Genomic DNA, 144,179 nt, shown 5'->3' with positions numbered 1-144,179 from the left:
CCGAATGTGTGTGCGTGTTGCCCTGTGAAGGACTGACACCCCCTCCAGGGTTTTTTTTTCGCCTTGCGCCCAATGATTCCAGGTAGGCTCTGGACCCACCGCGACCCTGAACTGGATAAGGGTTACAGATAATGAATGAATGTTTAATTGCTAGTCATTTCTGTGCATGTGCACACACACACACAAATATTCATGTGGATGTCACCTGTTGGGATATTCCTAGTTTGTTGATTGCACTGTGTGACTGTGTTAATGCACTTCTCTTTGAATCGTAATCATTCGGCAGTTCTCCTTAAAACTAATCGCTCGATGGAACAGTCTTTAATTGTGAAGACCATCAGGAAATCATGAGCTGGAAGTGACCACAGCTGCCAGCTTCCCACACTTCGCTGGTCTGTACGGTTAATGCAAAGTGCAAAATTCAGATTCAGTCGAAAATTACGTGCAGTTTCAAATCACGATTTATGAACCTGAAATGTTTTGGTTTATATATAACTCTATATTGTTATAGCTACTGGAAAGATGTCACAAAAGAGCATATGCTTTTACTGTAGAAAAGAAGGTAAATCTCCTTATTAACGTTAGTCAGAGTGCAGTGTACTACATGACACATCACATGTTCTACAGGAATGAAATGACTGTGTTAATTATGCACAAGAATACAACAAACACAACCCATTTCAAAGGTAAAACTGAGCACGTTGTCCCTCTGACCTGGAGGAAATGGAAGTTTACTGCAATATTCTGCCTGAGCGTGGCACAAGTGTCTGATCTTCTGTTTGCTGATCTGATAATGGACTGGCTCAGTCAGACGAGCAGTGAATCAACCTCAGACAAACACATGTCCATCTCCACACTCACTGCTGTCTGTTCAGAATGTGCGTCATTTGTACCGTACAGTCATTACTTTCCTGAGTACAGTAGTCTCACAGCTGACTGCCTGGAAAACAACCATCCTACAGACCGTCCAGAAAACAGAAGCCAGTCCGATCTAGAAAGGTTCTAGAACAGCGTTTCTCAATCTTTTCATGTTCTTATCTCTTGGAATGGGGAAGCCCCTTTATTCCCGGAAATAAAAGTCAGAGTAACACTTTAGAAACATGTATCTAACTTGTAAAATTGGACAAAACTTGCCTAAGCAGTTTATGGCACGTGGTTCACATAATGCAATAACATTTGTTTTACAGCTTCTTCTTGCTCCTGAATAATGCTGCTTTCAAATCACGTCAGAACGATTTTTTCAGTGAGGACCAACGTTGGAGCTTTCTCATGGCGACCATTTTCCCCCATCCTAATACGACTCGAATGGGAAACATCTGAAGTAGTAAGTATGCTTTTCTAAGGAGAACATTGACAATGCAGGCATTCCCAGCTTGTGAATTTGATTGGATGTTTTTTTACTTCCCAGGAAACCGATGCTGTTCTTACACACAAGCCAGTATTGTCTCATCCATTACCACGTGTGTAATAAAGTAAAGTAGTAAACTGCATTTACTTAATGTTCATAGTCTATTTAAGATGTTTAAAACAGCATAATTGATATTTCATTTGGTGTAATGGACTGATTGCCTGTTGTTATTTCATATCCAGCGTGCAAGCCTCCAAGCCTCTTGTCTCTAGCCATAATTTCAGTTCGGTTTTTGCTGTTGTTTTATTACTTACTCTTATATTACGTAAGTTACATTCATTCATCTTCTGTAACCGTCTCCTCTTGATCAGGATCGCAGTGCGTCTGAAGCCAAATTGGAATCTTTGGATGCCAGGAAGGAACAAACCCTGTACAGGACTGAACTCACTCACACTGGAGCACTCAGAGGAAAACTCTTCACAAACTGTGGCCTCAGGCAGGGATTAAACCAAACACCCTGGATCTGTGCAGTGCAGGTACTTTCAAAATACAAATATTAGCAGAGTATGCTGTTTATTTTTAAAGTCTGGTCCAACCATTTCGACAGCACACATGAACGCATGCCGTCTTAATCCCTGTTTGGACAGGATTCGTTTTATAATAATAATAATAAGTTAAATTTATATAGCGCCTTTTCACAAACCCTATCTGTGTTTTTCTGTGGGCGTGGGGTAAAGTAAGTGTCTCATGACCATTTCAGTCATTTTCCCGGAATGCACACTTCAATTTTGGGAAAGATTCCTGAGCTTATAACTTTTAAACAACCTGTAAAAAAAATAGCCCCAGGTTATTAATGCTGTCTGAATTGACATGTGGGGGAATATTCCGTCATATCCCAGGTATATGAGTTTTTTAGTGGGTTTTCCCGAGAATGGAGGAGCTGAAGGAGGTATATAGTAATATTCGGTTCAAGCACAAGGTTAGAATGACGTGCCACGCTCAAATTCACAAAACTACAGAGAGATGTTTTGGGTAGCTGTAGGTTGGTTTTGTACACAGTAGCAGCCTACAAACTTGTTATAATGTCAGTTATAATAACTGTGTGAAGGATTAGTAAAGTTAAATAGCTTGCATTACCACGTAGTGACAGTCCGTCTTCGTCCATCCAGAACGAGGGTCAGCACATTTACGTGGACCTCATGTTTGACATGTGACACCTTCACAGACAGCAGGTGGTCTTTAATGGTGTGCCTCATCAATGTAACATGGAAGACAGCCTCACAATTACCCGTCTTCTCTCTCACATGTTGCTGCCAAACATTAGGCAATCTACTCCTCAGCACTCAACCTATAACAAATCTGTCTCTGAAACAGGAAATGAATGACCAATTTAGAGTTGCTGTTTTTAAACTTCCATGCCTTTTTAATGAACACACAGAATGCAAGCGGGTATTAAAAACGTGCCTCCTGTGGAGATCTTTCGCCTGGAGATGTTGACAGGAGACCTAAAAAAAAAATGACTTACCAATATTAGAGCAAGCTCTGAGAATGGAGCTGTTGCTATGGCTTCTTCTTATGGGCACGTGTAAACTCTGCTACCTGGGGAAGAAAAAATAAAAAATCTCAAAGGAATCTCAACATCCTTCATGTGATCTGAATTTCATAAGATGCAGTGATGAATGAGTGATGAGAAAAATTGGCAGATCATACATTTTTTCTGAAAATAGAAACCGTCCATTACATATTTCCATGACAAATATTAGAAAAAAACAAATCAGCCACCAACAAACCAAATGTTGTATTAAATCTTAGTCATGTTCGCCTCCTCTGGGTATTTATAGGTGCAGCGCCATAGCCTGCTTAATCAGACCTGGTCTTGTAGCCAGCTTCTGCATCTTTTCAAGCAGCTGTTTAGGCAACTTAGGTCCAGTGAAGGGGATGAGTGGGTAGAAAGAGCCTTACGTTCCCATGTTCACTGCCAAGATTCAACAAGAAGGGTATAAAGGCCTGCTGTACTGGGCTGTGGATAATAATTGTGTTAAAGAACACTCATATCAAGGGCGGCACAGTGGCGCATCAGGTAGTTATGTCCTCCCAGTGTCTGTGTGGGTTTCCTCCTTGTTGTGTGATACATGTAGCCAACTCATGGAGCTACCAGACTCTAATTGGACACCCTCGCCAGTGTAGATTGTAGGACTGTGTGTTGTGTTCAAGGGCAAGACTGGGATGTGACCCCAAAGAGTGGGGAAAATCATCCCAATGTTACCGTAATGCACCTACTTAGCTGCTAGACTTGGCGTATCTTGAACCTTGACTAATGCAGCTTTAATGGCACCTACTTGCCTTTTGAATATAAACCTTTACTGTTCCATGGTGGTCAACTCTATTAATAGCAGCTGCTCAGAGAGCTCGGGGAAGCCTTCTCACTGTTGCATTAGCTTCTGTTAGTTGGAAGGGTCTGATTGCACACAATAAGAGCACAAACAAAGCAATTACAGTTTTAAAACCTGCTGCGTGTGGTTAATGACTCCTGACCGCAGCATAAACAGATCTAGCAAATCTCTCTTGAGCTTTACAGCAAATCAGAAGCAGGGTCAGGGCTTCTCTTCTAAATCAGTGTGTCTTTAGAGAGCTCTTATCCTGTATTATTTAGAACTTGTGTGAAAAATTAGTTGTTTTGTGGCTCCCACGTTGAGCAACGTTGGCCCTATCACCAGGAGATTAGGGGTTTGATCCTCATTGTTGCTTCCAGAACTGTCCTAGAGAGCACAACTCCTCTCCTTACAGTCCAGTCTAGTGCTCTTTCTGTGAGCTGATGTGACAGATCTGAGCAGTTTGCATGCTCCTCTGATGTGTTGAGCTCTTCAGTGGCATTGAATTAATGGTTTATTGTTAATTCCAAAAAGAAGCTGTTTGTTTAACTATGGCTATATTCCAGAATAGTTTATAATGGGGAAGAACATTCCAGAACAATTTTTATTGTCATGGTTGATCGATGAAGACCATGAATCTATGTCAAAGAGTGTAAATTCCTATGTATTTTGTTGTACACAGTTATACTGGAAGTCAATGACAACTCAAGCTCATGATCAGTCTATAGATCAGATCATTACATCATAAAAACCCGGGACCTCTTGCAGACATTTGCCGTTTAACACAGACCTTAAGATCGTGTGCAGCTGCTCTGGAGCTTCCCATTCAGTCTACTGCTTTTCTACGGAGGTTGTACAAACTCTGATACTGGAACATATACTGTGAGGAACTGACTTCCTCTAAGTAGTGTCAGTTCCCTCTCACTCTGTCTGGAAGTACAGTATATTTCTGCTGGTGATATTGCTGTGAATTTGTTCCCTGCAGTTTACTGAGTGTTTGCTCCTGTCTGTTTGCTCACTGCTGAAGCTGTCTGCAGGGTTTTGTGCCGTGCCACCTTTAAACAATCAGCAGCATGACTCTATCACCAGGGAAGTTCCATAACCCAGCGCTCTGCAAATCTACCTCCAGTCTTTTTCATACCAGCCTCGCTGTGTTTACATTCCCCAAATGTAAATCAATATCTTATTCCCTGCCACAGTGTACCATTACATAAGGACAGAAGGCTTTATTAGTTCTCCTGGAAAACAGCATGGACAAAGAGTTATCGCACACAGCCACTGTTTGTTCTGTGATGTTTAATGTAGCAGTGTTAATACCCACTATCTCGTTTGAGACATCATACTAAATTATGTTTATTGTGCCTGATTGCTAACATTAATGAAAAAGGTGGCGTCTCAGCCGTTCTTTTATCAACTAAAAGCCTACAGCAGTGGTCAATAGGCAGGCACTGGTTAAGTCCAGGTAAAAGTGTAGTTCATTATGGACCAACAACAAAACAGCAGAGAGAGAAATGACTCTCTTGTGGTCCAGCTACATTTTGCAGGATCTCCTTTTGTTCCTTTAGGTCCAGTCAGAGAGTTTGTAAAACAGTATCCATGACAACAGTGTTTTTACCAAACAAACAATGCAGTGTATTATGGATGTCACCTGTCCACTGTGTATTGTGGGATTGTTTCCACTAAAAATTGTGAACTATGACTTCGAACACCAATGCAAGATGGAGGACTCCCAAAATGGTGCGTTTATATATCACTTTTCATTGGTAGCTCTGCCACCCTCCACATGCTAGAATAGGATTCAGTTCTGAGTTCAGGCAGGAACACTTCACTAAAATAATCAAAAAGACTGTCAAAAATGTGTACATATTTACAGAGCCCCTAAGGTGACATGGTGGGTTTATTTAGCAAGTCATGGCCACTATATAGTATATTGAGGCCACAAAATAATATATTGAGGCCATAAAATAATATATTGAGGCCACAAATTAATATATTGAGGCCACACTGCTTTTCCATGTCGTCCATGAACCTCAAGGCAATGTGTTAACCACATTAACGTTAATCAACTGCAAACTGGTGTTAGACTTAATCTCAGAGGTTAGTTGTGTGGTTGTTCAGCTGCTATGCCAATCAAAGGTATGTCCATTGCAAATGCAGGTCCCTTGGTCCAAGCTTCAAAATACTATTTCGTGGCCTCAAAATACCATCTCATGACTTCAAAATACTATTTCGTGGCCTCAATATATTATTTAGTGGCCTCAAAATACTATTTCATGGCCTCAAAATACTATCTTTTGGCCTCAGTATATTATTCCGTGGCCTCAAAATACAATAAAGTGTCCACGACTTGCTAAATAAACCCACCATGTCACCTTAGGGGCTCCGTACATATTTGACTAAAAAGAGCACTCCAAATTATAAGTTATTTTAAATTCTAAGCGAGCTCCTGTCCATTGGTGGCGCTGTTTCCCTAAATACACTCAAACTCTGCACCCAAAGGAGTGCTACAAAAAAAAAAAAAAAAAACAGTTTTCTGTTGGCAGCTTTTTGTGTTTGTATAATGCTAACGCTCTCTTACATGTTGGAACTTACATATAGGTTTATAAAGATAAGTGTTAGTGTTATGGCTAGGTTTATGGCTAGGTAGGTTTTAGCAATAGTGTCACACAAGCACAAAACACTGCTGTTTCTAACATTTCAGAGTGTAGAGTTAGGTTTAGGGTAAGGTTTAGTGTTACACCCTAGTTCCAGGCGTCCTTGGGCATGACTCCTAGCACTGCATTAACCTCTAACGTGATTAACATTGTAAGAACCTGCTCTAATGTGTAAGTCATAATTAACGTCTATCTCAGTCACTGGTAGCTTTTCTCATCTCAAGACTTTGACGAGGCAAAGAAGTGCCTTCTCTTTATTTTTCTTTTCCTCTTCACTTTGTATTGTCAGGGAGACAGACTGACATGTTTGACTGGATTCTGCTCCTATCTCCTCCTTTTTTCTTCTCCCACTCCCCACCCATGACATTTCCTTTGAAGCGGTGGCTCCAGGAGCGCGAGACTGTGAAGCATTGTGAGGGATTTGTCACAGTTGTAATTTCTCTCTCACGTCTCCAGGCCCAGGCTTAATAACAGCACTGAGGAGCGCGCCAGGAGCACATCCCTCATAAACAAGGACAGAAAATCACACAGAGGCTGCGTTCATTCGCTGCCTTTTTAACGTTTGGTCCTTCAGTGCCGAGGTTTCGATCTCAGGAGGGTTTCGTATGTTCATCGTCTCCATCAGCAGCAGCACCACCACCAACATATTCACCCTTATGATCATCCTTTTCTTCACCTCTTTGACTGTAAATTCTCCCAGTCTCCCTCTCTGTAACTCCTTTTCTCTTTCCTAATATTGAGTCTCCTCTTCACGTCTCTCTTTCCGTCTTATACTTTTTAGGTGCACTGTTCTTTCTCTCTCTGTCTGATTGTCTATCTATCTATCGTTACACTTATATAGCGCCTTTCTAAATACCCAAGGATGCTTTACAATCCACACTGCTCTGAACATTCAGAACACTCAATCCACACACTGGTGAGAAGCGGAAGCCAAACGCGCACATTGTACTCTCGACCAGGAACGACCGTCCACCTGGAGGACTGCATCGGGCACTAGGATTTCACCCAGGACAGAGTGCCAATCCATATCTGGGCTCACACACGTTCACTCACACATACAGACATTCATACACATACTCACTCATTCACTCACACACACATTCATTCACATACACACTCATTCACACACACATTCATTCATACACATACTCACTCATTCACTCACACAGACATTCATTCACATACACACTCATTCACTCAGACATTCATTCACACACTCATTCACTCACACACACAGACATTCACACTCATTCATTCACATACACACTCATTCACACAGACATTCATTCACTCACACACCAGGACAGTTATTAGACAGAAGCCAATTCACCTACCCTCCATGTTTTTGGACTGTGGGAGGATACCGGAGCCCCCGGAGGAAACCCACGCAGACACAGGGAGAACATGCAAACTCCACCCAGATGGGACTTGAACCCAAGATCCCAGCGCTGGGAGGCGAACGCGCTCACCACTAAGCCACCGTGCCGCCCGATTATGTCTCACTCACAAATGATGGATTGTAAAGTTATTGGGAATACGAAAGCATGGTGACTGCAGCTGATACTTTCAAGGTAGAGTCTATGCAGGAGAAAGACAATGAAGAGAGAAAGGAGAATGTATACTGAAGTAAGGTTTCTCTCTTATATCTAGGTGAACAAACACAGAATGAATGAAAGTTTTATTAATAATATTTAAGGTCAAATCTCAACACAAACCAAAAAAGAAAAGGAAATGTAGGCAGTGGCAGGTAGGAAATTTAAAATGATTTATTTTTGGGGTTTTGACATGATTTAAAAATAGGGGAGAATAGTGTTCTCTCTCTCTCTCTCTCTCTCTCTCTCTCTCTCTCTGTCTGTATGTCTCTCTCTCTCTCTCTCTCTCTCTCTCTCTCTCTCTGTCTGTATGTCTCTCTCTCTCTCTCTCTGTCTGTATGTCTCTCTCTCTCTCTCTCTCTCTCTCTCTGTCTGTATGTCTCTCTCTCTCTCTCTCTCTCTCTCTCTCTGTATGTCTCTCTCTCTCTCTCTCTCTCTCTCTCTCTCTCTCTCTCTCTAAACAGAACAGATTGTCTTAACGTCTTTTAATGACTAGGTTAAAAGGCGCAACACAACATTAGGTACAGTGTAATTGCCATTAACGCCATTATAATGATGTGTCTTATAAAGGGTATAAACAGTAAAAATATAAAAGTGGGTGTGACTCAGAGAACAGCAGCCACAGGTTCACACCCCCCCCCCCCCCCCCACCCACACACACACACACATTGTCCACTTTACAGATCAACTCGCAGGAACACGGCGTGAATGAAGTGGCTAATCAGCAGAGTGGGGCAGCACTTTGCTAAAAGCTGTGTTTCCGGCACCTCCAGCAACTGTGTGTTATTATGGCATTCAGTGTGAGTCACGGTGCCGCTCGATCGAGCTGACCGCCGATGACTGACCGTATTTATAGCAGTCCATCAGCCCCAAACTGCCCTAGCCTCATTACATGAAGTGAGTAGGGCAGGGGATGATGTGCTGCCACCTTCTCAGCTCCATTATGTTTAAAATGTGAAGAAGCCAAAAACAGCAACAGCTGGGACTCAACTCGGTGACTTCCACCGAGGTTTGATTGGAGAACACACTGTACAGTTGAGAGACCACCCTTCACAAATTTAATTTACATGACTTTTTAACAAAGCAGGAGTGTTCAGAACTCCAGATAAAAAAATGAATTGAGAAAATAGGGCACATGCGAGGCCTGTCCGACCACTAAAACAATCACTCGGATCACGAGGGGAGACCATTTGAAGTCTTTTCACTTGACGGAAGAAACAAGGCAAAATCAGAACATCTTGTTTTATACCATGTTTTCTATGGAGAGAGATTAGTCTCAAAATACTTTACAAATGCGTAAATGTTAATCCACAAAATAAACACAAGTCACAAATATGTTTCACTGTTTACAAATGAGGGCGGCACGGTGGCGCAGCAGGTCAGTGTCACAGTCACACAGCTGTGAGTGTGGGTTCGATTCCCGCTCCGGGTGACTGTCTGTGAGGAGTGTGGTGTGTTCTCTCTGTGTCTGCGTGGGTTTCCTCCGGGTGACTGTCTGTGAGGAGTGTGGTGTGTTCTCCCTGTGTCTGCGTGGGTTTCCTCCGGGTGACTGTCTGTGAGGAGTGTGGTGTGTTCTCCCTGTGTCTGCGTGGGTTTCCTCCGGGTGACTGTCTGTGAGGAGTGTGGTGTGTTCTCCCTGTGTATGCGTGGGTTTCCTCCGGGTGACTGTCTGTGAGGACTGTGGTGTGTTCTCCCTCCGGTTTCCTCCCACAGTCCAAAAACACACGTTGGTAGGTGGATTGGCGACTCAAAAGTGTCCGTATGTGTGAGTGAATGTCTGTGTTGCCCTGTGAAGGACTGGCGCCCCCTCCAGGGTGTATTCCCACCTTGCACCCAATGATTCCAGGTAGGCTCTGGACCCACCGTGACTCTGAACTGGATAAGGGTTACAGATAATGAATGAATGAATGAATGAATAACATTTGCTACTGTTTCCAGGACATGAGCTTTTCTAACTTCTGCTCCAATGATCCAGCAGTGAAGCTTCATCCGTTAACAGACAGTGCGACCTCTAGTGGGCCAGCAGTTTGCCAACTAAATAGAATCTCTCCGTGAGAGAAAAATGACCCGTCTTGGTTCATGGTGTGCACACAACAACCTGCAGCGCAACATGCCCGACATCGTTGAAATGAAGGAGTACTTCCATAACCAGCCACCTGCCTGCTTTCCGCTGGAAGGAAATGGCACAGCTGTGAATATAGCTGAATTACTCAGTTCCTGGGGCTCACCATCTGCAACACACAAACTTGAGATAATAGCATTGCTACCACTATAAGAAAAGACTATGCTAAGCTTCTCGTTTCTGTGTTCATCCATTCTGAGGCCAAGTTGTTCACTCTGCTGGGAAGGTCTCTGACTGACATCTTCCTGCTCTCTGGCCTCTTACAAAAAAAAGGAGGGTAGCTTAGGATCAGCACATAGATAGAGCTTGAAATATTCATCTGAATCCAACTGGGAACCAATTTTTGACATTAGGTTTGACACTGAATAGGTTTTTTTAAAGATATTGTATGCTGTAGACAGGATACTAATAGGTTAGTGCAGCACAAAGAGGTCCTCTGGGTTTTATACTATGCTAATGTTTTTCCTTTATGCTAATGTGTGGTACAAGCTTCAACTTCAAGACAGTATTGGCAAATAAGCTCATTTGAATCTGTGTTTGCTTAGCATTAGCATACTACAAGAAACCCATACAGTCACCAGTGGAATATAACATTGCCACTAAGTTGGGTTCAGGCAGAATTTTTGAGATACTTCCTGTGTGCTTTGGTTCATAACTTGGATTAATTCCGTTCAACATACAAATCAGAAATATAAAATCATTCAATTGTTACATAAGTGCAATCATTAGCATTGCACCGCCCCCTCATCTGAGTTTCTATGCATTAAAACCTGGTCCAGGAAAGTGATCAAATATAGTAAGTCAAATGTATTTGATGATCAAAGTGCTGCACAAACTGCATACAGCATAATAGACACAATACGACATGGTTAAAGTTATCCGTTAATCTGTTGCAACAGGCATCGTGAGAATGATAAGACGCTCTGTGCTTCACTTCTCACTGCTGCTCACTTGGGGCGGCGGTGAGCGGTGTGTGGCTCATTCTCATTTAAAGGAACAGGCGCTGAAACTGGTTGTTGTTAAACAGCGAGAGAAGGGCACCTGGATATTTACAGAATTAAAATATACAGACACCTTTTTCCTGTGTTTTTTTCTCTTTAAAAAAATGTAATCAATCCGGTAACTTAACAGGGACGTCCAAATGTCCAAATGTCCAAATGTCCAAAAGTCTGTGTGTATGTTGTTGAATTGATGTGTGTGTGTGTGTGTACATGTAATGGAGCTATTGGGAAGCCATATGAATTTTGGAGGAATCAAATAAAAAATGTATCGTATCATCCATCCATCCACAGGGAGAACACACCACACTCCTCACAGACAGTCACCCGGAGGAAACCCACGCAGACACAGGGAGAACACACCACACTCCTCAAAGACAGTCACTCGGAGGAAACCCACGCAGACACAGAGAGAACACACCACACTCCTCACAGACAGTCACCCGGAGGAAACCCACGCAGACACAGAGAGAACACACCACACTCCTCACAGACAGTCACCCGGAGGAAACCCACGCAGACACAGAGAGAACACACCACACTCCTCACAGACAGTCACCCGGAGGAAACCCACGCAGACACAGAGAGAACACACCACACTCCTCACAGACAGTCACCCGGAGGAAACCCACACAGACACAGGGAGAACACACCACACTCCTCACAGACAGTCACCCGGAGGAAACCCACGCAGACACAGGGAGAACACACCACACTCCTCACAGACAGTCACCCGGAGGAAACCCACGCAGACACAGAGAGAACACACCACACTCCTCACAGACAGTCACCCGGAGGAAACCCACGCAGACACAGAGAGAACACACCACACTCCTCACAGACAGTCACCCGGAGGAAACCCACGCAGACACAGAGAGAACACACCACACTCCTCACAGACAGTCACCCGGAGGAAACCCACGCAGACACAGAGAGAACACACCACACTCCTCACAGACAGTCACCCGGAGGAAACCCACGCAGACACAGAGAGAACACACCACACTCCTCACAGACAGTCACCCAGAGGAAACCCACGCAGACACAGAGAGAACACACCACACTCCTCACAGACAGTCACCCGGAGGAAACCCACGCAGACACAGAGAGAACACACCACACTCCTCACAGACAGTCACCCGGAGGAAACCCACGCAGACACAGAGAGAACACACCACACTCCTCACAGACAGTCACCCGGAGGAAACCCACGCAGACACAGGGAGAACACACCACACTCCTCACAGACAGTCACCCGGAGCAGGACTCGAACCCACAACCTCCAGGTCCCTGGAGCTGCGTGACTACGACACTAACCTGCTACCTACCACATTTTGGCTTGGTTCTCTATGTTCTCTATTCTTATCTCCCTTATTTCCCCTACACTTTATCTGCACTCTTGATGTTCTTAGATAAATGCAGATCCAGCGCTGTGATCCGAGACGCTCAGATGACATTGAAACCTCTGCTCATTTTTACTCATATTTTGTGATTTTGGCATTTCACAAAACACTAACTGATTATTTCTTATTATTATCTTATTTCACACTTTGTGTACTGGTAGCATCCAAATACACAAGTAAATGTGGAAATGCGCTGGAAAAAAATGAGCTCATCATAATATGTCCCCCTTAAACCTGTGCTGCTCTCAATTTAGCCTTCACACCTTGGCCCCCAGAAAGATTTCCTCACACACTGTAATTGCTGCATACATGTCTTGGCTAGTGTCTTTTTCCCCCCAAACCAGTCTTGTTTCTCAATGTGCCCTTTTGCCCTATTATATCTCTGCTCCTCTTGCTGTTTTCTGAGCCACACTGTAGCCTCCCAATTTGTTCAACTGTTTGAATGTTTATTCAGTTCGGTGCTGCTACTTCTACAATTCCATTATATGACTTATTCATTACCCTAAGGACGGGTTCATGTGCCAGCGTTTTTCTCTGCTGGTTACCCTCAACCTGAAAAACTACGCAACTCTTTGGTCTGCATTTCCAATTACATGCAGATACTGCCACTACTGTTCTATATTTGTATTCGCTGATTACGACTGCTCTCATTCTGTGCCAAGAACGGTTCAATTCCATTGCGCTACAGTTCCATTGTAGAAAAGCCAGTCATTTATTGTAATAACAGTTTGCACTCCTGCACACCTTCCATTCCCTATGCTTCATGTATGTGCAATCTAACGAGGACTGTAATTTCCCAGTATGAAAAAATGATGTGTGCATGAAAGAATATTCCAGGGCCTGGTTCTCTAAAGAGCCTTTATTGTAAATGAGATGTGGGAGTAGGAGCCTTTTTAAAATTTAAAAACATCAGTAGTATAGCTAGAATTACATTTAAAAGAAAGGGCCTGGTTGTAGCAAGACTTACATCCCATAGCTATAATAAACTTTATAGTGACAAAACCTACCAGCCTACATCATTAGAAAATGACCCATCCATTGCAATAAGGAATAAGCATTTTTAGCATTAAACAGAAGGTACAGTAGGCGCATGAAAGTCACCACATGGCAATGGCGTATAGATGCTAACTCTTTGCTAGCGATGTAAAGTAGCTGTTAGAATCTCAGCTATGTTTTTCTGCAATTAAATGAATACGTTGTGCAGAATACTGCATTGTTTGTGTGTTTTGGTCTCCACTGAAACACACAACATTAGCAACATTACGTGACTGACACTGGTATATAGCATTGTGAACGTTACCATGGGGATAGTGTCTGCCTAATTTGGCTTATGGAGAAAAGGCTTGCAAATGCGAGAATTCCCAAGGAGCCTGGCTTTAAAGTGGGGGACCTAGGCCCTTTAAGCCCCCTTCTTACTGTGCCTCCACATAATGTACAGATTCCCTAGCAATTGCAAGTTTCTTCCTAGAACCGGATGTCCAAACCTAGAACCACTGAGAAACGTGTACTGAAGAGTGCTTGTCATTCTTGGCAATTCTAAAGTGATTACCCAAAACCTGGAAATATCCAATCAGATTTTTTTCCCAGTTAGCACTTACTTTTAATCCCGTTACCATGAAATCCTGCTTTGCACAAATATAGAACACCCCCAGATTAATTTTCCAGAATTAAAGCTAACCCTGTGTCCAGCACTTCCACTGCTGATGTTATTAGCTTTAGCAAACTGATTAGCAGTGTAGTGCCCGTCCTGAGAGGAGGCTGTGGAGTGCGTACCCATGATCACATTAGCTCTCAGTGTAGCTCAGCGTGATTCATTAGGCTAAAAGCCACAGGTAGAGCAATGGGCAGTTCCACCATTGGCCTCATTATAATCCACTAATGCTCCCCATGAACCCGGTCACCTTTCACACACACAACATGGTGCCTTGTTTGTTAGGACTGCATATGGAACACACGTGTGACCCTGTTTATGAAGGGGGAAGGCCTATAGAGGACCTTCATGTTGCTAATTGTGAGAATAGTTATTTAATAGCTCACCATCTAGAAATCTGCTAAACACTGAATGTAGGTCACTGTAGTGAATTAGCATGCTCTTAGCGATTAGCATTGATACCTTATGGCAACAGAAAGAGACTAACAACAAAACATTTTTAATAACACAGAAACATACACAGATCAACCACAACATTATAAGCACTCACTGCCCATTCTCTCGGCTCCATTGACCATACAGGAGCACTTAGTAGTTCTGCAATTACAGACTGTAGTCGACGTTGTTTGCCCAGCTTCACACTGTTCTTCAATGGTAAGGACCCCCACTGGACCCTCTAGGTATGATTTGGGTGGTGGGCTATTCTCAGTGCTGCAGTGACACTGACGTTGTGCTGGTGCGAGTGGATCAGACACAGCAGTGCTGCTGGAGTTTTTAAACAGTGTCCACTCAGTTAGACACTCCTTATAGATGTAAAGTCAGAGAGAGTAGCTCACCTGTTGTTGCACAGTTTGTGTTGGTTGTTCTCTTGTCCTTCATCAGTGGACTCCTTACACTGTTAGAGCTGAGAACAATCCCTGACTCAAAGACCTGCTCTGTGGTGGCCCTTTAGTGACCAATTATGTACCGCTATGTTTTTTTTTCGGAGAGTGTATGGAAACAAAATGCTTTAAAGGGTTTAAACGAGGAGGAGGACTCAGTGTCCTGCAGACAAGTTTTTCAGCACTGCAAACAAAGGCTTTTGGTCAGTAATGAGGTCCAATATGTCGACGATGTTGGGATTTCCTAATTCTTTATTCCCTGTGTATCTAAACTCATAGATTTACACGGCAAGTCATAGACTGTGGTGCTCTGTAAACCATTCATTTTAACTGACTAGCTGCCTGTGGTGAGACGGTATTGGAGTCTATTTCTAAAAGTCAAGAGCTCTAGACATTTTCTGAAAGCCCCTGCAGCTCATTGAACTGTGCTGTTGTGCTCCTGGAGTCTTTACTCTGCAAGTGGTTTCTTATTCCAGTGGACATGGGCTCTCCTGAGCATGCGAGGAACAGCAAAGCTGCTTCTAGTTGCTTCTTAAGCGGCTTGTTTGACAGTGCGACAAGAGGCAGCCTGTTTTACCTGAGTGAGTCAGTTTAGGAAGGAAATGTTAAGCTACATCTCACGAGAGAAACATAGCAAACGATAGCTGCTGAAGTGGCTGGTTTATCTTTACTTCTACTTTGGTTTACTATGAAAATTGCTTAACAAATATGCTTCATTTTTGCTACAGACCGATGTATGCTTCTGTGTCAAGCCCTATGCCATTGTGAGAGTTTGTGCCATTTATACTTGTGCGTTACTGTCTGCCTTTACACTACCAAAACACTAGAGTTGAACCACAAATATATTCCTCTACACAACGTAGCTGTTTTGACTTGAACACACACAGCGTCCTGGGTTTTGCTCCTTGCCTCGGTTCCCTGCGTATGAAGAGTTTGGGCTGTTCTCTCAGTGTTTGTGTAGGTTTCCTCCGGGGGCTCCACTTTTATTCCACAGTCCATAAACAAATCTTGGCAGGTCAGTTGGTTAAACGAGACTGTCCACAGATGTGAATGTGTTGCACTCTGCTTGGGGTGTGTTTCTGCCCTGCACCCAATGATTCCTGCCACAACACTGGTATTGAAAACGAACGAACGAACAGCTATTAAAACTTTGAACTACGACTGCAACACCAGCTGCACATCAGGGTTTCTGTTTTGTGTGGGCTACGGGTGTGCGGGTTCACAATGTAGCTGTGTAAGCTTAGATATAACAAAATAGGGTAATGATTAAATGATGCCTGGAGTACGAGGTCCATACAGAAACACACTGGAACAGTTTGTTCACCTCAAGGTACAATAACACCAGATTACAGTGTTCTTTTCTGTCAAAGAGAAAACAGCCTAGACCCAGAACTCCTTATATGGGCTTGCCATGGACTACAGAACAATGACATAGCTTCCCGGTCTGTTTTGACATGTAAATGAGTAATTGTATGAATACAAAAACTATTTGAAGTCAGTAAATGCCATTAGGGGTCATTTTGTGATTTCTTTTTTTTTGTTCAGCTCATCATTTTCAGTCAGGGCCATTCTGAAAGGGAGAACTTCAGTGGATTAGCTGGCTAGCATTAGCTGCTACTGTGTTGGTGATACTGGGAAGAGTTTTAAATACAGATGTAATCTTTGGTCATTTGCTAAAGGCTTGTTGTGCTAATTATTTTGCTAGCATGCTTTTCACACAGTAGATTTATCTAAGTTTTCAAAGGCTTAAATGATTGCTCCACTGGACTGCATTGAAACCTAGTGAGGAGTGTGATGACTCTCAGTATTAAAGCCATCATTAATGTTCTTATTAAAAATGATGGTCCACAACTTTTTTAATAAGGTCAGGATTAAAGGCCGGTTTGGTAATTAGAATATAAATGAAATATCATTGATATCCTTTAAAGGGGGCAGCCATTTGCACATTAATTTGAAGATCCACAGCTCCTACCAACACACAAACTGTGGGGGGGTGGGTGGGGGTGGGTGACACAGTACGTTTTTGAGGGTTGAATACCGTGGAGAGAGATTAGTCTCAAAATACTTTACAAATGTGTAAATGTTAATCCACAAATTAAACACAAGTCACAAATATGTTTCACTGTTTACAAATGAGGGCGGCACAGTGGTGCAGCAGGTTAGTGTCGCAGTCACACAGCTCCAGGGGCCTGGAGGTTGTGGGTTTGATTCCCGCTCCGGGTGACTGTCTGTGAGGAGTGTGGTGTGTTCTCCCTGTGTCTGCGTGGGTTTCCTCCGGGTGACTGTCTGTGAGGAGTGTGGTGTGTTCTCCCTGTGTCTGCGTGGGTTTCCTCCGGTGACTGTCTGTGAGGAGTGTGGTGTGTTCTCCCTGTGTCTGCGTGGGTTTCCTCCGGGTGACTGTCTGTGAGGAGTGTGGTGTGTTCTCCCTGTGTCTGCGTGGGTTTCCTCCGGGTGACTGTCTGTGAGGAGTGTGGTGTGTTCTCCCTGTGTCTGTGTGGGTTTCTTCCCGTTGACTGTCTGTGAGGAGTGTGGTGTGTTCTCACTGTGTCCGCGTGGGTTTCCTCAGGGTGCTCAGGTTTCCTCCCACAGTCCAAAAACACACGTTGGTAGGTGAATTGGTGACTCAAAAGTGTCCGTAGGTGTGAGTGTGTGAGTGAATGTGTGAGTGTGTGTGTTGCCCTGTGAAGGACTGGTGCCCCCTCCAGGGTGTGTTCCTCTCTTGCGCCCAATGATTCCAGGTAGGCTCTGGACCCTATAAACTTTAATGCTTATACTTAGAGGAGGGATTGTTTTTATTCTTATTGTTTACACTCAAGAAAACCTTCATTAGAAATAATCACCCTAAAGGTTTGGTTAGGTTGGGTAGGCATTTATGAACATGTACAGCTTCCTAGAGCTGGTCTTTGATTCAGTCTTCCACAGCCAGTGAAATGGTACACTCCAGACTCAGCCCAGAGGCTGGCCGCTAATAATATTCATGAACTTGAAAACAAATCCCAAACTCTTTCATTTTCCTCAATGGGGATTGAGAGGGATAATGAAGGATAATCGACCAAAGTGTCACCAGCTGATCAGCTGTCAGAAAGTCTGGAACCATCTCTCTGCCACCAATAAAGGAGCGTTGCGCTCTTAGCCCTGTGCTCCCTTTGAGAATTGTGATTGTGTAGTGATCATGATTGCACCCACACTGAGGCAAGGCTGGAGCTGCCTAAACCTACTAAACTGCACGAGTGGGTAGTGGACTCCTGACAGTGGTGGAGCGGCCTTGTTCTGATTGGGCTGTACAGCTTTACTTTAAAATTGCTCACAGGTTGGGTTTAACAACTGTAATAATAACAACAATCCATTCTTCTCTAAGAGCTCAGTACAATTTAAAGCCTTAATGTAGTGGTTCCCAAATTTTACTGCAGTGTCTCACTTTAAAAGATAAAAAAAACTAACACCACTCCAACACACGTCTTTTTCTTCAAACATTGTAATAGGGAATGTACTTTTGACATGCGTCAGGTAAAATACTGCAAGGATCAAAAACCACAGCAGTGTTCTGTCCTGTCTAAACAGCCCTGTTCAGAACGACCTGCTTCAGCGCCTGTTGCTTTAAATGTGAATGAGCCACAGCTCAGTTCAGTGCGAGAGCCCAGGAGTTTGGAGCAAGGAGGAGAAGCTCTGTTTTTTTAGTCATTTCAGTGTGATTCATTGTGTTTGTTTTACTTCATTTTGCCTCTTATTTTGTCCTCAAATGAATGTGCACATGCACTGAAAATGTAAGAACTGTAAATATGGCTGCCACCAGGTAAGGGTGTCACTCAATGGAGAATAAACTGGTTCATACAAAGGGCTACAAAGCCTTGTGATTCTTCATGTCCTGTGGTCTGCATTTCTAAGGAAAACTGTAAAAATATGAAATAACCATTTTAATTAATAACATTTGGATTGGCGACTCAGAAGTGTCCGTAGGTGTCAGTGTGTGTGTGAGTGTGTGTTGCACTCTGAAGGACTGGCGCCCCCTCCAGGGTGTATTCCCGCCTTGTGCCCAATGATTCCAGGTAGGCTCTGGACCCCCCGCGAACCTGAACTGGATAAGGGTTACAGATAATGAATGTTCACAAATGAATACGTCCCAATCTGTGTCTCACGGTCTGCAATTTGTACAAATACAGTTACATTCATAAATAAATGTTTTTGGTTTTCATAGATATATCTTTTATGCGAAAATAAATACATTTGTTTAAATTTACATTGCAAATATTTGTAAAGTCAAAGTTTCGAAACAGTTTGTTAGCGGTGGCTCGTTCGCCTGTTGGCCACATTTGTGGATCAGGCTGCATTTGTATTTGGAGCGGGTGAAATGCAAAAGTAAAGCCTCAAAATCCATAAACCCGCGAGAGGAAATTAACAAATGTACGTCAGGGAAAACACGCGAGTGACTTGATCCACAAACGCAGATTCAACAATTTACAAATAAATGTATTCATTTGTGAACGTTCATTCATTATCTGTAACCCTTATCCAGTTCAGGGTCGCGGTGGGTCCAGAGCCTACCTGGAATCATTGGGCACAAGGCGGGAATACACCCTGGAGGGGGCGCCAGTCCTTCACAGGGCAACACAGACACACACACTCACACATTCACTCACACACTCACACCTACGGACACTTTTGAGTCGCCAATCCACTACCAACGTATGTTTTTGGACTGTGGGAAACCCACGCAGACACAGAGAGAACACACCACACTCCTCACAGACAGTCACCTGGAGGAAACCCACGTAGACACAGGGAGAACACACCACACTCCTCACAGACAGTCACCTGGAGGAAACCCACGTAGACACAGGGAGAACACACCACACTCCTCACAGACGGTCACCCGGAGGGAACCCACATAGACACAGAGAGAACACACCACACTCCTCACAGACAGTCACCTGAAGGAAACCCACGTAGACACAGGGAGAACACACCACACTCCTCACAGACGGTCACCCGGAGGGAACCCACGCAGACGCAGGGAGAACACACCACACTCCTCACAGACAGTCAACGGGAGGAAACCCACACAGACACAGGGAGAACACACCACACTCCTCACAGACAGTCACCCGGAGGAAACCCACGCAGACACAGGGAGAACACACCACACTCCTCACAGACAGTCACCCGGAGGGAACCCACGCAGACGCAGGGAGAACACACCACACTCCTCACAGACAGTCACCCGGAGGAAACCCACGCAGACACAGGGAGAACACACCACACTCCTCACAGACAGTCACCCGGAGGGAACCCACGCAGACGCAGGGAGAACACACCACACTCCTCACAGACAGTCACCCGGAGGAAACCCACGCAGACACAGGGAGAACACACCACACTCCTCACAGACAGTCACCCGGAGGGAACCCACGCAGACGCAGGGAGAACACACCACACTCCTCACAGACAGTCACCCGGAGGAAACCCACGCAGACACAGGGAGAACACTCCACACTCCTCACAGACAGTCACGCAGAGCGGGAATCAAACCCACAACCTCCAGGCCCCTGGAGCTGTGTGACTGCGACACCTACCTGCTGCACCACCGTGCCGCCCCATTTTGTTATGCATATATTATTTATATGGGCGTCAGGGTTAGATTTGCTCAGTCCGTCAGTCAGTGACTCAGTAAAAGACAGAAACTCTTGTTTTTCACACTTCCACCTCTTTTATGAAAAAGGCTTTTTAAAGAACCATCCACTGATTGGATCTTGAGGTAAGCAAAGGTAGTTCTTGTGGCTTTTTAAAGCACATGTTTTTTTCTTTAAAAAGACTAAATAGATCAATCACTCAGTGTATCAGTCAGTCAGTGACTCAGTAAAAGACAGAGGCTCTTGTTCTTCACACTTGCACGTCTTTTATAGAACTTTAAGAACTTTTTTTTGTTCTTAATGAAAGCATTCTAACGGACCTTCTGGCGCACATTTTCCACATCAGTGGTCTCAGTTGGATTTTGCTGATGAAAGATTCAAAAGACCTGCTTGTTTGGAGGCAGTGATGAAGATTGTGAATACACTACGGATACTTTGATACTGATATGAGAGGAGACCCGGGGCATGACGCTAAAGGCCACGGACCTAATGACTGTGTGTGAGTGCTCTGCAGATGTATGATATATTTTTTTAAGGCATCCATTTGGGCTCCAAACTGATGGCTTGTGCCATTGCAGGCAACAGTGCAGCAATAATTCCCTCCCCAGCTGTGGACAGTCCATTGAGTCAATGGGCACAGCTCTTGGCTGGCTAATTTAATCCAGGCCAGGGAGACTACTGTCAATTACGCTCAGTTACAGCCATCTCTGCCGCTTCACTGACCACCTGAGCAGAGAAAAGGAGCATGAAACATGTGCACATCGGCCGGTGAGGGAGAGAGAGAAAGCCTGGGGAAGACAAAGGCGGGCAAGAAGCGAGCCGGAGAGTCTGAAATTAATTAAACGTTGTTGTTGTGAAAGAAAAATCAGTCTTCCCGTTTTAATAAGGAACACATTGTGGTCTTGGGTTGACCCTTTACCTCGTGGTCTTTTTTAATCTCAGTATGGTGTCGTGTTATGGTTTTTATGCTTAAGACAGGTACTGTTTTCATTTGGACATCTCCTACATAGTAAAATGATGCACAGGAGCAGCTGCAAATGTGCTTTAGTTTCGCATGTGCATTGTTTTGCCATTAGCGTAATGAGTAATGACTAATATGAACATACAAAGATGCATGTAACAAACAGTTATCCACTCGGGACTTTCATTTGTGACAAAAGTGACACAAAAATTCACTCTCGCTGTCTGTGTGGGAGCACGCTTTGATGTTTTTGTCATCTTAGCTGCGATTAAAAAGTCAAAAGCGACAGTGCCCTGTAACTAGCGCAAAGGAATCAAAGGCAGAGAGCCCAGCGTCCACACAGAGCTTTCAGTCCCTGAGCTCCATCAACTCTGCCATTAGCATGTCCCCTCTGACCATCCCTGGACACCTCAGAGAGATGCAGTGATTAAAGTCATGGCTCTATTACGGGGCGAGACACTTGCTCTTTTTCGTCAGGCTTCGCTTTCTTTTCTCGTGCTTGGTGGAGATAATTGGAGACAATGTATTTTTTTAGATGCCGACCATCTCGTGGTACTGACTCACTCACTCACATACTCACCCAATCACGTACTCATTCACATATATAATCCCTCACTCACTCCTAGTTAGGAACTTGGTTGAGGGAAGGACACTGTACATAGATGATGGGGGTTGGAATATGAAGGAGTACGGACAATGCATAAGTCTGTTCGATTACTGATTTTTTAATGTAGATTTGACCCCAGTTGCCTTACAGACTCATTCAGAGTTTCCACCCTATTGTAGGACCATATGAATATAATCCAATGGCTATATTAGTCAGTTTACACTGTACACGGTTCACATTGTTTACACTGCATATATATACACTTTATCAGTATCTATATATCTTCAAAGGGTGCTATTTTTTAGGAACTGCTCCACAAGAGGGTGCTACTCAGTGCTTTGCATCAAAGATATATTTTGTTCTTGTTTGCAGTATTTAGTCATAATATCAGTGGCTGTTAAGTGTAGGAAAGTGGAGTGAGGGAAAACAGTGGTTTCACTGGGCTTCATTTTTGCTTCTGAACTGTGCTGATGTGGATATAAATTAGTTATTGATCCCATTCATCGAGAAACCATGCCAAGAGATTCAGACCCTATCAGTGTAAACCTGGAATGAGCCACTGTAGTGTATATTTCAGGATGAATCATTGTAGAATACATTCATTCATTCATTATAACCGCTTATCCAGTTCAGGGTCGCGGTGGGTCCGGAGCCTACCCGGAATCACTGGGCCAGTCCTTCACAGGGCAACACACACTCACTCACACCTACGGACACTTTTTGAGTCGCTAATCCACCTACCAACGTGTGTTTTTGGACCGTGGGAGGAAACCGGAGCACCCGGAGGAAACCCACGCTGACACAGAGAGAACACACCACACTCCTCACAGACAGTCACCCGGAGGAAACCAACGCAGACACCGAGATAACACACCACACTCCTCACAGACAGTCACCCGGAGGAAACCAACGCAGACACCGAGAGAACACACCACACTCCTCACAGACAGTCACCCGGAGGAAACCAACGCAGACACAGAGAGAACACACCACACTCCTCACAGACAGACACCCGGAGGAAACCCACCCAGACACAGGGAGAACACACCACACTCCTCACAGACAGACACCCGGAGGAAACCCACACAGACACAGGGAGAACACACCACACTCCTCACAGACAGGAGTTCATATGTCCTAAGTTAAAATGCGTTTGAAATGGACTTATCAAACTCCCCAACACCCTATGGCAGAAATCAAATGTTAAAGGAGAGACAGTGAATTCCACTTTATAATAACATTATCAGCATGAGCTGCTTGATTAAAAACAAAGCTCATCTTTTTCAAATTTTGCGTTCCAGCTTAAACAGTGCAGCAGTTACTGGAGCCTCAAAACATTCAAATATTACAGCAGCACGGGCACAGATTCTGTTTAACGTTTCTGTTCCTTAAACCTTAATTTGATACTAATAGGCTTCCATACCCGGAAGAGCAGATGCTCCTACTGCAGTAAGGCTGTGTAAATGATCTATTAACTCCCTTTATTTCATATCCGTGACATTTGCGCTGCAGCGATGTTGTATGCTACAGAAAGTTACTACTCCGCTCTAATAGAGCTTTCTTTCGTTATAGAACAGTAATGTAATTTGGTTTAGATTGCATCAGACGCTGTAATTGCAGCAGTTGCTTTTGTGGTTCGTTGAGAAGTTTCACAAGGTGTGTGTGTGTGTGTGTGTGTGTGTGTGTGAAAAAAAAGAGTAGACAGTTTTGGCACAGATGAAGCACTTGCTTGAGAGAAAGAGAGCGAGAGAGAGAGGGAGAGACAGACAGAGAGAGCGAGTGAGAGAAAGAGAGGGAGAGAGAGAGGGAGATAGAGTGAGAGAGAAAAAGAGAGTGAGAGAGAGAGAGCAAGAGAGAGAGAGAGAGAGATTATGTGAAAAGTAGTCTTATTATCAGAGTAATTACAAAAGTTACACCCCCACACACTCCACACACTACTGGCTGAGAGAGAGAGAGAGAGAGAGAGAGAGAGAGAGAGAGAGAGAGAGAGAGAGAGATTTCACTCCATGGCATCAGGTGGGACTTGCTCTTGCTGTCATTTCTAACAAGATAAAACAAGACTCATTATAGAAATAGGAGCTAGTTTTTAGCTCAGATGTATCTTCGTTCATTTCAGTTTAGTGACAGTAATAGTGTCCACCTCTTAACCTGATAATACACCCATCAGCCTTGTTTCTATTCACACTGTCCATGTTATCAGCTCCACTGACCATGCACTTAGCAGTTCTACAGTCAAAGAGTGTTGTCCATCTGTTGCTCTGCATACCGTGTTTACCCCCCCCCTGTCCAGCAATGTTCAGCTCCCCCCAACCACTACCTACCACCACAGAGCAGGTATTATTTTAGTGGGGTTCTCTTCAAACTGCTGCTAACACAATGCCACTGGACGGCTCGACACCATTTATCCAGATCTGCTATGCCACGTTACAGATGTTTGCACTGGGTAGCATTGTATCTGTGATGAGCAGACCCACACAGAGAGTGAAGCCAGTTGTGCTCTCCAGGACTTCCGGCCTCGAATGGCCAAGTCATCAATAACCAAACTCCCGAAGACACGGACAATGCGTAGACCGCTGTGCCCTTCTGGAGCCCTGATATTTTACACGCTGTGTACCATTCTTTAGCACAGCATTGTATCCCTTAGTGTCTGTCTGAGGGTATTTATATATTTCTGTTCTTTCCATCAGTGGTATCTCACTACATCACCCAGCATGCTTGGCATAAACAGGTCATATAACCAATGGGACTCCAAAGGAAGCATGCTGACTAGTAGCACACACTGCTGTAATACCATGCGAAAGTTTTCACTGTGTTGATCTGTTGTGACAGCAACACAGAATTAACGAGAATGAGTTTAAGTCCAAAAGCTATTACACATCAACCAAGAGACGTGGTAAATCACGAAGCTGCTGGAGGACTCTTGGGAATTCTTGCTCATGTTGGAAAATCCTAATAAAGCTGCTTTAATTAGAGGCCAGCATGGGGAGGGAGCAGTGTAGGGAGGTGTGGCCCATGGGACATCAGCCTCATAGTTCGTCATTATGGGGAATGGTTGTTGCTAGAAGTGGGATCAAACCACGTGTCCAAGTACATGGCTCTTGAAGCAACAGATCCACCGACTAAACAGAACCTCTACTAAACATAAATGAGAAGTAGCCAGCTGAGTTTAGCATTTAAGATGGCTGCTGCTACAGGTTCTAGCTAGGCATATATATATATATATATATATATATATATATATATATATATATATATATATATATATATATATATATATATATGTTTGTGTGTGTTATATGTGTTATAATGTGTTATACTGTAATCTATTTGGGATTACTTGACTATTCTGTGGTATGTTGCAAGTATTTGATGAGGTAAGCCTGATGTTTCCACTGTATTAACAGGAGACCGCTTATTAGCTGTTAGCCTGTTAGCATCCCTGCTATATTAATGGAAGCTACACAAACAGAGAGGTTTTCGTTATTTATTCAGACCTCAATATTAGAATTTAAACACACATACTTTTTGTGATTATTTTTTCAGATTAAAAAATATTCTATTCTCTTTTAAGTTGGATTTTTGCAAATAAACAACATTAACTCCCTCGCCCAGTTACTGTTTCCTCTGCTGTTGGCAAGGCAACAACCAAGATGATGGATCAGCATTGTGCCAGAAAATACAGCTTCTACAAGAATGTCAAAAGGATTGTTTGTCTTCTGTTTCTTCATCCATGTAGCGCTATGATCTCCAAAAGCTGCTAGAATTGCAGCATGCACCCACTTTGCTTTTGTACCAACTACTGCTGTTCTGAAAAGGCTTGAATACTACATGTTGTAGTGAGGGTGTAATGGTATTCAGCCATGAGAAAATTAATGAGGCAGTTTTTTACCAATTAGGTTATAACTAGTTCTTGAAAACCTAAAAACTTATCCCAAACCTACCGAGTCGTACTCCATCGATCAAGTGAATTACGCTTGAATGCTAAAGCTAAATGACAGCCATGTCACTGAAAGCAGAGACAGAATGTAGAATGACATTGCAGAATTTAAGATGTCCTCCAATGACAGCAGCTCGTTTTCATTTGCTGGTTTCAGTCTGGCACTGGATGCGCCTTCAAACTGAGCATATGGCGGCTGTGAAACTCTTTCTGAATGATTGGATCAGTTGTTGTTTGCAGATTTCTTCTAACACTAGTGCTTGGCTTGTTGTGATCATCCTGGCTGACTTCATAGTTCATCACAAAGCACACACACTAGGGGTCTGGCATACTGGGGGTCTGCCCAGTCGCTCTCTTTCGCCAACATGTCTTGAGCTCAGCTGGCCAGGCTTTCTTTTGGACAGTAGAAAAGTCTGTTAGCCGTGGTTCAGACCGCTAGCTCTTATTTAGCATGGATATTTGTTAGCATGTTGGATTTTTTTTTCCTTAGGCACAGTTCTCTTGAGAGAGCGACAAAACAGAAGCTGATTCCATAAGTGTCCTCCTTCACCCTCACTGATCACTGGGTATATTTATTGTTTTGCTATGTTCATTAAAGACAGCTGGGCTTTGAAAGGCGTTCCTCGCTAGCTTGCCGCACGCTTGTTGTCATTGGGCCGGCAAAAATAGATCTCTTGGAGACACTATGGCAATGATGATGAGTTTCACCCACACATATCTCACATCTCCCTCTTTCTCTCTTTCCTTCATTTCTCTCTTTCATTATTGCAGTTACTCACTTCTGATCTGCAAGGTCATGTCCAATATTAGCAATGAACGTCTGGTAAGCAGGGGTTACAGATGTGTTTAGATGATGAAAGAAGACCTGCTCATCCAACGTTGCTTATGAAATCTAGGGTATTGGTAGATAGCTTGTCTACCTTTGTGACGGTAACACCTTCTCTTCTACACAGGCTTAACACTAGATTATGGGAACATTTCTGCCAGGATTTGATTGCATTCAGCCACAAGAACCTCAATGAGATCAGATGCTAATGTTTTTAATAATTAGTTCTGTTATTTTACATTTTAAAACACATTAGCATCCTAAATTATGGAAAGAATATGAACACTTTATTTCTTCAAATACATTTTGTATCTATTTAACAATAAGTTTAATTAAGTTGAAGGTGCGCTGCAAACCGAGTCGATGACGAGTTTCAACTCTAGTAATCACTGGCCATGCTGTAGATGCAAGTGACTACCAGACAATTAAAGAAACAATTCTTTCCTGAGTCAACTCCTCTCTATTCTTCCCGGTCACTCTCGTTGCCCTGACAACAGTAAACAAACAGAGCATTTTCCTGCTTGTATTTCCTTGCAATGGTCTGGGTTTTTAAATCAGAAATGAATTATTTATCAGTTTCACATTTTCATTTAGGGCGGCACGGTGGCGCAGCAGGTTAGTGTCGCAGTCACACAGCTCCAGGGACCTGGAGGTTGTGGGTTCGATTCCCGCTCCGGGTGACTGTCTGTGAGGAGTGTGGTGTGTTCTCCCTGTGTCTGCGTGGGTTTCCTCAGGCTGACTGTCTCCTCCCACAGTCCAAAAACACACGTTGCAGGTGGATTGGTGACACAAAAAGTGTCCGTAGGTGTGAATGTGTGAGTATGTGTCACCCTCTGAAGGACTGGCGCCCCCTCCAGGGTGTGTTCCCGTCTTGCACCCAATGATTCCAGGTAGGCTCTGGACCCACCGCGACCCTGAACTGGATAAGGGATAGAGACAATGAATGAATGAATGAATGAATATTTTCAATTAATTTTTATTCATTGATTAAAATGCAAAGCATTTGTCATATTTCTCCTCTACAAATTATTATTATTATATTTATTAGTTCTTGTCTAGTTTTGTGGTTAAAAAAAGGTCATCAACTTATATTTTTCATCATAATTTTCTTCAAAGATATGAATACTGACCGGTACCAGACCTCACAAATGTATATATGGCTGAATGTAATCAAATCCTCACAGATATTGTTTTAACATCTAGAGTAGTATAATTTACAACTAGAAAAATGAGAAGCTGTACCTGCTTCAAATGTGGACAAACTACCTGTTAATACCTTGATTTAGATATATATTTATATATATATATATATATATATAAGCAAACATATCCCAATTAACTTTCTTTTATCAAATTTACCATAGTTTTACTTGGGCATAAGTGACTGAGTGAGTTACGTCGAGTACTTCACATCTAAAGAAAGTGTCACTGATGTGAAACAGAATAAGAGAAGTACCTAAATGTGAGTAAATGAGAAACAGCTCCCCTTGTGGTGCAGTCCTTTGTTGACTGAATGTGTCAGTGAGTATGTGAGCGTGTGATTGAATGTGTGTAAGAGTGTGTGTTTGTGACTGAGTGTGTATGTGAATGATCAAACCAGGTCCATGAGGGGCTTTTGTTTCTAAAAAGGAAAGTAAGCTCTGTGCTCTTACGGGATTTCAGGTACTGATCTTTTGCCTAAACCAAAATTATTTCAGAAATTATATTTGTAATGACAGATCAAGTGGAGCAATGATTCAAATGGATTCAAATCACTCTATTGAACACAGTCAGCCTCAGTCACGACTGTCAACCACAACCTGTTATTATACATTTTTGTTCGCTGTCCCTCTCTCTCTCTCTCTCTCTCTCCCTCTCTGTCTCTCTCTCTTTCTCTCTCTCCCTCTCTCTCTCTCTCCCTCTCCCTCTCTCTTTCTCTCTCTCTGTCTCTCTTTCTCTCTCTGTCTCTCTCTCGCTCTCTCTCTCTCTCTCTCTGTCTCTCTGTCTCTCTCTTTCTCTCTCTCTCTCTCCCTCTCTGTCTCCCTCTCTCTCTCTCTGTGTATGTCTCTCTCTCTCTCTCTCTCTCTCTCTCTCTCTCTCTCTCTCTCTATTCTATACACTGTTGTCTCTTGCCTTTATCTCTCACGCACTCTCTCCCTCGTTTTTCTCTGTTTCCATAGACCCATAGACTGTTGTGGGTCTCTCTCTCTCTGGCCCTTGGCCATTCTACAAAGCACAGAGTCGTGGAGAATTTAATGAGACACATGCATAAAGAGGTGCATTGAAGAGGTGAAGAAACATTTTGTCCTCTCTGTATTCTTTAACACTGAAGATTTTCATCCTACTTTGGAAAACAGCGAGACGCTGGCACTTTTGTGTCAGCGTGTTTTCAATCCTCTCAAGCGCTAGGGAGGGAATTACACAGTGGTGCTCCATGTGCCAGTGGCTTGGGTGACAAGCCCACAGTTGCTACTAGCACTCTGGTTCCACTGGGACTTCTGGGCTTTAATTTTCATTTTAACAGTGAGACACAAGACATCATACAGTGAAAATAGCAACAGCAATTGTCACTGGAAGCAGGGAGTGACTGCAAAACAATCGCACAGAAGAAGGACACATACTGGGAGCAGTTCCATTTTCCCTCTATTCGGGAAGTTGGGAACTTCATGAGTATTTTTCTGTTATTATTTTTGTATTTTACATTACGTAGCACTTCAACGGCGGGAGTGGACACACTGAAATGTAAAATGATGCCGTAGTTGATGCAAGAATCTCTAAACTGAGAGGTGGTGCCGGGGGGCCAAGCCACACACCATGCAGTTGAAGCCGTATTAGCTGCTAAGGGGCTGCTTTAGCGGGAAACCTTTTATACGCTGAGATTAAAACTGGGATTGAAGCTAGGATTTAAGGAGGGATTAAAGCTGGGACTGGGAGCAGCAGGACTCCCACTGAGCTTCGTGATATGTGATCCGCGTTCAACACCAAATGCCATGTGCTCCATTAGTTAGCTCCTTAAACGCAGCGCTAACTGACAAGACACCGGCATCCTGTTTTTCTTTAGCCCCATGTGGCCCTGAAGAGCTGGTGGGGTGTGGGGCCTTTTAATCACTCAAACAGGTGCAGAAGCGAATCTGCCGCCCAACCCTGAGAAAGAACGACAGATAAAGCACAGAGAAGCGACAGGGGAGAGAGAGAGAGAGAAAGAAACACAAAGAGAAAGAGGGAGAAAGAGTTCTAAAGTCAGGTAGTCACACCTGCTGAGACAATTACTCTAAATCGTTCCCTTTCCCATCAAATAAGTTAACGTTTTCTTTCAGTTAATTGTAGCTTCCCGTCACTGCGAAGTGGAAAGTGCCCTCACGGACGGCTTTTCCAAACGAGCCTCTGTTTTTCAATGTAACTTCATTATAACAAAACAATTACAGGGATCAGGTGCGTCATTTTAAACTATATGCTGCAGTTCATGAGTGCTAGCAAAATTAGTGTTTGATGCCTTGCTTCACTAAATGTTACTGGAATAGATTACTATTTAAATTATATTCACTCTTTTGTCCTTTACATTTAATATGGATGATTAGCCGAGAAATATTTTTGTTTGTTAGAGTCTAATGTGCCTAATGTGAATTCAGAGACTATACAACTACACCAAAATATTTTACTTGATCTACAAATGTTGTTAGTTCACATTTGTTAACACTTTTCAGATGAGATACAGTTTCAGAGAGGACATAAATGTACATCTGATAATATTTAACATCTTAACACAAGATTTAGTTAAGAAAATAGCATGATAGCTGTTAGCATGCTAGAAGAAGCTAGCGTAATTACCCCAAGTTCCGGCCACTTTAATTACAATATTGGAAATCTTAGCTAACTGTAAATAAATAGATGTACTTTACTCACTCAAATCAACATTTTTCAGGAGTCAGATTTGTGTAGATTAATGTCCAAGACTTGCTTGACTTTGAAAAAAAAAAATGTTTTTAGATAAAAACGCTTTTGTTTAAGTAGGTGCCAATACTGCTAAGATTATTAGCATACGCTAACTTTGGCCACCTCCCCTGCTTGTGACAGTCAAACGAGACAGTAGCTACCACATTCAGTGGTTTTGAGAGGTTCACAATGAGATCATGTTTGTCCTGTGTTGGTATCCGTACTCTACATGTAAGGACACAATGGCGGTAGATTTTCCCCTCAGAGAAAAGGAAGCTAACCGCTAAGCTAACTTTTACACTGAGGGAAATATCTGTCGCGAAATGGAAATGTGTTGTGTTCCACATGCAGTTTTTCACACAAAGAATTACAACACTGTTAGAGATACTTAAATGTTGTTTAGATGTGTGATTTCTTGCAAGACTGATGTTTAAATGTCCTACTAGGGCTTGAATTAGGGCCGGAGTTAGGGGAAAGACTGATAGTTGTTAGCTGTATAGACACTTTAGCCGAGCTGTAGCTCTGGTAGTGAATAAAGGAGAACTCCATTTAGAATGAGGGAGAACATTTGTAGGAATGAAACTGACCAGAATAATAATAATAATAAAGCTTTTAATAAATTAAAAATATATCTGTCATATACACTAACACTTTGTGGACCATTCTTCTGAAATCACGTGTATCAATAGGGAGTCCCTCTCTCACTGCTGGGAGGACATCTTGATTTGTCAAACTCACTGAATATAGCTTTTGTCTTAGAGTATTGTCGCTACACTCTTACCTTGTTGATGCTTTGTGTCCTTTTGGTCTGGTGAGATATTTGAGCACACAGCATGTGCCTGCCCCCTGCGGTGGGACAAGAGGGTGGTCCATGTTCTCTCTGATTCATCCCCTCTCTAATTGGCCACAGTTTGCACATGGTATTTCTCAGGGCTAATAATGAGAGGACACATAGCAGCACGGCTAATATCTGATTTGTGCATCCAGGCCATGTGTGTGTGTGGGGGGGGGGTGTGGGGGGGGGTGTGGGTGTGGGTGTGGGTGCGTGAGAGAGAGAGAAAGAGAGAACAATATGTGAGACAAGTCCTGCTGGGAACGAGGGAATAGAGCAGAAAAATGAATATGATTCTGAAACTTGAAATGAATTTGGGGGAAAATTGTAAACATTTACTTGAGACACTGAAGAGTGAAAGTACAGCACTTATTTTCCATGAGGCTCCACCTTTCAGCCTAAAATACATTTAAATGTAAGCTTCAGTTTCATAACAAATCATTTCATTTTCATATTAGAACTCGTTGGTTTCTGCTGTGTTTACAACATTGAACGGACTGAGACGAATGTGTTAAAACTTAATGGAGGAAATACACATCACGCTAAAGTACGTTAATTCATTCATTATCTGTAACCCTTATCCAGTTCAGGGTCGCTGTGTGTCCAGAGCCTACCTGGAATCACTGGGCGCAAGGCGGGAATACACCCTGGAGGGGGCGCCAGTCCTTCACAGGGCAACACACACTCACACATTCACTCACACCTACAGACACTTTTGAGTCGCCAATCCACCTACCAACATGTGTTTTTGGACTGTGGGAGGAAACCGGAGCACCCGGAGGAAACCCACGCAGACACAGAGAGAACACACCACACTCCTCACAGACAGTCACCCGGAGGAAACCCACGCAGACACAGGGAGAACACACCACACTCCTCACAGACAGTCACCCGGAGGAAACCCACACAGACACAGGGAGAACACACCACACTCCTCACAGACAGTCACCCGGAGGAAACCCACGCAGACACAGAGAGAACACACCACACTCCTCACAGACAGTCACCCGGAGGAAACCCACGCAGACACAGGGAGAACACACCACACTCCTCACAGACAGTCACCCGGAGCAGGACTTGAACTCCAGGTACCTGGAGCTGTGTGACTGCGACACTAACTTGCTGCACCACTGTGCCGCCCTAAAGTACATTAATGTTAAAGGAAATATCCTACCAAACAAAACATCTACACATTTCGGTCACTGAGATATAAACAAAGTCATTAAGAAATTCATTCAGATGTGAAATGGTTCATGGCAGAGAAAGGAAGTTATTCTTTACACTTGTGGTTATAGGAACCAAGCGTCACACCTACAACACAAATATAGCCATTTAACGGAACACTGCGTAAGATTTTTATTGTACATTATGCACAATAGGGCGGCTCCAGGGGCCTGGAGGTTGTGGGTTTGATTCCCGCTCCGGGTGACTGTCTGTGAGGAGTGTGTTGTGTTCTCCCTGTGTCTGTGTGGGTTTCTTCCGAGTGACTGTCTGTGAGGAGTGTGGTGTGTTCTCCCTGTGTCTGTGTGGGTTTCTTCCGAGTGACTGTCTGTGAGAGTTGGTGTGTTCTCCCTGTGTCTGCGTGGGTTTCCTCCGGGTGACTGTCTGTGAGGAGTGTGGTGTGTTCTCCCTGTGTCTGCGTGGGTTTCCTCCGGGTGACTGTCTGTGAGGAGCGTGGTGTGTTCTCCCTGTGTCCACGTGGGTTTCCTCTGGGTGACTGTCTGTGAGGAGCGTGGTGTGTTCTCCCTGTGTCTGCGTGGGTTTCCTCCGGGTGCTCCGGTTTCCTCCTACAGCCCAAAAACACACGTTGGTAGGTGGATTGGTGACTCAAAAAGTGTCCGTAGGTGTGAGTGTGTGAGTGAATGTGTGTGTCTGTGTTGCCTTGTGAAGGACTGGCGCCCCCTCCAGGGTGTATTCCCGCCTTGCGCCCAGTGATTCCAGGTAGGCTCTGGACCCACCGCGACCCTGAACTGGATAAGGGTTACAGATAATGAATGAATGAATGAATGAATGATGCACAATCCAGCTGCTGCACAAAGCAAGAGAAAGTGCCTGGAGAATAATGTCGTAACCTAAAGATGATGGTTGTATCATTAGCCTGAAGGAATCTACCAAAAATGCACTGTAAAAGAACAAGCAGTGCATTTTTCTTTGATAAATATTAATGTTAAGTGCATAACACCATCACGTTACTTGTTTGACTAAAGTGTGCAGTGGAAATTGTCCATTTTGGTTTATCATGAGGATCTGAAGATTTTGTTCTGGTTGTTTTTTGTTATTAATATGTCTTTATTGCTCATGATGATTCTAATGATTTTCCTGGAATAAGGAGTGTGTTTGTGTGTGTGTGTATATATATGTGTATGTGTATGTGTATGTGTATGTATGTGTGTGTGTGTGTGTGAGTGTAAATTGTAATGATGTTTGTTTGGAAAATTGCCTGCATTCATTTTGCACTCATTCTCCTCTTTGTTCTCACTTACAGCACTTACTGACTCTAACTGGTATTTTATGAAAAGTTTAATGGGCTTGCGAATGCACATTTTGTTGAAATCACAACTAAAGCATATCCAAGTAAAAAAAAAAAGCCAATTTTGTTCATGTTTGTATCATTGGTGTTAGAGCAAAGATTTCATTAATTACTTGATAAACATGAAGCTCTAAATGAAAGTGGTCTACACAGAAAACATGCTCCTAATGAATACGGCAGACTGAGGTTCCTAAAAGCTTTCATTCATTTCATTAATTTCAGAAAATTCGACAGTGTCCGTTGGGGCTAGTTAGATTGGGTGGGGTTTAGATTTCTGTTTCCTGTTCAAAATGCAAAGTTCATATGTCATATATGTAGACTCATTTATTCATTCATTCATCCAGTTCAGGGTCACAGTGGGTCCAGAGCCTACCTGGAATCATTGGGCGCGAGGTGGGAATGCACCCTGGAGGGGGCGCCAGTCCTTCACAGGGCAACACATACACACACATTCACTCACACCTACGGACACTTTTTGAGTCACCAATCCACCTACCAACGTGTGTTTTTGGACTGTGGGAGGAAACTGGAGCACCTGGAGGAACCCCACACAGACACAGGGAGAACACACCACACTCCTCACAGACAGTCACCCGGAGGAAACCCACGCAGACACAGGGAGAACACACCACACTCATCACAGACAGTCACCCGGAGGAAACCCGCGCAGACACAGGGAGAACACACCACACTCCTCACAGACAGTCACCCGGAGGAAACCCGCGCAGACACAGGGAGAACACACCACACTCCTCACAGACAGTCACCCGGAGGAAACCCGCGCAGACACAGGGAGAACACACCACACTCCTCACAGACAGTCACACGGAGGAAACCCACGCAGACACAGGGAGAACACACCACACTCCTCACAGACAGTCACCCGGAGGAAACCCACGCAGACACAGAGAGAACACACCACACTCCTCACAGACAGTCACCCGGAGGAAACCCGCGCAGACACAGGGAGAACACACCACACTCCTCACAGACAGTCACACGGAGGAAACCCACGCAGACACAGGGTGAACACACCACACTCCTCACAGACAGTCACCCGGAGGAAACCCACGCAGACACAGGGAGAACACACTACACTCCTCACAGACAGTCACCCGGAGCGGGAATCGAACCCACAACCTCCAGGTCCCTGGAGCTGTGTGACTGCGACACTAACCTGCTGCACCATAGTGCCACCCTTATATGCAGACCCTTATATGGATGGAAAGTCTATAGATAGATTCCCTTTATGTCCTGAAGAGAGAAAGCTTTCCTCAGTGGTATCTGTTGATGTGTTGTGTGACCTCTCCAGTAGTCCACACTTTTACTGTACCTTGGCTGAGAATATACACGAACCAATCCAATAATTATGCTACGCTTATTAAAATAACTGGGAGCTAATCCTGCCAGGAGGACCGCAAGACTTAGGGAAACTATCACTGCATTTAAAAGGTTCCTTTTTGTACTTGTAAAAAGCTCATATCATGAATTTGTAACAATTAGCTGTTTCTGGTTGGGACATTGTTGGTCGTTCTGTAATGAATCAGTGGAATAATAGCTGGGAAGGACCAGTGCAAGATAGTTTGTTGTGTTTGTGCAGCAAAACAGAATGTTCTAAACCCAATTTCCCAAAAGCGTTGTAGTATACAAGTGATTTCAGCTAGCAGAGAGTGTTATATGTGATGCCTGTTCACTCTTTTTTATATATATATTGTTCACAGGAACATGGAATGCCTTGAAAGGTGTAACACATGATGTACTCCATTCTCTTCCAGTTTCCTTGGCAGGAATGGTGGGTTTAAAATCCTCTAGAGACCTACTACGTTTTTGCTCAGATTTGGTTCAGTCATGTTGGGATAGCAGGTAGTGTTGCAGTCACACAGCTCCAGGGACCTAGAGGTTGTGGGTTCGATTCCCGCTCCGGGTGACTGTCTGTGAGGAGTGTGGTGTGTTCTCTCTGTGTCTGCGTGGGTTTCCTCCGGGTGACTGTCTGTGAGGAGTGTGGTGTGTTTTCTCTGTGTCTGCGTGGGTTTCCTCCGGGTGCTCCGGTTTCCTCCCACAGTCCAAAAACACACGTTGGTAGGTGGATTGGCGACTCAAAAGTGTCCGTAGGTGTGAGTGTGTGAGTGAATGTGTGTGTGTGTGTTTCTGTGTTGCCCTGTGAAGGACTGGCGCCCCCTCCAGGGTGTATTCCCGCCTTGCGCCCAATGATTCCAGGTAGGCTCTGGACCCACCGTGACCCTGAACTGGAAAAGGGTTACAGACAATGAATGAATGAATGAATGTTGGGATACATTTTCCCACAATTTACTTCCTAATTTTAGTGTAGGCCAAAGTCTAGGTCTAAGCTAGATCTCTAATTATCACACAAGTGTCATCTTGCTGGGTGAAGACTACCATGTTTCCTATTTGATCTGTCTTGGACACTCATTGGCTAGCTCAAAACACTTGGAGGAGAATAGGACCAGCTCTGTGTAATACACCTGCAATGACTAGCGCCATGCTAAGGGACGCTGTCTTAATATCCTGGAGTGTGTATGACAGCCACCTCTTACAACTGCTGTGTTGTCTGAGGCAGATGCCTTTTCTCTACCATGAGCAGAGAGACAAAGTCTAGCGTTCCAGACCAAGACACATGTAGAGCTAGCAAATGATGAGAAAAAATCCTGAGAATTTTATTAAGTCTAATGTGACAGATTTGGGCAGTTTGCATGTGCTAAGCGGCTCAGTGGCATTGCATTAGCAAGTAGTGGGCTGGCCTCACGTATCTTGGTGGAAGCAAGGTGTGGTCTGTGTGTGATTCGGGGAGATTTATGGGTAAACTGGAGAGGACTTCAAATTTGCAAAATATGCCGAAGAAATCCCTCTCACGGAGAACCATCTTAAAATCTAAAGAAACTTCCAAATAAAGTAACGGCTCTATTCCTGGTGCATACACAGGGCCAAAGACAGTTTAGGAGCCTTTAAGAATTTGGAACCAGGGCTGTCTGGGCGTCCCCCTAGAAGTGGGCTGGCAAGCTTTAGCCTGGGCTTATTGGCAGCGGAGGACGAGTGTTGGAGCTGGATACATCGCGCCCACGAGCAGCGATCAAATCCCGCAATGCTCTGCCGACAGCAAACAACATCTCAGTCTGGCTCGTGTTTTCTCCAAATCGAGGAGTCCTGTCAACAACAGAAGTGGCATATGTTACAGCAGACTGGTATCCAGGATACACCAGGCCGCTGATTGCTGATTGATTGACAGCGTGGGGAAAAGACGAAGGAGGCGTGTCGCAGGTTTTAGATGATTATATCCTTTTTTTCTTTTTCTTCCCTTAGATCAGATTCACTCTTGAGATTGGCGCTTGTATTACCATCTTAATAAACAGCACCTCGCTGCAATCAATCCCACCAAATGCCCCGCCAGGCAGGAGAAGCTTTATGGTGTAAAACACTGGCCCTGTCCTTGCTCTTCGTGAGGAAAGACTAGGATCAATACTCTCTCTCCCTCGCTAAATTCTCGCGGGTCAATGGCGTGTTAAATATCAGAGAGGAAGCCCTCACTCTGCTAATAGCAGGTATCGCCACTCCAGCACTGAAGTCGATTAGGGAAACAAAAGAGCCTCCGAAATACTGCTTGGTTCGCCATTGATTGCACCTGAGTGCACAATGGCCTCTGCTCCTTCTCCAGCTGCACTCGCCAGGAACAGAAACGAGCTAGCTGCCAACTCTGTTTCTCTCTCAGTTTGGACGTGTTTGAGAAATGCAGAATATCACATCTCAACAGCAGACATCTCCCCTTTTGTGAGATGAGATGCACCATGTAGCACGGAAAGCAAACGGTGAAATAAATTACCTGCCTGTTGTCACGCTGTTTCTCGAGAGTTCGTAGCACGCGGCCTTTCGGAAAAAGGGAAATAGCTGTCGGAGGAGGTCATTAGGCATGTAAATATTCCGAGCTCTCCTCTCCGTTACCATGAAAAGTGTCTTTAATTTCCCAGTTTATGAGAACACTTTCGGTGAGACGGTTTGGCACGCAGAGGCGCTTGCTCGAGCCGGAGGGGAGCAGGGCCGATAATGGTCATATCCTAGGCATGAGGTGTTATAACTGCTCTAATAGCCTACTGTGTGTAAAGACTCTCGCTCGTAGCAACCGTTCTCTCACGCAGGAGTCGAACTGTGGGAGGGAAAGGAGGGGAGGGGTTGGAGAGAGACGGGAGATAAAGAAAGAGGGATAGGGAATGAGAGGAAGGAAATGGGGTGAGAAACAGAGAGACGGATTTGGGTGAAACAGAGGAAGTTTATTGCTGTCATAAATTCACTTCAGTCTGAACTTACTTTTAAATGTGTTCAACTCTTTAAACCATTCCGCACTGCTCCTCTGCTTGGGGTCTGTTGATGGCTCTGCTGAGAGCTATGAGGCCATATGTAAATCTGAAATAGACTAATGTAGAATGAGTCAGTCTGTTTTATGACTTTTGATTCACTGTGACTCAGCTTGTTCCCGATAAACAAAGAACATAAACTGCAATTTAACAACATTTCCAAGAGGACATATGTTCCGTGAGTTAACACAAGGTTTGGTCAAAATACCACAAGGATTAAACAACACAGCGCGGTTCTCCCCCGTCTGAAGGATGTTCCAGATTTCAATGTCTGTTCCTTTAAATGAAGATGGGTCACACACAGTTCACCATGGCACAGAGGGAGCAGCAGTGTTGAGCAAGGTGCACAGAAGCTGTTGTTTTAGCCGTTTTAGCTCGGTTATCGTCCTCCTCTCTTTTGGTGATATTCCCTTGTGTACACGTCACATTTAGTTCCTTCTCGCTTGGGATTGGTGCCAGGACTAAAAACAATACCTGGTTCTAGGTAGCAGGGACCATGCAGTGGAAAAGCACCATTTTTTGTCTTGCGTTTGTGTATCACATTACGTGCTCTCACATAAACGCAGAGTGGTTGGAGATAGACGATGATTCATGTTTCTTTCTTAATGATTCAGCTCATTTTATTCCATGTTTTCTGACTTCAGCCCACAAACACTGACTAGGTGTTCTTGCATCATAGTTTGTGGGTTGGTAGGCTTCGTGTTCCTCAATTAATTCATTAATATGACCTCTTTAAAAGTGTAGGTATTTTTGATTAATTGAAAATAGCGTTTTTTTTTAGTGTTTTAAGTGAAATTATGTTAAGCTTTATTGCTAACTTCTGTTCTTTTTAGTGCTGAAACAGTCTGGAAACTCTCACTTAGTCATTTTAATGATGCCGGAGCCATAACTGCAGGATCAATGATAGACCAACTGCAGTGCCTTGTTGGTCATCATTATTAAAATTCCCTCCTGGCCAATTAATCACTCTCCTAATTGGATCAGAGAGCAAGTTATTACAGAAATAGTGAAATACCAGAGTTGTCTTACAGCTCCACATAGTTATTTTCACACCTGTATTCTGAGAAACCTCACTTTCGTAAGTATGTTCATGGCTCAGACAGCTGTAGAGTCTGTGTTTATGTCCACAATGTGTATCTTCACTCATATAAACATTTTACAGTTATAGCCAGCAGCGACTGAGAGATACGCCTTCAAAATAATAACCAAATATTAAATCCAAGGAGAACATTTTCCAGTCATGATCTGCCTCTGTTTTGTGTGCTTTTTTTTTCCACACGAGTGCTGTTTCTGTTTTGTTTTGGTCCTTGTATTCGCCCCTGTTTTATTAGTTTCCACCCGTATCAATTATTCATTCATTCATTCATTATCTGTAACCCTTATCCAGTTCAGGGTCGCGGTGGGTCCAGAGCCTACCTGGAATCATTGGGCGCAAGGCGGGGATTCACCCTGGAGGGGGCGCCAGTCATTAACAGGGCAACACAGACACACACTCACATTCACTCACACACTCACACCCACGGACACTTTTGAGTTACCAATCCACCTACCAACGTGTGAGGAGGAAACCCACCCGGAGGACACCCACGCAGACACAGGGAGAACACACCACACTCCTCACAGACAGTCACCCGGAGGAAACCCACGCAGACACAGAGAGAACACACCACACTCCTCACAGACAGTCACCAGGAGGAAACCCACGCGGACACAGGGAGAACACACCACACTCCTCACAGACAGTCACCTGGAGGAAACCCACGCAGACACAGAGAGAACACACCACACTCCTCACAGACAGTCACCCGGAGGAAACCCACACAGACACAGGGAGAACACACCACACTCCTCAAAGATAGTCACCCGGAGGAAACCCACACAGACACAGGGAGAACACACCACACTCCTCACAGACAGTCACCTGGAGGAAACCCACGAAGACACAGAGAAAACACACCACACTCCTCAAAGACAGTCACCCGGAGGAAACCCACGCAGACACAGAGAAAACACACCACACTCCTCAAAGACAGTCACCCGGAGGAAACCCACGCGGACACAGGGAGAACACCCGTATTAATCAGCACTGTGAATTTTCAGTTTCTTACTGACAGAAACCTACAGGTACTTTGTTTAAAACCTGTGCATATTTGTCTTTGTTTGGTCAGTTATTGTCAGTTTTACTGCATGCGTAGTGTTTCTGTTTTCACTTTGCATTCATGCTTGGTTTCAGCGTTCCCCTTTTCATTGCTCTGTGTTTGTTTTTAAGGCTTTAATTCCTATCTTTGGAATGTTTTATGATTTCAAGTTAGTGTTTTATTTTGTCTAGTCAAGACAGTTCCAAATATAATACTTTTCAATTTCGACAAAGTGTTTAAACCTGGGAACATTTTTGATTATCACCTGACACAATAGATTCTATTGTTAAAAGTTATATTAAATTTCCCATAGGGAAAAATGATGTATACCTGGAGTTCAATTTATGGGCGTGTTGTCAACAACAAAATGGCTGCACACCTATTATTTCCATTCTATAAATTGTAATAACGTCTGATGACATGGCACAGTTGTATCCCAGGTTGCTATAAGGTAAAAAAAACCTGCTGCTTTAAACTATCACAAAAGTCCAACTCCAGACTTTTCCCCAATAAACTGATATTAAAATACCACCAAACTGCATTTTACACTCTGTTGTCCCAGGTCCTGATCTCAGCATTCAGACTTAACACTGCGCTGCTCTGGCCTTCTCGCTCACCCTGTGGCGTACTGTAAGATCCCTGCGCTCCCGCTGTGCCGTCAGATGGCGGGAAGAACAGGCTTTTATAGTTGCCATTGGCAACAGAAGTGCGGCTGCTGCCCAGATAAGACAAAAGGCAATAAAAAGCAATATGCGCTTGTGTTTAAGCATGAAACCTAAGGCAGATTCTGCTTGTTTACAGGCAACGAGGAGGTTAAACAGAGAGCTGCTGTAAACAAGGATTCATAAACACAACCACCATCCTCTTAATGCAATTTAGGTTTCCTTACCTCTCCAAACCTCTGTGAAAAATGTAAGGCTACGCTTATATTCAAAGCTTATAGATTCTCTCTCTCTCTCTCTCTCTCTCTCTCTCTCTCTCTCTCTGTTCTTTTAGAAGAAGACTTAGATTGACTGTTTGAAATTTTCCTACCTCCCTTAGTTACTGTTGCTATGTACATCAAACTTTCAGCTCAGACACCTTGCTGCATCTGTGACAATGATCTAAAGCAGCATGGAGAACTAAATGTTATGAATGCTAATATTCTGGAAAATCTTCATTCTGACAAACGTGAGTGAGTGAGTGAGTGAGTGACTGTGTGAGTGAGTGAGTGAGAGACAGTGTTAGTGAGTGAGTGAGTGAGAGACAGTGTTAGTGAGTGAGTGAGAGAGTGACAGTGAGTGAGTGAGTGACAGTGTTAGTGAGTGACTGTGTTAGTGAATGAGTGAGTAAGTGAGAGACAGTGTAAATGAGTGAGTGAGTGAGTGAGTGAGTGGGTGAGAGACAGTGTTAGTGAGTGAGTGAGTGAGTGACAGTGTGAGTGAGTGAGTGAGAGACAGTGTTAGTGAATGAGTGAGTGTGTGAGTGACAGTGTTAGTGAGTGACTGAGAGACTGTGTTAGTGAATGAGTGAGTAAGTGAGAGACTGTGTTAGTGAATGAGTGAGTAAGTGAGAGACAGTGTGGGTGAGTGAGTGAGTGGGTGAGAGACAGTGTTAGTGAGTGAGTGAGTCAGAGACTGTGTTAGTGAGTGAGTGAGTGACAGTGTGGGTGAGAGACAGTGTTAGTGAGTGAGTGAGACAGAGACTGTGTTAGTGAGTGAGAGACAGTGTGAGTGAGTGAGTGAGAGACAGTGTTAGTGACTGAGTGAGTGAGTGAGAGACAGTGTTAGTGAGTGAGTGAGTGAGTGAGTGAGAGACTGTGTTAGTGAATGAGTGAGTGAGTGAGAGACAGTGTGGGTGAGTGAGTGAGTGGGTGAGAGACAGTGTTAGTGAGTGAGTGAGTGAGTGGGTGAGTGATAGTGTGAGTGAGTGGGTGAGTGATAGTGTGAGTGAGTGGGTGAGAGACAGTGTTAGTGAGTGGGTGAGAGACAGTGTTAGTGAGTGAGTGAGTCAGAGACTGTGTTAGTGAGTGAGTGAGTGAGAGACAGTGTGAGTGAGTGAGTGAGAGACAGTGTGAGTGAGTGAGTGAGAGACAGTGTTAGTGAGTGAGTGAGTGAGTGGGTGAGTGATAGTGTGAGTGAGTGGGTGAGTGATAGTGTGAGTGAGTGGGTGAGTGATAGTGTGAGTGAGTGGGTGAGAGACAGTGTTAGTGAGTGGGTGAGAGACAGTGTTAGTGAGTGAGTGAGTCAGAGACTGTGTTAGTGAGTGAGTGAGTGAGAGACTGTGTTAGTGAGTGAGTGAGAGACTGTTAGTGAATGAGTGAGTGAGTGAGTGAGAGACTGTTAGTGAGTGAGTGAGTGACAGTGTTAGTGAGTGAGTGAGAGACTGTGTTAGTGAGTGAGTGAGTGAATGGGTGAGAGACAGTGTGAGTGAATGGGTGAGAGACAGTGTTAGTGAGTGAGTGAGTCAGAGACTGTGTTAGTGAGTGAGAGACAGTGTGAGTGACTGAGTGAGTGAGTGAGTGAGTGAGTGAGTGAGTGACAGTGTTAGTGAGTGAGTGAGAGACTGTGTTAGTGAGTGAGTGAGTGAGAGACAGTGTGAGTGAATGGGTGAGAGACAGTGTTAGTGAGTGAGTGAGTCAGAGACTGTTAGTGAGTGAGAGACAGTGTGAGTGACTGAGTGAGTGAGTGGGTGAGAGACAGTGTTAGTGAGTGAGTGAGTGAGAGACTGTGTTAGTGAGTGAGTGAGTGACAGTGTTAGTGAGTGAGAGACTGTTAGTGAGTGAGAGAGAGACTGAGTGGGTGAGTGAGTGAGAGACAGTGTTAGTGAGTGAGTGAGTGAGTGAGTGACAGTGTTAGTGAGTGAGTGAGTGAGTGAGAGACTGTTAGTGAGTGAGTGAGTGAGAGACTGTTAGTGAGTGAGTGAGAGACTGTTAGTGAGTGAGAGAGAGACTGAGTGAGTGAGTGAGTGAGTGAGTGAGAGACAGTGTTAGTGAGTGAGTGAGTGACAGTGTTAGTGAGTGAGTGAGTGAGTGAGTGAGTGAGTGACAGTGTTAGTGAGTGAGTGAGTGAGTGAGAGACAGTGTTAGTGAGTGAGTGAGTGAGAGACAGTGTTAGTGAGTGAGTGAGTGAGAGACAGTGTTAGTGAGTGAGTGAGTGACAGTGTTAGTGAGTGAGAGACTGTTAGTGAGTGAGAGAGAGACTGTTAGTGAGTGAGAGAGAGACTGTTAGTGAGTGAGTGAGAGACAGTGTTAGTGAGTGAGTGAGTGAGTGAGAGACAGTGTTAGTGAGTGAGTGAGTGAGTGACAGTGTTAGTGAGTGAGTGAGTGAGTGAGTGAGTGAGAGACAGTGTTAGTGAGTGAGTGAGTGAGTGAGTGAGTGAGAGACAGTGTTAGTGAGTGAGTGAGTGAGTGAGTGAGTGAGAGACAGTGTTAGTGAGTGAGTGAGTGAGAGACAGTGTTAGTGAGTGAGTGAGTGAGTGAGAGACAGTGTTAGTGAGTGAGTGAGTGAGTGAGTGAGTGAGAGACAGTGTTAGTGAGTGAGTGAGTGAGTGAGTGAGTGAGAGACAGTGTTAGTGAGTGAGTGAGTGAGAGACAGTGTTAGTGAGTGAGTGAGTGAGTGAGAGACAGTGTTAGTGAGTGAGTGAGTGACAGTGTTAGTGAGTGAGTGAGTGAGTGAGTGAGAGACAGTGTTAGTGAGTGAGTGAGTGAGTGAGTGACAGTGTTAGTGAGTGAGTGAGTGAGTGAGTGAGTGAGAGACAGTGTTAGTGAGTGAGTGAGTGAGTGAGTGACAGTGTTAGTGAGTGAGTGAGTGAGTGAGTGAGTGAGTGAGAGACAGTGTTAGTGAGTGAGTGAGTGAGTGAGTGAGTGAGAGACAGTGTTAGTTAGTGAGTGAGTGAGTGAGTGAGAGACAGTGTTAGTTAGTGAGTGAGTGAGTGAGTGAGAGACAGTGTTAGTGAGTGAGTGAGTGAGAGACAGTGTTAGTGAGTGAGTGAGTGAGAGACAGTGTTAGTGAGTGAGTGAGTGAGTGAGTGAGTGAGTGAGAGACAGTGTTAGTGAGTGAGTGAGTGAGTGATGTACTGTATGTACTGCTTAGCTTAACGTCTTTGGGCCTAATACATTTTTCACTGTAGGTTTGTTATGAGAATTTTTAGAGCATGTTTTCTCTCTCTCCTACTCTCTCACTTTGTCTCTTGCCAGTCACCAGTTTTGTTTGATCACAGTTTGGCTCAGGTTCACAGTCATGGAGAGCCCCACATTTCATTCAGCAACAGGCTACTATTTGTTTTATTATTTTTCACTGTGGCCATCAAACGGCATTGTAGAACACACAGTGAACTCCAGAAGTGGATTTTATTGCTCCTTTACCCTTTATTCAGTGTTTTCAAAATCATAAACTCTCCAGCGCCATGTTCCAGCATTCTTTTCAAACTGAAGCCTAGTCCTGATTGACAGGTGGATGAAGACACATTCCAGTGTCTTCCATGAAAATACAGTCCAGTGTTTGCTGTAAAGTTTGACATGTTTTATTGTAGTAATGACACTGTTCATTTGCAGAAAGGTTCAGACACTCATTCAGTAGCCCTCGTTCATTTGCAGAAAGTAAAACTGAAGTGAGACCAAAAGTATAAGTGGGATATTTAAATATCAGATCACACTGTCGATTTAAATTATGTTCATATTCATTTCGAGACTGATACGTTATATTGACAGATGTGTTCCTTCACTGAATTATTGTATCATGTCTGTGTACACAGTCCGGTGGCGCCCCCTGTTGTACGGTGAAGAAACGACTGTTGTTTCATCACGGCAAGTTGTCTCCATCTGCAGGAGTGGAATACTTCTACATGACGTGATAAGTTATAATGCTAATGCTAAAAGGCAACATTTAGACAACGAATATTTAGATGTATTTTTAGTGAAATTAATGTATTTTTTGCATTTTATCCTTGGACTTTGGCGGAAAACGTCGAGTTAAAAACAACAAATAAAACCGTGAATGTTCAATCAATGTTTTCTCAAAAAAAGTCGGTTTTAGCTCAGGAATGTTGTACATTTTGTTATGACGCTGTTGCTAATATAACTATACCATCATTTTTTTTCAACATTCAGATTATTTCTGCATCTTAAACATAACTCCAACACATCCCAAAATTGTGGAGATGTCTGATTTATTAGTCGTCTGCACAAGCTCCTTAAACAGAAAATATACGTTTGCTGAATTTGGCTCAAGATAACGTTGGCATAACGTTGGCTGGCAACCGATGTTTGAGGATGTTGGGTGTCAACCAGTGTGAAATTGTCCATACGTTGGCTTGACCTTCAGAAAGTAAAATCTATGAGCTACCAAATATATAAAAAAAATGTTTGCTTTATATTGAGTTAAAAGCTTATTGAATACATTGATAATTTGTTAATCATCAATTATAATTTATTGATACACTTTACACAAGTTTCCAAACAAGTTTATATTGTTACAGTATATTTCTTTAAACAAAAAGAAAGAAAAGAAAAGAAGGACACAATCAAAAATAATTGTTTGAATTTAGAAAATAATTTATTGAGAACTGATACATTTATTATACATTGATACAACTATTACATTTATACATTTATACATATATACACTTTAAATTTGTCAGCTTCCTTTATTCATTCATTCATTATCTGTAACCCTTATCCAGTTCAGGGTCGCGGTGGGTCCAGAGCCTACCTGGAATCATTGGGCGCAAGGCGGGAATACACCCTGGACACTTGAGTCGCCAATCCACCTACCATCGTGTGTTTTTGGACTGTGGGAGGAAACCGGAGCACACAGAGGAAACCCACGCAGACACAGGGAGAACACACCACACTCCTCACAGACAGTCACCCGGAGGAAACCCACACAGACACAGGGAGAACACACCACACTCCTCACAGACAGTCACCCGGAGGAAACCCACACAGACACAGGGAGAACACACCACACTCCTCACAGACAGTCACCCGGAGGAAACCCACACAGACACAGGGAGAACACACCACACTCCTCAAAGGCAGTCACCCGGAGGAAACCCACGCAGACACAGAGAGAACACACCACACTCCTTACAGACAGACTCCTCACAGACAGGAATCGAACCCACAAGCTCCAGGCTCTTGGAGCTGTGTGACTGCGACACTACTTGCTGCACCACAGTGCCGCCCTCAGCTTCCTTTACATTTCAAATGATAAATGTAATAATAACAATAGTACTACTAATAATAACCTAAATTATTAAAAAAAAAAATTGATGGATGTTTCCTTCTGAGTCAGTCACTGAAAGAAAGAAAAGAAGAAATTAAAGACATCTTGAGTAAAACAGGTACAAATAAATAAATTAATAAATAAAAAATACAATTAATGCATGCTATTATTCATTTATTCATTGTCTATTCAAGCTCTTATCCAGTTCAGTGTCGCGGTGGGTCCGGAGCCTACTCGGAATCACTGGGCGCAAGGCAGGAAGTCACCCTGGAGGGGGCGCCAGTCCTTCACAGGGTGACACACACTCACATAAGTGGTTGCTGAGGGTGAATGAATGCTGAATCCTGAATGAATTGATAGATGAGGAGTTAAATACATGAACATTTATGCCATAAACACAGGGCAGCATAGTGGCACAACAGATAGGGTCACTGTCTCACAGCTCCAGGGCCCTGGGGTTGTGGGTTCAAACCCTGTCTTAGGTCACGGTCTGTGAGGAGCTTGTTGTGTTCTCCCCATCTGACATGAATGTGGCATAAACTTCACTGAAACTACTAACCACTGAAACTGAACTATGACTCAGCTCTGAGCAAACAGAGGTGTCTTTGTTTATCGAGTGTGTGTTCCGCAGACTTTACTCAACGTTTCGTTTGTTATTTAGATTTGAACGCGAAAAGAAAATAAGACCTTATGGGGCACCATTAACAAGTCAACCCTTTCTTATGCATAGACCATACCTGGGGCTTCAGATTTACATATTAAAGGACCACTATGTAATATTGTTACCTTAAAATTACAGCTTCAAAATCACTGTGATTCTTCACTGACTTGTAATGGGGCCTCTGTCCTTGCTACTCTGTGCTCAACACTGCAGAAACTGCACTATGTAACTTTTGGAGAAGGGAAGTGACCACCCCCTCCCTCCCAGTTCTGCAAAAATTAAAGAAACTACAGGAGGTAAAGTAAATAATTGTCATTCATTCATTATCTGTAACCGCTTATCCAGTTCAGGGTCCAGAACCTACCTGGAATCATTGGGCGCAAGGCAGGAATACACCCTGGAGGGGTTTTTTTTTGAGTCGCCAATCCACCTACCAACGTGTGTTTTTGGACTGTGGGAGGAAACCGGAGCACCCGGAGGAAACCCACGCAGACACAGGGAGAACACACCGCACTCCTCACAGACAGTCACCCGGAGGAAACCCACGCGGACACAGGGAGAACACACCACACTCCTCACAGACAGTCACCTGGAGGAAACCCACGCAGACACAGGGAGAACACACCACACTCCTCACAGACAGTCACCCGGAGCGGGAATCGAGCCTGCTGCGCCACCCCAGTAAATAATAATAATAAAAAATCTTACCTGGTGTTCCTTTAATGGAAAATGGTTCTAAAGAAGTCATAACATGTCCAAGATGGTGGATAATGATGAGAAAGTATTGTATGAATCAAAGCTTGATCTCATAATACATTTATACAGCAGTTTATTTGACATTGTTTCACTTTTAAAATACTTAGTTTCTGTCATTTTGTCCATTTTAAAGCGAAGAACTCTTATTTTGAACAGAATTAAAATGTAGACTTTAGGATCAAATATCAGTAAATAACCAATTAACTAAAACAATGAATGTGATTGTGATTAATCACAATCAATTATTTAAATTTATACACATTCCTAGGAAGATATACCATTCTTTTCTCCTTATTTTTCCAGAGATCAAGCAACAAATTCCTCATTGTTATCTATATCTCACCCAATTCATCATTGAGCAAGACTCAGTGGAGCCCTAGAAATAATGATCTTTTTTAAAAAAGGATGCAGGTGATAGAAGAGCAGGAATTTTCAAAAATGGAATGTAAAACAAACCGGTTCCATTTTGCAGCTGTGAAAAAAAAAAGCTGTGTTTGGGGGATCTCCAAATTAAACATCTCGTCTTCCCCAATTTCCCTGGCACTGCTTGTGACCACTGAATAAAAGTGAGCTGAACCAGAACAGGCCCCAAGGTTTGCCAGGATGTCTCACCTTCATGCCACCAACTGACTGGTGAGACTGGGCTTGTACTTTAACTGGTACTGCTCGTTGTTCACCTCCCTCACACTGCTAACACAGGCCTTAACAAACACGGCTCTCAGACACTGACAGTAACACTGCAATTCTTCGCTCACGCGGCTCTATGTTTGAACAATTCTCTTTGTTTGTTCTGTTCTGGCATCGACCAGAGGAGGATGGGTTCCCTTTTTGCTTCTTGGTTCCTGTCTGAGTTTCTTCCTCTTAATCTGACTAAGCTTTTTCATGCCAATGTCACTTCAGCATGCTCACTTTACATACAGAGCTATGTAAAGGTGCTTTTATATGGTCAGTGGAACTGATCAAATTGGTACTGAGTTTAGAACATTAAGTCCTTAATTTTATTATCTGCGTGGGTTTCCTCCGGGTGACTGTCTGTGAGGAGTGTGGTGTGTTCTCCCTGTGTCTGCGTGGGTTTCCTCCGGGTGACTGTCTGTGAGGAGTGTGGTGTGTTCTCCCCGTGTCTGCGTGGGTTTCCTCCGGGTGACTGTCTGTGAGGAGTGTGGTGTGTTCTCCCCGTGTCTGCGTGGGTTTCCTCCGGGTGACTGTCTGTGAGGAGTGTGGTGTGTTCTCCCCGTGTCTGCGTGGGTTTCCTCCGGGTGACTGTCTGTGAGGAGTGTGGTGTGTTCTCCCCGTGTCTGCGTGGGTTTCCTCCGGGTGACTGTCTGTGACTACTGTGGTGTGTTCTCCCTGTGTCTGTGTGGGTTTCCTCCGGGTGACTGTCTGTGAGGAGTGTGGTGTGTTCTCCCCGTGTCTGGGTGGGTTTCCTCCGGGTGACTGTCTGTGAGGACTGTGGTGTGTTCTCCCTGTGTCTGCGTGGGTTTCCTCCGGGTGACTGTCTGTGAGGACTGTGGTGTGTTCTCCCTGTGTCTGCGTGGGTTTCCTCCGGGTGACTGTCTGTGAGGAGTGTGGTGTGTTCTCTCTGTGTCTGTGTGGGTTTCCTCCGGGTGACTGTCTGTGAGGACTGTGGTGTGTTCTCCCTGTGTCTGCGTGGGTTTCCTCCGGGTGACTGTCTGTGAGGACTGTGGTGTGTTCTCCCTGTGTCTGCGTGGGTTTCCTCCGGGTGACTGTCTGTGAGGAGTGTGGTGTGTTCTCCCTGTGTCTGCGTGGGTTTCCTCCGGGTGACTGTCTGTGAGGAGTGTGGTGTGTTCTCCCTGTGTCTGCGTGGGTTTCCTCCGGGTGACTGTCTGTGAGGAGTGTGGTGTGTTCTCCCTGTGTCCGCGTGGGTTACCTCCGGGTGACTGTCTGTGAGGAGTGTGGTGTGTTCTCCCTGTGTCTGCGTGGGTTTCCTCCGGGTGACTGTCTGTGAGAAGTGTGGTGTGTTCTCCCTGTGTCTGCGTGGGTTTCCTCCGGGTGACTGTCTGTGAGGAGTGTGGTGTGTTCTCCCTGTGTCTGCGTGGGTTTCCTCCGGGTGACTGTCTGTGAGGAGTGTGGTGTGTTCTCCCTGTGTCTGCGTGGGTTTCCTCCGGGTGACTGTCTGTGAGGAGTGTGGTGTGTTCTCCGTGTCCCACAGCGACTCTGAACTGGATAAGGGTTACAGATAATGAATGAATGAATATCATTCTATTATTTATTAGTTTACGGCAATATGTGTCATTTGATAATTCAGACAATTTCTTTTTAAATATTTGATTTGATTCTGTAAGTGCAGTAAGTGCAGGGTCATTTTAATGCAAACAATAACATTATCTTATACCCGATGATCTGTTTAGAGACTACTGTGATATGAAATTTTAGTTATTTTATTTTTATTTTGCATAACCTCTACATAAAGCTGTAGGCCGTCTACTGACAAGTTAGGCTTTTGCTTACCATACAAACTATGGCCAATAGGTGTCAGCAAATATCTGTGGTGTATTGGACTCTGGCTCCCTGCTGTCACTGAATCACTGGGTGAAGGTCTGCTCTTAGTAATCTTTTAAAGTCAGAAAATGTTGGGACACTTTGAAGATGGCAAATGAAAACAGTGATCTATAAATATACTGTCGTTTTTAAAAATACGTCCTGCAGCACAATCCAGAGAAACATTTGTGATGGGGTTTAGGGCGCGTAATGATGGAAATAATTAAATATGGATGTGATATGAAACAGGAGATTGCATTAGTGACTGTAAACATGATTTGGTACAAAAGCAGCATCAAGAGAGGCCTAGACCTGTGTTCATCAAGCCTTTCGTTTTTAGTTTCTGTAATCACATGGGCTCGTGGTTACTTTGACAAACCTTTCTGTTTCAGTTAAATCCACAAATGCAGTGCAAAAAAAAATGTTACAATGCCAACAGGAGCCTCTGGGCTCAGACACGTCTAGGGTGGACCACTGAAGGGTTAAAACATGCACTGTGGTTACACAAATCAATATGTCAAGTCTTTTTGGAAGAAATGGACACTCCGTGCACCAAAGGAAATAGGGGACCATCCAGACTGTTAGCACCTGTCTGTCTAAGTGTAAGTGTTCTTGGCTAATTATCAGTGCGGTAAAAATGAACCAAATGCAGCTAAACATTACACTCTTTATAGTACAATAAATATATCAAACAGTGCTTCAAAATATTGGTCAACCCCTTTTCGTTCGTACCTGCTAGTACTGAAATTAATATCATGGTCCGTCCCAGATATCTAAGGTGGTTGAGTCATCAGAATGCTAAGATTCGCAATCAAACCAGATCACTGAAGATGGGAGGAGTGACATAGAGTGTAAATATGGGGTTAGTGCTTAACTATAATTAACTGTATATTTTCTGATTTATTTTGGTCTTAAATAGAAATTGAGTTACAATCTGTCTGCAGAACTGCAGAATTAAGCCAATGCAGAGGCAGCGTTGTCATATACAGTAACATTCCTGGAGGACCAGGATATATGATTATTTACTGTACCACAGAGGAGTAGTATTCATTATCTGTAACCGCTTATGCAGTTCAGGGTCGCAGTGGGTCCGGAGCCTACCCGGAATCACAGGGCGCAAGGTGGGAATACACCCTGGAGGGGGCGCCAATCCTTCGCAGTGCAACACACCTTCACTCACACACTCACGTCTATGGACACTTTTGGAGTCGCCAATCCACCTACCAACGTGTGTTTTTTGGATCATGGGAGGAAACCGGAGCACCCGGAGGAAGCCCACGCAGACACATGGAGAACACACCACACTCCTCACAGACAGTCACCTGGAGGAAGCCCACGCAGACACAGGGAGAACACACCACACTCCTCACAGACAGTCACCCGGAGGAAACCCACGCGGACAGAGAGAGAACACACCACACTCCTCACAGACAGTCACCCGGAGGAAACCCACGCGGACACAGGGAGAACACACCACACTCCTCACAGACAGTCACCCGGAGGAAACCCACACAGACACAGGGAGAACACACCACACTCCTCACAGACAGTCACCTGGAGGAAGCCCACGCAGACACAGAGAGAACACACCACACTCCTCACAGACAGTCACCCGGAGGAAACCCACGCGGACACAGGGAGAACACACCACACTCCTCACAGACAGTCACCCGGAGGAAACCCACACGGACACAGGGAGAACACACCACACTCCTCACAGACAGTCACCTGGAGGAAGCCCACGCAGACACAGAGAGAACACACCACACTCCTCACAGACAGTCACCCGGAGGAAACCCACGCGGACACAGGGAGAACACACCACAATCCTCACAGACAGTCACCCGGAGGAAACCCACGCAGACACAGGGAGAACACACCAAACTCCAAAAGTCACCCGGAGTGACTCAAACCCAGAACCCCCTACCTGCTGCGCCACCATGCTGCCCTTACAGATTAGCAGCTTTTTAAAATATTGCTAGGACACTTCGCTGAAATATTTAATCATTTTTCAGCATTTGTAAACTTCTAATGAACAATCAATAGTTTTGTAAGGTTATTTAGCAGTTTTCCACATACAAACTGGACATATAGCTTTGATTTGTCAAGTCTGTTCATCAGTCGAGATGCTGTGACAGCACTACCTTACAATTTCAGCACTCAGTTGGGTTATGTATTAATGTTGTAGTAGTGTAGTATAAGACTTACCTTTAAGCAACGTCAGTTCAAAGTGCACGAGAGCATGTATGTAGAAATATACTCAGTGCTACTACACAATGACCTTGGAATTCAAATAACCTAGTAATATTCAGGGGGAAACCTACCTAAGAACATTTACACAGGCTTTCGGAACATTTTTCACATAGGTTTAGGACTGGTTTGCGGTTCCTTATGTGGACATGCCACAAGCTACATAATGACCCACCGCCTACTCCATCTACAAAGACGTGAAGTTGCTATTGCTTATAACCCCCATGTTCAAACCTTGAATAGACCAGTAGGCCACAACTTTGACATGGCAGTGAATCCAAATCCAGATTAACCTGCAGGTGTTGTTGTTGTTGTTTTTCACTATGGCTTTCCTCACCTCCACATTGCTGTTAGGAGTAGGTTGAGGGATATGCACAATGCTAAACTAATTTCATAATCGTGGCTGTCCAATTACACCATCTCTTTGCCTGAACTAAACTAGTGCACTTCCTGCATGTGATCCAAGCCCTTAGGAAAATGCGTGCACTCGACTTTGTCCTGAGCATGTGATCTGCTTATCATATGTAGCCAATATGGAGTAGAGGTGATCTGAAGATCTGTGGCCACTTTCATGAGACATCTTAAGTTTACTCTTCTTGATCTATTTTAAACGAGTTGATTAATATCTTTCAATGCAGTTGTTTTAGCTGTAAATGGAGCTACTTTGATTCAATAAGGTGTAAACAAAACCATTACGGCTGCTTTTACGTGAAGCGTTCTGTTCTACAGAAATATACAGATTCAGACTCGGTGGAAACCACTGGAGGAAACCCTCACTGACACAAGGAGAACACACCAAGTAATCCACAAGTAAATGTATTAAACGGCTTGTGCTATACACATTATAACCCACTGCGACATTGCTAACCCAGTCAGCCATGGCCTAAAGGTTAGAGAAGTAGGCGTGGGATTGGAAGGTCACCAGTTTGAACCTGAAAACCAGCAGTAAAATTGGGGGCAGGGGGATTGAAAGAACAGCACTGTCTCCTCCCTCAATCCACAGCCACAATCCACAATCCACTTGCCCTTGAGCAAGGCCCCTAACCCCCTGCCCATTGTTCCTGCACCCAAAAAAAATCCTCTTAAAATGGCTTTAAGCCTACAGCTTCATTAAATGTGCATGGATCAATAAATATACAGTTAGACCACACCTCTTATCTCCACCCACCCTTCCAACATACGCATGCTACTCAAAAGCCCCTCCCTGCAAGGTGACAGGGTTGGTTCCTTCGCTTTATGACATAGGAAGCCCTGGCTGCCTGAATCTGCCCATTTTGAGACTTTGGAGCACTGCTTATTCGTGGTGCTGATTTAAACACTTGTGATATGTATTTTAACACAAAAAAAAAAACACCACAGGTTCATGTTAACTACGTTAATGGGGAGGGAGCGGTTACTGGTAACATCTGCATTTCTCAGTGATGGACTCATAATGGAGGATTATTACCAGAAGTCAGTTTTAATGGATTAATCTTTATATATTACTTCTACAACTGTGGTTTCTGGGCTTGATTTATTGTTAAGTGCTAATTCACATGGCGGGCTCTTTGTTCACTGCTCGGGCGCTGCAGTCTTTTTTTTTCTTTCTTTTTGCGGGTCATCTCTTCACCATTAGCAGCAGGGTGGAGGTGGAGATAGAGATAGAGGGAGAGAGACAGAGAGAGGGCTGTGGCTCGGTGTGAGTGTCCAGAGCCGCTGCTGAACCCTGGAGAACCGCTGAAGACCGTGAGAGAGCCGAGGCGCTGGGGGAGTGTCATACGGAAAGCGGGGGGTGGGTGGGGGTTGCCTTGGATTTTTCCTATCACTTTCAAGAAACCAAGGCTCAGGGCCTCCTTCTTCTTCTCCAACACCACCACCACTACTTCTTCCTCCTCCACCACCGCCTCCTCCTCCGTCTTCCTCCGCAACTGAGAACCCAGACTTGAAGCGGCTGTGGACGGAGACCTTTCCCGGTGTGAGGGGACTACTTGAGCGCCTGGCTCCCCAACACCAGTCCCCTCCTCCTCCTCCTCCTCTTCCTCCTCCTCCTCCCCCCACCTCCTCCCTTCCAGTTCGCCTCCTTTTTTCGCCCCTGCTGCTTCTATTCCGACCGGGGGCGAACAGGGATTGTGGATTTTTTTTTTCCCTCTCATTCCTTTTTCCCACGACCACATTTCGAGACCCCGCGTCCAGATCCGACTCCGGACGACGAGGCCGGGCTCTAAAAGCAGGGGGCGATGACTTTAGAGTCGATGATGGCTTGTTGCCTGAGCGAAGAGGCGAAGGAGTCGAAACGGATCAACGCCGAGATCGACAAGCAGCTGCGCCGAGACAAGCGGGACGCGAGGCGGGAATTAAAGTTGCTCCTTCTTGGTGGGTCCGCCGTCACAGCGTCGTTACCGTCATTGACGGTTGCAGGGTTTATAGCCTCCCAAGCAGGGGTTGTAGCCGCGGGGACGTGCTGAGGGCTGGAGGCTTTTTTTTCCGCCCAAATCAATGAAAGTGACATGTTCCCCGCTCAGAGCCGCTCTCTGCTGTTTATGCTGTAATGTCATGTTTTCTGCGGCTAGTTCGCTAACCTCACATTCATTTAGCGGGTAGCCACCGCGCTAGCCGTTAGCTAGCTAGCATTTGTGGGCCGAAATGGAGAGGGCCTCGAGTGGAGACAGCAGGAAAATCTGAATGAACGTAGTCCACCGTGATTTATATTGAGTTGTGGTCGCTGTTTTTGTCTCTGGGTGGCGGTGACCTCTGTTACCGAGGCCTGACATTGTTGCTGCCTTGCTAACTTATCCAGTGTGTTGTTTTTCAGCAGCTGGTCAAGCTAACTTAGCTGAGCACTTGAATGCAGACGACAAATTCCTGCTGTAGTTTTTTAAAAATGCAGAGATTACTTCCAAGCAGTCGTCTAAGCACCGTTTAATCATCCAGCACTTGTCATTCTGACAGAATATAAGGCTAGGGGTTTTGCATTTTGCAGGGATTTTGCATTGTATTGCCTGCAGTAGGTAGAAATTCTATTAAGGTGAAGTCAACTTAGAGGTGGGAAGCATGTCTGTTTTTATCATTGTGAAGATCATTTTTTTAAAGCCTTTCTGAGCATTTAATGGATTTTATCAGTACTTAAAGAACACTGACCATAACTCCGGTTTTTACTAATGCCATATGCACAGAAGAATTTGAAAAATTGGCTCTCGCGTCTAAAAGATTGAGGTGCTATTTATTTATTTATGAATAGATTATGATTTTTGCAAAGACTGGGGGTCTTGCAGCGTCACTGTTTCCAAGAGCCAAAACTAAAAAATGTATGATGACATTAAGCATGCCAAGATGATAAAAAGACTGACTGAAGGCAGCTATCTTGACAATCTTACGCCAGATACGGTTGTATTGTCATCTCTGTCCAAATATGGAGATGTGTGTTATCAAAATGTCTTCTACCACAATTTGCACACCACTAGGTAAAGACTGTGAAGAAATTTGTCGTAGATTTGAGATTGTAATTATTGTAGCACTCGAGTGTTGTGGACTTGAAGGGTGAAAACCCCTTTCTTTACTTCCTGGTGAGCATTATGGCTTTTCAGTATTCATCACATTTTGGACTCCAATTGTAATTTGATCAATTTTCATTGCAGATAAGTGCCTTGCTTTCGCTCAGAATATAGTACAAGATGTGTAGCTTTTCATATTTTGTTGCTGTCCAAATAAAAACATGTATCTCAAACTGTAATTATGTACAAGAAGGAAAATATACCCTTAAACTTCAATAGAAGAACGGTGGCAAACGGTGAAATTGTCACACAATGTGAAGGACAGCTGGTGTCTTTATACGACGTAGTTAACTAAAGTTTGACACAGGAGATACGTTTTTCTTTTGAAAGCAATATGTTCTTTTTCCTGACCACAAATGTGTGATAACATTCAAATCTTATGGGTGTTCACACCATTCTGTCAGCGGTGAGTGACAGGTCATTGGAGTTTGTCAGATTTGGGCTACGGCTACCAGGATGAGACAATTTGAGGTCATCATTACTCTCATCATCGCTGCCCTTTCATACAGGCTCCTAATTCTGTTTTTATCTCAAAACGATGGCCCAAGCCTGGTGAAATAGCAGTGGGAATAACACTACAACCTTCTCTGCATATCCTTAAAGGAAAGAGAAATGGGTGCTTTATCAAGCTGTAGAGGTTTGTCTCAAGAGCCGGATGTATTTGTTCTATGACTTGGTGAGTTTGTTAATGATATCTGACACGGACACTCTCTCCATGCATTTCCTATTAGCAGGACCTCTTTTCCGCTCTTGACCACAAAAGCCTGCTACATTAAAATAGGAATCGATGTTTAGAAATAAGTGCCTAGATGGAGAGTGAGGAAGAAGAGGGCAAAGAGCAGTAATGAGAAATTTGGCCAACAGTTTAATGCGAGATATACCGATAATGGAGTCTTTTGTGGATTGTCTCCTGGAGTTAACCATAGCTTTCATTACTGAATCTGATCCATTAGCCTCTGTTTAGCGTGATGGCTCGTATGTACATTTTCAGTAATGTTGTTAAGTAATATTAATGTTTATGATCTACGTTATCAGGTTTTAAGATTATTACTTAGTTATTAATGTTATTTTGCCCTTCATTCTCAATAGCATTCATTTTAATTGTGCCTGACTTCCCTGGTTCAGCCAAGCAGAAATGAGAAAGGAAGCTAGAAGGTGCTCAGTCATCCTACTAATGGCCAATCCTACTTGTGTAGTTAAAACTGTCAGCATAACCCTGGATAAGTCTCCACTAGTCTGGATTATCCACATCCTTAATAGGCTTTGTGAAACATGTCTTTGCTTCCGAGCTGTGCTGTAGTAGTCTACGGTACTCCGTCTCGCTAAGCAGAGACGTTGATGTGGTCTGACAGTTGTCGTTAGGTTATGATTTAGATTATGTGAACCTGCTCCTGTTGGAGAGCTGTGGAAGAAACCCGAGTGTCTGTTTCTGTTGAAACATTCTTTAGACCTCGCTAAATGATCAGTGAACAAGAGATGCTCATCCAGATGTGCAACGTGTGCCCAGTGTCCCAGTTGATGCTGATTAGTGACAATTAAGTTAGATTTCGTCGCTGTCCAAAGAAACCTGTATCTTAATTTTTGTCAAATTTTAGCTTACTGTGTCAGTTGAGCACAGCTGATGTTCTTTTTGATTAATGGATCAATCAAAATGCTCCAAATCTCCAAAGAGATATGGTTTTCTACAGACAGGGATGCTATCGAGAATAGGCCATGGCTCAATTTCTAGCAGATAGTTGTTTCCATCAGTTATTAACTCTAAAAATATGTCATCCAAGAGCATTTGATCATAAGTATTCTACTCGCTACACTTTATGCTCAGTCTTTTGACTATCCTGACAAAGTCCTGGTTATGGTTTGGTATCGTATTTTCTAATCGAGTGTATTGTCAGTCAAGAGGCATCAGGCGGGTCATGTGATATTTTATCAGTTTGGTTATCATTAGAAAATTTGGTATCCATAGAGTACTTTACAAATGTTTAGTGTTCTCTTCAGTCAGCTTGATGCATTATTAAATCTGTAAGATGCTGTAGGGTGTGCATTAGAAGAAGCTTAAGTTTAACCAAATTGTTATAAGGCATGTTCCTATGGAAAATTGGACAAATCATTGCTCGTTTTAGTGCATCACTATATCCTTTCAGAAATTACCAAACATTTGGCCAGAATCAGGAACTGGATCGTTCCTGTTCGTGAACCTACTTTGGTGTGGTTTGCGAACCAGAAAAATGAGTTCCCAGTTAGAGCCAAAGATTAGTGAGTTCTTTAACATGAACCATCAAAACGACTGTCGCCATGTCACGCTAACGAAGCTCCAGAAAGAGCTCAGAGCTTCAAATAAAGCGTTATGGTGCTGCGGAGCTGGATGTTTATGGCATGCTCAGTTTGTGTGTGTTCTGAGGTTGTATTAAGTGCAAAACAAGGCACTTGGCTACTTTTCCCTGCTGTTCACAAGCTCAGCAGGACGGTTCAGAACTGCAACATTTACACGTGTGTCATATCTCGCTCTGATCTGACCCTGCTGTATGTAAACATTGGATAAACCAATAACCTGAGACTGTCTGTTTGTCTCTGGCTCTTACTGTGTTGCTGAATTCAGTCACAGTGAAACTGGAACCGAGCACCTCCCAACCTCCCCCAGTTGATGACGTATCATTGGTTCCCATCTAAACTGGTGGAAACGGGCTGGTTCAATGGAGAGCACCAAGGTTCCAGGGATCCAAGGGGTGGGGGTGAAGGGCTGACAGTGGCTCCTTCTATTGTATTTATGCAATGCAAATTTTGTATATGATTTCATAGCGTATAACCTGGAAAAACGTACCATCTTAATGTTTGGGATTATTGAGACATTTGTAATTGGTGAGGTAAAAGCTTTGGTGACTGTTAGCTACAATCCCCTTTCAGTCGCAGCAGTATTAAAGAAGCAGACCTCAGACACCAAACATGTCTTGGCTGATCTGGAACTTGTGTAATATGCTTTTTTTGCTAAAGCATCACTCTAAGCTTCGCTGTGCTGCCTTGAACTACGGCTGTGTGTGAGGTGGCCACTGTGACCAGTTCTCCTTGGCTTTAGCAGAGTGGGAGCTTGACTTGCAGCCAAAGACATTCATTTCTGCCCGCCTCGCTGCCCTCCATGCACATCACTCCACGCCTTTCCCTAGAGCAAAGAATCCTGCTGCTGGCCTCGGCCCGCTCCCAAGGCCTTATCAGGCTGTGGAGGAGCCCAGCTTGACGAACCTTACCATTGACTGTACTTGGTCAAAACATAGCCCTGTCTGCATGTTTTCTTTAAAATGAAATATTCCCTGTTTGGGTGAGATCTGATGAAGCCTAGATTCTGCCTGTCATACGGCAGAGATCTAATCACACAGGAGATAAATACCTATAGCCTTTGTTTTATCCTTTGGAAACTACTTAAAAATTTGAGGAAAAAAATATTTATTAATGAATGTGGCGAGGTTGAAGATGCGCATGTGTTATAATGACCAAACTATTGGCATGTGTCGTATGTGAATGCCTTAATTTGTCCAAATATAAGTGTTATTGCTAGTGCAAATGCTAGTATGGTAACATTTGAGTAGCAAATATTTTGTGCATGCCGAATATTTAGACTGGTATCTTCCTGAAACTTTATTTTTGATGTGGGAATTGGGGATGGGGGAAATCATTTTCAAATTTTCATACCATCATTCTGTCTCAAAATATTCTCACATTATACGGCGTTATTGTGGGTGGATGTGCGTGGTGCACTGTAGGGCTGTGCTGAGACTTATATCCGTGAGCACAAAGTTGCTTGTGCAGTTCAGCTCAGCCCGACAGCGCACACCGCCAAGTGCTGACGAATAAATACCCTATTTCTGAGAGAGCAAGTTTCAGCTCCCGTAAAAAAAAAAAAAATCAGCAACTTCTGTGCCGCTCCCGCCCACAGTTCAGATGTTAACTCCTGCTCCCGCCCGTGCAGTCCCATCTAATGTGAAGTGTCAGCGACTCTCAGATAGCAACACTAACCGTTAAACGAGCCTGTCTTATAAAAAAAACATGTGAGAATTGATATCGAGTCATTCAGAATTTATTACTGAAACACAATGAAAAGTGATTACACACATTCACTCAAAGACACTCCCTCACCCTCTCCATTGCTCTACAAAAAAAAGTCGCTGCACTAATTAGTGCCCCTCTAGAAACCATTTATGCAGAACCAGCAGTAAATCTTTGATAAAAGTCTAAATGAATTACACCTAATAAAACTAAAAAGTACAGAAATGTACAAGTACTGAAGATAAGGGTTGTCTTATATACAACCAATGATGAAAATAATTTTTGTTTTAATCCAAAGTGAATTTGCAAAGATTAAATTTTTGGTTATTATTATTGGTATAGGCTACACTTTCATTCATTATCTGTAACCCTTATCCAGTTCAGGGTCGCGGTGGGTCCAGAGCCTACCTGGAATCATTTGGCACAAGGCGGGAATACACCCTGGAGGGGGCGCCAGTCCTTCACAGGGCAACACACACACAGTCACTCACACCTACGGACACTTTTGAGTCGCCAATCCACCTACCAACGTGTGTTTTTGGACTGTGGGAGGAAACCGGAGCACCCGGAGGAAACCCACGCAGACACGGAGAATACACCACACTCCTCACAGACAGTCACCCGGAGGAAACCCACGCGGACACAGGGAGAACACACCACACTCCTCACAGACAGTCACCCGGAGGAAACCCACGCGGACACAGGGAGAACACACCACACTCCTCACCTGGAGTGGGAATCGAACCCACAACCTCCAGGCCTCTGGAGCTATGTGACTGAGACACTACCTGCTGCACCGTCATGCCGCCCTATAGGCTACACAAATTTGCAATAATTACAATAATTATTTAAAATATGTTACACCTTTAAAATATGTTACACCTTCCTTCTTCTCTTTTAACCCAAAGTCGGTGCTAAATTCCCAACTGCGGTGGGCTTGTGTTTTTCTCCACTCATTTTCAGAGTGACATCAGCATTCAGTGAGCTCCCACAGCGCTCCCTCCCTGTGGCTCTTTTAAATGCACATAAATGAACTGTTTGCCTGTGTACTTGGACACAAAACAGAAATTTCACACACCAAATACTTGGTGTTATACTGCCCAAACCTAGTGGGAATACCCGTTGCTGGAACTGAGTGAACTTACAGCTGTATAGAGTCATGAGGATGCAGATGAAGCACCTATATCAGTGTGTGTCGACCAAAAATATTGTTGCCTAAACTCAAACAGACCCAGACCCAGAAGTTGGCACAAGTTGGGAACAACCTCTTATTGTCTTGCTGCATTTATGCTGAACAACAGCTTGCCTCCTTGTATGAATGAAATTTGCAGGAAGCCTGTTGAATTTGGCCTGCAGTTCCTCGCAGTTACCAACCTGCTGAGGATTAATGTGGTGAGACTCTGGTTTGGTGGAGTACTTTCAAGAGAGGCCTCTGCCTCCAAAGGCACTTTCACTTTCAGTTCTGCCACTGGTGGTAATTATTTCATGTCCATTATGTTTTCCATTCAAATTGTTTGGACAGTGTTTATTTATTTATTTATTTTGCCATAACCTCAGACCAGCCATCAGCTGCTCAACCCTCAACTATCTCTACTGTTGGAAAAATTACTCGACTGTTTGCAGATCAGCAGAGGGAAAAGGGTGAGTTTCATGCGCACCTCCCACTTAAGATGGTCACCGCTGGCAGTGCAAACAAGGCTTCTGGACTTTGGACTGTTCATTGAGGAGGTGACGAAACGCTGGGGCGCTGTTTGCGTCAGGCGTGTGCCCTCTAATGGGTCTGTCCAGATTGTTTTTGATTGTGGCTGGCCAACCGCAGCGCTTAATGGGAGTCAGAGCACAGGGCTCTTGCAGCTCACCTCCTACATCCGTTATGATCAAATAAGGCAATGTGGTCATGACTGCACTGCCGTGATGGCTTGCTTTTGACAGCTACGCCACTGGCTCCATCTGGAGCCAAAGGAGCGTCTCCCATCACTGCTCTCTCCAGGTTTGATGCGGATATTTCAAACTCATCTGCTGGTTGAAACTCGCAAACAATGGCTTTGTTTATAAGAATTCCAGTGCCATTTTGACACATGAATCCTCTCATGGAATTAAGCCCCCACAGACACGTATATGAATATTTAAAAAATAAATAAATACATTTCTGCATTTTGGCCTCACGGTGAAAATTCACGGTGTGTTTTCCCTGTGTTTGCGTGGGTTTCCTCCCACAGTCTAAAAACCCACATTGGTAGGTGGACTGTCTAGTCAAAGTGTCCCTAGGTGTGAGTGTGTGTGTCGCCCTGCAAGGACTGGCGCCCCCTCCAGGGTGTATTCCCGCCTTGCACCCATGAAAATGGCAATTTAGATCATTGAAAATTCTCTCTAGGAGAGTTTTGAAAACGCATGTTGTCAGTTGTCGTGTTAATGGGTGCAAAACAGCTGTTTAAAATAGCTGACATCATGGAGCATGCCTGTCTGTAGCTGAAATACAAATAGCTCCTCATTCCCTATATAGTGACGTACATGAGTCGAAAACTACAATATTACAGATAGCACTAGATTTCTGATTCCCGATGAATAAATATACAGGAGGTCCTCGGGTTACGTCAGTCCCGAGTTACGATGTTTCATGGTTACGACACATCTCCCATTTACTGTATAAAGCCTTGTTTTGACTTAAGTGATTTTGCGTCGTAAACGTTGTAACGTGAACTTCGTGTTTGTTGTGCGCGGCGGAAGAATACACGGTTACGCGGCTCAGGACCAAGGAGGATAGGTGTTAGTATAGGATAAGTGCTTACAGTATGTTATTTACGTACAGTATGTACGTATGTTCCGACTTACACCGAAAATCGGTTTATGACGCGACGTAGGAACGGATCACCATCGTAAGTCGAGGACCCCCTGTATATGTTTTATTGAAATATTCAAAGCACTATTAAGGACTAGATTCAGTAATTTCATGAGTTCGTATTGCACTACATAGGGAGAATGGAGTAATTTGGGATTCAATCTATGACTTTAAAAGGTACTATGGCCACTTACTGGACTGGCATGATAATGCAATCATTTTCATATTTTTCTGGAAGGGTATTTCTTAAAAAAAAAATTACATTTTCAAAACTGTCCAGATTTGTGGGGACAAGGCTTAAGTCGTTACTCACTGTCAGTCTAGTCATCAATAACAGCTTTTATTGCCACTCTTAATCCACTAAGTGTTTTTTTGATGCTCGTAATTAGCCTTGTCTCAAAACGTGTAGTTTCTGCCATATACAAATTTAATTGGCAGGCAACATAGGCAGTGAATATGTTGTTATCAATGGATCGGGATCTAGCTGCTCTGACATACTACTTATGGTTTGTGGTCTAGCTTAAGTGCACACTTCTTCCATGAGATATTTGCAGAATTAGCAAACATTTAGCAAACATAATCAAGTACTCTCCAAGGCCACAAGTGTGTTGGGAAAGGGTGTGTTTAGTGTGCATTTAAGTGTGGTCTGGCGCACTGTGCTTTTACAAATTTCATAAATGGGACACAAGGCACATAAACCCAAAATCACTTACGAACTTCGGGACAGGATGTTGGTCGAGGTTTTCAAAGGTAAACGGGGTCTAGTGGTCTCAGACGGAGGTTGAGGAAATGTCGGCCAGCTACCGGTCACTTGCTCCATAGATGCACCAAGTCTAATATTTGGCTGTTATTTTGAGGTGTTCTTTGATTTAGTGGCGATTAAATGAAATATAGAATACAAATATAAAAAGGGCAGAATTATATATTTTGTTTTATTTAAATTTAAAAAACAATGCAGTGATGCAGTGAAACGTCATGCTCTGAAGTTCTGGAGCGACATGCTGTACCTATAGGATGAGATTACTTACACAAACACAATGTATTTCAATGGAATTTAGCAAATGAACTGCATTGTTTATCATATTTAAGTACGAAGCCCAGTGTTGGTGTTGTTCTTTATCCCTCTCTAGCTGATGATTGACATTGGGCATGGGGAGCATGGGCTGGTATGCTCCCAATCTGTAGTGCCCCATTCTATCAGCAGACTAGAGATCTGAAGGCAATTGTCAGCACGTTTAAAGTAAATGGAGGTGATTTGACAGAAGTGGAGGTTGGGGTTGTCTTTTCTTGAGAGATTTTTATTGTTTATTGCTGTAGAGTTGGAGTTGCATTCCAATTCTGATCTGCAGTGTAGAAGTGCATTTCTATGAGCTTTGGCTTAGAAAAGACCTTCTCTCAGCTTTTCCAAAGTCTACTTTCATTTCTTTCTCTGTTCTTTCACTGTTTTACTTTGTCTTTCCGTGCCTGCGCAGACACACATTCTCAGTTCTCCTTGGTGGAATGCTTCAAGGTGGCTGAATGACCAGGCTCGGGCCGCCTGCTCCCCCTGTGGCTGTATAAATAGAACAGGTGACATTCTATAGTCTTACAAAAAAAAAAAAAGGACCTGCAGGGATAGATGAATCTCAACCGCTCTCTCTCTCTCTCTCTCTCTCTCTCTCTCTCTCTCCCCCATCCATGTTCCTTCTCTTCTACCTCTTTTTTCTCGTTGTCTGCTGTCTCCTCCCTCCTGCCTCTTCTTCTTCCAGTCTTCACTTACCTCTTCCCCACTTCTTGTTCTCCTCTCTGTGCCTGTGCTGTCTGCTCTGGACTAGTATCAGAAATATATAATGCACTATTAAGATTTACTTGAGTAGCGTGGAGTGAATTGGGGCAAATCTGCAGTTCCTTTCATGCTCCATGGTGTTTTGATGTCTCACTTTAAAGGAACACTATGTAATATTTTTACATTAAAATGACAGATCCAGAATCATTGCGATGACTTGTAATACTGAGAAAGGAGCCCTGGGCTCAGCACTGAAAAAGCTGCTATTTTGGAGGAGGGCAGGAAACCACCCCCATCTTCTCCCTTCCTCATTGGTTTCGGGGGCAGTGCTTCAAATATGAATTACACTAAGAAGGGAGCCTCAGAAGCAACTAGGGTTTGTTTAAGAGGTGCTATGGATATTTTCAAAAACAGAGGGATGAAAATCTGTTTTTAAATATGTCCGTAGCCGTGTGGACGGTACCTTTGGAAACTGATTGAAAAGCTCATGTAAAGGAATCTGTTTCCACATTTACTCGATGTTTACAGGCAGTTGAGTGCCAATGATATTCCTTTGGTTGTGAGATGTTGCCAACTAGGGTGACCAGATCTGAGATGGTGAAAAAGAGGACACGTTTCCGGGGGGTGGGGGGTGGTGGACGACTACTGACGTGCAGACTGACCAATTAAATGTTTACAGAGAAGGTTATCGACCAATAACGGTAGCTCTACAGTCAGACCGTCCAATCAGAAGATTTTAGGCTACTTCACCACGCCCCCTTCTCACTCTAGCGAACCAATCGGAGTAGGGGAGGGCGGGACTAGCTTGTGAACGAAACTTCTCGAAGTTCTATGTAAGCTCTAGAAAAACTAACATACAAATAAAAATTACCAACATACAGTAAACCCCTGAATGGGGTGAATAAGTCTGGGGTCACTGAATATTAATGAGGTCCGTTTGTGGTCACTTGCCCAAAACGTTTATGACTTGAGTTACGTTTATTTAGCATAGAAAAGCGACAATTGTAACTGTAGACGTTGGAGGGTTAAACATAGTGCTCTGTACGTTGCGGGTGGTCTCTGACAGGTTGGTACAGCTGCTCGGGGGAGCTGCCGTGTCTGGTGACCGTGGTTGTGTAACTTGAGTTCACTGGCAAGACTACGGAGAGAAAGGCAAAAAGGAAGAGTTATAAAAGATGATTTGATGAAGTTCAACATGGAAACCATGTTGCTAATTTTACATCCAGGGCCTCAGATGGCTCTGCTCGTCAGCCATGATGTACACTTGCTCTCTTCCACACCCCCCCCCCCTCTCTCTCTTCATATCCTTGACACATTTAACACATTTTTAAAAATACAAACTAGGCCATAAAAGAGCTGAGCGTTGAGGGTGGTTTTTAGTGTGGAGCTTTTTGGACATGAGCTGCAGCCAGGGTTTTTATTTTTTTATTATTTTTGTTTCCCCCTTTTCCTCTGTATCCGAGATGATACAGAATGCTGCTTCTTACTGTGTTTGATTTCCAACACGGCAAACACCTACTCATAGTAGGATTTTTGGATCTCTCTCTCAGCATCTCAATCCCCTCACACACTCACAAACGTCTTAGCGTCTAGAACCAGGCTCGGCCGATACTGTGTATCAGAGGTGTTCAGTTACATTGCTGCGTTTGATTAAAGGAACACAAGGTAGTGTTATTTACTGTAAAAATGCTACACTGAAATGTCACAGTGGAGAACAGAGCTTCTGTCGTTGCTACTTCAGCCACAAACCTGGGTATGTTGCACTATGTAACTTTTGGAGGAGGGTATGAAACTTAATATATAGAAGTCACCATATCCATCACAGACTGCACACAGTTTATAACATTTCACATTTACTTGAGTGTAAACCACAAAGGAGCCAAACAGAGGCCTTGGCACACCTTCTTGTTTTAATTTCCCACAATCTTCTACACCAGAGATTAGACGTTATTTGCGTGTACAAGAGCGTTCCTCGTGGGTTGTGTGTATGTGTAGTTAAATAGTTGATGGTAAAGATTGATTAGAAGAAACAGTGCAAAGAAAATACAGTGAAAGAACTGTGGTTTCAATAACATTTGTACTTGCAGCACTGTGTGAGATCTGATTTTGTATATCGTCACCGTCCAATCAAAAGCATGTATCTCCGTTTTTTGTCCATTATTATTTTACTACCTTATTGGGACACAGAATTTGTCCTTCACGCAAATAAGTGAATGGACCAATACAAATGCTCCAAAATTCATTCATTCATTCATTATCTGTAACCGCTTATCCAATTCAGGGTCACGGTGGGTCCAGAGCCTACCTGGAATCATTGGGCGCAAGGCGGGGAATACACCCTGGAGGGGGCGCCAGTCCTTCACAGGGCAACACAGACACACACACATTCACTCACACTTACGGACTCTTTTGAGTCGCCAATTCACCTACCAACGTGTGTTTTTGGACTGTGGGAGGAAACCGGAGCACCCGGAGGAAACCCACGCAGACACAGGGAGAACACACCACACTCCTCACAGACAGTCACCCGGAGGAAACCCACGCAGACACAGGGAGAACACACCACACTCCTCACAGACAGTCACCTGGAGGAAACTCACGCAGACACAGGGAGAACACACCACACTCCTCACAGACAGTCACCCGGAGCGGGAATCGAACCCACAACCTCCAGGCCCCTGGAGCTGTGTGACTGCGACACCTACCTGCTGCACCACCGTGCCGCCCTGCTCCAAAATTACGAAAAATAAAATCTCTTTACATTCCATTGAAATTCTTCTCATGTAAAGTCACTATTTTGGAAGATACATGTTTTTGATTGGACAAAGATTATATGTTGTGTATGTTTTTTTTATTTGGGCCTTTTGCGTTCAGGTTTTTTTTGCACGTTTTCATAATTCACAAACGCTGGGTGCAACTGTGAAAAGGAGAGTCACATTACACGAGAAATCATAACTGAAGACTGATGTAATAAGATCGAAATCTAATGTTTTGCTGATATCTTACAGCCCTGAAGTTTATGACACCATAAATTCCTGTATGCTTTTCACTTGCTCACTTTTATGAAACAACTGCAGCTTGCTTTCTTTCTTTATTATTTATTTATATATAAATCAACGCTGCTGTAATAGTTGTTGGCCCCTGGTGTGGAATGTTTCCTGTGTCACCGCGCTCGGCTGTGTGTCTGTCGCCAGGCAATTTGTCCTTCCGTCGCTCACAGCGAATGCTTTATCAGTTCGATGCTTGTTGATGCAGACAAATGGGAGCTATGCGCTCAGACTCGACAAATCATCATCACTCCTTAACACAGCATTCCTCCGAGACGCCTCTGGCGCTAGCTGCTACGAGCTAAAAGACGCCCAGAGTGATGAATCAGGTTCTTACAGAGCTAGAAGGGGCTGATACACATCTCCGAAGGTAAAAAGTTGTGCGGATCTCTACAATGTGCTCTATGGGGGTATATGGGGTAATCCTTTCAAACACATGTATTTGGAGTGTTTATAAGGATGTGTGTTAAACGCAGCTGTGGCTGTGTATGTAGAAGAGGACGGATCATAAGGTCAGTTTTAAAGGAGTGTGTAGATGTAGTGCTACGTTGAAACCTACTGGGACTTCATGGTGATGGCTTTAATACAATCACTATGATATTTCTCGGTATGGGGCTCGTGATCGTGGGACTGTTATTGTTTCAGTTAAGATCGGTTACAACAGAATAGACTTGTTGGACTTTGTCTTTATCGTTTTTAACTCTCTGGATATCACACAACAGGTTTGTCCAGCACGTGTATTGCTTTGGGAAGATAAGTCTTTATATTACATATAATTCTCGTTGTTAATCACATGAATCATATTACAATAACTAAACAAATATGCACCGGTGTTTGGCCTCTGATTTATTATTAACCATTGCCAGTGAAATGAATGCGTTTGACAGATCATGGCCATTGCTGCTGCTGACTTGGTGACAACAATGATGACTGATGTGGACCAGCATTTAGACGTTTTTGACTAGTGTTATGTTCGGAATGTGGATTTCCATTAAGAGCCCAGCATTAGATTTGATGTAAAACTATTAAATAACCTTCATTTTTTTGTGTTGTTTATTTGCATCACAATTGGTTTATTACTTCCTTTGGAATCTCAGAAGAGCAGACTGTTTGTTATGTAGTAACCCTGTGATTTTTCAGAAACTGATAAGTCCTGGGGCGGCACGGAGGTGCAGCAGGTTAGTGTCGCAGTCACACAGCTCCAGGGACCTGGAGGTTTTGGGTTCGAGTCCCGCTCCGGGTGACTGTCTGTGAGGAGTGTGGTGTGTTCTCCCTGTGTCTGCGTGGGCTTCCTCCGGGTGACTGTCTGTGAGGAGTTGGTGTGTTTTCCCTGTGTCTGCGTGGGTTTCCCCCGGGTGACTCTGTGAGGAGTGTGGTGTGTTCTCCCTGTGTCTGCGTGGGTTTCCCCCGGGTGAGTGTGGTGTTTTCACCTTCCCAAAAACACACATTGGTAGGTGGATTGGCGACTCAAAAGTGTCCGTAGGTGTGAGTGTGTGTCGCCCTTTGAAGGACTGGCGCCCCCTCCAGGGTGTGTTCCTGCCTTGCGCCCAATGATTCCAGGTAGGCTCTGGACCCACCGCGACTCTGAACTGGATAAGGGTTACAGATAATGAATGAATAACGATAAGTCCTGTTTGTACCAACATTTAATGTCAGCTATTCTTAGTTAACTGAGGAATACACAAATAAGTAGTTGATGTGTTCAGTTTTGCAGCCATAGAATGTGAGATGGTTATCGTGGGAGATTTCACATAGTCACTGAACTATGACTTAACAATTATCGCTTTATCGTTTTACAGTTCTGTTCTTACAAAAGCATAGTCCTTATGCCAGAAACCAAATGTTTTCAGTGCTCAGCCGTGCATGTTTTAATCTTCAAACAGTATGGCCAGCACTAACTCATTTTCACCTGCAGACTTTCACAAAAGTAGTCCACCGCAGTGTTCTCTGCTGTGATAATAACTTCCTCACTTCGGCTTCTTGCCTTTCTTTATTTCTCTATAGCGTTTTTTTTAAATGTGGCTAGGGGCGCAGTAGACAAAACTGCAGATACAGGGTGGCTTTAAATGTTTAACATTCTTTGTGACCTGTCTTTGACCTGCTGTGTTCAGCTTGAATATTTAGACGTTTCAGATCAGGCTGTCAGATCCAATATGTAGCCAGTCCGTGCACTCATAACTTGAATGTCCCCTAAAATAACTGACCCATAGTAATTTCATTGAAATGCTAGACTTGCTGCTCAAGTTCGCAGGCAGTGGAATGCTGTCATTCACAAGCAGCTGGAATTGCAGACACTTACTATGATGTCAGTCTAAACTAAGTGGGGGAGAGAGGTTTTATATGAACGGTTTTCTCCCCAGTTTTATGCTGTCACTTCCACCGGTTTACTAGGAGCCCTCCAAGAGTGCTATATACACAGTGCCATTGGAAAACTGAGTGGAATTGGACGAGAACGTGAAATGTCCAGATCTGTTCTGTGAGCTTACAGACTCCCACACTGTCTGGCATTGGGTTTGTGTTGGGTGAGGAGGAGGAGGAGGACCCAGAAAGAGAGCAAGGCCATTTGTGAACTTGTATGGTGCTTTTCCACTGCATGTACCCTACTCGACTTGGCTTGGCTCAGCTGTTTTGCTTTTCCACAGGCCAAATTTGGGACCTGGTCCCTGGAACCGGGTACGTTTTTAGTCTCTGTTCGCACCTGGTACGAAGTGAGCGGAGTAGGTACTAAATGGGATGTGTAAACCTTGCAGAGCGCTGATTGGCCAGAGGGACTTGTTTACGCTGTGAAAAGCAGAGCTCCAGCCCAAATTAGCTGCTTGTAAAATGTCCAAGTTACATTTTTTAAAAATCCAAATAATAGAGGCTCATTACATTACGCCGTGGGGTTTACAAAAGGTTCAAAAGCTTTTTGTCTCAGTGACTGACGAAAGAATTAATCAAGAGCAGGACACTGCAACAAGGAAGACTGGGGAATCTGAGAGAATTGTAGCGTGTAGCCATGTTCAATCTAAAAAACAAAAGCAACATAAGTAAATAGGTGATAGCATGTTTCTTGTTTGTTCTCGGCTGTTTTCCTCTGGCTTTTATGTTGTTTTTATCGTGTTGACTCAAATTTAGAAATGTATTGTGATATAAACTTTGGCCATATCGTCTAGCCCTGGTAACTGCCACCATTTTTGTGTTTTTCAAAGACAGCGGGTGCGCCGATGCCACACAGTGGAAAATCTCTATTAGACTCCTGACTTTGAATGGGAATACCGTTTCAACATCAGATCAATAATCATAATGAAAATATGAGGCACCTCCGTTAGTAATAGCATGGCATTAACATCCATGCATGCGAGAAGCAATGTTTGGAAGCTCTTTTAAAGTCTGTTTTTCACTTGCTCCAAACTCAAAGGCACCTAAAAAGGGTTAGCTGCATGTCACTTTCTGAAGGCTGTGTCTTGAGGCAGTTATGTTCCATGCCAGAACGTTGTGTCCTTGGCTAAGCAGTTGCACGGGTGTGTCACTTTGTGAACCCGGGAAGTCACCTCGGCCTACAGTCAGGTGGCAGCTGGTGAGGTGTATTGTGTGCCTCAGGCACCTGAAGCAATGACTTACATAGTTTTGTGTGAGAGAGGGAGAGTATGGGAAGTTTCATGGAACAGACTTTTGAACTCTCCCTGTGTCTGCGTGGGTTTCCTCTGGGTGACTGTCTGTGAGGAGTGTGGTGTGTTCTTCCTGTGTCTGCGTGGGTTTTCTCCGGGTGACTGTCTGTGAGGAGTGTGGTGTGTTCTCTCTGTGTCTGCGTGGGTTTTCTCCGGGTGACTGTCTGTGAGGAGTGTGGTGTGTTCTCTCTGTGTCTGAGTGGGTTTTCTCCGGGTGACTGTCTGTGAGGAGTGTGGTGTGTTCTCTCTGTGTCTGTGTGGGTTTCCTCCGGGTGACTGTCTGTGAGGAGTGTGGTGTGTTCTCCCTGTGTCTGCGTGGGTTTCCTCCGGATGACTGTCTGTGAGGAGTGTGGTGTGTTCTCTCTGTGTCTGCGTGGGTTTCCCACGCATATAATTAATTCATTTCACCTACATCTTTTGAACTCACATTAGTGTTGTAGTGTTGTTGATTTGAATGAAGGAAAGGAAAATGAAAGTTTCTCATTTGTGTCTATCGTATATTATATAAGTCATAATATATATAAAAATGATTATATTTCTGTTCATTCATCATGAACTTTAAACACAATTTACAGGCCCACTGGTCTTTTTAATGATGTCAAAGCTGTAATAACTGTAATGAAAGCCCTATGATTATGTACTGAACTTGTGTTCATATTACAATATCTGTTTTTGCCAAATTACACAAATAAATAACACCAAATAAATTTTTAAGTTAAATTTTTAATTAAATTTTAAGTACGCTCTAGGAATTCATGCATGAGACTCTCACAAATGAACACACATGCTTGTGTGAGTGTGTTCACCTTGTAGAAGGAGCTGGTCCTCTCCAGGCTGGTGACTACTACTGGGCTCTTATGCAAGTGTGAAGCCTGTAAAGCATCGATGCCTAGAAGAGCTCTAAAATGGATACACTCCGTAAGGGAGCTAAACAGAGCAGCAGAAAGTAAATTCAGAAACAGAAAATCATAACTAGGCCACGTTGTGACCTGACACTCCACTGTCTGTATGATCACAAAGCAGAGAACCGAGAATGTGCCCTTGTTTTCCAAAGCGTCGAGAGGGTGAATTTTAAAGGCCTTTTTCTCAAGAACCTTCTGAAATCTTCACAAATGTGTGAGACGTAACGAAGTGTAAAGCCAGTTGCTGATTATTTTTGTGGGACTTGAATGGGAAGTTAACTTTCCCCCCAGGTTTACTTCTGTGTATGTATATGATCCATAAGTGTGTTAATTGAATAGCTGCCACCATTTTCTTTAAAACTGCTTTTTCATAAACAGTACGGTCAAAACCATTAGAAAAAACATTTTTGTCTGCATCAAACAAGACGTGTGTATAGTGAGTGTAATAAGGATACTGTATGGTGAATAAGGATGTTGAATTTTTATTTCTTTTATTTTTTTAAGAAAATGAAATTCTCATGAAGTTCTCTTTTGACATTGTTCTTGAGCATCAGATTGTTCATTCATTCATTGTCTGTAAGCGCTTATTACACTCTTGAGTCACCAATCCACCTACCAATGTGTGTTTTTGGACTGTGGGAGGAAACCGGAGCACCCGGAGGAAACCCACGCTGACACAGGGAGAACACACCACACTCCTCACAGACAGTCACCCGGAGGAAACCCACGCTGACACAGAGAGAACACACCACACTCCTCACAGACAGTCACCCGGAGGAAACCCACACAGACACAGGGAGAACACACCGCACTCCTCACAGACAGTCACCTGGAGGAAACCCACGCAGACACAGGGAGAACACACCGCACTCTTCACAGACAGTCACCTGGAGGAAACCCACGCAGACACAGAGAGAACACACCACACTCCTCACAGACAGTCACCCGGAGGAAACCCACGCTGACACAGAGAGAACACACCACACTCCTCACAGACAGTCACCCGGAGGAAACCCACGCTGACACAGAGAGAACACACCACACTCCTCACAGACAGTCACCTGGAGGAAACCCACACAGACACTGAGAAAACACCACTCCTCACAGACAGTCACCCGGAGGAAACCCACGCGTACACGGAGAACACACCACACTCCTCACAGATAGTCACCTGGAGGAAACCCACGCAGACACAGGGAGAACACTCCACACTCATCACAAATAGTCACCCGGAGGAAACCCACGCAGACACAGAGAGAACACACCGCACTCCTCACAGACAGTCACCCGGAGAGGGACTCGAACCCACAACCTCCCGGTCCTAGGAGCTGTGTAACTGCGACACTAACCTGCTGCGTCACCGTGCAAAGCAAGTGTGTGAGCATTCTCTTTCTCTGTGTCCCACACAACTCTCGATTCCAGCTGATAGTTGGTACTGGAGCTTATGGCCAGCTTAGGGGCAAGAATGTGATTCCCAAGGGTGTAATGACAGAAATATCTACTTCGTCACTGCAGATGGCTGGGATCAGTCTATGGCCAATGTGGGACCAGATGTTGATATTTTACCACCTATAAATGAGGACTGTTTTACCTGGCTTCACTGAAATATGTTTATAGCATGTTTTTACTTGTGTGTTCATCTTTGTGAAGTCTTGAGTTTGGGTAGACACTGCCCAGTACAGCAAGGTGGCTGGTAGCCTAGTGGTAAACATGTTTACAGGTTTAAATCCCTGGACTGAGTGTGGAAACCTCACAGTCACACATTTAGTGACAATTACACTACATCAGATTTGATGAGTTAGATGTTATTTCATTGTCATCGCCTTTCGCTAACGTGGCTCATGCAAATCCGCGGTGGAGTTCATCTGACGGGCCGACCTCAAGCAGTTCAGTGCGGTTAGACCTCAATGCAAATTGCGTCTGGCTGATTTGCGTGTGTTTGGCAGTTCAGCGCGAGCGTGAAGTGTGCTCGGAGCTCACATGGTTTACAGTTATGTAGACTGCTGGAAAGCAGAGCTGACCACTACACCCTGTGAATGAGGTAATTAGACTGTGCTTTAAGTGGCTGCGTATTCAGCGCTTGTCAGGTGGCAGTGTGTGGGCAGCAAGTGTAGCTCTCCTCAAAAAAGGAAGGGAAAAAAAGGAGGAAAGGAGGTGTTCTGTGGAAAATGAGACTTGAGTGTGGTTTTGACCCATGCATTTCCCTGTGATTGTGTTACAGCGCCATTTAAGAAATCCCTCTCTCTCTTTCTCTCTCTGTCTCTCTCTCTCTTTCTCTCTGTCTCTCTCTCTTTCTCTTTCTGTCTCTCTGTCTCTCTCTCTCTCTCTCTCTCTCTCTCTCTCTCTGTAAGGTGGTGTAGAGCAAACAAATTTTTTTAGCTGTACGGAAGCTGACACACCGAGGAGGGGGGTGTTGGAGGCCCGTCACTACGGCAACAACACAGATTTTTAAGCATCGTCCGCCCACGTGGTGCTCAGTGTACGTCTGCGCCTGTGTTTCTGAGCGAGAGAGAACGAGAGAGCACAAGCTTTCTCTTTCTCTCTCTCTCTCTCTCTCTCTCACACACATGCACATTGGCCTCTTTACCCCCACCTCTAAACACACACACTAGTGTTGTTCCAGCCTGCTCTCTGCTCAAGACTCCAGCAGGACTTGAGGGACAGTAGTAGCCTAGATTGGAGTGATTTTTCTGGCCCACTCTTTCCTCCGCTGCTACTCTCTGTCACTATGGAGGCCACTCGTGCAGGGCTGTGGCCCAAGGCGCTGCCGTATCCTACATTTTGCGAGGGCAGCGCAAACTACTTTCTCTTTGCAATTTGACTTGCTTTTATCTCTGAAGACTTTGACTAAATCTCGGACAGGTTCTGTATCATGAAGTGATCGGTGGGATACGTGATGACTGCCGAATGATTGCTATGAGTTTTGAGACCTTGCCTCAGACACTTCTAACTGGAAATGGTCCCTCGGCACACTTTGACACAGGGTGAAAGCTCAAACTTTAAATTGAATTTCTAATGGTCCAGATTTAGGGGGTCAGTGGACTTCTGTTATATTTGGGTTGCGCCGAGTGCTTTCTCTCGATGTGAATGTGGCGAAGTGTTCTGATGATCAGGGGCAGGACCATTAGTGCGAAGGTATTGAAAATGTCCCTCTGAAATATGGTGAAAATCACACCTGAGTCGAGTTTCTCACAGGTTATGTGTGTGTTATTAGTATATGTGCTTTATAATATTCAGGTCGAGAAAACTAGTTTCTCACTGTGAAATAATGCACTTTTATTTTCTATGAAGATGTTTTTAAATTGTTACTTTCTCAAGATATTCTTTGTGTTTTAATGGGAATTGTCCATTGATAGCATTGAGTTTGTGATTGGATTCTTAGAACAAACTCTTGTTTCACAGATCAAATGTTTAGGTGAATTTCACACGGTGAACTTTGTAAAATGTATTTATTTATTTTTTTAAGCTGTACCCCAATATTTAGCTATTCATCAATTGTGTATACAGTGGAACCTCTACTAACGAACGCCTGTACTTACGAACTTTCCAAGATACGAACCGGCGTTTAAATATTTTTTGCCTCCACCAACGAAACCATGACTCTAGAAACGAACCCGAGCCGGCGGCTGGAAATGGCCACTGACCCCAATCGGCGAGTCTCCCAGCGCCCAGACTTGAGTGAGCTTTTAAGATTAGCACATTGTAGCTTTAGCAATTTAGCATTAGTGTAAATAGCAGAGTGAAATTCGTGCTAAGTTAAGCCGTATCTACGCTTCGTCTCCCCACATTCACCACCTACTCTCCGTTATTCCACCCACCCCCCACCTCCCGTCATACAGCCAGTGCCTGTGTTACTGCTCCAGCCAGTCGTCACGTCTTCAAGGTAGCGATGTGTAACCACTTACAACTTTATTATTTCCTTTTTATTACTGTTTCCACTGTATTTCTCTTTTATTTTTAGTAACGCTACATGTATTTTTTTACTAATTTGAGAGTGTTGTAAACATATATCAGTTCAAAAAGGGTGACTCTCGGGGCGGGGGCTGGAACACATTAATTGTTTTTCCATTATTTTAAATGGGGAAAATTGACTCGAGAAACGAACTTTTCCACTTACGAACCACGGAACGGATCAAGTTCGTAGGTAGAGGTTCCACTGTACTTGGTTTTTAATTCTGAGGTTTGCATATATATATATATATATATATTTTTTTTTTTTTTTTTTTTGTTGCATAAATATAGGCTCTTGATAAAGAAACTCTGCTCTGCTTCCTGTACCCCCCACTCCACCCGTATTCAGTCTTGTTCGCATTAATGTCCTTGTACACCTGGCTTACAATGAAGGATGGTGACACCACAGTTAATTGTGGTTATCTTTTAGGTCCATGTTTTGAAGCTCAAACACTAGTGTGATCTCTCTTCTGTCTGTCTCATAAAGCTAGAGGTCCACATCGTAAACAAATCATAGGAAATGTGGGTAACAGTATCCCCAGGATTCATATAATGGGTTTTAAAAGAGACTTTCTTGCCATTTCCTCAGCTGTGTATTTAGAGGTCCCTGCCCAAGGACTCTCAGGGCCCTCTTGTGTCTAATGTTAATATGTGGAATATTGAAACACATCGGTAGAAAGAGGGAGAGGGAGCACATGCTGAGAAACCGCCTCGGGTGTTTTCCTAAATTTCTGATGGGGCACATATGTGCGACTTCTGCTCTCCATCACGATCTATGAAAAGCCTCCGTCTCGCCTCTTCTCAGTGCTGTCGTCCGAGCCCACTCCTGTTGACAGAGCTCTTCATCAAAGACGGAGGGAGGGGAATGGATCATGGTTTTGGTCCTTTTTTTGGAAAATTGTTTTTTGTCAGACTGCTTGCGCTGTGCAGGAGGAGGAGAAAGGAAAAAGCATGAGCAGTAGGACCTGCGCTGCACCTATCATAATAGATGCCCTCCTATTTCTAGGTCGTGGCAAAAAATAGAATGGAGAAATATTCGAGTTATGAATATCCTGCATTTCTGGAAGAGGAGGGCTGTATTAAGCGTTGTATTTAAACTGTTCTCTATCTCAGAAACAGAGAGAGAGAGAGAGAGAGAGAGAGAGAGAGAGAGAGAGAGAGAGAGAGAGAGAGAGAGAGAGAGAGAGAGAGAGAGAGAGAGGAGGAGGAGGAGGCTGTTTCTTAAAGGAGTGAAGGGAAGAGTGTTGGGGGTTATCTTGTGACAGGGTCACGCGAAATAAATCAGACATTTGAATAATTCTGTTCCTATTACTCAACTGGTCTGGCGAGGAGGGGGGGGGGGGTGTTGGCCACTCTAGGGGGCGGACCGAGACGAGGGGAGTTTTCTAAAAGGCCAGCTTTTAGAAAACTGCACGCATTTTCTTTATTATATTGTTTTATCCTGACCTCGACCTATGTTTTCTTGCACTGTGACTAATCAGTGGGTGAGGCTAGGAGCTGGAGCTCTGTGTGTCCTGATTAATGGGGACATATCGCGGACAAACTTGTGTGCAGACACTTTAGAATGGTCCCGCCTCCTTGTCTGAGTCTCTCCAATCAAAGGGCTGGGCCTGGGTTTGTGTGAGAGTGCAATATCAAGGTTAAATAGAGCCAAGCAAAGAGAACTGAGTGAAAATAGTTTAAAACCAGTGCTTCTGCTGCTCCGTTCCCGCTCCTGGACTCTGGCACTGAACTGAGCTGTGGCTCATTTGTCATTTAAAGGAACAGGCGCTGAAACTGAACAGAACTGTTTAGACAGGGGAAGAACAGTGCTGTGGTCTTTGATCCCGTGTGTTTCATCAAGACCCCAGAGCTGTGTTCACTTTTGCAGAAGGGGTATAATATGGCCTCTACCTTTCATTCATTCATTATCTGTAAGCGCTTATCCAGTTCAGGGTCGCAGTGGGTCCAGAGCCTACCTGGAATCATTGGGCACAAGGCAGGAATACACCCTGGAGGGGGCGCCAGTCCTTCACAGGGCAACACACACATTCACGCCTACATACACTTTTTGAGTCGCCAATCCACCTACCAACATGTGTTTTTGGAGTGTGGGAGGAAACCGGAGTACCCGGAGGAAACCCACGCAGACACAGGGAGAACACACCACACTCCTCACAGACAGTCACCCGGAGGAAACCCACGCAGACACAGGGAGAACACACCACACTCCTCACAGAGAGTCACCCGGAGGAAACCCACGCAGACACAGGGAGAACACACCACACTCCTCACAGAGAGTCACCCGGAGGAAACCCACGCAGACACAGGGATAACACACCACACTCCTCACAGACAGTCAGCCAGAGGAAACCCACGCAGACACAGGGAGAACACACCACACTCCTCACAGACAGTCACCCGGAGGAAACCCACGCAAACACAGGGAGAACACACCACACTCCTCACAGACAGTCACCCGGAGGAAACCCACGCAGACACAGGGAGAACACACCACACTCCTCACAGAGAGTCACCCGGAGGAAACCCACGCAGACACAGGGATAACACACCACACTCCTCACAGACAGTCAGCCAGAGGAAACCCACGCAGACACAGGGAGAACACACCACACTCCTCACAGACAGTCACCCGGAGGAAACCCACGCAGACACAGGGAGAACACACCACACTCCTCACAGACAGTCGTTTCTATCCCTTTGCTTCTATCCCAGCTTCTGTTTTTATCAGGAAACTTGTCTTCAATTATTTCGAGGAAATTTGCAGAAGTGTTTTTCCAGGACTCAAGCTTCTATTTCTGCTTCTCATGGTCCAGTGTCTCCCAGACGCTTTTAATGACATTGAGGTCTGGGCTCTAGGACGGCTAGGAACACCAGCAACTTGTTTATTTGATTTACAGTTACCCCACATCTTATAAGGTTTGAGAGTTAAGCTCTTCTGTGTAAAGTTTTTATTTAAACACTTGCTTAGTGAATGCGCTTAGGGTGACAAACGTGGTACAAATCCTGTTCCAACAGAAGAGACAAAGCAAATAAAACTGTCTGCAGCTTGTCCACACCTCAAATGAGTGCCACTTAGTTTTTCAGGCTGTAAAGGTTGGGGATTTTATTTAATTTTTTAATACTCAATCGTTTCTAAAGAAGCTCATCTTTTATGTGTTTCCAAGGCCATTAGTGCTTTTTCTCTTTTGCAGCAACGAGCGATCGGTCTCGTTCATTCATAAAACGTCTCGTAGGTTCAATCGACGAGAGAGAGACAGGGAGAGAAGGAAATCAAATTCATATTTAACCTCCTCCATAAAACAAACAGAAGAAACGGGATGTTGCTATGACAACTAAAGGATCGCCACTTTGAACAACAGCGTGCTTGTATCCTTTCTGATTCTTTTCCTTTTTTCAAAACGCTCAGTAAATATTTGTGATCAGTGTGTTCTTTCCCCTTTGTTCATTCCCAGTGCTTCAGCGTTCAGCAGTGGTTGGAGTGGGTTATGGGATTTTGTGACCTGTTGTTCCAGTCGAATGAAACTTCTCCAGCAGAGGGAAAGAGGTTGAACTCGGAAATCCCCTTTTAATAGACCTCATGAGAGGGTGTTTTTTTTCCTATCGGGTGATTTTAAACTGAAGTATATTTACTGTAGCATGCTGTGGGCTGACTGAAAGTAGCAACTACCGTCCCTAGTGTGACCTGGGTTATGCTGCGTCTCAGATTTCACATATTTAATCTATGTCTAAATAATTCTGTGTTACCGGTCTGGTAGCGTGATGGATTGTGCAAGACTTGCCTTCAGGTTGGAGGTCTGCACTGGGAGAATTGCTATTCCAAAGCTTTATGATTAGCCTGTTTACTTCAGGTTTGTGTTGGTTTGGACGTAGCCCTTTTCTACCACAGCCACGTTTCATTACCTGTTTCTTATTCCCCTCTGTTCTGTAACGGTGCTTTCATACATGCCTTGTTTGGTCAGCGCCAAAATCGCTCGTGTGATAGGTGTCTCAGACCGCCGTCCAGAACAAAAGAGGTGGTCTTGGTCTGGATCAAACTGAGCTAAGTTCCTGTTTATGTGCAGTGTGAACATTGGTGTAGGAACCGTGGTGGGGTGGGGTGGGGGGCGGAGGGGAAGTGTCCCATCGTAAAATTGAAAGCAGCTGTTTGCCCCGCCCAGAAATCATACCACAGAGAAAATGTTTTTTCCGCGGATTTTTATTTTGAAAGGGCACCACTGAAGTTAACGTGTTTTGGCCGCAAGTCAAACAAAGTGGATCTTCTTTCAGCTTTCGTTAAGGTGCCTTTTCAAACATAAAGCTTCTGCAATCATCAGTTCTCCAATTCACCGTCAGACTCTGGTTTATAAAGTTAGCTTTTACCAGCTCTGGGCTTGAGGTCAGTTTCAAGAGCCCGGCACACAACACTGACAGCTAATTACAGTTATGAATGCGGCTTGTGTATAGCGTCTTGTTAGAGTAACACAAGAGGATTAGAGAGTTAGTTAACGTTAATATCAGCTGTGTTCAGGTTGTGAGAAAGCACTGTAAACATGCAGCAAGTTAATGTTGCATTGAATAGTACAGTAAAAAAAACAATATACCACAATATACTGCTTTCTGAAGTGTAGTATTCAAAGTTCCATAGTATTGTATGTTGTTTGGGAAAGAGCCACACTGTCTAATGTTAATCAAATGCTAATCTACATAGGAATTAGCTTATAGCTACGTAATATTATGGGTATGGAGTGGGCTTTGACTCAGCAAATATACCCCCACCCCACACCTCCAATACCAAACTCACTCCTACGCTCTTGAGTTTGACAAAGTTTTTCTAGATGGTTCTGACTTTCTGACCAATTACAGGAAGTTGAGGCAGTATAAATGACAGAGAGAGACGTGAGCAGAACATAGAAAAACGTATAAGACGCCTCTCCAGTTTCACACAGCCACTGACCTGGGTTTTATGTTGTTACTGTAGTAAACTTAAATGAAAAGTCAAACTTAAAAAACTGCATTTTCCACTGTGATATTCTTCTCTATTCCAAGCCACACACTAGCACACCACATAGGGTATTAAGAATACTGCATAATTATCAGAAGGGCACTCAGTAGTGTGAAAGGTAAAGTGAAGATTGGTGTGGTTTGGGTCACAGAATTAATCAGAGAGCACAGTGTTCAGTGATTTAAGGTGGAACGGAAAATGCGAATAAGAAGCTGCTAAATAACTAAGATAGGGCACTGCACGTGCGATGTATTTTTGTGTCTTACATAAGATAAAGCTTGATCTCAGCTACAAATAAGTAGTAGTAGAACATAGCAGAAATGAATCTGTTCGCTCATCTTTTCAGTGAGGACAACATGGTGTTAGTGTTGCAGTGTGAAAGCAAAACTGATTGGACCAAATCTATACAATGGAACCAAATAGTAACCTTTGTTCGGAAGTTAGTCCGGATTTTCATGTGTGAAAATGCCCTATGTCATCACCTGCAGCTGCTGCACTGACCCCGCCTCCCTACAAGGCTCACCCCTTCTCTCCATGGTTGTGAGCTAGCAAAGCTGAGGTTAAACAAGGCAAAAAAAAGGGCTATGCGTGCATAGAAATGAGTATTAATTAAATATGGAGGAGAAAGAGAAATGAGCAAACGCCAGATCTTTTGCTCCTCACTCTTGGACTCTCACGCTGAACTGATCTCTCGCTCATTCTCGTTTAAAAGAACAGGAGCTGAAACAGTATGGGAGAAGCTGCTGTGGTGTTTGATCCTTGTGGTGTTTTGACAAAACCATGTCCTGTGAGTTTCAGCCAAATCTTAGAGATTCCATTTCTGCTGCATTCTGTGTCTGCGTGTGCAGAGAGATGAGATCCAGTAAAAAGTAATTTTGCATCATCCGGTCTCATCTCTGCTTCTTCATACAGTGTGAATCTATTGAGGGTTTCGATATCCAGTGTGTAACACACAGCGGCGTGCAGGCCCTTGTATGTGTTCAATAAGCTCTTTGATGTAGTGGGCCAAGGAACAGTCTGACTTCACTGTTACCCCTTTGGAGGGTGTTTTCTAGGAATTAGGCTCAACTTTATCACAGGGGCTTTTTATTCACACAGACCCGGAGGGGGAAAAGGGAATCATTCAGGAGTTCCCCTTTCACAGTAATCAATTGATTTTCCATGAAGCAACTTATGATACTCATTAGCATCATAAATTGGAATAGTTGTGCAAGATCTTAGCACTGGAAAGGAATGCATCTTCATGGTCACATGTCTCAAATCTTGATGAATCAAAGTAAACACATAACAGGAATGGGTTTTTTTTGTCGTTGTTTGTTTATTTGTCTGTTTTTTGGGTTGGTTGGGGGGGGAGTTTTGTGGCAATTATGCAGTGATATTGTGAAATGATGGCATTATAATAGTATCCTTTGGGAGAGGTGTCTTCACACACTTCAGCCGGATGCAGCACTTCAGCCGATGTTTCACGGAGCAGTGCTGGGTGTATGTGTATGAACCTAGCCATCAGCAAACACACAGTCTAATTGCTTCTTTCATTGTTGTCTTATTCTTGCTTGAGAACGGCAAATCCAAAACAAATTCAAAACTTCCTGGCTTGTCACGCCCAGTGTTATAATGACGTCTGCTAGGACTAGGTTATTAGACTAGGGCTGGCCGGAATAACGTGAATATTCCGGAATGTAGTTTGGAAACCTTGGCTTTACTTTAGCCTTCGGAACCCAACACGTTCCTCGAAAACACTCAGACACTGGAGGCCTTTACACAATGATTGTGATTTATTTGTGTTTTTATTTGGAGATGGGTAAATTAATTGGAACTGGAGTAAATTAGCTTTGTGTTTTATTTGCCAAAAAAAAAAAAAGTGGACAGTGGTTAAAGAAGTGGTTAAATTCCATAAAAACATTGTTCCGTCCAGTGGTTTTTCTGTGGTTCGTTCACATCCTGTGTAGTGTTTTATCCAAGTGTCTTATCACCGTTTCATTTCATCATATCACTTTATTTATATTTTAATTACTTAACAACAGTGATGGTTAGAGGTTCTAGAGAATCAGTCCGATGTTGTGAGCCAAAGTCTAAACACAAATGCCTACCTACAGTGTGCAGTATGCTTCCTTATTTAAAAAAATAAAAATAAAATAAAGTAAATAATGTTACAATGGCTACAAACTCTTTAGCTTGGCTATCGTTATGGCTGTTCAGATCAGATAAAGCAGAGAAAAAATTCTTTAGATACCTTTGAAAATTACTTTACTTTACTTTATCCAGTTCAGGGTCACGGTGCATCCAGAGCCTACCTGGAATTATTGGGCGCAAGGCGGGAACACACCACAATCCTCACAGACAGTCACCCGGAGGAAACCCACGCAGACACAGAGAGAACACACCACACTCCTCACAGACAGTCACCCAGAGGAAACCCACGCAGACACAGAGAGAACACACCACATTCCTCACAGACAGTCACCCAGAGGAAACCCACGCAGACACAGAGAGAACACACCACATTCCTCACAGACAGTCACCCAGAGGAAACCCACGCAGACACAGGGAGAACACACCACATTCCTCACAGACAGTCACCCGGAGGAAACCACGCAGACACAGGGAGAACACACCAAACTCCTCACAGACAGTCACCCGGAGGAAACCCACGCAGACACAGGGAGAACACACCACATTCCTCAGACAGTCACCCGGAGGAAACCCACGGAGACACAGGGAGAACACACCACACTCCTCACAGACAGTCACCCGGAGGAAACCCACGCAGACACAGGGAGAACACACCACACTCCTCACAGACAGTCACCCGGAGGAAACCCACGCAGACACAGGGAGAACACACCACATTCCTCAGACAGTCACCCGGAGGAAACCCACGGAGACACAGGGAGAACACACCACACTCCTCACAGACAGTCACCCGGAGGAAACCCACGCAGACACAGGGAGAACACACCACACTCCTCACAGACAGTCAATCGAACCCACAACCTCCAGGCCCCTGGAGCTGTGTTACTGCGACACTAACCTGCGGCACCACCGTGCCGCCCAATTTCCAACATATTTTACTGAAAAGGAATGTATAAACAAAAGAATATTCAAATGAACTCGGCTTATAGTTATTTATATGTAATATTATTTTTTGAACACTCCTGAAACAATATTCAGGGCCGTTTGGACCCGTTGAGACTCTATCAGCGCTCGTGACCTGCTTAGACCCACCCAGTGACGGACAGGGTGTCAAGGAGATGTCGAGGATAAAGCCAGGCTAATACGCTCACAGAAGCAGGTCGGTGTGATGTAATGGAAGACGAAATCCTGCAAAGACATCACAGAAGCTTGGATTATATTCAAACTGATATCACAGACACTCCCAAAAAATGCAAAGAAGAATTTCATGTTCGTAAATGTTGCCCTCTTCAGCCGCTGTCCTCGCGTAGCTGGGGTTTACCCTCAGAGGGACGTCTTCTTCACTATGTTTAGTAAGAGACCGTGTTTGAATTCAGTTGTAAATTTAAGTCACTGCCTCAGCCTTGAACTTGGAATTTTAAGTCATTGATAAGATATAAATATGATGTTTTAATGGAATATATATAATATTTAATGGAAATGTACACAGTTTATTTATCTAAGGAGAGTAAAATAAGACGTGCTGTTGAGGGTATATTTACATTTAAAATGCACTGTACACTATCCCTTTGTCTTTCTGTCAGTGTATGTGAAGAATAAGCTTTAAAAATAGCCTTTTTGTATGCAGTATATATTTATTTTTATGGTAACGCAGCTACAGTCATTCACACAGTGTATAAGGAGTGTTTAAGAGAGCTTACATCTTAAGTAGTTTTAAGAGCTCCTGTTAAATTGAGAGAGAGAGAGAGGCACCATGTAAATTTTAGGACAAACAAGATGCAAAACTAGATTTTTATTTATTGAAGCGCTATAGCTTTAGTTTTTCATAGTGTCTGTGTTATCTTCATGATCTAGACTCGCAGCTAGGAACCTGCTCTGACACTTCCTCTGTGGGATATAATCTTTGTTTACTTCTAAACCTGATTTTCAATTCTCTCACAGATAGCATCACCGAAAAAGTGTGGTCGAAGTATCGGTTTCACACAGAGTGCAGGGCTGTTAAAGTTATGTAGCAGTGACGTTGTGGGTGAATGAAATTGGCAGTGCTTGGTAAAAGAAAAAAAAGTAACGGAAATGAATAGTAAATTCTAGAATATTTTACAGAGAAAAGATAAACAAGGAGGCTTTTGTTTAAAGAATAAATAGCAGTGTAGTATGTGACATGGGTTCGATGCTCATTTCAGTTTGGTGTGTTTTCCCTGTATCTGCAGGAGTCCCTTCCAACAGTCCAAGCATGTGTTGGTCGGTGGGTTGGTTGTGTGAATGTCCACAGGTGTGTGTGTGTGTGTGATGCTCTGAGATGGATGGATGTTCCTGCCTTCCTCCCAGTAATTCTGAGTTGGCCCCTGGATCCACCCACACCCTGATCAGCCGTTACAGCCTTTCTTTTAAAGTTAGCCGTTGAAGAGAAACTACTCAGTACTACAGTATAAAAATAGTCCTAGCCACACTGATAGGAAGTTGTTTTCCTTCTTCTCCTTTTTTCCTCGGTTCGAGTAGCAGGACAGATTCTGGTGTTTTTGGAAAGTCATTGAGAAGAAAAGCATTTTGCAATGAGAGGGAAAGAGAGAGAGTGAGATTTATTTATTTTGTTTCATGGATGAGGGCAAAGCCTAGTGTGAAAGAGATTGAGGGAGCATTAAATAAAATAGAGAGAAGAAGGGTATCACTATCTGTGTCGATATACAGCTGTTGGTAGCAGATATAGAAATATATCCATTTATTTTGGACACCAAACTGAAACCTGGAAATAAGCTGATGACGATGTGATATTTCCTTTCACAAGATATTCATTCATTATCTGTAAGCGCTTATCCAGTTCAGGGTCGCGGTGGGTCCAGAGCCTACCTGGAATCATTGGGCGCAAGGTGGGAATACACCTTGGAGGGGGCGCCAGTCCTTCACAGGGCAACACACACACACACATTCACTCACACACTCACACCTATGGACACTTTTGAGTCGCCAATCCACCTACCAACGTGTGTTTTTGGACTGTGGGAGGAAACCGGAGCACCCGGAGGAAACCCACGCAGACACAGGGAGAACACACCACACTCCTCACAGACAGTCACCCGGAGGAAACCCACGCAGACACAGGGAGAACACACCACACTCCTCACAGACAGTCACCCGGAGGAAACCCACGCAGACACAGGGAGAACACACCACACTCCTCACACACAGTCACCCGGAGGAAACCCACGCAGACACAGGGAGAACACACCACACTCCTCACACACAGTCACCCGGAGGAAACCCACGCAGACACAGGGAGAACACACCACACTCCTCACAGACAGTCACCCGGAGGAAACCCTTGCAGACACAGCGAGAACACACCACACTCCTCACAGACAGTCACCCGGAGGAAACCCACGCAGACACAGAGAGAACACACCACACTCCTCACAGTGATCGCCAGTGATCCCACACTACAATACCCAGCATGCACTGAGCTAATTCCTCAATGGCCCTTTTAAGAGAGCAGTTGGGCATCCTGCTCAAACTACTCAAACACTTCACTCCGCCACAGGAAGAAATACACAGCTAAACTCCTCACAGCCCACTGTGTTAATGTGGGTTTTTCTTGGGCTAGATGTGATGCAAAATTGACACGGACTCATTCATAAATTTTGTGAATATCTGAAATAAATCTGTGTGTGAAATATCCCCTTGGTATCATTTGGAAGAGAAGAATACAAGGATAGATTATAATATTAAATTTCGTCTATATCAGCCAGCACTGAGAGAGTGAGACACAGCACTGACAGACATTGCACGGTTCTGATCTGCAGATACATTTATGTGTTTCATGTGGTTGTGGTGTACTTCCTGTGGTTGTGGTAAAGCTGATCTTTCTTGGTTACTCTCATTTGTTCTTTCTCTCTGGCGGTGTGAGCTTGTGTGTCCGTGTGGGTGTCTGAAGGCCTGTGTGAAGTGAGAGAGATAGAGAATGCACTAGATACTGTGCAATCAGAGAGTTAGTGCAGTTCAGAGTGTGTGTGTTTGTATATATGTATATATATAATAGTGTGTGTGTAGTCCTTTATGGTTTTTTTAAGGGCTCAAGCTAATTCTGGGTGTATCTGCCAACTTCACCTTTAAAGTCATGGTGGGCTAATTTCTCCATCATTGCACAAGTGTTCTGTGTCTTTGGAGTCAGGGTCACACTGAGTCTGGAGCCAAGGAACTCCACTGAACACCCAGTGAATAGAGAGCAATCCATTGCAAGGCTCTAACATATACACTCTATTGCCAAAAGTATTCACTCACCCATCCAAATAATTGAATTTAATTGTTCCACTCGCTTCCATGGCCACAGGTGTATAAATCCAAGCACAAAGGCATGCAGACTGCTTCTGCATACATTTGTGAAAAAATGGGTTGCTCTCAGGAGCTCAGTGAATTTAGTTCACCAGTGCAGTAAGTCCAGTTGTGAAGTTGCCTCGCTACTAAATATTCCAGAGTCAAATGTCAGTGGTATTATAACAAAGTGGAAGTGATTTGGAACAACAGCAACTCGGCCACAAAGTGATAGGCCATTTAAAATGACAGTCAGCATTTACTGAGTTGCCTATTGTGCAGAGGTCACCAACTTCCTGCAGAGTCAATCGCTACAGATCTCCAAACTTCATCTGTCCTTCAGATTATTGTCTAGAGAGCATCATGGGATGGGTTTCCATGGCCGGGCCGCTGCATCCAAGACATACATCACCCAGCGCAATGCAAAGCATCGGCTGCAGTGGTGTAAAGCACGCCGCCATGAAATTCTAAGGCTGTGGAGCTGTGTCTGGTGATCTGATGGACGAGTCTGAGTTTGGCAGTTGCCAGGAGAATGGTACTTCTTTGACTGCTTTTTGCCAAGTGTAAATTTTGTTGGAGGAGGGCTTATGGTTTGTGGTTGTTTTCCAGGCGTTGGGCTCGGTTCCAGTGAACTCTTAATGCTTCAGCATACCAAGAGATTTTGGACAATTTCATGCTCCCGGCTTTGTGGGAACAGTTTGGAGACGGCCCCTTCCTGTTCCAACGTGACTGCGCACCAGTGCATAAAGCAAGGTCCTTAAACACATGAATGAGTGAAGAACTTGAGAATGGTATAAAATTCCCATAACCACACTCTTAACTTTGTGGAAAGCCTTTCCCAGAAAAGTTGAAGCTGTTGTAGATGGGAAAGGGTCGAATGGGATGATTAAGAATGGGATGTCACTAAAGTTCATATTTGGACCGAATGTAGTTTCATATACAGCTCTAGACCAAATTAAAGTAACTGTAATTTATTTGAAAGTGTACTGTATTATTCACACTGTTCGGCCGCCCATGACACACCACTGCTCTGTTCATAGTTGTACAGGGTATTTTTGTCTGTAAAGAGGTGCTTCAGTTTATCTTAAGAGGCTCTACACACTGGCTTCAGCACTTCAGCTTCTCTCTCTGTATCTCTTTCTCTGCCTCTCTCTCTCTCTGTCTCTTTTTCTCTCTCTCTCTCTCTCTCTCTCTCTCTCTCTGTGTCTCTTTCTGTTTCTCTCTCTGCCTCTCTCTCTCTCTCTCTCTCTCTCTCTCTCTCTTTCTCTGTGTCTCTCTCTCTTTCTCTGTGTCTGTCTGTCTCTCTGTGTGTGTGTCTCTCTCTCTCTGCCTCTCTCTCTCTCTCTCTCTGCCTCTCTCTCTCTCTCTCTCTGACTGGTGTATGGCTGTTACCTGTCAAGTGTTTTCCCCTGTTTAGTTGGCTTATGTGGAGTATTGAAATAATTTGATAAATCCAGGGGCCCTGCAGGTAGCATTGATGCCACACAGCCCCAGCTCCTTGCCTGTACCTACCGCACGTTTCCAACAACAAACTATTTCCCAAACCAAATAAATCTGTTCCCATCTGGACACCTCCCATGAGCTAAAGAAGCTCCAGAAAGAGCTCAGAGCTGCAAATAAAGCATTATATCACAGTGGAGCTGGAAGAGGGCATTTGCTGAGATTTATATAAATAAATAAATAAAAGAATTAACAGGAACATGCTCCGTTTGTTTGTGTTTTCTGAGGCTGTGCTTAGCAGTTACAGAAGTTACAGAAACTGAATTAATGAGCTTAACAGATGGCGTTTACCGTCACTAATTCGCCCTGCTGAACATACAAATGCAGTGGAGCCACACTTCCCTATGTTTGGGGTTTTTAATAGAGTTCTCCGGATATGTGTTGAGTAAATGGCACTATAATGGCTGAAATTGGTTGGAATATTGATACAAATGGAATCAATATCAAATCACTTAAAGCATCAGGGCATGTGCACATCCCAATTTCAGACCAGATTAGAGCAGATTATCATCAAACATTAAGGACTAACAGCTTCCACATCTTACTATGATACTGCCTCATTTCAAAATGATTTTTAAGTTGGCCAGTACTATTGACTAATGTGACCAAAGAGGGCAGTGGTGGCCTAAAGGTGGCCTCATACTGGCTGAGGAGTAAGCTCTTGGCGTATGTACTTGCAACAAGACGCATGGGGTCTGATCGTTCACATTGAGGTCACATGAATCGATATGAATCCAAATTAGAACCACATATGATAGTGACTCAAATCTGATTTGACAGTTCACACAGAGACAGTTAGCAGTTAGCAACATGTTAAGTGTAACATGTTTTAAATGTGCTTAGCTCAAGGGCACTTCGGTTGTGGATGTCGAGGGAGGAGAAAGCCCTCTGACCTTTAGACCATAGCTGCCCCCAAGTGTTTCAGTTCACTCAGATCGAGAAGAGGGAATAAAGGCAACACAATGAAGGTGTTAACAAGCTTCCATCAGTAAAAGTGGTGTTTTTTTTTGTGTCTCTAAAGCTTTAGGTCTTCTAGGAATGCTGCCCCACATTTTCCGTGTGAATTCTACCAGGGAATAAGTAACCGTTTTGGAACAGATGTAGCCCTCGGTCTAAAAGTTGAACATTTGTGTGCAGGAGCTGCAGGTGGAAGGATTTCTTTAACCTCAGAATGAGGGAGGAAAAAAATTAACCATTGAATCATCACCATTACTTCCTCAAAAAAACATTGCATTAAAATTTGATTTCCTTTTACGTCTCTGGTTACGAGTGGTTTCCAAATTGCAGTCATTACAAACAACAGTGCATAGTTTTACCACCTGCTCAGGGATATTTCCTTTCATTTCCAACTCCTGGATCTTGTTTTCCAGCTTTCTTGACTGGCCGCACTGTGCTAAAGTCAGAGACCACCTTTTATTTGTGTAGTTTCGGGTCAGTACAGCTTTAGAGCGTGCGCTAGGCGATTGTGTTTTATTTTCAAATTTGTATAAATTCACAATAAAATGTGAAGAAAACAATTTTAAAATTGGGACAGAGTGGCTGTCTTAGTGCTTGGCCACTGGAGGTCACCTTGACTAATACAGTAGTACATTGGTTGTGATCCGGAATTAAGACCTAAGTGACTCCAAATATCAGACAAACACTCTGGTGATATTACCTAGTGCAAAAAGCTAAGACTTGCACCAGACTCTGGGACACACTTTGGAAAATACATTGTTTTGACTGGAATTAAATTATTACAAGTTCCAAACTGTGGAAAACATGGGACCTGGAGGATGCTTCTCCCCCTCCACTCAAGCACATTACAATTACACTGCTAGCCACTGCAGGTGTCTGTTAGCTGGTTAAATAGTTAGTGTTCTCTAGTGGCATTGTGTTGGTAGCAGTTTGAAAAGAATCGGTAGTTAGATTTGCATTATTTTTGTCCTCACACCCTGAGAGTGTTAGATTTATGTGTGATTTGGAGGGTCCTGGCTCATATGAGTGGAACTGGTGATTTTGGGGGGAATAAAGGAAAGATAAGAAAAAGAAGAGGAGTTTTATAATGTGTCTAGACATTGTCCAACTTTCTAAATATACAACACGTCAAACAATAATTATTTATTGATTTATTTTTGTCTGTGTATCTTATCATGTCTGATTTTGGAACTTGCCTGGATCCCTGATATGCCTTTTCTTCTTCCTTAGCAGTGTGAGGGAGAACTGCAGGCCTTTGCAGCTACTCCAGATGTGTCAGGATGTGGAGCAGCATCTTTACTCCTCACTAAACAATTTGTGCTGCCATACTAGGGCTGGACGATACGACCAAAAATTATATCACAATATATTTTGTCGAAATAATTCCCATATCGATAGGAACCCTATAAAACCCACTGAAAAACTTCCAAGAAACATAACAACACCATCCAACATAAACCTATTGGCTTTGTTAGCATTAATATATACGTGTTTCAACAATCATTCAAATATCATTGTTGCTGAAACCTTTTATATTGTGATATATATTGATATGGAATTATTGTCCAGTCCTATACCAGACTTGTTTTGATATGTGTTTGGTGCAAGGTATTTGGCGTTTATCAAACAGACAGACATCACTCTTTTGTTTGGAGATGCCTGGCTGATAACTGCTGTGATGCTGGATGTTGGGGCAGCACGGCTACCTGTAGATTAAATCCCAACTCCAGTCATCTGTAAGGAGTTTGGTGTGTTCTCCTCGTGTCTGTGTGGGTTTCCTCCCACAGTCTAAAAGCACATGTTGGTAGGTGCCAGGGTGAGTGTGTGATGCCCCGGTGAACGGATGAGCGAATGTCACTGACCAATCATTTACTGTTTTATCACCTGACGCGAGGATTCATCACAAAACCTGAATCTTTTTGTTTGTTTTGCTTCGTTTCAAATATGAATTAATTTGTTCACGTTGCAATACATGCTTAGGCACATCACACAGTTAAAATATGTCCATGGGGTATAGTTTGACTTTCTATTTCATTTTGTTTTTCAGTTGAGTAGGTGTCATAACTCCTGTGCTCCAGCACCATTATCTCATGCTGATTATTCCTAAGTTATTGTTATTAATGTTAACGTGGATGGACCAGTTGCTAAAGGCAAAAATAACCAGCACCAAATCTGTCTTTCTGACTCTGATCTTTATCCTCTTTGCCTTTTACAGGAACGGGAGAGAGTGGCAAGAGCACCTTTATAAAACAAATGCGTATCATCCATGGCACTGGTTACACGGACGAAGACAAGCGCGGCTTCACCAAGCTGGTCTACCAGAACATCTTCACCTCTATGCAGTCCATGATCCGTGCCATGGAGACGCTTAAAATTAGCTACAGATATGAGCAGAACAAGGTGAGGGAGAATGGTTTTGCTATTGTTTTTTGTTTATTCAAGCCAAGGCTCATAGGCTGTGATCGAAATTGCTTCATTGTTAGTTTTGTGCTGCAAAATGAAACACTATTTCTTTCACTACTGCTCCTTTCACACATAGATGGTAATCCAGAACTGTTCAGGGGTTTATCCAGAGGAGCTGTGTGTGAGAATGGGACCACCTGGGACCAACATACATCACGGACATTACACAGACTTTATCCTGCTAGCACCCTAGTAATCAGAGTCTGCGCTTGTGAGAATGGCGTGGGAAATATTCCGGGGTTCCTCCAGTACGCACTGCACAGGCGCTGCCCTGGAGTCCATGTGTGAAAGAGGCACAAGTCGAGCTAGAATCATAAGTGAATTCAGACACTTCTGCTAAACAACGCTTAGTAATGAAGAACCTCGCAATGTGTTTTGGTTCAGCTCATGATGTTCACTATAAATTACAAATGCATTGTGGGGAATGTAGTGCCCTCAAAATTACGCGTGAACTACATTTTACAATTTGGACACTTAAAGAAATATTATGACACACCCAGTAGTGCCCTAAAATGTAAATTAGGACACAGCCATGGGCTTACATCATGATGGCCACTGATTTGGCAACGAAAGGCTAATTATAAAGTGGACAGTCAGACATTGCTGTGTAACGTCACTGATCAGGATGAAGTGGTTACAGAAGATGAATGAATAAATAATGTCTTAATCACAAGTCACAGCTCAGGACTGAATTTATGACTTAATTAATCCCATGAAAATTCTCTGTGCTGCACAGTAGGTTTGGCAAACTGAAGTAACCATGTATTATCCCCCAACTCCCCACCCTGCACCCAACAAATATACACTAACCCCTCCCTGTTATATGATATCACAGTTATTATTTGAGTGGTGATTTCCTACTTAAAATCTAAAGCCTTGTTTCCCATAATAATCCGTCAAAATAATCACTGTAAATCGAAAACTTACTTGTTGATTATCTCACCATGCACCAGTGTGCGGAGTCACGTATCAACCAATAATATGATGCTTCATTTCCCTTTCCTGCATGCCCGAGAGTTATGAAGTGAATCATTCACTAGCTCTGAGAACCTCCCGAATACGGCTGCTTCTGTGGAAATAAATCACATTTCAGAAGAAAAATGCATCATGGTGACATCTGTTTTAGAGGAACTGCACTTGTAATGTGTTAAAGGCAAAGCACCACTTAATGGACCTCCATGAATATTTCACATTATTGTAGTTACTGACAGATATAAGTATGAATTAAAATGAAAATAGCAGCTTAATTTGCTTTAAAACTGACAATTTTATTAAATTGACGGAAAAACCCGAGCTCGCTACGGGAATTATTGAACGCAACCGTGACGTCACTGGTGGACAACAGCTGAACAACGCCGCGGTAAAACACCGTTATGACTGATTGTTATGACAGTATCTAGATAAATAACCAACATTATTCATGACAATAGCCTAGCAATAAGCTAAACTCAAATGTAGAGGTACCGTTATTCTTGTAAATGTGATCGAAGTCGAACTTGAATTCACTATAAACCTCCGTAATGCAGCTACGTAGCCGAGTATAATCTGAGCCACCGAGTTTATCAAGTCAAGCTAACGTTAACTAACACCAACTAAAACAGGCGAAGTGAGTGTCCTTACCCTGTTTACCTCCATGTTACAGAGGCTCTTGAACACCTTTCGTTGGTGTCCTTACATGCCCATATTGTTGGAAAAGCGCCAGTGAAATGAGCTACAGATAACGGAGTGAGCGGATGGTCCTTTCCAAAGTGTTTCCAATTTGTTTGCCACTTTCACATCGCTGGTGCTTAGCTCATAACAAGTCGTTAATTTACTGTAACTGCTTCATCCTGAACATCTAGAGGCTTAGGAGAATCATAGGCGCACGCAAGAACACACCCTGGTCAGAGTGACAATCCATCACAGGGCCCGGGCACAAACTGCCTGACTGGCCAGGTATTGCCACCTACCGAATGGCCAATGTAAAATCCCGGCCTGGAACTTGGATCATAGGTCAGGGTTTGAAGATCTCTGCATTATAGTGTCTTTAATATCACCCATTTGTGTTCACGCTTTGGTTCTTCTTGTTACATATTGACCGAGGCAAATCCTCAGTGAAGATTAGAGACTTGAGCATACACTGTGAGCTCAGTTTAACGACCCAAAACACATCTACCTGATAAGAAGCATCTTTGTTTTCCTTCCTCTCTGTAGTGCCCTGAAGCGACTCTACCCAAGTATAATGTAATTAGAAAATGAATTATGTCATGTATGTTGAAAAAAAAATAAATAAATAAGAAACTGAACATTGATGTTGTGAGTGAGGCTTCAATGAGTTTTGTTTCTGTATGAGGTAAAGCACATGAAATCCACTGCTATGTATTTACGCTTAACGTCTTTGTGTTTGTTAGCTTAGCCGTTAGCTTAGCCACTAGCTTTTAAATATTCTGAGAAAAATAGCTTTTGTATTCAGAAAACCTCTCCCATCGCTACCATCAGAAAATCATGAATGAAAAACAGTGGATGACTAATATCTTGGAATCCACGGTGTCTCACACAGCACGGTGCTCAATTTTAATCAACATACTTGTGGTACACGATGTTTCCAGTTTAGGAATGATGAAAATAAACTGATGTTTTCTTTATACATCCTCAAAACATGTCACTTCCCAGAACCGTTCTAAAATGACCTGAGGATTAGTTTGGAAGATTTTATCGATAAACTGAACTTACAAACACTGCTTGTACAACTTAAAAGTGTATTTGATTTGGTGTTTATTTGGGAGCTTGGGATTTTCCAACCCAGAATCTCCAGCTTCTCACCTAAAGCTTTGTGTGCGGACTCAGCTGTTGGAGGAATAATCAGTAATCTAACACTTTCTTGCCTTCTCTGTGTGGGCCTAAATCTCTCAAAGGTGTAGACACTGAATTAACTGTGTTTTGTATCTGCCTTATTCATTTTAAACTGGACATACGCTGGGCAGTGGATCAGTAATCTGGTCATGAATGCAGCATCAGCTTTCATTTTCTTTTCATGCAGAAAACAGACTCTATGATTTGCTTAGTCATACGATGTGGGTTGTCCAGGAGAGCATGATTGGCTTTGTTCTCTATGGGGCTGGTAGCATGGCCCTCCTCCTGCTGGCAACACAAGCACAGTGCTAACCAGCGTGGGAGTCTGTTAGCTGACATGACAGATCTGGGCGGTTAGCGTTCTCCTCCAAGCGCGCAGAGCTGCGCAGTGGCATTGTGTTAGCAGACGTTTGAAAGAATATGTAGTTGACTTCACAAATATTGGAGGAAACATATCTTGCTCTTAACCCCTCAGTGACTGGAGGTCCTAGCTAAAGGGTGGATTTGGTGAGGACTAAATTTACTCACATCTACATTTGGGGTTGTGCTGGAATCTATTTTTCTCACCCAACTGTTGCCTTTTCTTTCCAGAAGTCATGTGATACAAATTTGAAGTTACAACACACAGTTAAAAAACACACTGTAATGTAGCCCACGCATTTCGTTTATGAGCAAAGACTATATATTAGTTTTATATATCATTTTTCCAGGTCTTCTTTTTGCCTAAAATATTGGTCACTTTTCTGCCTGTTACATCCTGTGTTTGTCTCTTTAAAGGAACACTAGGTAACATTTAGACTTTTGGCTCCTAGTGTAATTCATTTTTACAGCACTGTATTGAAATCAGTAGCGAGTGGGAGGTTACATAGTGCAGTTCTGCAGTGCTGAGCCTAGAGTAGCAAAGGCAGATGTTCTATTCTCTCTCTTACAGCTGAGTGGAGCACCAAAGTTATTTTCAAGCTCTAATTTTAATGTAAAAATAATACCTAATGTTGCCTTAAAAGCATTGTCTGCAATGCTTCTACTGGGGAACTGCTGCTCTCTCTGGTTTGTTTAAGTTCAGAAGGTCCATGACTTTTAAGGTGAAATGACTGTTGTTTGAACATGACTTGTTTTTTTTTTTTCACTGAATAACCACAGAAACACATTTGTAACTCGAGTTGTTTCATTTTGTAGCACATTCTGTCTGTTTACTTTCATGCAGTTAGCACTCTCCCGAATTTAGAAACAGCAAAATTAAGTCAATATTATTCACCTATGAAGCAAGAATTGAGCAAGATCCTCATCTCAATTCATGTTTTTCAAAGTTTGGAGTTCTTTTCTTTGCCGAAACACGTCGATGCCACTTCTCTGGCGTGAGCAGAAAGAAGGAGAAAAAAGCCTAGCATACTGGACCGATACTCTTTGGGTTTCTATTAGATATTTACTGACACTGGGGCTTCGTAAATACATTAGACCGGTTTAGACAGACATTAGACAGACTGGAGAGCAGCAAATGTTGAGGAAACATCCTCAGAATCGTTTAAAAAAGTGTTTAATTAAGTGTCTTTATAATCGTGACGAATGCCTTTAATATTCGATATCATGATCTAATTGCAGGCCAACGCCATGCTGGTGAAGGAAGTGGATATTGAGAAGGTGTCGTCATTTGACCAACCCTACATCAGTGCCATTAAGGTCCTGTGGTCAGATGCAGGAATTCAGGAAGCCTATGACCGTCGTAGGGAGTACCAGCTTTCTGACTCCACTAAATAGTGAGTACACACACTGCGCTTGTGTAAGAGCTGTATTTGACTGGGGAGTGTTAGAGCTGTGCAGTAAATCCTTATTGTTCTGTTTCGTGCCAGTCTTTAACCGTTTGCATCAATGTGTTTTTAATAAATAAAACGAATACTGCTATTGACTGTTTGCAAAAGTTTGATTGACACACCTTTCAGCCAATCACAATCTGAATAGCCAAGAGTCCTCGAAACCAACCTGCCCTGAGAACAGAACAGCAGTGGCAGGACAATTAGTCTAAATGTTTAGGGTAAAAGATAAAGGAAATATGTCACAGAGACTCTTCCGCCCCAGTTCCTGTGGTTTGGATTTAATTTCATTTAATTTCCTTATGTTACTGTACATGGATAAGGGACGTTAATTAATGATACCATTACTGTTAAGTAGTGTCTCCACTATGATAGTAATTGACAGTTATTCAGTCTCTAAGCAGAGTTCTTCAAATACAAACATTTGAATGTGAAACACTGGAAGTTTTTAAACCACAATTTCGAGAGAGCACAGATATAAATATATCTATATACCGTTCCTGTAAAAATACGGTAAATGCCTGGGAACTCTGCTGCCACTATTTTACTGTAAATCACAGTATTTACAGTAAATTATTGTATTACTCAATTACAGTAATATGCTGTAAATTTGAAATACAGTAGTGTTCCTGTAAAAATACGGTAAATGGCTGGGAACCCTGCTGCCAGTATTTTACTGTAAATCACAGTATTTACAGTAAATTATTGTATTATTCAATTACAGTAATATGCTGTAAATTTGAAATACAGTAGTGTTCCTGTAAAAATACGGTAAATGGCTGGGAACTCTAAGGACTGGCGTCCCCTCCAGGGTGTATTCCCGCCTTGCGCCCAATGATTCCAGGTAGGCTCTGGACCCCCCGCGACCCTAAATTGGATAAGCGGTTACAGATGATGGATGGATGGATGGATGGCTGGGAACTCTGCTGCCACTATTTTACTGTAAATCACAGTATTTACAGTAAATTATTGTATTATTCAATTACAGTAATATGCTGTAAATTTGAAATACAGTAGTGTTCCTGTAAAAATACAGTAAATGGCTGGGAACTCTGCTGCCAGTATTTTACTGTAAATCACAATATTTACAGTAAATTATTGTATTATTCAATTACAGTAATGCGCTGTAAATTTGAAATACAGTAGTGTTCCTGTAAAAATACGGTAAATGGCTGGGAACTCTGCTGTCAGTATTTTACTGTAAATCACAGTATTTACAGTAAATTATTGTATTATTCAATTACAGTAATATGCTGTAAATTTGAAATACAGTAGTGTTCCTGTAAAAATACGGTAAATGCCTGGGAACTCTGCTGCCAGTATTTTACTGTAAAATATACAAGAAATTTTTTACAGTGTAACGTATTTAAAATTTGGGGCTTCTTTACATTAGCTTACATTGGCTAAATTGCTAAAAAAAACATCTGTGCTGAAACACAGAAAGCTAGTTGTTTTGCTACAGTCCTCACGTTTTTGCAAACAGTCGATGGCAGAATGCCTAATAAAGTTGTAAAATGTATGAGGATTTCTTGGAGCTGCTGTGTGTATGTGAGAGTGAGTGAATTGAATCGGTTCAAACACAATGATAAATATTGATTTGTATGTATTTAATTGTATTTTAGATGAGCGAGAGCGTCAGACTCAGGTCCTGTGTAATTGAGCTATTATCGTGACCTGAATGGGTTCTAAGCTCTTGATCTCAGAACCAACATAACCTTTTTATAAAGACTCAGTTTAGAGTTGTGTCTTAGAATGTCCTTGTGTTAATTGAAACACTTAAAAGGAAGAAGAATCTCCGAAATTGCCCTTGAGCCTGGCTTCTGAATGTAGCATTGATTCAGTCAACGCTGGACGTTAATGAGTGTTTACAAAGAAACCGAGATGAATTTGAGAGTGCTGTTTCTCTCTCAGTGAGTTTACCAGGTCACAGTTTAGATACGTTAGCAAATGCTTATAGGGAAGTGAAAAGCACAAAATAGTGCCCCCTGCTTGTATGAGCAGGTATTACATTCAAATGATTGGGATCATCTCTCGTTTTGGAAACTTGTGTTTCCTTTTTACCCGGATTTTCTGCATCAGAATCACATTTTATAAACCATAGTGTTTATAATCAGGTGTGAATGGATGGGTGAGTTTGGTGGGGTTGGGTGAGCATTGTGTCTGGATTTACATTGCCCTTCATCCTGCAGTTACCTTACCGATCTCGAGCGTGTAACAGCCTCGGGGTACATCCCCACTCAGCAGGACGTCCTGCGGGTGCGTGTGCCCACCACAGGCATCATAGAGTACCCCTTTGACCTGGAGAATGTCATCTTCAGGTACCAGTGTTGGAGCCCACCAAGTGCTGAAATACTGCTGCAGTGCACAGCCTGTGTCTCACTCTCTCTCTCTCTCTCTGTCTCTCACTCTCTCTCTCTCACACACACACACACACGTACAACGTTTTAAAGGCTGCTAACCTTCATCAGTGTCCCCAGACTGCAACGCCTCTGAGACTGGCCATGATTGATATGATATTGTTTTATCATTTTAGTGTTTAATATCTTCTTAAGTAAATCTATAGCCGTCCCGAACAGGACTGTACTGGCTCCGTATACCTGTTGATATTCCCAATACAGTATGTGAAGTCACGTTTTTAAAGCATGTTCTGACAGATATAAGGTGTGCATCGAGCCACAATGGAGTGAAACACTAATTAAAATGGAATTTTCTCTGTTCTGTCAAACCATAGTCGCTGCCTACGGGTTATGTTTTGATAGAATTTTGACATTTTGAAATACTTAAGGCTTATTATGTAACTGTAATTAATATTAGTGCATTAATCTGTGAGGTAGCACTCTGAATATTATTAAAAATAACAAATTCCACACCGTGGACAGGGTGCAGTTCCATTGCAGTACGTCACACAGTCAGCCAGTCACTCCCACTCACACCCGTGGACGGTCTCACAGCCAATCCACCAAATAACGTGTGTTTGGACTGTGGGAGGAAACCTACAATGACAAGGGGAGAACACACCAAACTCAGCACAGCAAGTGAGCCAAGGTGAGGTGTTCGAACCCAGGACCCTGGAGCTGTGTGACAGTGACACTGCCGCGCACACACTTTTCATACTACAGGCCTCTGCTGATGTATTGTAGTTAAGCTTACATTTTATGTGGTTTAAAAAAAGACTTCTTAATACGAAAAGAAAGAAAGCGCAATATAACAAAGCAAATTAAACACTCGGTCAAATCCCTACACACACACGCGTGCATGCACAAATGAAACGCAACAAGAATGCAGGATACGGCCCCTGACGACATAGAAAACGACTATTGAGCCTCAGGATATGCGAACAAAAAGTAGCTTAAAAGCTTAGTAGGGGTTAAACTATGATGTGCTTTGTGAATCTCAGATAAGATACGCCCTCATAAGTCCAAACTGGCCAGACCCAGAGAGCTTCCAGTTCTCCAACTCCGAGAGACTCTGTGGTGGTGGTGTGATAATACTAACAACACCCCTGCACTTCTCAGTTGGAATGACCCAACACATAGGCTTTAGCACTGGATTGAACCACTGGCTTGTAATATAGGGGTGTTTTACTGTAAATGCTGTCACTCTGTCTTCACTATATTGTTGTGTCTATCTCTGTCTGTCTCTCTCTCTCTCTGTAGCTATCTGTCCGATCTGGATCGTATTGCTACACCATCCTATCTACCCACCCAGCAGGATGTGCTTAGGGTTCGAATCCCAACCACAGGGATCATTGAGTACCCTTTCGACTTGCAAAGCATCATTTTCAGGTAGAAGACCCTCCGTCTCAGTCGCTCTCATCTAGGTGTTGGTATTAACAGGGGATTTGAAATGACGTGCCCATCAGTACGTTGACGTTGTTGTTCTTGGGTAACAGTTTTATGCAGGAGTCTAGTTTTGAGACCTAAAAAGATCAAATTGTACCCCGACATCAATCAAACGCTGTCTGTGCTGTAGAGGTATTGATTTTTTGCTTTATCTCAGGCTATGAAAACCAACCCACAGACCTTTTCCAGCTATTGTCTAGCAAGAGAAACTCTTCCTGGGTTTCACTTTTTTTTTTTTTTTTAAGGCCGCCTTTTTTTAGTAGCGAGACGAAGCAGATGGCCGTGATATTTTGGTCTGAAGGTCGATATGAAGAGTGCGGTTGGTGTGCAAACCAAAGCCAAAGCTTGTGTTGTTCGGTGGGATTAATTCACCGGACGATGTCTCAGCATCATATGAGTGTTTATAAACAGTCATTCTCCGTCCCTGCCTCCATTTTCTCTTTTCTTTCTGTTGCGTTCTCTCTCTCTCTCTCTGTCCATTTTCTAGCGCTTTCCTCTTCTGTTTGTCCTTCTTTTCTCATCTAGCTCTCACTCTTGTTCTCATGGAACCTCTTCCAGTTCTCTCTCCCTTCTCACTCTCAGTCTCCTTGTACCTATTATTTTCTCATTTCCCAGTCATTCTCTCTCTCTCCCTCTCTCTCTCTCTCCCTGTTCCGTGTCCGTTCTGAAGTTTTGCCGGAGCGACCGTGGCAGCTCGTCCTACATTGTAGAGCCCGTGCATGTTTAGAAGTAGGTCAGCGAGCCCCCGGCTGAAGGAAATGAGGACGACGATGTGAAGGAGCTTTATTTTAGGCAGGCTCTCCTAGAGGGCCTCATTTATCAAAGGACCCTCTGTGGGCTGCTGGCTCAGGACTGATGCGGCGTGGGGGCGCTGTCCGCCCCAAAATCAGCCATCCTGCCGGCCTCTAACGCCATCTACCTCTTTATCCGATCCCCAGGTTTCTCCCTGTGTGCACAGGTGAACTGTATTTAACCCTTAGAAGATGCAGTTATCACCAGTGAGTAGATGGAGTTAGAGCTTCACTGCTGACTGAATCTATTGGAGGAATTCTGTTCAAAAGGCGGACACTGGTGGGAAAAAAAAATATCAGAAGGAAATTATATTTTAATAAACGACAGTATATTTATTAATAAAGAACAGCAAAAGTCAGAGACAGTGCTGTTACCATGGCAAATAGTTGATAGTATTAGTGACATTTTTGTCCCCAAACGAATGCTCCTAGTGACAAATCATGGTTTTGAGAAGTACCAACTTCCTTGTATCTTTTCATCGTTATTTGACTGACCCTGTGCTTCTCGCGGCAGACGGGTTATTTGTGACAGAGAGGACATTCATTTTAAGATCAGTTCAACAGACAACTTTCTTCGACCTCCTGCTGTCTTCCAAAGTACTGTCCTCGTTCTGATACTAATAGAATGAGCCATGATGACATTTAGAGACAGCGAGGATATCAGATTTGTTGTTATGAAGTCACGGACAGCTGCCTCAGCTTCTAAAGGACCAAGAAGACGTGCAGATATTCATTTATTATTTATTTATTTTAATTTTTCTTCCTCCTTGTCCTCCTCGATACTCCCCTGTCTCTCTCTCTCTTCTCTCTCTCTCTCTCTCTCTCTCTCTCATTGTCACATCACTGCTTGGCTTGTGGGAGCACATTGTGTTGTGTTTTAAAGGCCTGAGAGTTTGCCGTGTTTATTTTTTGGGGAGGTGGGGGGGGTGCTGCATGGTGCATGTCGCTAGAAATACTAGTAAAAACACAAGTGACGTCCTCGGACGACCTCGGATACCCACAGAAGGTCCTCTGAGGGAGTTCTGTCACATGGGAGCTGTTTCAATCCACACGTGCCTCTGACATGACTGAGCCTTTAATTGACACTTAAAGGGGAACTCCACCAATTTCTACAATTTTCGATGTACCTCATTCGATTAGAGTCAAAGTCATTTAGAATGCTTTAATGTGAATGGTTCGTTGTAGAGAAACTTACAAAAACTCATCGCAGTGATGATAGGAACCAGATAACAAGATGGCGCCAACACAAATATAATATTTTATATATATTTATAATTATATACCAAGAATACTATTTGGTTTAGATGTATACTGAGATTTTTATATGGAAACATTTACTCTTAACTCTATTTAATGTTTTTTGGCACTGCTGACTGACATCACTTCCTGGGTCTGTAGGATCTCCCTCCTGCACTCGTCATAAACCCCATGTCAGTCAGTGTGGGTGTCTGTTAGATGTTATAACAGACCTGGATGGTTAGCATTCTCCTTCAAGCGTCAGGAACTGTCCATTGGTGTTGGGTTAGCAGCAGTTTGACTAGCCTTTTTTTTCTCACTTTCTAGAATGGTGTATTTCTTATCAAAAGTATTCTGAATGAGTTTATCTCTCACTGTTTTTGTTATGTATTTGACATTTGGAAAAATTGGTGAAATCCCCTCAAATTAGTTTTTTCAATAAATCATTAAAGGCTAAGCACCAGTGATATGAAAGTGTCAAACAAACAAATACAGTGGAATTTGAGTTCCTAACTTGTGTTTATTGAGAGTCAGAAAACATGTTATTTCTTACTAGTTCAAGGAATAAGGTTTAAAAGACCGTTGGTCCCCCCCCCAACGGTGTTGGGAAACTCTAATAGGCGTCTTGCCTGTGACGTAGATGGTGGACAACAACTCTAGAAGCTGCACTTAATTTAATGCAAAATGGCGAAAAGGTGTGTTGTTTTTGGCTGCAATCATTCAATGTACAGTGGGACATCTGTGAACAAATGGCCCAAAGATCCCAAAATATCCAGAAAATGGACTAAATTTGTCAACTTTAAACGGGCACTTTGGAAAGGACCATCCGCTCACTCTGTTATCTGTAGCTCATTTCACTGGCGCTTTTCCAACAATATGGGCATGTAAGGACACCAACGAAAGGTGTTCAAGAGCCTCTGTAACATGGAGGTAAACAGGGTAAGGACACTCACTTCGCCTGTTTTAGTTGGTGTTAGTTAACGTTAGCTTGACTCGCTAAACTCGGTGGCTCAGATTATACTCGGCTACGTAGCTGCATTACGGAGGTTTATAGTGTCGGATGAATTCGAGTTCGACTTCGATCACATTTACAAGAATAACGGTACCTCTAAATTTGAGTTTAGCTTATTGCTAGGCTATTGTCATGAATAATGTTGGTTATTTAGCTAGATACTGTCATAACAGTCTGTCATAACAGTCAGTCATAACGGTGTTTTACCGCGGCGTTGTTCAGCTGTTGTCCACCAGTGACGTCACGGTCGCGTTCAAGAATTTCCGTAGCGAGCTCGGGTTTTTCCGTCAATTTAATAAAATTGTCAGTTTTAAAGCAAATTAAGCTGCTATTTTCATTTTAATTCATACTTATATCTGTCAGTAACTACAATAATGTGAAATATTCATGGAGGTCCATTAAGTGGTGCTTAGCTTTTAAAGTATAGTTTGGCATAGACTGAGATGTACTGTACATAACTGAAACCATAATCCAAATGCAGTGGTTTAGGCAAGACATATTTTGTGTGGGAAGTTTGCTCCTTTAGATTTTGCCCTGAAGTTACACGGCTAATGTATGTATGTGATGTAAATTGTATACTTTTTGATACACTGTTACTGTCAGTACTTTTTATAGGTACATTTTCTTAGTAGCAGGGTTAATTCAAGTTCTTCAGCATGAACCCATATTTAAATTTAAACATATGGCATAAAATACAATATTCAATATATATTCTACATTACTTTTTGAGCATTCCAGTGTATCAGTTTTCACATTAGCTTCAGTAGCTCCAGCACAATACTAAGGAAGCAAACCATAGGAATCAAACATGTCTTGGCAGTTTGACCACATTTCAATTAAGAGGAAACTCGTGAAATGGGATTTTTGGGCGATGTGTTCTTTTTGAAGAACAGCGCCCCCTTCCAACAGCTCCATACAATGTGTAAGTGAAAGAAAATGCAGTATTATCATTCATTTCTGGATTAAAAATGGTAAGTCGTGGTGTCTTTTTTTAATGAAATATCTCCAATAAATTTGTACACATTCTTCATGGTTGGTAAATATTGTTTCTCTTTTCCTGATCCCCACCTCACCCCTCTCTCTCTCTCTCTCTCAGAATGGTGGATGTCGGAGGGCAGAGGTCAGAGCGCAGGAAGTGGATCCACTGTTTTGAGAATGTGACGTCCATCATGTTTCTGGTGGCACTGAGCGAATATGACCAGGTTTTAGTTGAGTCTGACAACGAGGTAAGAAATACAGAAAACAAATACAGGTTTTCAGCTGTTCTTGGAGGTCCTGTAATCAGTATTTTAGCTTCTAGTAGCTGTTCTTATTTAACAAAATATTTGGATACGCTAAGGTTATTTTAGACACCTTTAATATGAACCCACTGCTTACACAGGTCTTCAGCTTTTCACACACAGCTTGAAAGAATGAGGTGTTTTATGTCATTTTACTGTAACTGCGCAGTACGTCAAATGACAAAAAAAACATCTAAAAATTAAGTCGCTTAAAAGTGGCGAGAATAATTAATTATTCATCACTTTGTTCGTTATGCATTACATAAAGGAAGAAGCATGTGCATCCATTTGTTCTGATCTTGGGGATAATATTGTATCCAAAGGTATGTGCAGGTTTGTCTTTAGTTAGCGATCATGAACGTCACGTTTTAACACGTTATTTTTGTTGAATAATGTTTCAATTGTAATTTTTAATACTAAGCATTAATTATAGTAAAATTCCAAATGAATGGGAGAATGTTTACATTTTATTTAACAATTATATGTTACACAAAAACGCTTTAAAACATATTTGTACAGCAGGACTCCAGTTCCGAACGTGTGCTAGAGCTGGGTTTCCCAACCTTATTATAACCACGAACTGGGCCAAAGTCAGGAGATAGTGTAAAGGGTGTCTACTCTACGGCACATTCAGTAGCACCACTGACATGTTAACACACAGTTAATGCAAAGTCCTGGGCCTGTTTCCTGGAGACAAGGCGCTCATAGCATGGTGTGATATCTGTGAGTGACAAGCACAGTGTGGTTTTGGTGTCTAGTCGATAAAGAAGCCTTGTTTTAGTGGCTGTCGGAGCTGAGATCCCAGCCTCACAAATATGTGGACAGAAAAGGCAAACAGCATCTTCAGGGCCATTTTGGCAAGGTCAGGGTGTCCTTTCCCTTAATCCGTAAAGATGAGATAGATTCGGATGTGAATAAATTGTTCAGTTCTCCTCGGTTTTTAGTTCCAGTAGTTTGCCCTCTTGTTCCAGTGGGATTGCTGATGAATTGGAGACACGCAGATCACATATCTATTCGCGCGCACAAGTTGTCATACGGACACTTGACGCCGTAGACTTATATGTTGTTAATAAATAAAAATGTATTTTTAAAATATAAAATTAAACAGCATTTTGGTAATATTTTGTTTAAAAGTGAGGCTGTAATGCCGTAGCTGAATGCAATTAAATAATCACAAACATGTTCTAATATCTACTTTAAAAACATTTTAGAAAAGTAGAAGGTGTTTCTGCAGTAAAGAGGGGGACAAGCAAATCCTGACCTATTCCATCTTCAAAAAGAGAGGGGGGGGGGGGACAATTGAAAGAAATTGGACTGTTTTACTCAAGAAAACAAAGTGGAATGAGTTGTATGTCTTTATTTATCCAATTTTGTTGTAAGAAACAAAGTAGACATTGAAATATTTACGTTTGATATGCCTGTCACCCTTAGACTTATAACTTGACCCCATGAATCTGTTTGTTTGTTTATTTATTTTATTTTTTTATTATATTTTATTTTATTTTAGTAGTGTTGTTACTGTATCTCATTTAGTTGTTTACTTGTTTACTTTTGGGCGGCATGGTGGTGCAGCAGGTTAGTGTCGCAGTCACACAGCTCCAGAGACCTGGAGGTTGTGGGTTTGATTCCCGCTCCGGGTGACTGTCTGTGAGGAGTGTGGTGTGTTCTCCCTGTGTCTGCGTGGGTTTCCTACGGGTGACTGTCTGTGAGGAGTGTGGTGTGTTCTCTCTGTGTCTGCGTGGGTTTCCTCCGGGTGACTGTCTGTGAGGAGTGTGGTGTGTTCTCCCTGTGTCTGTGTGGGTTTCCTCCGGGTGACTCTGTGAGGAGTGTGGTGTGTTCTCTCTGTGTCTGCGTGGGTTTCCTCCGGGTGACTGTCTGTGAGGAGTGTGGTGTGTTCTCCCTGTGTCTGTGTGGGTTTCCTCCGGGTGACTGTCTGTGAGGAGTGTGGTGTGTTCTCCCTGTGTCTGCGTGGGTTTCCTCCGGGTGACTGTCTGTGAGGAGTGTGGTGTGTTCTCTCTGTGTCTGTGTGGGTTTCCTCCTGGTGACTGTCTGTGAGGAGTGTGGTGTGTTCTCTCTGTGTCTGCGTGGGTTTCCTCCAGGTGACTGTCTGTGAGGAGTGTGGTGTGTTTTCCCTGTGTCTGTGTGGGTTTCCTCCGGGTGACTGTCTGTGAGGAGTGTGGTGTGTTCTCTCTGTGTCTGCGTGGGTTTCCTCCGGGTGACTGTCTGTGAGGAGTGTGGTGTGTTCTCTCTGTGTCCACGTGGATTTCCTCCGGTTGACTGTCTGTGAGGAATGTGGTGTGTTCTCCCCGTGGGTTTCCTCCGGGTGACTGTCTGTGAGGAGTTGGTGTGTTCTCCCTGTGTCCGCGTGGGTTTCCTCTGGGTGCTCCGGTTTCCTCCCACAGTCCAAAAACCACACGTTGGTAGGTGGATTGGCGACCTAAGTGTCCGTAGGTGTGAGTGTGTGTGTGTGTGTGTTGCCCTGTGAAGAACTGGCGCCCCCTCCAGGGTGTATTCCCGCCTTGCGTCCAATGATTCCAGGTAGGCTCTGGACCCACCGCAACCCTGAACTGGATAAGGGTTACAAATAATGAATGAAAACGTGTTTACTTTTTCCTTTTTTTTTTATTATTGATGTATCTTTGAAAGAAAATACAATAAAAAAAAAATAATAATAATAAAAAAGAGGGGGACAGGCTTCCAATTATTACCCATCATTTCAGAAGTAAATCTCTCATGTCTAATGCCTTGTGCTAGTCACTCGGAAGAAATGCAGCATGATGTTTCATTCCTTCAGGGCTTGCATTCCATTGACTGTGTCTTCAGCAAGTGGTTAGACATTTTCCTTATGAACAATAATTTAACATCTTGTGATGATCCCAAGAATTGTCTGTTGGGACTTTGGGTAGTAGAAAGTACTGAAACTAGATGTATATCAAATTTATTTGTTCCACACCATGATTCCAACTATTTTTTGCAGCTGAAAACTGTAGCAATAACATGCCTTTGTTTATACTTTATCTTATTTAAGAACAATCTGCAAACAAGAAAGATGGCATTATCTCCTTGCGTCTGTGTGGGGGTTTCCTCTGGCTCTAGTTTCCTCCCCACAGTCCAAAAACACACGTTGAATGGATGCATGAATGCAATCAACCGCTAAACCCTAATCCAGAAATGGCAAACTCAACCCAGGTCTCTGTGGGGAAAAAAATAAAATAAAAGCAGAAGGATAAAAGAAAGAGAAACAAGCCCCTCCAGCCACATGGGAAAGGCTTTTAAATTAGACCAAATACCGGCGTGCTGGGGGTGTTCCACTAAAACCTCAGGCTCACTCTGCCTCCCAGTTTCACCTGCAACACAGCAGAACAACCCTGGATGGGAGTGACGAGGGAAATAGTTGTTGGATTTTCGTTCTATCCCCGTTTTCTTCATTGTGCTGCTGCTCGCCATGTGCTGTTTTCGCTTTTTCGCAGGTAAATGATTCTGTCATGAATCTGTCAACTAATGAGGACTTTTCACCACCTTTCCTTCCAGAATCGTATGGAGGAGAGTAAGGCCCTTTTCAGGACGATAATCACATATCCCTGGTTCCAAAACTCCTCTGTCATCCTCTTCCTCAACAAAAAGGACCTCCTGGAGGAGAAGATCTCCTACTCTCATCTGGTCGACTACTTCCCAGAGTTCGATGGTACTTTTTTTTGTTTTTCCGTCAGTGTGTTTGTGATGATTTTATGATATTATTTTATACAATGAAAGGTAGGGCGGCACGGTGGTGCAGCAGGTAGTGTCGCAGTCACACAGCTCCAGGGACCTGGAGGTTGTGGGTTCAATTCCTGCTCCAGGTGACTGTCTGTGAGGAGTGTGGTGTGTTCTCCCTGTGTCTGCGTGGGTTTCCTCCGGGTGCTCCGGTTTCCTCCCACTGTTCAAAAACACACGTTAGTAGGTGGATTGGCGACTCAAAAGTGTCCGTAGGTGTGTGTGTCTGTGTTGCCCTGTGAAGGACTGGCGCCCCCTCCAGGGTGTATTCCTGCCTTGAGCCCAATGATTCCAGGTAGACTCTGGACCCACCGCGACCCTGAACTGGATAAGATAATTGGTTACAGATAATGAATGAATGAATGAATGAACAATGAAATGTATCTTCTGCATTTAACCCCGTGAACACACATACAGTACATAATAGTGCACTAGTGGCGGTGAGCATACATACGCACCTGAAGATGGTGGGCAGCCATCTCCAGAACCCAGGGAGCATTTGGCTTAGGTGCCTTGCTCACGGGTATTTCACTGTGGATTGAGGGAGAAGGATGGTGTTGTTTCTTCACTAATCCCAAAACCTTCCTGCTGGTCACGGAGAACAAACAAGCGACCTTCCAGTCCCAAGCCCACTTTCTGAACTTTTAGACCATGGCCGCTCTCAACTCTGGCCCTGGAGTACATCTGTCCTGTGCTTTTTCAGCATTTTAGCCGATGCTAAATAAACCGAATATGTCAATAATTATTTATTATTATGGTCATGTCATTTGAAATGCTATTGTATTTTCAACTTCTATTTTCTATCAATGTATAAAAGATGCAGATTATAAAGAAGAGCAGATTCAGCAACTAAAATGTCCAGTCTTTTGCATCTTATCTTCGTTAAACATGGCATGCATATGTGGCTTTCCTCTTGCAGGTCCTCAGCGAGACGCACAGGCTGCGAGGGAATTCATCCTCAAGATGTTTGTGGACCTGAACCCAGACAGCGACAAAATCATCTACTCTCACTTCACCTGCGCCACAGACACGGAGAACATCCGCTTTGTCTTTGCGGCTGTGAAGGACACCATCCTGCAGCTCAACCTGAAAGAGTACAACTTGGTGTGAGCCGCCGCTGCCGGCAATCGCTGCTCACACACTTCTTCAGCACAGAACAGGCACCTACAGAGTGTGTGCACACTTACACACTTCCCACATGGCTCAGACACACACACACCAACATACACATGTTCATCTCCCCATGGCCCGACCCGCTCTCCAACCTTCTGTTCTTATCCCCACTTTCGTCCAGCTGTGTGAGGGGTGTTACAGATGTTCAATGCTTTTACACTCTGGCTGTCTCCTGGTTTCGCCAAAAGCCTGTCCACTTTCTGTCGTAGGCAGCTCATGTCAAAGGCCTTCATCCCTTTCCTCGAATCTGACCTTGAGGATTGTGAACTTTACAGATTTGATGAGGGGCGTGGGGGTTGTAGGCTGTGACTAGTTTGATCCGGATTTTGAAAAAAAGAAAATAAAAAAACATGAAGGGTTCTGCAGTGGCGGGATTGGTCAAGCAGGGATGGCTTCAGCAACAGCTAGTAAGCAGCTCTGCTAATACTTCATGGATTAAACACGTAAAGATACGGCGGAATGGAAACTGGTAGTGACATCCCTCATCCTTTCGTTTCCACTTTTTCCAAGTCACACCCACCAAGTTCATTATCGTTGTTCTGCCTGGATTGATCGATAGTTGCATATTTGGTTTTAACCATCATGCGAAATAAAGAAAAACACAAAAAGAAAAGAAAAAAAAAACGGAAACACATATTTACACACTTGTACATGAACACAAGGACAAGCGCTGTGGTGCCAGAAGTTCAGAATCGGATTTCTCGAATCCCGGGGGAGATTCCAGCTGGCTTCCACTGGTGGTGTGGATAATTTTTCTCACAAAGATGAGATGATCTCACTGAGGCTAGTCTTCAACTTGCATTGACGAATGTAAACTTAAACGTGTGAGCATCACAATCGCAAAAAAAGAAGAACAGAAGACAACGAACGAAGAGAATAAGAATGCACATTCAAGCGAAATGAAATGATACAATGCACGAGAGAGAGAGTTAAAACAAATCAAATTATTGTGTACATTGCACCGATGATTGAAAGAAGAAAAACTTTTTAATAATAAGTATCTGTACTTCTATCGCTATCAGATGAATTATAGCATCAACTGAAATTAGTAATGGGTCTGAAATCAGATATTTTAAAGATTGATCAGCGTGTCAAACCAACCTTGACGGGATTATATTCACACAGTAGGTATTGTTTTGCAGATTTCCACAGATTTTCAAGTTTTAAGATGGTTGCATTGCTTACTTCCCTTAGTTATTTTCTTAAGTGTTTTCCATAGTGACTGCTTTCTCCTCCCTTGTCTTTTTTTTTTTTTTTAAAGCATCAATCGTAACGGTAACGTGGGCTCCTGCTGGTAACTTACTCAGTATTTCTGCGAGTATGTTCTTCACATACAGATACGTCATCACTACATCCCGTTGAACTCTGGATTATCTGATAACGTCACCAACTCGTTGCCCTGATGCACACAATCTTTTGTTTGTTTACGCCTTTTTTTATTGCAGAGACATCATCTTATTGATTAATAAGAGTTTGTGGAGACATAGGTTAATTTAGCTTTCGGGGTTGGGAGGTTTTAAAGGGGGCAGGAAGTCGTAAATGCGCTGAAGTAAATTGATTGTGTATATTTATATTTGTAAATACGTATACACATTATTGCTTATGTAAAAAAAAAAAGTCTGTGGTACACTATCTTCGACAAAAAGGTAAAAAAAAAATCCACTCTTCGTAATTGTGTACGGTTTTGGTTGGTTTCTTATGAATTACAATATTATTGATACTGTGATTACTTTTTTTTTTTTCCTCTTCACTATGATTATACACGACATACACGTAGCTGTACGCAACGGTAAACATGCGGATGACGCGGAATACGTGGTTATGAGCAATAGTCTGAGAAAATCTAAAGCAGCACATCACTGTAGGGAAACTTCCAAAATGTTTCTCAGGCTGGTTTCCAAGGAGACCACAAGTGCAGCTCCTCTCAATGGTGTGAATTTTAATACTCTCAATAGAAAGTTAATATTAAACAAATGATTTTAAGAGGTAGAACGAAGATTAAATAAAGGATGGTTTATTTATCTAATTTATGGACCAGATTTGAAGTTGTTGGGGTCTTTTCTGCTGTACAAAACCCTGGATGGATAAAAAGATGTTTATGAATTTCCCCCACCTTCCCTTGACATCATGCTTTCACAGTATATTATTGTATAGTATCAAGGTTTCTTTTATTTGATTTGGTCTGTCTTGGATTTTCAAATTTCCTTGTGCTTCAAACACATAGGAAAATGTATCATATGAAAGAAAACCGCCTTTCAACAGTGGTAGAAGATATACCTGGTCTCTGGTCTAAGCTTACAACCAGACTAGTGTTTTTTTTTCCTTTTTAAACATGGCTTGTGTTCACCATAGTGTAAGTAATGCGCTGGTAGAAAATGGACAAAAAAGTGTTTTGAAGTTTAAAACTTTTATAAAGGTTACCTTTTAATTTTTTTCATCAAGGGCTAAGAAAATACAGAATATCCTCACAGACCAGGCTAACAGAAGACAAGCACGAGGAGTCGAAGGATCAGAATACAGTTCCGAGGGTTTCAGGGTCTTTACGTGTCAGCCACTGGTTGATTATTTGAGACCACCCCTTACCATTACCATGGTTCTTGAGCTATCACTGAACATGATGTTGACTTGGCCTTCTAGATCTAATATTTCATGTATTATATATATGTCATTAAAATATTTTGGAGTATTTCCAAAGGTTAAACGTACACACGTTCTACCCACCCAGCTACTTCATGGACACAAGAGCAACAGGCATGTTAGCAAGTCAGTATTTTAGTTAGGCCTCAAACTGGTTAGAGAAACATACATGGTATACTACAGTAAACAGCCAAAGGATAAGTGTCACCTCAGTTTACAAAATGCTGAAATGTACAAATCAAGCTGGTTTTTGCATAAATCATGTCCCTTAAGTCATTGTATATCTGTTAATTGTTTCGGCTTGTACCCGATGACCCTTTTGCGTTGATCAGAGATAACAATGTGGAATACAGTGAGGATAACACTATATGTATTTCGGGTTGATGATGATTGTTTAAGTTTGGAAGCTATTGATTGTAGAGGATGTATATGCTTGTCTTATTAGAGGGACACATTTGATATTTAATGATTTGATTTGATTTTATATGCACTTTCTTTTTTTAATTATTTTTTGTTCATCTGATGCCACAGTCAGGAAAAGCTTCTTTCTGATGCCCCTTCGAAGACCAAGCTGGAGTCAATAGCTGTAGCTAGTGTCTTTGACCTCTTGTATGCACGTGCACATATCAGATTGCCATCATCGTAGCGGTAGACTTTTTTTTTTTTTTTTTTTGTATTCTTTCCAAAGGTGTTTGTCTGTCCAGCATCGTAAGGAGAATGTCTACCTCTGTGAGACTAGTGGGACATTCAGGGCATTTCCAGTATCAGAAGTGGTGTTAAGTGCATGTTGTACCTGAACATGGTGGCGAGGGTATTCTGAGGCAGACCACATCCCGATATATGAGGCGGTGTCTTCTCCTTTTTGAATTTGTTTCTCTTCATGAGCTGGCTGAATATCGAATGAATTATGAAGATTAATACAGTACATTAAGCACTGCTCTGTTGCTGCACCACATCGGTACTTCAGTGTGACATGTTTTGTATTGTATTTCTGCACGGATACTCGAATTCTCTGCCACATGCTACTTGAGTGAAATGAAATTACAGATGCTTCTCCAATGAAAGAACTGGGCACACGCCTAGTTACAGACAGTCAGGGTACAGATGTAGGTAAATGCAACATTTTGTATTGTGCCAATGGGCTCCTTTTGGTGTAATGTGCTTTCACTAGTAGAGAACGGGGCCCTGGTCCCAGTCTGTTTGTTCATAGCGCACTGGTGTTACACACTGGAGTACACCAACCACCAATCAATCTTGAAACTTCACAGCACATGGCAATCAGAAATAGAACAACTTGCCTAAATTTAGTGTATTAGTATTAGTAATGCGTTTAATAAATTAGCCATGTGTAATTTCCATATTGAAGTGTTATATAGTGGTGTTACAATTTACCTTTCAATTTTATGAGATGTTTGGCAATATTGCAAAGCTTGTCCAAGTGCATCTTCACTATGAAAGTGTGCATTTGTGGGGGTAGCAATTTGGAAATTGTCTTGGTTTATGTGACATGGTTGGAAGCTCAACTAGCTATACTGTGGTTTCAGATTGATCTGTTGCTTCTTTGCCTTTCATTTAGCATCTCTCCTGTTAGCACTGCATTTCAGACATTGTTCCACAGCTGAAAAGACAGGTCAATGAGATTCAACAGACAGCCAAGCAAGACATGCTTGCTTTCAGCAGGTTTTAAGAACCATTCATTGGTCATAATTCATTAATCACACCTATATACATGAGAAATGAGTAGATTAGTACGTGAGAGAGCAGTAAAGGAATAAAATATTAGTCTTGGATCGAATGCATTATGAATATTTGGCACTGAGGATGCTTCATATAGAGGCTTCTGCAAAAACTGGTTCAGGATTGAATCCGTAACATTTCACTTCCTAAGAGCAAGTAAATCTAATACTGGTGAGGCTAGAAGATCCCCTAAATATTTCAGGTTGAAACACAAACAAAGGTTTGTAGCATTGAGACGCTGAAGTTTGAACACTTTGCCCCTCCTTTTATTTTATTTTTTTTAAACCTCCACACTATTGAAACTAGGACCACTTGATTATAGTAGCGTGTAAAATACTAATTTATTTGTTTTCCTTCCCTCCCTCATTGGTTTTATAAGAATACCAAATGTAAATGTTGTATTATATTCAGTGTGCCAATCCCCTTCATGGAGGCCGACTCTAATACCAAGTGCCAATTTGTGAGTCCAGTTCACGAGGACCGAAAGAGAATACATTGTCCCATTTCTTTTTTTATTTTTTATTTTTTTTTAAACCATCTGAAACACTAAATAAGTGAAAAACAAAATGAACTTTATTCTGTATTTAAGATTTAAGAGAAACTGCTGTTTTGATTTTTTCTTTTCTTTCTTTTTTTTTTTTTTTAAAGAAATTGTGATTTTTAAAATGCATGTGCTCTGTGTTGGGGTTGGAGTTATGGGCTCAGAAAATATATTAATATTAAACCCCTCGACGAGGGATCATATTGGATATTGATTTTACAACATTCTCGCCATATTTTTGTCTTTATTTGTACTGTTTCATTTCAACCACTGTTGCCTGAACCTCATTCAAACATGAAAAAGATTTTCATAACCGCCTTCTAAAAAAAATAAATAAATAAAAAAATAAAGTATCTGTTTTAAATTTAAATAAATTTGTTCCTATACTTGCTGCCTGTCTTGAGTGATTTCTTTTACTTAGTTGTATGTTGTAGCTCACAGAACTTTCACTTTCAGAAACACTGGTTCACTGTACATTATTAGACAATATTAGCATCTAATAACATGTACGGCATTGTGTTTATAAGCAGTAAAGTAGGGCCATCTCACTTGGCTTGTTCCTAATTTTATTTTTGGAACAAGGCTGATTCAGAATGGTTACCGGGTTGTTCACTTATGATGAACTTACCTCCATTGCCTGGTGCAGCTCAGATCATTGGTCCTTCTTTTGAGTCTTATTTGCTCTAATTGTATCCTCCTCTTGTTAAGATTTTTCTCCTGCCAGCTTGGTCATTCAAGTCTGAACCCAAATTACACTGTTGGGAAAAGCATCATTTATGAAATTGTGTTCAAATGCACAGAGTTATTGGTTAATAGCAAGTAAATGTATTTTATGATCCATATACAGCTATTTTACCTCAGGTTTTAAATTACTTTATACAAGTAAATATAGAGAAATCGTTTTACACTTTTGTAACATTTATACTTAACTTTGTGCTATGTCTTATTTTGGGCTTGGTTCCCCTCGTAATGAGAAAACAGGTTATATATATTTGGTAGTAGAGAACTATACAGTTTTGTAGGGTACAGTTATATACTCGTGTTAATGTGGCTATTAAAGATGTTTTAATTTGGCTCACAAAAATAAAAAAAATCGTTACTATTTGCCCTTTAAGGGGTGATTCTTGAGTTTTAAAAAAAATGTCAGTCAGTTCAATTTGAAGCCAAACTACTTTACTGTGTTTTTTGTTGTTGTTTCTGCTTATATATATAACCAACACATTTCACAATGTTTCCTTAAAAAAATAGAGGCATCCGTTTTTAAAACCGTTATTGCAAGTTAGCATTTATGCTAGCATTTCAGATAGTATTTCATGGCATATGTGCACCTTCAGAGGGTCTGTTAGTTCTGTACAGAGAAGAAAAAATTATTAACTTAAAAACATTAACTCAGATAAACTATTCTAATTAACTGTAAACATTATCTACCTCAGAGACCTATAGAAAAACGTCTGCTAACATCGTGTGACAATCTGAGGTAATTCTGAGGTAAAACATTATCCTTGGAGGACCACCTGTATGTGTAGTGCTCTACAGGTTTTTTAAATTACATTTTCTCTCAAAATGACTGTGAAATAAACACCATTACCATTTTCTATTACGAGATTTATGTAAAGAATCTTCTTTATTTCTCAGTGACGTCTGGTTACCATCACCACCATTGTGAATATTTGTGATTTGGTGTGAACGGAGTATTTCAGGTCAAATCATTGGTGTTATATGGCTCTGTATGCGTATGTATGTATCTAGGTTTTATACGTAGGCTATAGATCCCTCTAGAAATAATAGAGGAGTTTCACCAGATGGGGGCAGCTCGACAATATAGAATGTAAACTATCAGCACAAAGAAACGGTTGCACGCAGTTTTTTTTAATGCAAAGCAATGCCTTGAATAGCAACATTTAAACATGTGTGTGTGTGTGACCCGCTTTATTTAGGGGGAAATAAGCACTATTTCAGGTAAGGTTTGTTTATCGTTTAATGCAATATTTTTTTGTTGAGGGGTGTTAAACAATGACATGTGTGGCCCATCTGATCGTATTTAATAATTTATGCTCAAACCTCTGGAGGAGATTATTTTGCACACGCAAAATGATTTTAGCTCGTGATTTGCATGTGAATGGTGTTCTGCTGTTCCCCTGGGTGAGCTCCTAATGTTCCCTGTGTGTCTGTGTGGCAGAAACAAAAGCTCGCTTCTCCACACACCACTGATGGGCATTCCGGCTCTTTTCACTGAATCATATCAAATTTGGCTCAGCTCCCCCTAAAGAGTCGACACTTTTTGCTCCCAAACGACTCTTCATTAAGTAGGGTTGCCAGATTTATCGTTTGTTTTTAAACACTTTTTAAATTGAAACATCCTTTCAATAAAGTACTCAACAAATGAATTTATATTACAACTTATGTCTTATTTAAAAAAAACAAAAGTATAAAACAGGCAGACAATTACATATGCCATGCTTGGAATCAATCTGTTTCTTATTTTATTCATAAGCATTTTCTTATAAAAATTGGGTCATAGACATCTGATATATCTGAGAGATATTCTCTCTAAATGTCTGCTTTGTTTTGCTTTTCTGCCACTGGCTGCATTTACAGCACAGCTAATGGTGCATACTTAGCAATGGAAACCTGATGTTTGTTATTTAGGTCTTGCCTCAAAATCTAATACAAAATGTAAAAATCCCCTTCTTATTCTAGGCCAAGACAGCCTCATACACCCTAGAGGGTATTCTGCAAAGTAAGTGTTTAGCAGGAGAAGATGTAAGGACATTTCCCAGGTTTGGGCTTATTTAGCTAACAGAGAAATGCTGTTTTGTTGAAAACTTACAATTTATATTTAAATCTGGTTAAGACCAGGGCACTGCTTTCCATACGTTTTAACCCTATTAGTGTGTGTAAGATATTATTAACATTGTTATTATTCATATGTAGGATTCTGCCATCGTGGATAAACTCATGACTGTGTACAGTCTGAATTATTCTTGTTAGATTTGGCTCTAGATTTAAATAAGGAGTTTTACTGGATGCAACTTCAACGTGTGTGTGTGTGTGTGTGTGTGTGTGTGTGTGTGTTATATAATAACCATTTTGAGGTTTCACTATAGTGGTCTTTTATACCTGAGATTAATATGAAAAGGACCTAGTGGTACACAAGGGTGTGGTAACACTTGCGCCTAAATTCCACACTAGTAAATCATTATTTACTTTTCCAGGGTACGATTTTGACCTTATTGTTACTGCTGATAAACTGCTGGATTAGGAGTCCAGAAACATTGGTTCATGTAATGTATATTGGAAGAGGTATAACCTCGAAAAGCTCTTTTGTTACTGGCCCCAACTGAGACAGACCTCTATTTCCTGTGGAAACAAGTTCTGACAAGTTACTCCAAACATAAAAGTAGATCATTTGGCACTGAACTACTGACCGTTAAACACAAGATAGAGCTCCATTTTTTCTAGTGGTAGAGGCGCCTGCATTTTGTGCGGTAGAAAAAAAAAACGCCCAAAAAAGAGTCGAATCGTTGGAGAACGACACTTCAGTTCTCCACACCTTCTCCTCGGCGCTCGGTTAAACGGAGGCGCTTCAGCCGAACAGACCTCCCTCCCACCAGCCGCCTGACATGGGCCTTGTGTGCACCGCCTTCACCTCACCTCCCTCGGGGTTTAATCTGCTCAGTGAGTCCGCTGACTAGCCGGAGAGCGGCGGGACTCTGAGGCACAAGCTTTTATCTAACAGCGAGGACGACAAAGAGGATAGTACACAAAAAACAAGCGCCGTAGATAACTTTTAGAGCCCATTCCCGGCTTCTGCATCGTGTGAAATTTGAATAGTCGTCTCCGCACCGGCGGCTTGGTTCTAACTTAACGTTAACGTTACCTGCTAGGCTACCTTCGCTTCTTCGGGCGCCAAAATACAGCACGGCTACTGGGTTTCTGCACTTGGCAGTGAGCTTTATCCTCGCACTACGGTTCTTCGGATACGTTTTCCTCGTACTCAAAACCTTCAGCTCAGTTATAGCATTTTTTGTCTTGTTTGGCTCGAAGAAAGGCGAGCTAAACGGCGGAGTGAGAGAGACTAGCCGCTCCGCCGCTTTAGCCTTGTGTAAACACAGCACCCTGCACTGGACTAGCGCTGGATCTTTAGCCTAGAGCTCCTCGGGAGCTGCTGCTAATGCGAACGAACAGAAGGGGATTCACGGGCACCGGGGTTCCTTTTTCTTCGGTCGTCAGACGGTTAAATTAAAGCCGAGCTCCGAAGCAAAGCAGCGGGAAAGGGGGACATATTTTAAACACACTCGAGGAGAGCGAACAAAAGAAAGAGGATTTCGACCTGTTTTCATTTCGCTTGGGGAAGAATAAGGAAGAGTCGAGAAAAACTAAGAACACTGACATGATGTTTCCACAAGCAAGGCACTCGGTAAGTGTTGTTATTGTGGCTATTACTGCAATAGTCTTATAAAAAAAAGGTTCTAGCCTCGTTGCTAAGCCTTGTATGATGATCATGGGATATTCCTCAGTTGGCTTCGTGGTAACCTTTCTATGTTTCTGTGTGAAAGTTGTTGAATTGTGTTTATTGAAAAACAAGTGGGTTTCCTTTGAGAAGCACGAAGCTGGGGCAGAGATTCCCAGAACTTAAATATTGAGGTCCTCAAGTACTCTGCAGCATTGCTCCTACATATCCCAGAAGAACCCAGCTCTGACCCTCAGAGTTCAGTGAAGGACCATGTTAGCACCTTCCCCCCCCCCCTTTTCCAGCTTTCCTGAGAGTTCAGATGGGACCCTCTCACTGTTTAAACCTAGCTCAAAAACTACGGTCAGGCTGTGCTTTTATTTCACGATGGCCAAGCTTTTCAGTATTATACGTCATCCCTAATGGACAGCCTTTATCTTCATTTGGTCTCCAACCAATGGTTTCCAACACTGGGTTCCTGCTACCTGAGGACAGAGCTGAATAATCTGAGGAAAACCTGTAATTTCAATGATATTGTGATTGCAAGTTATTTATTTACTTCATTACTATTGACAAGTAGCTACTTGGAGATATTAGGGTCTGTCTACTTTGGCCTCTGTGTAATGACACATGTATTTGGCGTTGTGAAAGTCCATGATACGGTCTGTAAATATTGCAGTGCAGCTTATCAGCATATCCAGGACGTTTATTTTATTTTTTGGATTATTATCCACTATGTTGGACCTTGAACCCCAGTCTGTGTGCCACGTGACCTGTTCATTTGGGATATGTTTATACATAAGCTACACAGCACATGGGTTGCTCATGGATTGGTCAGTGCCCTGAGGTGTATGGCAGGGCTTGTCAGATTCATGGCTTGCAGTTTTCTCTTTGTCTTTGCCCTTGCACACCTGTTTCATTTGACGGTAGGCTTGGTGATTTAGACCATTATGTGGTCAGGTAAAATGCAGCTGGGGAAAATACATCACCAGGATAGTGGAGAATATATATAAATGGTCAAAATGGGAGTTACCTTGTGATAATATGGTGGGATGTTAAATATCATGAAATAAACAAAGCTAAACGGTTTACACAGACAATTCTAGATTGGAGCCAATTGTGGCTTAAGTGTGACACATGATGGAGAAATTTAGAGAATAGATTGGTGTACGCTATGAATCAGAATGCCATATTATGGTTATAAGTGGTTAATAAATTGTGGTTGCTGTGTTCAGTTATTACACAGCTTCACTTGTTGTCTCCTTTCCATGAATGAGAATCCCTATCCACAGCACTGTGTTCCTTAATGAGTCCCCTGCCATTAGTTTTGTTATTGCTGATCCCAGTTGTTCTCCCCAAGCTGCAACAAAAACAGATCTATGTATGCAAACACAGGGTCGTTAAATGCAAAGGATGGGGCTATAATTAATGTGTAAACAGTTTCAGAATTTGTCTGTAATCAAAATTAATTCTATCTTCATTAAGTTTTGTATCTTGAACGTTGAATCATGGGAACATGTTTTAGGGCTATTGCCCTCAACGTACAAGAAATACAGTGGTCATAATAAATCTCTGCTTTATAAACCCCGGTGTCTAAATACATGTTGACATTCAACTTAAATAACACTTGTTCTTTGGTGTTGCTGTTGTTGAAGGCTGGATATAGCTGGAGAATCCATCTCACCCAAGGGCTCTAGTAACTTTCATTACCTCAGAAGCTTCCCTTAAGGCAGAATCTTCAGATTTGGCTTTAAATCTTTGAAACAGCTAGCACAAAAACTGGCTCCAATCTAGGATTAAGCATCGGTTTCTCAATTGCTTCTTCAATCTAGGATTAGTCCTAACAGCTGGAACCGCAATTGAATCTTGACCTTGTGGGAGTTGGTTGATTTTGTAGAACAGAGTGAAGTATGTGGATATGGCCTGGCTATCTCGCTGCTGTTGGCCAAGGGCCTTCTAAGGTTGATGGGTAAATTGTTATGTCTTAAACAGGCTGTTGAAAGGCTGCTCCTCAAGAGGATTTGGTGTTCTTATTTCCTGCCTGGTCCTGCCCTGGGTTGCGTATTGTGTTGACTGATAATACACAAGTGATCTGCTTTAGATGCTTCTGCTTGGCTAGGTATTAGATCCATGTCTGAAGCCTACTCAAGTTTTTCCAACATATAAACAGATAATTAACAACGCTAAAATTGTAGGCTGTAGTTGCCGACATTTGCTCGTGTGGTAACTAGCTAACTAGGCAAAAGAAATGTGAACTTAAATTCCACCAATAATTACGTTTCTGCAGGTTGTTTGACCAAAGCTAATAATTTCAGATGTTCTGTTCTGTCTCTACTATATAATACTGGGAACAAGGGATGCATTGATACCATTTAATCCTTTCTGATACCGATATTTCATTACTGAGTACTGATACCAACTCCATCTTAACTACTAGATAGATGCCTATAAATCCAGATATTTATATTGCTATACTTATCGATTTTATTTTGTTAAAGGCAAGGCAAGTTTATTTATAGAGCACCTTTCATACAAGAGCAATTCAAAGTGCTTTACCGAAAAAAAAATAAAAAATTTAAAAGCAAGAATAAAAATCACAAAATTACATTAAAACAATTAAAATATTGCAATAAAAGGAAATACATAAAAATAGTAAAAGATTAACATGATAAAAATGATTAAATAAAAGAAAAGAAACTAAAAAAAAGTGCTAATACACTCGGCTGAAGTCATATCGCATCATGATTTGCCTGAACTGTCCTTATTTTTAGAGCTAAAAACCACATAAAAATGTGAACTTTCACTGTGTGTGTTAGTAATCAATTAATCTAGATTAATTATAATGTTGACCATACCAAATTATGTAAGGCCTTTCAAACGACAAACTAGTGGAAAGAGCAATTTGAGTCCCATAAAAAGCTTTCCATGAAACATATATGAGAAGAAATTTGGGTAAATTATTTAAAATAATTATGTCCATAAGGCTCTGTTTCTTGATGAGACAGATGAGTATCTCGTACGTTATCAGTTTGCTAATTGGCTACTAGCCCTTGTCCTATTGTCAAGAAATACGTTAGAGGTGAGATTTTAAAAACTGAATTTCATTGACTGATCATGAGTTCCTTAGACAAGAGAAATGTAAAAGTTAAAAGCCAGCGTTTATAAAAGTATTTTTAAGGGAAGCTCAGATTAATGCTTCACTCACATACTTCAAAGTACTTTTCCAGTAGGACCCCTGCCCTAAGCAGCAACCTTTTCCAGCTTAGGTCCACCCAGCGCTGCGTGTGCATTAGTCTAGCAAGCTGTTAATCCAATTGTCTGGCCTTATGCTTCTTGTTTGGAGAAATAAGCGGCAGCCTGGTGGATTATGGAAAGGAATTACCAATGTTGTGCTGCAATTCTGCCACCGTAAGCAGCTCTTCCTCAGCCCCCTGTTTACTCTACACCATCCTTATCCTCGCTCTCCAGACTTAGCCAGCCAGATGCTGGTTGCTGTGACCATGACGGACACAGATGGAGTCAGAACTCAACAGCTGCCTTGAAGAAATTGGGAGCATGGGTATGATGCCCACAGGAGAAAAAAACGATTGCCGTCCTGGTAGGGAGTAGGACGAGTCGATCAATTCTGGTGGTGGAATCGGAATAACAAGCAGATCCCAGTTTTAACAGCATCTGGATCTTTGCCCTTAAGAAATGTGTTTCAGCCTGGTCTGGCTGTGAGTAGTTGCGGGAATGTCTTTACTCTTGAGGAAGGTTTTCAGTAGCATCATAGCAACTATATTCATATGAGATTTATTATTTCCCTTCACGTTAATGACGCAAACCATTGCAAGCCCCAGGCATGTCTTCAGCTATAATATTCAAACAGTCTTGCACTTGCCAAGTTGTTGTGTTAAGACAAGTTGTTTTTCAGTCCTTTCTCCAAGCCTCTCTTGTGGTTGTGTGATGTCTACCCAGAATGTATATGCGGTACCATGGAAAAATTAGTTGTTCAGTGCCAAATTCTGGTACTCGTGTAGTCAGTCGTTGCATCCACATGTCAATAGACACACTTGTTCGAAAAACGAGTTAGTGATTGCCTGATCAGGTTGCGTGCTGTAAACTAGTTCCTGATTAGTCTGCAATCCGATGTGGTCAGTAAAGCTCTGTCCAAAATGGTGCACTTGCAGTCCATTGTTTTAAAGGCTAAGCAGCAGTGATATGAAAGTGTCAAACAAATAAATACAGTGGAATTTGAGTTTCTAACTTGTGTTTATTGATAGTCAGAAAACATGTTATTTCTTACTAATTCAAGGAATAAGGTTTAAAAGACTGTTGGTCCCCCCCCAACGGTGTTGGGAAACTCTAATAGGCGTCTTGCCTGTGACGTAGATGGTGGAAAACAACTCTAGAAGCTGCACTTAACTTAATGCAAAATGGCGAAAAGGTGTGTTGTTTATGGCTGCAATCATTCAATGTACAGTGGTACAGTGCTTTTTATGTGCATTTACCGTGGCCTTTGGTGAAGTCTACAATGATGCAGTCTCAGCAGAGACCTAATGCCCAGACTTCCTTGAGATACATTCAGAATGGAGAAAGGTATTACGGTGTAAATATGCATTTTTTGTTCAATTTCTTCATTTACAAACACAAGAACAACCAGGCACGTGTACAGTCTGTAGACCACAAACATCTCTCCCAAATCCACACATCAGAACCAAGCACACTTTAGGTCTTTTGGCCTCTGGTGTGCATGTTTCTGATGCCACCAAAGCGAGGAGTTTGTGGAACCCACAGGGCAAATGGCAGGTCTTTGTTTTGTGCAGGTACTTAGCATACCAGATTCCAACATCTCACACTTTGTTCTGTTTAACCATGGCCATTTTATGATTGTAATTTTAAAGGAGGTATGGGGAAAATTACTGTTCTAGAATCAGTTCAAAGATAAAGTATTGCTGTCAATGTCTATATCAATAATTCATAATGTTAACCACCACTACTCTAGCACGTGACTGTAGGTATCTGCAAAGATGGTAAATCATCAGTAATACGCTTGTAGGTGCTTTTTGAGTGGTTGCATCTGTACTACAAGGAGGACATTGTGTTATAGATCTAAGGATGTGCCTTAGGTGTCATGGCTGAATAACGGATAGGTATACGTTGGCATCGTCAGTACAAAACTTTCAATCAGTTCTAGTGCTAGGCTCTATGACCAGTCAATATCACAATTAGTTGAACATTATATCTCGATTACAATTAATTAACTATTACAGGAGGTCCTCGGGTTACATCAGTCCCGAGTTACGATGTTTCGTGGTTACGACACATCTCCCATTTACTGTATAAAGCCTTGTTTCGACTTAAGTGGTTTTGCGTCGTAAACGTCGAAAACTTCGTGTTTGGTGTGCGCGGCGGAAGAATACACGGTTACGCGGCTCGGGCCCGAGGAGGATAGGTGTTAGGATAGGATAAGTGCTCACAGTATGTTATTTATGTACAGTATGTACGTATGTACCGACTTGCACCGAAAATTGGTTTACGACGTGACGTAGGAACAGATCAACGTCGTAAGGCGAGGACCCCCTGTATTGTGTTTTGGGGGTGGGGTTTCCATTCATAATCCAGTGACATGGCTTATACTGTATAGATGTTCATATATTAACGTTGGGATACGTTTTTAATATTTTGCTGGGAGCTTGTCAGTCTTTGAGTTATGTATTGTTCATGTACTGTTCATTGGTTGGATGTGGTGGTGCTTCAAGTGTTAAAACAGAGTAGTGGTGTTAAGGTTTCTTTGGCCCAAGCTGCTCAAGTTGCTCAGTTGGTCTCTGTGTTTAGGGTCTCCAGGTTGCTTCCATGTGGCAGATAGCATGGGGCCGAATCATTTGACTGCATGTGCGGTGGTGTGGTTTTAAAGGCACAGTACGAAAAGAAAAGAGTTAAAAGAAAGCAGATGTAATCAGTACTATGTTGATGTTTGTCAGAAGGAAGAGATGTTGGGTTGTGGTGTGAATTAGGAGTTCATAATGCCTTGTTTTTTAAAAATATTTCACAATGGCCTTGTGACTGCTCGGCATAAAGGAGATCAGACCGTAATTCAGCCTTGAACTTGTCATAAAAAAATTTAAAGGTATCTAACTAACCAATAATTAGTGCTGTGTTATTAAACCTGGCCCAGTTTCAATTCTGTCGACATTGCATTCACAATTTAATTAAAAAATGCAAAATTCAAATGGAGAAAAATTCTGACTACATCCAGCATTGTGACACAGCTAATGAACCTGCAAGAGGAAGTGTGTGTATTGAGGTTGGTCGTTTGCAATTTAATCCTGTTGCTATCAGGATGTCGGTTCTCTATAATGCATTGTCACATTTCGACTGAAGCTCAGAACTAGTGTCGACTAGTGAAGCACATGGCTGGCAGTGAAAGGAGGAAAGGAAAAGATGTGTGGTGAGTATGTGCAATCACTCATGTGCGTAAACACACACACACACACACCTTTCCAGCTGTGTGTGAAATGCTTCATCTGCTGGCAGTGGCACGCAGCCCAGACATGCGTGCGTGTACACACACACACACACACACACACACACACACACACACACACACTTCACCTCCCCCAAAATCTGTTTTTTCTATCAAACATACTAAGCATGTAGACTGGGGGTGAGGGGGGGTTGCTCTTTTGGTGCGTTCACTGCTTTTATACAGACCAACACACACACGTGTATATAAACACAAAGTAATGAATCTCAGCAGCCTCTGGTTTTGTGTGTGTGTGTGTGTGTGTGTGTGGGTGTAATGGTGTGTTGTAGGGGGAGGACTGAGGGAAGTGCCGGAGGACATTATTAAGGCTGGTTGAATTAACACTGCCGCCCCCCAACCGCAGTACAAAACCCCCAGCAGGACACGGGGTTAATCCCCCGCGGGCCCGATCAACACTAAACAAACACACACACAGTTGCAGTCACATTCAGACATGCACAGGTCTCTCTCTCTCTCTCTCTCTCTCTCTCTCTCTCTCTCTCTCTCTCTCTCTTTCTTTCTCTTCCCACCCCTGTCTTTTGCATGCACGGAATGAAATGATGAAAAAACAAGAGGCCATATTTCAGCGAGCAAAATCTGTTCAGAGCAGGCCCAGGACATTTATAATTAGAATAATCAAATTATTTACTGATTGCTTTTGTTAAACCTCATTTTTACAGTATTTTACCGATAAACATTTGCTTATTTTTCCAAATGTATTTCAGAATATGAAGCAATGTTGTTGTTTCTTCATCTGTACAATATTAAATATGATCAGGGTCACGGTGGGGGTCCTGAACCAACCCAGAATGGGCACAAGGCCCATTGGACAGGGCACCAGTTCATTACAGTGAAATTTTATTATACATTTTAAGATTTGTAGTTGTATTTAAAGCAGAATAAAATGTTTGAAGAGGAGGAAAGTGAAAACATCAGTCATAGAATGAACGAAAAATGTATGCAGTATTAATAGACCAATAGACTCAGTTATGATTCAGTTATGATGCACCACACATGACTATTACAAAGCTATACCCTGTAGCCTGCTGATGGGGACTACCATATAATTACCATTTGAGCCACCTTCTCATAATGCTTAATATTTAATATCACATCACATTACATTTAGCAGCAGTACGGTTTGAACCACTGTATTGTTGTTTTGCTGCATTGTGTTAAATGCTGTCTGTGTAGAAAAGAGATTACTACCAGTTTGCAAGTGTATTTCTGTATTCATCATACAGCTCAGTTTAATGAACTGGGCCTGGATTGGTACAAAAAAGAGGGTACATCAAATCAACCAGCTGGCAAAATCGACTTTGGCACAACTGTTCTAGATAACCTCATCAATATAACTCTCTACCAGAGAGCAGATCTCATCTACTTGAGTTTGTTTTATTTACATGTATCCCAGCATTCTGTGAAGGGCAGGAAACCTGTAGACAGATCTTTTCAATGGTGTTTAAGCGATGTATTTGTATTGATAATTAGTTAATTAGTTCTGTTAATGTAGACTTAAACTACTTGCTGCTGACTACATTTTAAACTATCATTGGAATAGAGAATTGTTCAAAGGACACAATAATTTGAAATGACTTGTGAAAGGGGTTTTTATTAATAATTATCACGTTTGAATAGTTTTGAGATGTACTGGATCATACCGGTTATTATGTGAAGGCTAATATAATGTTAGTTCAACTCCTAGTTTGATCTATAAGTAAAATGTAGGTGATTTATGTTTTTTAGTTTCCTGAGAACCAGGATAAATGTTCAGCTAATGGTGTTTCTGTCTTGCATGGTGCCTACTCGGCTCTGCACGGCTCTACACGCTTTTCAGTCCCTGCTCACTTTTCCACCAGCATGGCTACACCTTGAAATGTAGCCGGTGGTGTTACAAAACTTCATCTCTAACAGGAACCACGGTTTGTGTGTTGTTTTTGTGCTTTGGGGACTGAGCATGGCTCAGACTGATCAGTAGTGTTTCTGTTCCTTGTTGCACAGCTTTCGCTGGAGTGCCGGCATTCGAAGACGCATTTGAATCTCTTCAAAAGATCAAAGTGTAATTTTATGAACTGCTTTGTGAGTCAGAAAAGAAGACTTTACAAACGGCTAGATGGTGTTGAATGTCTGCATTTCATCATGAATGACTCTCTGGCCATTCAGCCCTCTGCAAGGTTTACACATCGCATTTGGTCTTTGTGGTTCCGAGCGAGCAGGGGCTAAGAAAGTACAGTGGAACCTCTACCTACGAACTTGATCCGTTCCGTGACGCGGTTCGTAAGTGGAAAAGTTCGTTTCTCAAGTCAATTTTTCCCATTTAAAATAATGGAAAAGTAATGAATGCGTTCCAGCCCCCGCCCCGAAAGTCACCCTTTTTGCACTGATATATGTTTACAACACTCTCAAATTAGTAAAAAAATACATGTAGCGTTACTAAAAATAAAAGAGAAATACAGTGGTAACAGTAATAAAAAAGAAATAAAGTTGTAAGTGGTTACACATCGCTACCTTGAAGACGTGACGACTGGCTGGAGGAGTAACACAGGCACTGGCTGTATGACGGGAGGTGGGGGGGTGGAATAACGGAGAGTAGGCGGTGAATGTGGGGAGACGAAGCGTAGATACGGTTTAACTTAGCACGAATTTCGATGTCTGCTATTTACACTAATGCTAAATTGCTAAAGCTACAATGTGCTAATCTTAAAAGCTCACTCAAGTTGCTGGGAGACTCGCCTATTGGGGTCAGTGGCCATTTCCAGCCGCCGGCTCGGTGGAGGCCCGGGTTCGTTTCTAGAGTCATGGTTTCGTTGGTGGAGGCAAAAAATATTCAAATGCCCGGTTCGTATCTTGGAAAGTTCGTTAGTATAGGCGTTCGTTAGTAGAGGTTCCACTGTACGTAGTTCCTTGTACCAAATGGAAAAGCGGCAATAGCGTTTTGGCCTGAGCTCTAGTCGACTGTGTGGAAGGCAGTGGTGATACACACTATACACTACATCAATCAGTTTTTAAGTTTGCTTTTTGCAGGCCACTGATGCCTGTGTTATTGTAGAAAGCAAACATTATAAGCTGTCTTTCGTTCCACGGCTGTGTTAATCTCCTAGCCTCAGTGCACAAACTAAAGAAGTGAACTTCAGACCCCTCACAGGTTCAGACTGATACACTGCACTTGGGTTAAAGGCGAGAAGGTTTGCATTTTGCCACTGTTTTTCCAGTAGAGCAGTTTGTTCTGGCTTTCTGTGTGAGTTCAATTTTTCCTGTCTCTCCTTTGGTCCAGATCCTAACAGGTTTGTGTGCCCTCCTCTGCTTCATACCCACACTCTTGCTAATGTGTTAGTGAACACGAGCGCACACACAAGCTCCCACCACACAAACGATAATTGCACAGAGATCAGTCATCCTGTCAAGGCACCATGTGCGCGCACACACACACAAGCAGTGTAAAGAGTAATTACTCAAAGATTTGAGTCTTCCTGTGAAAGTGTGTACTCCCCTCCACCACCCCCCCCCCCGCCTCTGCACACAGGCCTTATTGGAGGAAACAAAGGAGCGATTACCAACCTGGAGGTGCAAGTGTACATGCTGTGCGTGCATGTGCCCGCGTGTGTGTGTTTGATGGGAACCTGATATTTCCAGAGTGATATCTTTTTATCATTTATTCCTTTGATTGCATGATCCTTTCTTTTGTTGTTTAAAGGCAACTAAAAGAACCAAAGTTGTCTTGTGGGTTGGGAAGCATTGATGATTCTGGAGGAAAAAAGGAGAGGTTCTTTCTAGCTTTGTGGAGCTTTAAGAGACTTATTTGTGCACTGTTGTTAATGGTAAATCCAGTACTGCTGAGCTTAGCTCATGCTGTGGAGGAAGAAATGTTTGAACTGCTTACAAACGTTGATTAAACAGCATCTGAAAAACACCTATACCTCAACACGAAATATATCCACAATGTTACGGGCTGCTGTAGTTTGCGTGTTATTTCCGGGTTTCGTTCTGACAGTGACAGTAAAATCTGTAATAATTAGGGACACATGAGATATCAGTGGCCAGTGTATGTATGTGATATGAATACTGGCTAAGGCAGATGTTAATGATCTGTTCTGTGTACTTGCTTCTGTCATAATAATAATGTATGCAGCTTATTTAATTTAGCCGTCTAGGGATTTTATATTTGTGTAAATGATTTCCATATTCCCTGCATTACTTAATAGAATATACACAAAATTATTCATTCTTTGCCTCTCTATATGAGTGGATGATTTTACTGTGTGTGTGTGTGTGTCCTCACACGTGTTTGTGTGCTTGACACTCAGTGCCGCAGCAGATGTCTGGGTCATGGAGGCCAAAGCCCTTCATTAACATCACAATGGAGCACTCAGTACAACCTTCAGCCTCAGCACTGTTCACCATACACACACACACACTCTTTCTTCTTACACACTTCAGCTCTTTCTCTGTCCATCACTTGGCCTCTCTCGCACTCTTGTCCTCTCTCTCTCTCTCTCTCTCTCTCTCTCTCTCTCTCTTCTCTCTCTCTCTCTCTCTCTCTCTCTCTCTCTGTCTCTTTTCTTTCTTTTCTCTCTTTTGAGTAGGAGTGTGTGTGGGTCACAGGTGAAGCTGATGATTTTCTGCAGCGGAGCGCTCTAATTGATTTCTAATGGTAGCAGCGCAGGAGAGGGATTACTGAGATCCTCAGCAAAGTCCCCTAGCAACCTGACACACACACACACATACTAACCCCACCCCCCCACCCCTGACAGACACCTCTGTAGGTGCTTGGGAAAAATAGAGACATGAACATTAAAAAAGGGAGAACAACCCCATTTTTATTTTAATGAAAAAAATGCTGTTGTTTTGTTCATTTGATCTGATTTTTTCTTTGATGTCTGTTTGTTTCTTTGTTTCTCTAAAAGTACAGATATCAATATTTAGACCACGAGCTTTTAAATGAAAATGTCTAAAATGTTCAAAAATCTCTATCACACTACTGTTCTTTGGATCTGCTCCCATCCCACTGTTTGTGTTGACATCATTGTAATAATTGTATTACTTTCCACCAAAATACTGGCTTCTTTAATGTTTTGTGGATTCCATTCATATTCTGACATCACCCCCAATGCTACGCTGATAACAGCTAATTCCTGATATTTCTAGATTAATGTGATATCTGAAGAATTCAAGGCCGCTAGGCCTAGGGGATTAGGGAATTCATCCTGTGGATTTCTATTGTGTGTGTGTTTTAGTCCTGGTTTTTCAGTGTGTTTTTTAAAGCACAGGAATGCATTGAATTACTGTCCATGGCCGTCGACCGTATGCTACACATGGAGATTAGATAGAAAAAAAAACACTGGAGTATTCATTTAATGCAATTTCCACCAGAAATCCTCACTTCTGCTGCATTGAAAATCCTCAAATGATGCTGAACTCCCACACTGCTCTAGGGAGAGGGGTGAGGGGGGCACATTTTGATTGAGTGTGTGTGTGTGTTCGCCCTCGTGGCCAGCATTGCTCTGTGTGTACTGTAGCCTACTGAGCACTGAAATACTGGCTGTTTGTTTTTTGCTAGAGCTGTTAGCTGGAGGCGGTGGTGGATGTTGACCATGAAAGACCTTTATTTTGCTTGTGTGTGTGTGTGTGTGTGTGTGTGTGTGTGTGTGTGTGTGTGTGTGTGTGTGTGTGTGTGTGTTTTGAATGCAGTAGGAGAAAATGTGTATTGTGTCTGCGTGTGTGTGGTGTGTTGAGGAACAATAGCCCCCTGGAGGAGAAGCAGTGGGCCACACAACAGAAACGCTGCAGGGGATAACTGCTCTAAACACACACACATACAGACACACACACACACACACACACGTTTCAGACCTGTCACTCCTATAGACTGCCGTTTTTGGCCTATGCAGCAAATGCAGCACACATTTATATTCCTCATCAAATATAATAGAGCTGGCCTAGGCAACATTTTACAGCGGTTGAATGCTCATTAGTGCTTCCATGTATTCAGATATTCAGCGTTCTCATTTATTTTTTAGCACAGTGTCATTTGCAAATGCATCAGCTTTTTAGAATCAGATTTATTTTATTTATTTATTTAACCAGACAGGCCATTAAGAACAAATTCTTATTTACAATATCATCCTGGCAAGCAGGTTTTCATTATTTGGTGAGATGGTCCTGTATGTGTGAGTGCAAACACCTGCAACATCCATCTTGGATTTTACGCAGACCTTATGAGCATGTGTGAATGGAGCTGCTAATGTCCCGGAGTACTCTGAATCTGAACATTTTCACTGTGTTGCTGCTCAGAGTGTTTGAACATGTCTGCACTGACCAGCAAAAAAAAACAATGTTTTGTTTGTAGGTTTTGTAGGTTTCACATTTTTTTTTGAAAACACTCTGTTTTTGTTCTGTTAGAGTTTTACAGTTATCTGGATGTCAAAAATGAATAGCAAAGCTTCCTTTTTACTTCAGCAAGACAAGATTGCATACTTGTTTATACAACAGTAACTAACTCATAATAAAATCTCCACTCTCAACAAACTTGTGCAAACTACAAGTGGAACATAAGTATGCATGATATCAGGAACAGTGTAAGGCATGTAGAGAGTTAAACTCCGTTTCTAATCTTTTCCAGGCTGCATCCCAGTCAACACAACCACTGAAATTCACCACCTCAGACTCTTGCGACCGCATCAAAGACGAGTTCCAGTTTCTCCAAGCACAGTATCACAGGTACTGCACACAGCTGTGTGTGTGTGTGTGGGTGGGGGTGTGTGTGTGGGTGGGTATTGGGTGTTCTTTTTAGCAAGTACAATTGGATCACACACTAGGGTTTTTTTATTTTCTTTTTAATATATATATATATTATAAACACTGTGCTCAGTCACTGACCACTCTATTACACACCCACCCTCTTACCTTGTTAGCCCACCTTGTGGACGAAATGGCAGAGACAGTAGCTCATCTGTTAATTTGTTGTGATCACTGGATGCTGCCCGTAGGACGCTGTCGGCTGGATGTTTTTACTGGGTGAACTATTCTCAGTCAAGCAGTGGCACTGAGGGCTTTAAAAACTTAAGCAGCGCTGCTGTGTCTGATCCATGTCAGTTTTACAGCAGCACTGAGAATGAGCCACCACCCAAATCATACCTGCTCTGTGGTGGGCCTCTGGTGCTTCTGACCATTGAAAAGCAGGGTGAAAGGAGGCTAACAAAGTATGCAGAGCAATAAATGGACTACAGTTCGCAATTGTATCGCTACAAAATCCAACAGTGTGGTCAGTGCAGTGGATAAAATAATAAATGGGGTATTTAAATGTTAATATGGGACATATTTATAACAGTTGTACACAGTAGGTTAGGCACTCGTTGGGGTCAAATTACAGAGAGAATATCAAGCCCTGTGCGTTTGTGTTTGTGTGTCTGCGCTAGTCCTATGTAGACAACTCGCACTCAGAATGTGGGTCGTCTAAGACAAAAAAGAAAGCCTTTCTTTACAGAAAAACAACAAGCTTCCTTCTCCATCCCTCCCTTCCTTCCTGTGCGCTGAATGATCTGAGGGAAACAGACAGATGAAAGGTGTGAGAGGCCTTGTTTAGGCTGGACACCACCCAGCCCTGTCGGATGAGTGAAACGATGAGGGGGTGATGGAGGTGAAGACAGACAGACAGACAGATGGAAGAAAGGATGACCTGATTGATGTGTTGATCTCTGAGACAATGTGTTGTGCAGGAGGAAGAGCAGGGGGCAGTGTGAACTGTTAAAGCGTCTGAACAAGCGTCTGTGTTCTGCAGCTCTACCAATCACATTCAGCACAGTCCACTACCAGCCAGCCAATCACGTGGCTGTGCTGGTGAAGCCTGGTTGTCATGGTGATAGAAATGTTGTTTTCCCCTTTGGGAAGAAGGATTAGGTGAAGTGGAAATGACAGCCTAAAGAAAAGTGTGTGTGTGTGTGTGTGTGTGTGTGTGTGTCCAAGTGTGAGATAGAAACACACTCCCGCCTCCTTCCAAACACTTCAGGCTGGAATGTAAATATTTTTAGCTGATATGTATACACACAGGCCCCAATTGGTTCACACACACACAGCCACAACACCATTCAAGGTTTAGTCTAGTTTATTTTTCTGTAGTTCTTAAATTCACAAGTATTTTTTCATTGTATCATATATTAGTTTATTTGGTATTTAGAAGCAACTGCTACGCTACATTTGAATTCTGATGTCAGAATTTCGGCAGAGCCACACCAACCCCGAGTTCAGAATCAAAAATGGCTGCCCACACAGCTCCAGTGTGTAATAGCAGTGGTATCATACAGAGATATCATTCCTAGCTCTGACATCCCTTTTCCGAGGTAAATGTAGCAAAGCCTTTGTCTTTTTTTAGGCACGGAATCCATCAGCAAATGTCTTTAAGACAGGCGCATCCTACATCAGTTTTAGTTTAATTTTAACATCAGTTTGCCCCCTCAGAGTCATGTTCTCAACCTGAAATTGATTTCCAGAGCAGGAGCTAGTTCAGAAGCAGTAGCTTTGGAGAACTGAGTAAGTAAGTTAATGCTCCTAAACCTATGGGATGCTAGTGAGGAACTAGTCTGTCACAGAGGTGAAGTTACCCCAGCTTCAGATCATGGACCAAGAACCACATTAGTCTGGGTAAAAGTCAATAAACTTGTAGAAGTCCTACTGCCTTTGAGCGCCCTCTGAGCCTGGTACTGTGTCCAAGAAGACCGGCTGCACCAGCCAAACTGGGCACCTGCCAAGCCACTTCCAGGGTGGTCTTCATGTTCAAATAGTCCTGTAGATCCAAAGGTCCCTTAGTCCTTTGTAGGCTGGCCGTGCCTGACCTCAACTCTGCCTGTCTGTTGCATGCACTGCTGGTTTTACAAAACAAAAAATCTCTAGCCAAATTAAATAATAATTACAACTAACTAAAGCAATAAAAATGGAATTCCTTACACAATTCCTTAGAGCAGCTCATAATAGCTGTGTTTAAAAGAGATGAGTAGCTCTGGCAGCTATATCAACATAAAAGGCACATAAGCCAGAATGTCAGTACATGGTTTCCAAGATTTGGGTGATTCTTGACCTGCAGTAAAAAATGTACCTAAACATATGGTTAACTTTTTTTTAATGTTTTTTGTGCTGAGAAATGAATAGTTTTTATATCAAAATCCAATTTGGAAACGGACATTTCTCTTCTGAACTGCAACAACATTCATTCATTCTCTGTAACCGCCTCAGGGTTACAGATAATGGAATCATTCCTGGAATTCCAATGATTCCTGGAATCATTGGGCGCAAGGCGGGAATACACTCTGGAGGGGGCGCCAGTCCTTCACAGGGCAAACACAGACACACATTCACTCACACACACGGACACTTTTGAGTTGCCAATCCACCTACCAACGTGTGTTTTTGGACTGTGGGAGGAAACCGGAGCACCCGGAGGAAACCCACGCAGACACAGGGAGAACACACCACACTCCTCACAGACAGTCACCCGGAGGAAACCCACGCAGACACAGGGAGAACACACCGCACTCCTCACAGACAGTCACCTGGAGGAAACCCACGCAGACACAGGGAGAACACACCAACTCCTCACAGACAGTCACCTGGAGGAAACCCACGCAGACACAGGGAGAACACACCAACTCCTCACAGACAGTCACCTGGAGGAAACCCACGCAGACACAGGGAGAACACACCAACTCCTCACAGACAGTCACCTGGAGGAAACCCACGCAGACACAGGGAGAACACACCACACTCCTCACAGACAGTCACCGAGAGCGGGAATTGAACCTACAACCTCCAGGCCCCTGGAGCTGTGACTGCGACACTAACCTGCTGCGCCACCGTGCCGCCCCACTGCAACAACCAGAGTCAAGCAAATAATGTGATAACAACCACAAGGCAGATCCTCTTGGTCTGGGTTATATGAAGTGCCTTGGACCTTCATTTTAAGGAATAATTGTGATTTTAATTTGTAATCATAATAATGATTATAAGAGTTTGAAAAAAAAGACTAAAACTCCTTTGTAAATCCAAGTATCCAAAGCCTGTAAAATGATGTTGAGGCCTGCCCTAGTTTTTACTTGCTTTCTATTACACTATGTGCTGACTTGGCAAGCAATCTTGTAAAGCTGTCTCTTTTTCCTCCCCTCTCTCTTTTCTTTTTGTGTGTGTGTGTGTGCACGCGCGCCCGTGTTTGTTCCTGTGTACTCCGTGTGGGTTCCTGCCCTCTCTTGGCCCAGTCTGAAGCTGGAGTGTGATAAGCTGGCCACTGAGAAATCGGAGATGCAGCGGCACTACATCATGGTGAGTAATTCCTTTATGAATGAACTGCAGATTGCACCCAAGGAGTTCAGCATGAACTGGAGGCTCATCAAACAGGAGCCGTCTGCAATATCCATCTGAAAGATTACGCTGCAGCCAGTCTGCTAGCACTCAAGGATTACCCTGTGTGTAGATTAATGGATTATTTGACCAGGACAGTGGGCTTAGGGCTTTTAATTAACACCATGATGGTCAGGAAATCACCCCAGAAATGACCATTTTAAAGCACACCCCCACCTTCCTTTTCAAGACCTTAAAGGAATATCCCTGCATTTTTTTTTCAATCTAATCTGTATTTATAGGCTGCAAATGGCAGATATTTCTATAGGAAAATGATAAATAAACATATCAGCCCTCTGGATTATTCTATAATTCTATAGGCACATCCTTATTCCCCCCGTGTGGGGTGGGATAGGGTCACTCTATGTTCATTATATGGGCTCGAGTCTGATTGGGACCACAGATCAATAATCTGAATTGATCTATACATGTCTGTGTTGTTCCCCCCCATATGTTCCCGTTCCATAAGCCCAGAGGCATCAGTATATTAATGAAGAGGACACTAAGTAGCTGCACATGAGCCGAAGGTCTGGCAGTATGTAACGGCTACAGTTAGCATTGGGCTAAAGCTTTAGAACGATTCGAAGTGGCGTTTGTGATCCAGAGGTTAATATCCACAATCAGTTCATGACTTCACTCATGTTAATCTGGCTGAATGCAATTAAATTCTCACTGCAGTGTTCCAAGTGTAAAGCCTTTCTAGGTTATTTCTAGTTCTCTTTAGCTATGTTTCTCTTTGTGCTTTCTCTTTATTCTTGTTTTTCTTTTCACCTTCTTTTACTCCCCCTATTCTCCTTCTTTTATTCCGGTTTAATTCCCATATGTTGTCAGTATTAAGGTGTTTCCCACACTGTTCTGTTTCTGCATCACTCTTTCTCTTGCCGTGAAACTCGTAAGCGCTTTCCTCTCTCCCCACTGAAACGTTGTATTGATTAGTTTTAAAAGTGAAGTCGAAAGAGTGTGCAGACTTATTGATCAGCCCATAAACGATCAATAGGAGTGAGTATTGTTACAGCAGTGTATCAACATAACGGCTGCATCCTGGGGGAATATAAGAGGCGTATTCTGGTTTTAAATTCATCACCATTTTGCCCTCCAGCCAAAGTGTTTATAGCCTCAGCAGAAGGCCCAGGTCTTGTTTCCTTTGTTTGAATTGCTTGTGTGCATTTTAGGTTTACCCACTGGACGTGGTCATGCATAATTTTAAACCCTTAAATCCTCCTCTGCCTCCCTTTGGCATACACTTACATTATTGTAGCTCTTTCTTTTTAAGTGCAGAAATCCTGAAAATGCAGATTACGGTGTCTTTAATCAGTACCACGTTTAATGGAAGTATGGGAATTATTTAATCACGGAAACGAATGTGCAAAAAAATGTTCATTCTCTTTCGGTCATGTCTGACATTCTTTGATGTCTGTACTTTTCCTGTTTGTTTCCATCAACACAGAACAGTAGTATAGCTGGTTAAATTAATTCTATATTCACAAATAGTTATGTAAATAGAATAAACAACAAAATATCATTAACTTGATTTCTAAGTGTTGAATATATTGTGTTTCTCCTTTCTGCCTCTTTACTGCTGTTTTATTTTCCTTCAGTCGATTTCAGACAGAATGGTTTTTGAGCGAAAGCAAGAGCCCAATGAAACAACCTCAAACTCGCCTTGGTGTTGTCATGTAGCCATGTATATGTTGCCATGGTAATTGTCTGTCGCTGACAGCAGATGTTAAGGAAACTGGACTCTTGACTGAATGCTGAACACTGTGGTACACTGGCATTTTCTGTGTACGTTCTAATCGTGAACGCAGCACTTGGGGGCAGAGCTGTTGCCGTATTATTAAACCAAGGGTTCCTAAATAGTATGACCTCAGACACCAGCAATATCAAACCAAGGGATCACATTATGTGGTCACTCCTAGCTGGGAACCACCTTTGCGTGTACAGTTTCTTTTATTATTATGTAATTAACTGAAAAATGCTCTATTAAATATGGACAGCTCTGATTCTACACTCCTGATTTGTGTATGCCGCCAAAAGACGATGACAGAAATATTTAGGATGTTTTTTCTTTCTCCAAAAACAGTATAATGACTTTTTATCAAATAATAAAATAACTCCTATGTACTGAAACGTGGTGCAAGGTTGTCCACATTCTCTGCCGTCTGTTCTCAATAAGCTTAGAGTGAGAAATAGTCAATATACACCATGCTTTTCGCTTTTGTTACCTGTGTTAACTGGGGTTTTTAAGGGTTAAAGTACCCCTGGTGATATAAACGTCTATGAGCTATAGCCACACACACACACACACACACACACACACACACACTAATCTGATTGCTTGGTGAGTGCTTGTGTTTTTAGCGTGCTCCTAATTGGACAATTTGCCATGTTAATCTTATTTGGACCTGGCCGTAGCCTGGCTGGACTCATATTACCATATCATTACATCCTGCTCTCGTCAGAGTGAGCAAATACAGCGAATCCTGCTCAGCGGCTTACTGGCAGCGTATTTTTGTGTACACATCGTGGCTATATCTTTTTGCACACACTATTGACCTGTCCAAGCTCTGGACACATATCCCTGTTGCCAAGCTGGAAGAGCATTTATCCCATTCAACCAAAGGAGAAACTGAACTGGTTTTCAGAGTAGGAATGATTATATTTTGGAATCATGTTGCTATCAGCAAGTTACAACAACAGGGTTCAATAAAAGGTCAGCTTTGGACAGATAGTTTTGACTAATTCAATTTGATGATGTTGTTAATGGACTCTATGAGAAGAGTTACATTTTACTTCCTAAAAAGTGATGCATTATACTGACCACCTTCTCACACTGCCCTCTCTTGTGTCCGTTGTCTTCACAGTACTATGAGATGTCATATGGGCTCAACATTGAAATGCACAAACAGGTAAGAGACTGTGTTCTCTGCTTTGTATGTTTCCTCTCTTGTGTTCCCGTTTTTTTTCATCCCCCCCTCCCAGAGTCTGCTGTATTGCGCCGAGGGGGTGTTTTAGCTGGTTATTGTTGGAGCCAAACTATTTTCTTCCTTAATGTGTTTGAGCTGCCCTAGTTTTAGTGGCGCGCCTGTGTGTAAGTGTGCGTGTATATTGTCTGTCTTCAGAAATATGCCAGATAAACATGTTGTATATTAGTGTATACACACATTATATAGAGATGGGTACAGTATAAAAATGAGTAGTTTAGATACTTGTTATAGAAGCACTTTGCAGTTCTGTTGTGTTAACGCAGCAAAATGCAGATATGCCTCAGTTTTAAGGGCACACACACACACACACAAGCAATGGGCAATCAAGACACAGCTCATGAATAATGAATGTAAATGATATTGTACATTATAAGATTATATTGGCTTTGTCTGTGAAGCCAGAGACTCGTTTGTAATTTAAGCTGCTTCCATTGAAAATGAGTTGTATGTTCTTTGGCTGAAAATCAAATTCAAGAAATTCAGTAACTTCCTGAAGGAGTTTAGGCCTTTTGTTATAATAATTATTATTATTATTATTTATAATTGTTATTCATCCTATGATTATTGAAATTCAAGGTGTTTGACATACGTTAATCAATTTAATAATTCAGGGAATAGGTTTTGGAAGACATTGCGAAATTGGTTGGTAGCTGATTTGGTGGCTCCTTGTGGTGCTGCCAATTATTTTTTATTGTCACTGACCATTTAAGGATCACATTGACCATTCCTTAGGATCCTTGTGAATATTTTATGTGAAGGGTGTCAGAAATGTGATTGTGACAAAGCAAACAATGGAAGTGAAATGTTATAATCCAAATGGTATCAGTCCGTATTCTCATCTTCTTATAAATTAATTGTTTTTTATTTAGTTGTAAAATTGTAATATCTCTCAGGCCTTGAATTTCACACAACCACCATTTGCCTTGTTGTGTGTGTTTGTGTCTAACGGTACTGTGTTCTTTCCTCAGGCTGAAATAGTGAAGAGGCTGAATGCAATTTGTGCTCAGGTGCTGCCCTACTTGTCCCAAGAGGTAAAAACTCCACCAGGCACCAGACCTCTTCACTCTCACCATTACAACACGTGTGTTAGCCAAGTGCATTCAGACAGTACAGATGCATGTTGACGTGCAGTACATAAAACAACTCTATATTTAGTAAAAAGGGAATTTCATTAATTTAATATTGTAAATGAATATACAATTAGTAATTTTCAGTTATAAATAAACAAAATTCTCTTTTTCCTTTTTCCCCCACTAAGCACCACTTAATGGACCTCCATGAATATTTCACATTATTGTAGTTACTGACAGATATAAGTATGAATTAAAATGAAAATAGCAGCTTAATTTGCTTTAAAACTGACAATTTTATTAAATTGATGGAAAAACCCGAGCTCACTACGGAAATTCTTGAACGCAACCGTGACGTCACTGGTGGACAACAGCTGAACAACGCCGCGGTAAAACACCGTTATGACTGACTGTTATGACAGTATCTAGCTAAATAACCAACATTATTCATGACAATAGCCTAGCAATAAGCTAAACTCAAATGTAGAGGTACCGTTATTCTTGTAAATGTGATCGAAGTCGAACTCGAATTCATCCGACTCTATAAACCTCCGTAATGCAGCTACGTAGCCGAGTATAATCTGAGACACCGAGTTTAGCGAGTCAAGCTAACGTTAACTAACACCAACTAAAACAGGCGAAGTGAGTGTCCTTACCCTGTTTACCTCCAAGTTACAGAGGCTCTTGAACACCTTTCGTTGGTGTCCTTACATGCCCATATTGTTGGAAAAGCGCCAGTGAAATGAGCTACAGATAACGGAGTGAGCGGAGGGTCCTTTCCAAAGTGCCCGTTTAAAGTTGACAAATTTAGTCCATTTTCTGGATATTTTGGGATCTTTGGGCCATTTGTTCACAGATGTCCCACTGTACATTGAATGATTGCAGCCAACAACAACACACCTTTTCGTCATTTTGCATTAAATTAAGTGCAGCTTCTAGAGTTGTTGTCCACCATCTACGTCACAGGCAAGACGCCTATTAGAGTTTCCCAACACCGTTGGGGGGGGGGGGGGGGACCAACGGTCTTTTAAACCTTATTCCTTGAAGTAGTGAGAAATAACATGTTTTCTGACTCTCAATAAACACAAGTTAGGAACTCAAACTCCACTGTATTTATTTGTTTGACACTTTCATATCGCTGGTGCTTAGCCTTTAAGGTCAAAATATACGATAAAAATATATGCTGTCTGTACCTAGGTTGAAGTTGTTGGTGAATTAACTAACTGTGTGTGTGTGTGTAGCACCAGCAGCAGGTTCTAGGAGCAATTGAAAGAGCCAAACAGGTCACTCCACCAGAGATGAACTCCATCATTCGGGTAAGATGCCTGTTTCATTCGGCTGAGAGCCTGTGTAGGGTTTCTTTTCTATCTTTTTTCCCATCACTGTCTGTCTTTTCTCTCTCCATCGCTCTGTCTCCTGCCTTCACCCTCTGATAGTGTGTGTGAACCTGTTTGTGTTTGTCTTCTATTTGGACCTGTGAATATTTGTGTGTGTGTGTAATGATCCTCCTATGTGAACATATGATATAATTATCAGGATGAAACATGGTGTGCTTTTGGAGTGTATCATAATCATCACCAGAATCAGAACAACTGCATTGACTTCTCTGCCAACTCCGGTGTGTGCGCGTGCTCCTCTCTCTAACCAATGTGTCTGTGTGTGTTATGCACAGCAGCAGCTCCAGGCCCACCAGCTCTCTCAGTTGCAGGGTCTGGCCCTTCCTATGGCTCCTCTGCCCCTGGGCCTGACCGGTCCCGCCCTGCCAGCTGTCTCCTCAGCTTCAGGCCTCTTCTCCCTGTCTAGTCTCCTCGCCTCGCAGGCCCACCTGGCCAAGGAAGAGAAGAGTGCCCGCGAGGCTGCGAATGACAACCACCGTGATGACGACGGAGACAAGTCCGACTAACTGCACTTGAGACTGGAAAACGTGTTGAGAAAAAGCACACACACACACACACACAAACCTGAGTGTCCAAGAAGAACCAAGTCCAAGGAGTAAATCTCCGACCTCATAATCATTCCATTCATTTATGTTTTCTTTAGGAAGCGATTCAGTGCTTAATGAAATATTACATTTATTTTGATCCACGAACCCTCTCTGAATAATATTTTACATAAAGTATTAGTTGAAATTATGTGCATTATGCACCTCAGATTTGTAGCTTAGGCACTGGCAGGAAAGTGGATGTTTCTTTGACTTATCTGCAATGGTCTCACCTTTAATTTCTTTATCCTTTTACTATTTTGTATGCCAGGGTTTTTTTTTTTAATGTTAGTACAGTTCTGACATTCCAAATTCAGTTTAGTAGTATCACCACCTTCAGCTCAAAATACTTTTTCATTTAAAGCTCTTAGTCATTTAGTTACGCTCTTAATTCTCTACCTTGTTGTTTCCTCATTTGCTGTTTTAAAGGAACTCTACATAAGATTCAATATGTTTGCTCTTGGGCCCTCCCTACTGTTGCAGAGTGTAATTTATTTTTACAGCACTGCCCTGAAGTCAAGGTGGTGGTGGTGGTGGTGGTGGTGGTGGTTTCCTCTCTTTCTCCAGAAGTTACATAGTGCAGTTTCTACAGTGCTGATACCTGGAGTAGCAAAGACAGAGTATCTTTTCTCGCTATTACACCTCAGAAAAACATCAGAATAATCCCGAAGCTGTGATTTTAAGGTAAATACTACATAGTGTTGCTTTAATATGTGAAAGCTTCATGGACCTGGGTTGTAAAGTGTTCATATTTCGTAGATTTAAGTCCCCCCACATGAGCCCACACCAGCAAAGCCTCACAAATTCATGTATGTTTTCAGTTCCATGTATAAGATTAAAAACCTAGATAAGAACACAGATGCAGAGGCGAATGCTGCTGTTGAAGTCCATCTGTTATCTATATGGGAACTTTTTAGCACATCATACCCTACGCCACTATGGTTCTCGTAGTTGAAACCAGATTTTTCTT

General features: G+C 42.8%; 2 protein-coding genes and 1 long non-coding RNA gene across 5 annotated transcripts in view; all 3 read left to right on the top strand.

Moving 5' to 3' along the window:
• Positions 1-1,881, top strand: part of LOC136675402 (uncharacterized) — a 9,770-nt gene extending 7,889 nt beyond the window's left edge. The window contains exons 2-4 of the long non-coding RNA XR_010796190.1: positions 1,188-1,324; positions 1,409-1,460; positions 1,720-1,881. This is a non-coding gene — a long non-coding RNA (uncharacterized lncRNA). The remainder of the gene's footprint in view (positions 1-1,187; positions 1,325-1,408; positions 1,461-1,719) is intronic.
• A 53,335-nt stretch (positions 1,882-55,216) lies between these two features.
• On the top strand, positions 55,217-111,568 carry LOC136675516 (guanine nucleotide-binding protein subunit alpha-11). Of its 2 annotated transcripts, XM_066652077.1 has the most exons (8): positions 55,217-55,479; positions 92,941-93,125; positions 97,620-97,774; positions 100,018-100,146; positions 101,485-101,613; positions 105,806-105,935; positions 109,521-109,674; positions 110,662-111,568. In XM_066652077.1, the coding sequence occupies exons 1-8, from the start codon at positions 55,344-55,346 to the stop codon at positions 110,850-110,852; spliced, it is 1,209 nt and encodes a 402-aa protein (XP_066508174.1). In that variant the 5' UTR covers positions 55,217-55,343; the 3' UTR covers positions 110,853-111,568. The 2 variants fall into 2 exon arrangements, with proteins under 2 accessions (XP_066508174.1, XP_066508175.1); XM_066652078.1 differs by lacking the exon at positions 100,018-100,146.
• Positions 111,569-119,435: 7,867 nt separating this feature from the next.
• On the top strand, positions 119,436-143,600 carry LOC136675968 (TLE family member 5-like). 2 transcript variants are annotated; one of them, XM_066652796.1, is made up of 7 exons: positions 119,436-120,250; positions 133,408-133,505; positions 137,030-137,093; positions 140,036-140,080; positions 141,127-141,189; positions 142,470-142,544; positions 142,904-143,600. In XM_066652796.1, the coding sequence occupies exons 1-7, from the start codon at positions 120,224-120,226 to the stop codon at positions 143,129-143,131; spliced, it is 600 nt and encodes a 199-aa protein (XP_066508893.1). In that variant the 5' UTR covers positions 119,436-120,223; the 3' UTR covers positions 143,132-143,600. The 2 variants fall into 2 exon arrangements, with proteins under 2 accessions (XP_066508893.1, XP_066508892.1); XM_066652795.1 differs by having other exon boundaries at positions 142,901-143,600.
• Positions 143,601-144,179: the final 579 nt, after the last annotated feature.

The sequence above is a fragment of the Hoplias malabaricus genome, chromosome X1 (assembly GCF_029633855.1).
Source record: "Hoplias malabaricus isolate fHopMal1 chromosome X1, fHopMal1.hap1, whole genome shotgun sequence".
Lineage (NCBI taxonomy): Eukaryota > Metazoa > Chordata > Actinopteri > Characiformes > Erythrinidae > Hoplias > Hoplias malabaricus.
This window is presented reverse-complemented; position numbering and strand designations above follow the sequence as displayed.

What these genes read in the sequence shown, in the direction of transcription:
- LOC136675516 (XM_066652077.1), top strand. Translation starts at nt 55,344, where the DNA reads ATGACTTTAGAGTCGATGATGGCTTGTTGCCTGAGCGAAGAGGCGAAG. An exon ending in ACAGATATGAGCAGAACAAG is followed by an intron (nt 93,126 to 97,619) that starts GTGAGGGAGAAT and finishes ATCTAATTGCAG; the next exon opens with GCCAACGCCATGCTGGTGAA. An exon ending in TTGCAAAGCATCATTTTCAG is followed by an intron (nt 101,614 to 105,805) that starts GTAGAAGACCCT and finishes TCTCTCTCTCAG; the next exon opens with AATGGTGGATGTCGGAGGGC.
- LOC136675968 (XM_066652795.1), top strand. Translation starts at nt 120,224, where the DNA reads ATGATGTTTCCACAAGCAAGGCACTCG. An exon ending in CTCCAAGCACAGTATCACAG is followed by an intron (nt 133,506 to 137,029) that starts GTACTGCACACA and finishes CTCTTGGCCCAG; the next exon opens with TCTGAAGCTGGAGTGTGATA. An exon ending in TGCAGCGGCACTACATCATG is followed by an intron (nt 137,094 to 140,035) that starts GTGAGTAATTCC and finishes TTGTCTTCACAG; the next exon opens with TACTATGAGATGTCATATGG.